Raw genomic sequence first — 106,627 nt, forward strand, 5'->3', positions numbered from 1 at the left:
GCCTAACCTATGTGCTGGTGGTGGAAGCAGTCTGCAGAGATTCAGGGTCACACCCCCTCTGCATGGTGGGGAGAGGGGGTCTGGAGCACGTGCACAAGCGTCCTAAGCTAGAGGTAAATGGGCTGAAAGAGGGGGGCTCCCATCACCCCCACTTCACTGTGTGCTGCATGTACGTATTTCACTGCCAGGGGTCAGAGCATCCCAGACCCTGCCCCTGTGCCGCCCTATGACCGGCCATTGAGGCACATAAAGGGACAGAGAAGTAGCCCCAAGTGTCTACACCCAGGAAAGCGGCCTCTTGAGTGTGCAGTGCAGCATCAGCTAAACAAAAGGCTGCACAAAGCTGCAGCGGCCCAGCGAGGCGGGCAAGACGTGGTTATATGCTGCTTGCTCAGCACCCTCTGAGAGAGGCCTGGAGGGCTGTCAAGGCTTGGATTGGGCACATTCTCGGAGGAAAGGGCCATCAGTAGCTACAGAGCATGGGCGTGAGGGGCACAGCCTCTGCACCAGAGTTTCTGAGACCTTAAATGCTGGAGGCTGCAAGGGTCAGCCCCACTTCACTCTCCCCATCAGTCCACTCTCTGCCCCTGTGTGACACGGGAGACTGGGCAAGATGCATCTCTGGTCTGACCCAGTCAGTGGCAATTCTTATGCTCTTTCCACTGTCTTGCTAGACACAGCACTGCTCTTGTCACGAGCTCTGAGGGCAACAACCTCCTTGCTGAGAGGAAACAGATCCTGGAAGATGGTTCAAGTGTGCTGGAATGTGCTTAGCAAGGAGTCCTGGATCAGGCAGGAAGCTGGAGCCAGCACAGAAGCAGCAAGTAGCTGCCATCTCCATGCGCTGGAAGGGGAGAGGAGCCAGCTCTGATGGAGCTGTGACCAGAAGCTACACGACTTGGAGCAGTCCAGCACAGCACACTATAGCAATGCAGTCCAAGGAAACAACTGCCGCCCGAATGCAAAGATGCTTCCTCCATGCACATGTACCAGAGGCACGATCGGTCTCTAAGTGATAATTAAAAGGGCACCTTTTAGCTGTTGGTTGCTTTTGGTTCTTCCCAAGGCTGTTGTCAATGTGACTGACAAAGGCTGGGAGCTCAGCAAGGATCTGCCTTGTGTTCTGGCTGAGCTTTGTGTAGTGCCTGGTTCTGGGAGCACAGCAGGCTTCTGGATCCCCTGGACTGTTTGCTGCCCTGCTGAAGTGGTTTCAAGAAGACAGGTCTGGCAGGGGCGCTTTATGGCAGTGATACTTCTGAGCCGTGGCTTACACCGACAGTGCCGAACATGGATAAATCCTAGCACCCTCCGTGTCAGGCATTTCGTTCGCTGCCGTTTGGACAGTTGCACTTAGGGCTGTTGGTGCCAGAGTGAAGATCAAAAGCTGGGCTGTTGGATCTAAAGTGACTTCAAAGGAAGACGGATGTGAGTGTGTTTGCACACTTTTGTTCCCTGACCCTTGTGTCACAGCTGTTCCTTCATGTCAGGATGCACAAGCCACAGGTTTGCAAGCACATGCTTGCATTTTCCACTGGACTCAGACTGAGACCTTCTACCTGCAAACCATTACGTGTCACCAGCCATTCCCAAACTCAGCTATCTGGGAAAGCTGCCACATGGGATACCAGGGGAACCGAGGATGTTTCAGACAGGACTGCCCAAGCCAGTGGACATCTGTGAGACTAGCTTTGGAACCAAAGGGGCACCACACTTTGGGCCAAGCTGAAAACGTGCCAGGTGATCCTGGCTTTCTGCTAGTGAGACCTGGCTGACATACAGCAGCTGCATCCCAAGGCTGGAACCTCTCCATGACAGCTCTTTCCAAAAACATGGGGCAACATGATCTCTTTTTAAACCCAGAGGCCCTCCAGCAGGTAAGAGACAAGTGGCACATGTGCCAGGGTGACTGTTGTATGTCTTTGATGGTCCAGACATGTATTGAAGATGCTGGGAAGCAACCTCCCTGCAATAAGGTGGCCTCTGGCAGAGGAGACGATGGTAGATCTCACCTCAAAGGCTGCCTGAAGGCTCGACTTGCTCTTCAAACACCTGAAGGGCAGTAGTGGATCCAGGTAGGCACAAAGGAGAGGCACCCCCCAACATGCCCCCTCCCCCCCCCCCCCCCCCCCCCTCCCCCACCAAACACACTGGCATGTCATGCATGCACAATGAGCTCTGACTGGGGTCAGGTCCAGGGGCTGCTGCTTCCCCTCCCTCCCCACTGTATTCAGCAGCAAGGGAAAGGAGGGCTTGAGCAGCCCACAGGCTCCAGAGCTACTGGAAAGCAGGGGCTCTGGGCAGATGCTGTGCTAAGAGCTCACCTGCGGCACAGCCAAAGCAGGGTCTGACCACACAACCGGGGGGTCCGACCCCAGATCTGCACCTGTACTCAGGTATTGCCCTTTTTGGCACCAGCCTGGCAGAGCACTGAGCTGACACGGCAGGGGAAAGTTCTCTTGACGGCTCCTACCTGAGGGGCTGTGCTTTTTGAGGGGGAAAAACTGCCCAAGAGATGAGAAGAAAAAAAAGGCACATTCGCAGAGGGCAAACACCATGAACTGGGCGGGACAGGGCCTGGGTGGAAGGTACAAAAGTGCATAAATTGGCCTTGCAGGAGCTCAGCCTAGAAAGTCAAAGGCTCCCAACCCTCAGAGCAAAAAAGGTCTTGCCCAGGTGCCTGTCAGCCCCATGGTCCTCTCGCCCCAAAGGGTGGAGGGTGCCTTGTGACCATTGTGTTGTTGGTTACTGTCCTGCACTTGATTCCAGCTGGAACAGATCTGCTGTCGGTTCCCAGCCCGCCAGTCTTTTTGCACCTTCAGACTGTTGGCTCGAGGAGCCCTCTAGTGTCAGCTGCCTCCTCCCTGCGTATGACCAACATTGCTTCCAACCTCCTCTTCAGTGCACTGAATAGCCAGACTCCTTCATTCACCCACACCAGGGAGGTGTTTCCAGACCTCCCGGGTTCTCCTCCGAAAACTTTCCCAATTCTAGGCATTGTTTTCCAGGTATTTAGTCCAGACGCGAGCGCTCTCAGCAAAGGCTCGGACAGGGGGAATACAGCCTCCCTCCACCTGCTTTGAGTCCCCTAGTTCATCACTTCTTAAGTTGTGACCCGGCCACACATTCACGCCATTAATGGCATGATAAAACGAGGAATAAGCCACTGGGTTATCCCACAAAAATGTGCAAGAACTTTGTGGTTCATTCCTATCATGCCGTTAATTGAACGTGTGGCCAGATGCTCCCCTGTGGCTGGGAGCCCATCAGCTGATGGGACTCCCAGCCGCAGGAATTTGCTACGGCAATACGGCTTGATGGGGGCTGATTCTGGGTCCCACAGTCCCACCTCTCTGGCGGCACAGATTGTGGGTCAGATCCTCTCATGCATTTAGCTGCATGTCTGGCAGGGCCCCAAGGGAAGGAGGAGTCTGTCTGGAGGGAGCTGGATCTCACTCTTGCTGGGTGGATCCATGTTGCTGATAGCCACACACAGCAACTCAGGGCATCCCTGGAGGGATGGGCACGCTGTAGAGGGCAAGGGAAGGAATGGAGACCATCCACATGTGGTCATGTTCGATGCTCTCTCCGCTCTGCAGTAGGGGTGGCCCAGCAGTGTGCCCCTGTGACTGTCCCCCTGCCTGGCAGGACAACCTCCAACCCTCTGGGAGAAGACTCCAGAGGAGCCATCACCACCCACTGCAGTGAGGACCAACTGGTGAGGACTGCTCTTGAGATAGGGCCTGATCTGGGTGCAAATGGGAGGACGGAGGGGTGAGGGCCAGCCATGGCCAGAAGCCTCCTTCCCATTTGGCATTCCCAGGCCCCTTCACGGTGCCCGAGCTGCAGCCCCATGGTGGCTCCCAGACACCAGCCCTCACTGCTGGCCAGTAACTGAGCTGGCTGGGAGCTGTGAGTGTCCAGCTCCCCTGCCCCTGCCCCAGCTTAGTGCCATGCAGTCCAGCTGGCATGAGCTGTATCCCAGAAACCTCTGGGTGAGGTGACCCTGGGTCAGCCGTAGAGCCCAAGGGGATCTACCCCGGCGGGGACCAAAACCTTTTTTTTTTTTAAGGAAATGTTTCGTGTTCCCAGCCAAATCAGGTCCAAATCCATGAGTCAGTCCAGAACCATAAGTGGCCCTACAATTGGCAAACATCCTCCACCCCCACCAGGGGCTTCAGATATTTCTGAAGTCCTTTGGCAGGCATCCTACGTGCAGGCCCAAGCCCAGAGGCTTGCGGTTTGGATGCTCCCAAGTTTCGCCTGCCCTTAGCCATATAGCCAAGCACCTGGGGAAACTGGATTTAGAGCTGAAATCTCAGCCCAGACTCTGGGAGGTGGTGCTGCTGCTCCCTTGGGTATCAGGGCCAGCTACGGGCTCCTGCCTCCCCTGTTCTGCCCTCCATCCTGTGTCCCTTGGCTGTCCACAGGTCTGCTCTGTCTGCCCCAGCCTGGCACCTTAGTCCCTTTCTCCCAGCCCCAGCCCTGCCCCTGCTCTGACTACACAGCCACGATCCCTACTATTGTTCATCTCCATTCATTTCTTTGCCCGGCTCTGCACCCCGGGGGCCTCTCCTGGACAATGCAGCCTGAGGAGGGGGCACAGGTCTGCCCTGCTCCACTGGTGCCCAGCACAAAGGCCAGTGCCGCCCTGCCCCCAGCTCCGCGCCTCCTGCATCAGCAGATCCGTGCCCAGCGGGGCCGGCCAGCCTGGGGCCAGCGGCTGCCAGAGGCTTCCATGCTATTGTAGGCCTTTGTCATCCCAGGGACAATGGAGTTGGGAGCAGCAGGTGCAGGGGCACTATAAAAGCCCCATTCCTGCAGCCCTGCCCCGTCCCTTTGCCTGGGCCTCCGGCAGATCCCTGGATAGCAAACGCAGCAGCAGGACAGAGCAGGGAGAGCTCAGCCCTCTACAGCCATGGGCTGTCCTGCCCACAAGCCCTGAAGCAAGGTACAGCTCCCCATCCCTCACCCCTTGACTGTATCTGTCCGTCCATCCCCAGCCAGGGCTATCTACCTGTCTCTGCCCAGATGGAGCTATCTATGTGTCTGCTTGTCCCAGTGTCCGGGTACCAGCCTGTGAGCAGGGCTGATCTCACCTGGCACCTCATGGCTGGGAGCCCCATCGAGGGTGCCCCAGCTGCTGGCAGGTGCTCAAGGTGGGTTGTGCCGGTCACTGATGGACCAGGCCCTTAAGCTGGGGTGGTTCAGCCAGGCAGGGGCTCGGACATTTTCAGGGCTTCCCCAGCAGGGAACCCACCTGCCTGCTCTACTGGGCTGGGGCCAGGGAGCCCGTGGTCAGGACTGGACACTGCTGACAGGGCAACTGGCCCTCTACAATGTGCCCAGTGGGGCAGCAAGGGATTCAGGGGGGTTTCGGGCCTGGAGCACTTGGCACAGCCCATCCCCAGACCCAGAGCATGGGTGGGGTGGGCATAGGGTGGGAGCCTGTTTTCTGCAGTGCTAAGACTGAGATGGTGTGTGATGTGGAGCCAGGGTACGCTTGTAGTGGGTGGTAAGGGTGGGCAATTGGGGCTTGGGGTGGGCTCTGTCCCCGGCTCAGCTGGGGGTTGCTGATGCCCTTGTTCCTGCCTTGCAGCCCCAGCCCAGCCCAGCCGCCCCCACGGGAGCAGCCCAGAGCCTGGGCCCTGACTCGGTGCTTTCTCATGGAAGCATCAGGAGCGCGGCCCATTGTTGGGAACAAAGGGGTCACATTTGCCTGACGTAGGCATCCCATGGCCTGGCTCCAGGGCACGTTGTTCCCTAGCCCCATGGCCAGATGGGAGCCAGGGGCCCCTGCTCATTGCCAAGGGCTACTTCCAGTTGAGGCCCCTGCACTGAAGCCTGCAATACAGTAGGCCCCAGTCAGCATCAGTCCCTTCCCATCACTGGCTCAGGCACTGCACCATCCCCCCCTCTTCCCCCCCCAGCTTCTCCACCCTGGTGCCCAGGACCCCTGCCCTGCTGTGCCCCACATCTCACTTCCCCACCTGTGGCCCCAGTGCCCCAGGTAGCATGTGACACGAAGGGTGGTGGATGCTGAGGCCATGCTCTCTCTGTCCTGCCCTTCCCTAGGCAGCTCCCACTCCTCTCTCCGGCTCTGGAGGACGCTGCCAGTACCAGACCCAAGACCCTGCGCTCTGCCCGTGATGCACAGCCTGATGGGCGGGGGCCTGCTGTGTGCCGTGTCCGGCTTGGTCCTCCTCATCGTTGCCACAGCCACCGACTTCTGGATGCAGTACCGCTACTCAGGCAACCTGAGCCACCAGGGGCTGTGGCGCTACTGTGTTGGCGGAAAGTGCCATGTGCACACCATCACCATTGGTAAGCAGGGCACCCAGCACTGCCCAGCCCAGCCCCACCAGGGCTGAGCCGGTGGAGGGCAGCAGGGGCCCTGGAGATGGGTAGGGGGCACCCACATGCCTTTGGCACCCTTGGTGTTGCCAATCCAAGCTGCCCGTGGTGAGGCCCAGCCAGGAGGCTGCTGGGGGTTGGGTCCGGAGGAGGTGATGCCCAGTCAGGCTGTAGGTGGCCGATGCCCAGCCAGACCTGCCTGCAACCTCTGTGAGTGCACAAGTGCTTCGTGGTGGCCGGAGCGCACAGAACTGTTCCAGCTCAGCTCCTTCCCCCTCCACCTGGCCTCTGCCCCCAGTCTCCTGCCTTCCCCCTACTGCTCCCAGGAGCAGCTCCCACAGCCCGAGACCCCCAGAACTATCTATGTGTGTGTACATGTGTAAGTGTGTGTGTGTTGGGGGGTGCCGGGTCCATCCAGACCTCACTGAGCATTGGTGACGAGGAGGAGCTGCCTCTGGGGAAGCAGCAGTGTGGCAACTCCCACACCTGCCTGCCTACCCCTCTGTCAGGATCAGATCTTGCCCTGCAGATGGGCAAACTGAGGCACAGAGCAAGGTGATGCAGGGGCAGACACAGGAGACAGGCCTCCAAGGCCCATGTGCCGTGGACGTTAGAGTAGCCCAGAGGCTGCTCTCATGGACACGAGCAGGAGGCCCCATGATGCAGAGTGGGAGTGGTCATGGCCGGCCGCTGGCTGGCACAGCCCTCTGGCAGCCCTGTCTGGCTCTTGGTGGCACCATTTGTGTACCCCACCCTGCCGCCACCGTGGCCTCCCCAGCGCCTCCGCTTGGAGCCGCGTGACTGTGATTCTGTGTTTGCAGGAGCCGCTCTCCGGGCCGTAGCAAGGATGCCCCTCATTCAAAATGCAGCCACTCGCATCCTCTCAGGTACCCGTCCTGCTCTGCTCACGCCCTCTCCCGCCTGCTCCAGACTCTCCCAGGTGTTGCACTGGCTCCCATGGGCTTTGCCCAGCCAGGCCCTGGGAGCAGCCTCTCTACCTCCCACCCTATCCCCTGCCAGCTCCAGGGCACCGGTGGGCTCTGGAGCAGGACTCACAGGGAGCAGAAATACCATGACCACCAAGGTGGTTTTCCTACTAGCAGGGGGAAAAAAACCATGAGGCCATGCATAGTTAGCCTCCCACTTTCACTTCCAGTGGGAGGATCTCACCTATATGCTGACTTTGTGCAAATAGGAGACTCCTTCCTAGCTTGCTCCTGCAGCCATATGGCTGAGGGCAAGCAAAACTCAGGGGCATCTGAACTCCAACCCTCTGGGCTTGGGCCTGCACTAAGGATGCCTGCTGAAGGATTTGGAAGTATCTGAAGCCCCAGGCAGGGGTGGAGGATGCTTGCTGGTAGTAGGGCCACACATGGTTCTTGAATGATTCACACGGATTTGGAATTGACTTGGCTGATTTGATTTGGACCATGAAAAATTTTCCTTAAAAAAAAAAAAAAAACGAAAAAAAAAAAAAAAAGACACACAGGGAGCCTTGGCTCAGTGCCCAGCAGGACCCCAGTGCTAGAGCCGGGGGCTGTGCCCCCAGCACAGGAGCCCCTGATTCTCCAAGGGGCCAGGCTGAAGGGAACAAGAGGCACTCACCTGCTCAGAGCCTAGCTGGGGTCTCAGTGTGGGCATCCGCCATGAGGACCCTACAGGCGGGTGCCCAGCACCTCTCACTCCCTCCACAGCAGCCCCTGGACTGGGCTGGGGACTCTGCTCCTGTGTCTTTCCTGATCTGCACAACACACAAGATCCAGCTCCTGGTGCCTCGAGCCGGTCACCAAGCCCCAGATGCTTCCTAATGCCTCCTCTCCACTATTCTGTCCCCCTCTCTGCAGCCTTCTGGGATGCCACACGGGCCTTCATGCTGCTCTCCATCCTCTCCTGCTTCGCAGGCATCATCCTGGGGCTCACCACCTTCTCCAGCAGTGCCAGGCTGACACGGACCCGCATGGCGGGCATCACCCTACTCATTGCCGGTATGTGGGTGCAGAGAAAGGCCACCAAATTGATAGGGAGCCTGGAGCCATTTCCAGACCAGGAGAGACTAAAAAGGCTAGTGCAGTATTTTGGAAAGGAGAAGGCTGAGGGGGTGAGGACAGAGGTCTAGGAAATCATGACAGGTGTGGATCAAGGGAGCAGGGAACTGCTGCTCACCAGGTCCCAGCACACTAGAGCTTAGGGGCACCCATGGAGATGAGTTGGGCACTGGATAGGCATAGATCACCCTGGAGACATCCAGTTTGATGCTTTCCCTCTGTAGCATCAACCCCTGCCACTGTGAGGGACAAGATACTGGCTTGGATGGACCATTGGTCTGTCCCAGTCTGGCTCTGTTGATGTTTCTACATGGGCACAGGGGAGAGTAGTGCCAGGTCCGGCTTGTGGCAATGGGGCCATTGCTGGGCAGGGCAGGGCAGGGCAGGGCAGGGCAGGGCATCCTGCTGACCACAGTGGGCTTAGGCAGAGCTGGTATGGTCCCCTCAGGTGCCAGCCTCGTTGCGGCTGAGCTGGTGATGCTGAGTGATACCTGCAAAGGGGTGCTCCCTAGGGGGAAAAGACTCTGGGCACTGGTGACCCTGGCACTCCTCCAGCTAAGATGGACCCATGGAGGTGGCAGCAGCCCCAGGATCACTGGGACCCTCCTCGCCAGGGATCAGCCAAGGGGTCCTTTAGGCCCATGCTGTGCCCAGCACATACCTCCTTGCAGCTGTCTCAGAGGTGCTGGGTCCTGAGCATGTCCATGGCTGAGTGGGCGAGGCCCCAGCCACCCCATCTCCACTGCTTCCCTGGCCCTGGGGCTGGGGGCTCCAGCAATGGGGCCCTTCATACAGCTCTGGATTGTGGCTGCTGCCGGGGGCCCACACCCCGCTGGCCCTTGCCTGGCCCTGTCACCGCCTGGGCTGGACCAGTGCCTGCCAGGTCCATGCCACATGCCCTCCAGCCCACAGAGCCACCTGGGCTGAGTCCCTGCTGTGCTTCCCCAGGGCTGCTGGCACTGCTGGGCCTGTCCATCTACACGGGTGTGACGGTGAACGTCTTCGCTAAGCGCTACGAAGACTGGCGCTTCTCCTGGTCCTACATCCTCGGATGGGTTGGCGTTATCCTCACCATCTCAGCAGGTAACCCCCCGCTCCGCCTGCATCTCATGCTCCCGGGTGAGGGGGATCTGGGCTGTTGGGGGATGAGGGGGTCTGGGGCACAGAAGAGAGGGGCAGGGAGGACTCCCCTGGCAAGACCAGTCCAAGCCCCCACCAGAGCCTCATCCCAGAGCTGGCATCGGTACCATGGGAGCAAAGTGCTGCAGGGGGTCCCTGGGGAGGGCAAGCTGCAGGGGAGCTGCCCCCTGCCCCAGCCTGACCTGAGCTCTCTCCCCAGGTGTGTTCCACATCTTCGCCTTCTCCAAGGACTCATCCGTGGACAGCTCTGCCGTGGCCAGCAGCTGAGGAGCCCCATGCCTGGGTGACAGTCCTGTGCACCTGCCCATCCCCACCTCCCCTTGCCCAAGCCCTCGGCAGCTCCGCCTCTGGGATTCCCCCCAAGCCCTGCAGTGCCTGAGTGCCACTGCCAGCAGCCCCCCCAGAAGGGCTGGGAACCCCCCAGCACTGCCCGCCTGCAGCCCCGTGCCCGGCCTGTGCCCACTCCTCCCTCCCAGGCCCCACGCTCAGTTGCCCCACAGCTGTGTTGCCTGTGATCTCTGTACCAATAAACCAGCTCTGCCCTCACGGTGTCTGGGTGCTGCGGCCCCCAGCAGGGTCCAGGGGCATTGCCAGAGCTGGAAAGAGGAGCCCTGGGCTGGGCTGGGGATGCTGCACTTTCCTGAGCTGGGGGAAGCAGTCTGAGGGAGAAGGACAGGTGGGGAAGGGATGTGGGGCATGGATGGGGTGGGGGCAATGGCTGGGGGGTGGTAGGCAGCAGGCAGATGGGTAGGGAGGAGCAGAGGCAGAGCAGCCTGGCTGCAACTCAGCTACTCGCCATCAGCACCCATCACTTGCCCTGCCTGGCAATTCTAGCTGGGTGGCCTTGCCCCCACCCCCGCTCCACAGTGACCCCTGGCTCCTGCCCATCAGGGTCCCTTGCCCATCCAGCTGCTGTTACACCTGACCACCTCTGCCAGCAGGTCCCTGTTGTGCCCAGGCTCGGGGAGCCTGCCCTTTCCCCTGGGGCTTCTCTGTCTTGGAGAAGTCCAGTGCTCCTGGATGCCTGGTATTGGGGCACAGCAGAGACGTGCAAGCTGGGGGCAGGGCCCTAGTCTGGCCACCCCCAGCAAAGGAGTCCAGCACCCCTGAGAGCGGGGTCAGGGTCTCAGGCATGTCCTGGAGGCCAGCAAGGCAGAGGGGAGCCTTGCTCAAGGAGAGCAGGCTTGCTAGCCCCCCACCCCACGGCTTCAGGCCTGTCCCCATCTAATGCCCACAGCTCTGGTGTCTGCTGGGGCCCTGAAGACCATGGCAGTGCAACCCTTTGGGTAAGCCAGCCTCTCGGGCATGCTGTTGCCCTGTAGCCCGGTGCCCACAGCTCACAGGAGAAGCTCCCTGTGCACCTCCCTCTCATCGTGTCCTGTGACTCCGGCTCCTGGTGGTGTTGGGGACCACAGCAAATGCATGGGGGGATGAAGTTCACTGTGAAACCCCTACCCCAGGGAAGCCACCTGCTCAGGCACAAGTGTCTCCAGCCCCTGGGTTGCTGCCAGAGAGTGGGCTGGCTATAGTGGGCAGAGTGGGGGGAAGTGGGGACTTTGTGGGACCCCCAGAACACCCCCAGCTGGCTCTACCTGGCTCTGCAGGTGGACTGGAGAGAGCAAGAGAGAAAGAGAGAGAGAGAGAGAGAGAGAGTGAGTGTGTGTGCATGTAGGTGTGTAGGTAGGATCTGTGCAACACTGTGTGTTGGGGTTGTTTGTCTGTGTATCTGTGCATATGTCTGTGTGTGTGTGTGTGTGTGTGTGTGTGTCGGGGCTGGAGTGTATTGGTGCATGAGTATGTGAATGCATGGGGGAGTGTCTGTCTCGTTGCTGTGTACATCAGATTGGGGTGTGTGAATGTGTGTGCGTGAGAGAATACAAGAGGAGTGTCTGTCTCATTACTGTGTGTATTGGATTGGGTGTGTGTGTGCATGCGCCTGTCTGCTGTGTGTATATTGGATTGTGTTTGTATCTGTGTGAACTCCTGTCTCATGGCGGTGTGTGTATTAGGGAGTGTGTGTATATCTGACTGCTGCATGTTTATTGGATTGGGTGTGTTTGTGTGTGTATGTATGCCTATGTCTATGTATCATTGTGTTGTGTGTATTGGACTGTGTGTGTGTGTGTGTGTGCACGCGCGCATCATAGCTGTGTGTGTGTGTGTCACTGTGTGTGTACTGGACTGGGGGTGTGTGTGTGCATGTCTGGGTGTGTGTACTGGACTGGGTGTGCACCTCCCTCAGGGGCTTACCCAGTCCTGGGGGCATCAGGCCCAAGGAGGTGTCTCCTATGAGTCCTGGGGCGAGGAGGGGAGATGGCCCCTGGCCCAGGAGCTGGGGGTGAGGGAGGGCACACCTAAAAATATGAATGTGCACAAACCAGTGGGTCTGGCTGCACAGCTTGGGAATGGAGACACCCAGCAAGGCGCTGACAGGCAGGCGCTGCCTCACAAGGGTGGGGGGTGCTTGTGGATGAGTGTGTGCACTTGTGTGTGAGACGGCACTTGGCCGTGAGTGTGAATAATTGTGTGTGTGGGAGTGCCAGCAGCCCAGACTGAGTGTGGGTTAGACAGGAGAGAACAACCCTCAGCCCCGAGGCCAAGCCCTGCTCCCATAAGAGGCTAGCCAGCACCACAACCCAATACACACAGCAACAACACCCAGAGACATAGAGACACACACACATCTACAATCCAATACATGCACTGCAATGAGACATAGACACACACAATCCAATACACACAGCAATAATACACAGAGACATAGACACACACACACACATACACAGAGTCCAAAACACAGACATAGCAATGATACAAAGAGACACACACACCTACAATCTAATATACACACAGCAATGATACATAGACACACACACAATCCAATACACACACAGCAATGATATATAGACACACAAGCAATATCCAGTATACAGAGCAATGATATATATACACACGCACGCGTGTGCGCACACACATACACACAATCCCAGTGGGGATGTGTAGGGGGTGCATGGGGGTGCATGTGCACCCCCTGAGAGCACCGGTACACTCCCTGACTGGCCATGCTCCCTGCTTAGGCGATGGGCAGTGGGGGGCACACGGGAGTGCCAGTGTCCACCTGCGAGCACCAGCCGGGGAGTGGGAGTGCTGGATGAAGCGCTGAAGCCACTTCTGGAAGTGGCCGTAGGGATTGGCCGCCTCGCGATCGGCCAGGAGGGGATCTCCGCCATTGGTGAGATTGGCCATCCCTCCTGGTCATTGAGAGTGGCTGTGGGGGGACCCCCTCTGGTTGCTGACTGGTTGCTGTGGGGGCATGGGCACCAGTTACCCATTCACAATCCAGTATACACACAACAATGATATACAGACATGCAATGATAGACACACACAGTTAGAATCATAGAAAGTTAGGGTTGGAAGGGACCCAGGAGGTCACATCTAGTCCAACCCCTGCTCCAAGCAGGACCAGCCCTGACTAGATTGACCCAGCCAAGGCTTTGTCTTAAAAACCTCCAAGGATGGAAACTCCACCACCGCTCTAGGTAACTCATTCCAGTGCTTCACCACCCTCCTAGTGAGAGTTTTTCCTAATATCCAACCTCAACTCCCCTGTCTGCAACTGGAGCCCATCGCTCCTTGTCTGTCACCTGCCCCCACTGAGAACAGCCCAGCTCCATCCTCTTTGCAACCCCCCCTGCAGGTAGTTGCAGACTGCTATTAAATCCCCCCTCTGTCTTCTCTTCTGCAGACTAAATAAACCCAGTTCTCTCAGCCTCTCCTCACAAGTCATGTTTCCCAACCCCTAAACCATGTTTGTTGCCCTCCGCTGGACTCCGTCCAAGTTGCAGCGAGAGGAGGTGCTGCGGTCAGACAAGGCGTCTGCCCCTTATCTAATCTCCCTCCTCATCCAGGCCAGTAGGCTGCTTTTAACTGCCAACCCTATATAATCCACCTTTAATCTAATCTCACGGTGTGGTTCCCACCCCTGACCCACTGCCCGGCCTCACTCAGCCCAGTCCCAAACCCACGGCTATGGGCTCTGAGCTGGGCTGAAAATGGCTCATTTGCATTCGGTTCCAGTCTGCTCCTCATCCTTCAGGACTGGAGGAGTCTGCATGGCTCCAATGCTCCAGGGGCTGCCGGGTAGCTGCCAACTACAAGGCCTTCCAGGTGCTGCACAGACCCCCAAGAGGGCTTTATAGACCATCTTTGGATCCCAAGATCTTTGAAGGAAAGGTACTGGACCAGAGTGGGGTGTAGCCATCAGTGCAGCACTGTTTCTGGCACAGCAGAGTCCTGATCCTAGTCTGGTCTGTGCAGCATGAGGACAACATGCATGAACATTGGCATTGTCACGGATGTGGGGGAGGCAACAATGCGGGCAGAAGTGATGCAGAAGGAAGCTAAAAGGGCAGGAAGGGGCAGTGAGCTGTGGCCCAGGCAGGCTGGGCTGGAGCTGATCAGCTGGCAGGGAAAGGCTGGGACCAAGAACATTGAGTCGCCACGTTTGTCACCCCCCATCTAAACCAACAGCCATCCCACTGCCGAGCAGCCCCAGGTGCTGGAGGCTGTGCAGGTGGGCTGGCCAGCAGATGGAGATCAAGGATGCAGCATGTAGGTTAGCTGCATGTGGAGCACCCATTTAGCAGTCCTGGAACAGACAGGGTCACAAATGGCATTCAAGGCAGTATCTTCTCCTGGCTGAACCTGACTCCCAGGGACTGAGCCTGTACCACGCCAGAACCCAGGGCAGAGAAAACACACACAGCTTCATACAGCCCATAAAGTAAAATTGTTGCAGCAGAGAATCATAAAGAAGTAGGTCTGGAAGGGACCTCCAGAGGTCACATCTAGTCCAGCCCCCTGCCTGAGGCATGATCAGCCCTATCCAAATTATCCTATACAAATCCATGTTGCTCCAGGATCCCAAACTTTCTCCGGCATGACACAGCAGTACTGGAAAGCCTGCATGTAGCACCCACGTGGTGGTGGCTGCCATAGCAGCTCTGCAGACACCGTCTTGGTTCCGAATAAACTGTCCAGATGCCAGTGACACGACGCCCGCTTTTGCATCCAGGTCGCCTCTGTAGTATCAGGACTCTTCAGCAGCCCTGGCCTTCCAGCCACGTGCCTGCAGATGGACATCCCAGGCCCCCTCCAAACTCTTCCCCTGGCATCCTCCTAGTTCCACACGTCCCCACGGTTCAGACAGTGTCTGTTGCCAACACAGATGCTATTTATTGACCCAGTCTCTCCCTGGCTCGATGTGAGCGGAGACTCAGATTCCAGATCTTGCAGCAGAGCGGAGGAAAAAAACACCTTTCTAAAGAGAGACTCCCAATTCTCCAGCCAATAACTACCATACTCTTTGGAGGACCAGGTTAACCAGCCCTGGGCAGGACTAGCAGAGCCTGGGAATCACAGCAGGAAGGGAGGAGCTGGCATGGATCTCTATCCCATGCAAAAGCCAGGTCCTGGTTTTCATCTCCCAGCTTGTTCCAGACTGCACTGGGACAAGTCTTATGCTGGAGGGTATGCATGGGGAAGTTTATCTGCCTTGTTTCAAAGAGATATTTCCTTTTCTTCTGCCTGGATTCTCAGGTCCTTGGTTGCTTGTGATGCTCTAGGTCAGCCTCTGCTAAATGTTGAAGGATCCAGGGGCTGGGTCTTTCTGCCCAGGAGCTGCTCCTTCCTGGATACAGGGTCTGCTGGGAGGTGGAACTGCCTCTCCCATTAGGAGGAGGGGAAAGGAGGCGTCTGAAAGCTGAATCCTCTTCCCACTTTCACGCTATTTGCATCACAGGAGGTTTACACCTGAAGGACCCCCCTCAGCTGCTGTAATTCATAGATCTCCAGGCCAGCCAGGATCACCTAGTCTGGCTGTGTGTGCCCAGCCCCAGGGCCCCCAGTCAGGAGATTGGCTCGAAATTATGACATAGCAAGTAGGAACCCCTGGCATTCACCTTCCGGGCTCTGAGCTGGAGGGAAGTTACACTCCCATGCTTTCCTCTGGGCGAGACGCTGCCTGCTGACATCCTCCTGCCCTTCCAAGGCTCCAGGAGCTGTGGCTTTAAGCTGGCAGGCATTGGCAGCCTGGAGCCGGGGCACCGCTTAGGCACCTGCATCCACGCAGAGCTCAAGGTTTTGCTGCACCCTTGAAATCGAAACGCCACTTGGCCCAGCCGCAGAGCAGCCCTGGTAGGAGGCCAAGACAGGAGGGTTCCTGGACTGGGACTCAAACACGGGCCACGGGGCAGGACGTGCCGAAACCTGCCCACTGGGCTGTCAGTGGGGAGGAAATGCGAGTTCTCCGTGTGTTGGAAACAGGTTCCTTTTACAGGATTTCACAAGGAGACCCACTCCCCTGCAGCGAAACCAGCTCTTTAAACAGCTGAGCCGGCCTGACTGCAGCTCCTAAAAGCCTTGGAGCTCTTGTCTGCATCTCCTGTGCCCCGGGCTCTGGCTGTCGCCGCAGATGGGCTGCAGGCTTCTAGGGGCGACAGTGCTGGGCTGTCTCTGTCATAACCCCCCCTGCTTCCTGGCCTACGTTGTCCTGGCGCTAGCAGGGAAATGAGCCAAGACGGAAAGGTGTGACCATAGGATGCCATCGCTCCTGGACGGTTCCCTCTCTGTGACCTGGGGGGGAGCCAGACAGTGCTGCATTTCCATCGGGCAGAGGGAAACTGAGGCACAGGATGGCTTCAGGAGTAGGCAGGGAGTTCACTTGGGTTCCCTGTGCCAAGGTTGCCCTTCATTTTTAGGAAGTGAATCCTTACAGCCCGGCTGGGCAGGAGGTGAGGACACCAAACAGGGAGACAACAACAGGGGTGGATCTGGGGGTGTGCACTGGTGCACTCGCACCCCACTTTGATTCCTGCACCACCCCGTGTTTAAAGACAACTGCCTGGCAGTTCTAGTCAGGCAGCGCCGAGGGAGGCACTTGACTCCATGGATCATTGCCATCTACCCGACCCAAACTCTTCACTCCACAGGGGTTAACGACCCTCTCTCCTTCTTAATGCTCTTGATGTTCCACCAGTCAAGCCAGCCTGAGCTCTGCCTCGCTGCTGTCTGTTTGCTGCCCCTGGTCGTGAAGCTCCTCTTTCACAGCTCTGCAGACTATGTGTAGCTCATTTCAATGGGGACTGACAGCCCAGAAGTGGGGCCGCAGCTTTTGGCGTGGGTGGGGGGGTGTATACAGCAATGAGCCCCAGAGGCGCAGAGGGAAACTCAAGAGTTGCTGCTGGCAACGGGGCCCTCAAACAATAGGCAGTGACGTCAGTGGGGCTGGGAGCTAAATCCCTGTAAGACCCGGCTCAACACTAATCCTAGGGCAGGGCCTGCAGCTCCCATGGATCCCTGCCACCCCGGGGTGTCCAGTGCCAGGGCTGTGGGGGGCACCTGGGATGGGGCCGGCTAAGAACGAGCCACAACTGGGACACAGGCCCTGCAACCGAGCCGGGAGGTCTCATGGCTTTATTTCTGTTTTTGTTTTAGGCAATCATCCAGCCTGGAGCCCTGCTGAAGCTGCTAGTCGCTTTTGAACTGGAGACTTTCGTGCTGTGTTTTAGAGGATGATGCCCCCCCCCTTTTCCAAATCTTAGATCTGCCCGTGCACAACGAAGAACATATCAGACCACAAGAAGAGCCATTTAATGGGTCCATCTGGCCCAGCTTGCTCCTGGCCCCAGCCAAGCTAGTGATCTATCCAACTAGGAAGCAGGCTCTGGCTGAAGGGACCTCCAAGGACTGCTTTCCCTTGTCCGTTCACGTCTCCAGGCAGAGTTTCACTGAGCAATGTCCACTGGCTTCCTGGACTCGTTCGAAGGCCAGTGGCTGGTGGCCAGCACACTGTGCTCGGTGCCCCCCCGTTGTGAACCTATGACCTCCATCCCATCCCTGTTTCCCCCAAAATCAATTGATGCATACTCAATAGCCCCCCTTGAGAACACTGGGGGCGAATTGTTGCTTCGAGGCCATCACGCCCATGTTAGCCCAATGCCTCAAATAGGCCGGAGTCACACGGCAGCAGCAGGTATTGAAAGGGGGAGCGAGTTAGGTCTGGCAGCCAGGGTTTGTTGCACCGTTCCTCTCCTCTGCAGCCTCCGTCCTTCGCTGGAAGTCCAAGAAGCTCTGACTCCGCACCCCTCCCTCCTGCGCTCAAGAGCGACCGATGCCCCTTTCCTCCACGGACGTGTCCAGTCCCTGTGGGCACAGGGCCGAACTTTCAGCGTCCCCTGCGTTGGGTGGCCATGAGCGCCCCGCTAGGATGCCACACTGACAAGAAAGACCTGCCCCGGTGCTGGTTTCAACGCGATGGCCCGCTCGTGCCATGCTGGACCCCTTGTCCTTGTCCGGCGAGACGCAGGCGGTAACAGCTTTCTCTTAGCCCCCTGCCCCACTCGCGCCTTTCTCCTCTGCGCTGCCCTGCCCCTCTCCTTTCCTCTCCTCTCCACCCCGGGGCGGCTCCGGGGGGTCCCGGCCAGCTGGGGCCAGGAGCCCAGCCCAGCCCCGGCCGGCGCAGGATCGGGGCCGGGCCCTGATTCACGGCGCTGCCGGGGCCGCGCCCCTCTCGCAAGCACCTGCTGCGACCTGCCGAGCAGGTTGGGGCTCCACCCCCGCGGCCGCGCCGCGCCGAGCCGAGCCGAGCCGGGCACAGCGCAGAGCCCAGCCCGCAGCCCGACGGCCCCGCGCCGCTCGCCCCCATGGCCCGCCCGGCGCTGCTGCTGCTCCTCGCCGCCGCCGGTAAGTGCCCCCGACGGAGCTCCCGGCCCGGGGCTGGCACCCGGCGAGCCCGGGACGCGGACCCAGCGCGGCTGCTGCCTCCGGGGCTGTCGGGGCTCCCCGGGCAGCGGGGACTCCTAGCAGCCCGGGGGGGCGTGAGGTCCGAGGCACCGGGGCTGGCACCCTGCTCGATGGGGACGCTGGGTGCCCCCTGGCTGCAGCCCCCGGGACACGGACCCAGCCCGGCGGTGCCCAGCGCCGGGGCTGCCCTGGCTCCCGAGGCAGCGGGGACTGCTAGCAGCTCGGGGGGGGCGTGAGGTCCCAGGTGTCGGTGCAGCACCCTGCTCTATAGGGAACCCCCCCATTGTTGCCCTGGGGGCTGGGCACCCCCTGGCTGGCAGTGCCCGGTACCCCCGACTTGCGCCCTGCCTACTGACTTGACTGTCCGGCTCCTGGTCCCGCGGTGGCTCCCGAGGCAGCGGGGACTGCTAGCAGCCCTGGTGGGGTCCGAGGTGTTGGTGCAGCACCCTGCTCGATAGTGACCACCCCATTGTTGCCCTGGGGGCTGCGTGACCCCCTGGCTGCAACCCTCCAGGAGTGGGACCCAGCCTGGCAGTGCCCGGCACCCTCTCCCTGTGCCCTGGCTGCTGACTTGACTGTCCGGCTTTTGGTCCCATGGTGGCTCTCGAGGCAGCGGGGACTCCTAGCAGCCCTGGGAAGGGGTGAGGTCCCAGGTGTCGGTGCAGCACCCTGCTCTATAGGGACCCCCCCCATTGTTGCCCTGGGGGCTGAGTGCCCCCTGGCTGCAGCTCCGTGGGAGTGGGACCCAGTCCGGTCCAGCCATGGCAGTGCCCAGTGCCCCCTCCCCGCACCCTGTCTGCCCGGCTGCTGACTCGGGCGTTGCGGTTCTGTTGTGACTCCCAAGGCAGCGGTGATTCATAACAGCCCCGGGAGGCGTGAGGTCCTGGGTGTTGGTGCAGCGCCCTGCCATTCAGAGCTGCTGTGAGCACGGCCGGTTAAAAGGGGATTCTGCGGGAGATCTTGGGTTCAAATGCTGCTGCTGCCCCTGCGGGCAGGGTCCCTCCTACTCCCTGGGGGCAGCTGGGACCCGGCTGGATCCTGCTGTGCTGTTTAAAGACTGAGCTTTCAGGCTCAGGTGTGGGTGTGGGACCCTCCAGCGGGGGTCTTGCGGTACAGTAGTTGTGGCACTGTGCACAGGACAGGATTGAGGCCACACGTCTGTCTGCGGCTGCTGGGGAAAGGCTTCCGAGAATGGGTGGCCCCGCCTACATGCTGGGGCCAGGGTTGGCACTGGGATTGTCGGGGGGGCATGGTGGGGCTGAGCCAGCTGGAAGGAGGGATGCCCAGAGGCTGCCCTGGCTGTGTCACCCCTGCCTGGAGCCTGAGCGGCTACAGGGGGCTCAGGCTGTGGGAGCCCCCTTGCAATGGGGTGCTCCCTCCCACATGGCACCTTAGCAGGGCGTATTCCCAGGGCCCAAGCCCTCATTAAACAGGGTGGTAGCTGGGTGAGTCTCCAGCCTGGGTGCTGTTCTCAGCAGGGCTGAGCGCAACGTACCTCAGTGGACCCAGGGCTCCCAGTACTGGAAACCAGCCACTGCCTGGAGTCTCCCTGGAGCCCTGGCCCCCTGCCCAACGTGCCCCTCAGCTGATTGACATGGTTAATTGATGCCAGTCTCATTAATGACTCTGTCTGTGGCTTGACTCCAGCCAGTGTTTGTTGCCAGCTTGGTTGGGGCTCCCAGAGGAGTGGCAGAGCCGTGACTCCCCTGTGCAGGGGTCTGCCTGCCTCTAGCCCAGCCCGTCCTTGGCCCTGTGGCAGTGCCATAGGCTTGCAGCTGAAGACGGGCCTCATCCTCTGGGCTGTATCTGGAGCCCAGGCTGCTTTGGATGCTGCTGGGTTCAGAGGACAGCTTTGCACCTGTAGTGAGACTTGTCCCTGCTTGCTGTCCTCGGGCTGACTGACGTGGAAGGACTGTGGGGCATTGCTTGCCCTTTTCTGCCCAGCTCACCCCCTCCAGTGGAGATGCTCCTGGAGGGCTTGTCTCTTCCTGGTTTGGCCCCTGGCTGCACGGGAGGGTTGGTGTGTTGGCAGTGTGCCCCCGGCTCTGCGGTTTCAGACCCAGTGAGGTGCCTGATCTGTGTGGGATGCAGGTTACAGATCCCAGGGTGGGTCACGGCTGCTGCTGGTGTATGATGGCTCCTGTCCCTCCCCTGCCTTGGGCCATGCCTGGCTCCAAATAGTGTCTCGGGGATCCTCCCTGCGTGTTTGTCCCTTACACTGTCTGGGACTCGGGGTGGGGAGACTCCGGAGCTCTTTGTCTTCCCCTCCCTCCCTCCCTCCCTCCCTCCCTCCCTCTCGCCTTCTCTTATTGTATGTGTCCAGGCACATCCTTGAACTAACCACACGCAATACCTGTACAGGGAAGCCAGGCGTCTCCTCCCAGCACTGCACTCGCTGCCCAGGGCTCCCAGCCAGAGGGCTGCAGGCAGCTGGGTGTCCGACTGGGGGCATCAGCTTGGGACCTGTCATGGAGGGGAGCTGGGGCGGGTAACAGGGGCCTCTGCATGTGGTATGTAAAAGTGTTGCATGTCTGCCTTGCTGCCATCGTGCTCTATGCCTGCGGGCAGCGAGAGCATCCCCAGAGCCAGAAGGCTGCTGGCACTGGGGGCAGGGGCTGAATTGCCCCCACTCATCACTCCCTTGGTTTAATAGCAGAGCAAGCTGGGGTCTCCCCAGTCTGTTTGGGGCACAGGGTGCCACTCAGTCATGATAGCCAGAACCCTCTTGGCTGTCAACCCAGGGCAGGAAATGCCCTGGAGTTGACCTTTCAGCTCCTCTGGCAGACTGATACCTGCCCACAGGGCATTTTGTTTCCTGGCTCCCCCACCTCCCCACAAGTAGCTACTCCATGAATGATGAGGACCTGCGGTTGGCAGAGCTGCCCTTTTCTTTCAGCCTTCACTGCGGGAGATCTTGGGTTCGAATGCTGCTGGTGCCCCCTGTGGGCAGGGTCCCTCCTACTCCCTGGGGGCAGCTGGGACCCGGCTGGATCCTGCTCTGCTGTTTAAAGACTGAGCTTTCAGGCTTCGAACACCCTCTGTCCGGCCTAGGGAGACGCTGTCACAGCCTATGCTGGGCACAAGTACAGTTGCTGGTCGAGTCTGTGGATTTTCCCACTGGGGAGGGATGTGGGCAGGTGACGCTGTGGGGCCCAAAGGAGTGAGCAGAGAGGAGGGGTGAGGGGCTGTCTGTGTTCAGGCCCTGGCCATTGCTGTCCTAGGCCTGTCTGTGCAGGCTGGAGGTTTCCAAGGACTGTGGGCATCACAGGAGCTGTTGTCTGGGGAGGGCACAGTCCGGCAGGAGGGTGTCTGTGTCCTCCGTCACTTCTGCACGTGCTCCTTCTCAAGCACGGTGGTTCTTTTTCTTTGCCAGTGTTGCTTCCCCATGGGTACCTGGTGCACCCTGCACTATCATGGTGGGATGGACATGCCATGGGGGTTTTGGTGTGGGGGGTGCTGATTCTGGGGGCTGGTGTTTGTCAGAGCATCTGTGCAAAACTCACCAGTGGTGCAGCATGGCCTTGGTGAGACCTGGATCTTGTTCATGCCTGTGGCTGGGATGGGCTGGGAGAGATGTGGGCTGCGCTGGATTTTGGGTGTTCTGGCTGGGTCTCCAAAGCCAAGGGGAAGGGTTTGCAATTACTCTGCCCCCTCTTCTTGCTGGAGGGGCTTGCATGGGCTTGGAGCAGTGCTGGGTTTGGGTCTGTAGCCTGGGCTGGCCCAGGGCCCTGATCAGGTGAGTCGTTCCTTGCAGCCCCTGGTGCAACCCACCACCTGAACTTGCCTTTATCCCCCAGTGGGGAAACTGAGTCGCAGAAAGGGACAGTGACTGGCACCAGGCTGGGGCGGTAATGGGTGCCAGGACTGGCAGCAGTTAGGCCTGGCGGTGCTGCACCCAGTCATTGGTGCTGTCTGTAGTGCTGGGTGCAGTGTGGGGGCCAAAGTCTGAGCAGCCAGCGCCTCCAGAGCTTGGGGCACCTAAATACCTGTCCTGCCCATCCATGCCGTCTGCTGAACCGTGCCAACACGTGCCCCTGTGCAGGCCCCAGGGAATTGGATCTGCTGCTGGTGTCACTGGGACCCTGCCCTGCTTCCATCCTGAGCCTGGCCACGGCTCCTCTGTGCTCTCAGGTCCTCTTCCCTGACAGCAGGATGCCCGATGGGGGCTGTGGCCTCCGCACAGGGCCTGATCCTTCATTGCAGCTGTGGGGACCCTTCCCAGAGTGTCCACCAGAGCTCAGCACCACCCGTCCTCCAGCCACATCTGTGCCGTCCCTGTCTCCTCCTGCCCTTCCTTCTCCCCTGCTATGGGGCCCCTGCAGCTATCACAGGGCCGGTCCAGGTTCCCCTCAGCCTAGCACCAGCTGGAACTGAGGCCCTGGGCCCCCATATGCCTGGGCGCTGCTTGCAGCAGGGAGATGCACAGGCTGTGTTGCAGGGGCACTTGGGGAGGGAGGTGGGGGGAGGCCTTAGCTGCTGGTTGCATGCACCAGCTTGAGGGGGGCTTTGCCTCCAGAACAGCAGGTCTGTCCTGCCTCAGTGGCCCCAGATCTGACCTCTTGCTTCTCCCCCCCTCCTCTCCCTCACAGCTGTAAAGACAGCACCCCACTGTATCCATGTGCAGAGTAACATACCCACTGGTACTGAAGTGCATGGATACCCTGATGGCATCTGCACCCACAGTGAGAGGTGTGGCCCTTGAAGCAGCTATACAGGGGAGGGAGGCATGGCAGGAGAGGGGAGTATCTTTGGGGGGAGGTTGGGGGGGGGTCTGTACAGCTGCCAGGCCACATGTGGCCACGCGGGGGTCTCTTGTTTGCCCTCGGAGGGACACCAGCCCTGAGTGCTGCTCTGGCCACTGAGTTTCCCCCTGGGTGGTCTCGTCTGCACTGCTCGGAGCCCGTGCTGCCGGGCTCGGTGCTGGGGGGAGCTGAGGCCTGTCCGCTGCCCCGATAGAAGCAGCCGTGAGCAGCACAGGACTTACCCCAGATGCCCTTGCCCACCAGACAGTGGGGCCAAGTGTGTGGGGAGGAGCTCTTGCCAGCTGGTCCCTTCAGCTGGGCAGAAGTACGTCCTGATCCCCAGGGTATTGGAGCATGTTCCCTGGGCTGAGCCCCACCCTGCCCCCAGGTCCTGGCGCCAGGTGCTGTGCAGACCACGGGGCCTGAGCACAGCTGGGCAGGTCCTTTACGCACATGCACACTCCCATCCTGAAGCCCCCCGCCCCCACGCACCTCTCCAGCTCTCTGGCCCCACGGGTGCTGGCACTGGCGGGGCAGGAGTCGCTTGGGACAGGCTGGAGCTGGGCCTGTGTGCGTGGAGGGATATTTCCCAGCGCTCGCTCTATTGCATCCCCAGACACTCAGGTGCAAAATGTCCTCACTCTTGCCTCCTCGGGAGCCTTCTGCTTCCACACTGGAACATCCCCTTTCCCACTGCAACAGGATCAGGCCCCTTTGAGTCTCCCTGTCCGTTGCAGGGGGCCCAAGCGCAGGCTCTGGCTGGCCCCGGCATGGGGTGATCCCAGCTGGGCTCTTGCCGCCCCCCTGGGTGCATTGTGCTGCGTGGGGCAGGAGGGGCTGAGCTGTGAGCAGGTGCTGTCCCGTCCCTCCTCCCCGCAGGCCTGGAGGGGATGGAGCCCAGGAGCGGGGCCTTGGCTCCTGGCCAGGGGCACACGCTGCAATGAGCACCAGTGGTGTGAAGCACAGAGGAAGCTGGGAGTTGCTGCTGGCAACGGGGCCCTTGAACAATGTGCGGCAACATCAGTAGGGCTGGGAGCTAAATGCCCCTAAGACCTGGCTCGATGCTAATCCCCAGGTAGCTCTCCAGGTCCCCTGCCCCATGGGGGTGCCCAGCACCGGGGCTGTGGGGGGCACCTGGGACCAGCCGGGAGGGCTCCTCCCATTGCCACCTGCTTGCGGGCAGAGGGTCTGATGCAGCCGGAGGTGGGTGGAGTTGCAGCCAGTGCCCCTGCCCTCTCTCCGCAGCGCCTCCTGCTGGAGAGGCTGGGGCTGGGGCAGGAGGAAATGCCCCCCAGCCAGCGCTCCTGCCCCATGCCCGCAGTGCCCGCTGCTGGGCCTGGAGGAGCCACGATTGCTCCCTTCCCTCCTGCTCCATCCGTGTGTCCTCTGCTGCCGTGGGAGCTGGGCTGGGGTGGGCGGGAGGGGGCTGCGAGCTCCCCCCTCGCTTTCCCACCCACTGTGCTGGCGCCTGTTTCATGCCCTCCCCTGACTCAGCGCGAGGGGGATTTGGGAGGCTTAGGGTTCCCAGCAAATGTAAATGTTGCCTCAGAGAGTTGGCAGCGATGGCGCCCGCGCCCTCCCCCCTCCCCATTGTTCCTTGGCCCCCCACCTCCTCCACTAGCTGTGGTGCTTGCACCCCCAACCCTCCTGTGTCTCTGGGCCCTGCCCGCTGGGGCCCCTGTGGTTCTTTCCACCTGGATGATGGGGTGGGGACAACATCCTCGCGGTGCTGGGGGTCTGGCTGGCAGGTGGGGGGGACAGGAGCAGCCCCTGCATAGCTGTGGGGGGTGTTCTGGGACCAGCCATCCGCATGCTCCAAGGCCAGCATCCCAGCTGGGGTCAGGAAGGCCTGGCCTGGAGGCAGTGCTGCTTCCCTGGAGGTGTTTGCCCAGCCCCAGGCCCCGAGGGCACCCTCCTCTGCTCCTCCAGCTCTCAGTTTCAGGAGACAGGAGTCCTCCCCACCGCCAGCCCCTCCCACGTGGCCCTGGTGTCTCCAGCAAACTGTCTGGAAGCAGCTAAACCGTTAAACCTGCAGCTTAGTGCTGAGAGCGGGGATTAGGGTGCCAGAGAGGCAGGGAAGGGCAGGGGGTTTCCACGTGGCTCTGCTCCCCCTGCCTGCTCCCTAGGCGGGCTGGGTGCCGGACCATCCGGGCACATGGCCTGAGAGACCCTGCTTGAGGGGCCAGGAGGAGGGGACCTGCCGCATCCCATACCGCAGCTCCCTGTGCCCACCCTGAAAGTTGGCAGAATGGGGCTGTATCTCAACCCGCAGGCAAGGGGGACTGGGGCTGAGCTAGTGCCAGCAGCGTGGTATTTCTCCTTGCCCATGGTGATGGGTACATGTGTATACACCCCCCCACCCCGATGTCCACATGCCTGCACCTCTGCACGTACCTGATTGCATGTGGCAGGGGTAGGCCTAGGGCATGGAAAAGGGCATGCAAAGATGCACATGCACGTGAGCATGCATTCTCATGCCTGTGAGCTCATGCACTCACTTGAGGGCCCTTTGCACACTCCTTGCACCCCAGCCTGCCTTATCCGCCCATGCCCACCCCTTGCCTTCTACCAGTCACACCTGCACTTTGAGACGCACGCTTTTGTACTCTGGTAAAGCCATGGCACGCTTATATGCATGTCCTTGTGTGCACGTGTGGTGGGACAGACACATATGGGGCAAAGGTGTGCACGTGTGCAGCTTAGCCAGATATGTGTGGGCTTACCTGACGCATGCTTCCTAGACCTGCCCCAGTGCTCGGCCGCATATGGGCCCATGTAGTCATGCATGTGCAGAGGTGTGGACATGCATGCAGCACGCCCTGTACTCACGGGCTCTGCAGCTCTCCTGGCTTGCAGATGCCTGTGTGAGGTGGCAAGGATGCCCAGCCTGGACCTCCCAGCTCTTGTAGGGTGCCCCTGCCCAGCCCCGGGGGTCAGTGAATAGGTGGGGTCAGGAAGCATCCCAACTGGCCTCTGCCCCAAAGGGTGAGCAGCCCCGATCCCAGCAGGCGCCCTGCTTACAGCTCTCTGCCCTGCCCGCCAGCACCCGCCCAAGGGCCCGCGGGGACAGAGCCGGTTTGACCGGTGCCAGCAGCCATGATTGGGCAATTTGTTATGAACCTGTCGGGGAGCAAAGCCGGTGGAGGCGCTGAGGCAGAAGGGATGTGTGTGTGTGTGTGTGTGTGTGTGTGTGTGTGTGTGTATGAGAGAGAGAGAGAGCAAGTGTACAGGGGGCTGTGGCACCGTGTGTGCATGTGTGTGTATTAATGCAAGGCAGTGGTGTGTGTGTTTGCACGCATGTGGGAGGGGATGATGTGTATGTATGTGTGTATAAGGGGATGGTGTGTGTGTATGTGGGGTGTGGCGTATGTGTCAGGATGTGTTGTCTTTGTGTATAAGGTGTGCTTGGGTGTTGGAGGGGTATGTGTGTGCATATATGTGTAAGTGGGTAATGTGTTGAGGGAATGGTGTGTGAATGTAAGTGTGTGTCCATTTTTGTGTAAGGGTGTGTGTGCACAAGTATGTAAAGGCTGGTGTGTGTGTGTGTATAAGGTGCGTGTGCAAGTATGCACATGAGTGTCGGGGTGGTGCGTATGTGTACACATATGCACCACCCCCTGACACACATGCACATACACCCACACACACTTATACACAAACGTAAGTGGGTGGGTGTTTTGTGTGTGTGTAAACGTGTGTAAGAGGTGATGCATGTGAGGGAAGAGTGTGTGAATGTAAGAATGTGTGTGCATGTATCTAAGGGGTGGTGTCTCTCTGTGTAAGGGGGTACGTGCGTGTAAGAGGATGGTGCCTGTGTAGATAAGGCACATGTGGGTGTGTGCACATGAGTGAAAGGGGGTGGTGTGTGTGAGGGAATAGTGTGTGAATGTAAGAGTGTGTGTATATATATGTGCAAGGGGGTATGTTTGCGCCACTGTGTGTGTAACGCGTGGCGCACACGTGCATGTGTGTGGTGGTGCTTGGGGGTGTGCAGGCAGGGGCACAGGGCTGTAACCTGCAGGCAGCTCAAGGGAGCCCCCAGCCCTGGTGCCACCAGGTGCTGATGCCCAGGTGTCACATAGCCGCTCCCTGCAGCAGCCAGGGCCTTCCCTGCACCTCATCAGGGGCTGGCCCCTTCCTGCTCTGTTCCCTGTCCAAGGGTCTCACCCCTATCTCCAGTAACCCAGAGCCACCCCACGCACCCTGCACCAGTGGCAGGCTGCCTGCCAGCCCCCACCTTGGAGCTCTGCAAGGCCACTCTGGAGCCCTGTGCCAGCTTGGGACTGCTCTGGGTTATGCCAGGCCCTCCATTCCTCCGTGCCCAGGGCCAAGGAAGCAGAGAGCACTCCTGGAGCTGGGTACTGCGGCCACCCGGAATCTGTGCCACGGCCTGGGGTCAGGGCTGGGCGGCTCCAGGGCTCCTCTCCATCCGGTGCACGGCCCTCTAAAAACACAGCAGAGAGACATGAAGGGTCTCAAGTGTGGGGAGGCAACAGGGCTGAGCAGCGAGCTCCTGTGCAGTGCCAAGGCTCAGCTGGCAATTGGTGTGGCCTGCTCTTACCCCGGCACCATATATCTCCTGAGTGTGGCATTACCCTGAGCTCAGAGGGCTATGGGAGACCCCCAGGTTTTTTTAAAGATGCAGAAATCCAAGTTCAGTCCACTCCACAAAGGGAGGGGATCCATTCTTGGAGGAAAGGGGCATCGGTCGCTATTGAGCACAGGAGCAAGGGGCATGGCCTCCGCATCAGAACTGCCCAGACCTTAAATGCTGGAGGCTGCTAGTGAGAGAGGAACGGGGAAAACCTTTGTCGGACCCAGTTACTCTCCCTTTCAGCATCCACTTTCTGCCCCATGTGAGCCAGGAGCCTGGGCAAGATGGACTCAGTCAATGCCAGTTCTTATAGATTCGTAGATGCTGGGCTTGGAAGGGACCTCAACAGATCGCCAAGTCCGCCCCCCTGCCTAGGCAGGAAAGAGCGCTGGGGTCAGACGAAGGTGTCAGTTTGTGACCATTGCTCCTTGTTACCCCAAGAGCATCTCCAATCCCTCCCTGCGTCCCCACAATGAGTTTGTAGGCGGCCACAAGATCACCTCTCATTCTTCTCTTGTGGAGACTGAAGAGGTCCAGGTCCCTCAGTCTCTCCTCATTATGTTCTTAACTGGATCAGGGTCTGGCCTCCATCTCATGGGTGCCTCTTGAATGGCTGTGGCTTGTGTCTGGGTTGGAGGCAGCATCTTCTCCACCCCCTGCCCTGTCCCCTGGATTTCACAGCCACATTTTCCTACCCATACCTGCTCCACTGCTGCACCACGGGCTCCAGTGCCCAGCAGCGGGCGCCGGCAGGCCTACAGACCTGACCAAGCACTGAGGCCTCCCATGGCACTGAGTGAGGATGCCTGCCCCCAGCTGCCTCCCCGCGTCTGCAGAGCATCCAAAACAGTCACTTTCCACCTGTTCTCAAAGTGGTGATGATGCCACTGGGACACGGGTCGCTGTGGGAGCAAGGCCTGGTCCACAAATGCTGCGTGTGTGACACGAGCATCTTGGGATGGAACAAAAGCAGCTTTTCTGCTGGCAATGCCTTGCAGGGTTTTCCCACCGAATAAGAAGGTGTTTGCTGTTTCCCCCTTTTGCTTGGTGCTTGTGAGCTCTGGGGGGCCAGGGGCAGACTCTGTGCTCGCTGTTTGTACAGTGCCAAGCACTGTGGTAGCTGAGCCACGTCTCAGGCTCCTGTTGTGATTCAGAAGAGCGAGGGGTGGTGTTTTGGGGTCAGCTACTGAATGTTGCAATCTGTGGGGAGCCCAAGATCTGTGTGGGAATCCCCAGCTGTTCTCCAGGGGCAGCGAGGTGTCCCGGAAAGGCTGACAGGGGAGAGGGGGTGCTGCTAGAGGCCAGGGTGCAGCTGGGCAGGCATCCCCAGGCCGGAGGACCCAGCATGGAGTCTGCAGGCAGCGCCGGGTCGGGGAAGACCCCGCCACTGTGCTTCAAGGCATTGGTGCAGCTGCAGAGCGAGTAGGGTATAGCTCCCTGCACAGGAGAGCATTTTGCATCTAAGTGAAAGCATTCGTTAACAAATTAGCCCCGTTGCTGAGGATGGAGACAGGTCGGGACTCCAAGGGAGCTGAGCCCCGGGGATCTGCCTCCACCCCGCCACATGGTGGTTCTCTTTCCTGTATGGGTGGGAGGGTCGAGAGGGGCACGAAAGCGTCCAGAGCCATGCAACAGAGCAGCACCTTGAGTGTCGGGCCTCGTGGCTCCCGAGCACTGCAGAGGACTGCAAAGCCGGCCGTGGGTGCCTGCCTTGGCTCCTCCCCTGCTTGCTTCCCAGGCTGGTGGCCAAGCCCAGGGCGACTGCCATCTGGCTGAGGTCCCTCTGGCAACTGCCAGAGCTGCTGGCTGTGCCCTTGGCACCCAGCTATGCTCTCGGGCCACGTGGACGGCAGCAAGGAGTGTCCACTCAGTGCAGCGGCTATTGGCCCCTGAGCCCCCTGCTCCCAGCACCTGAAGCCGGGGTTGCCATGGCATGGCACAGACCGCAGCTTCTCCTCCCCTTGGACAGGCTGGGACAAGAGGCAGGGGCTGGCTCTTGCACCCCGAGCCATCCCTCCAGCCCATGCTCTTGCTTTGCCCCTGACTCCAGGTTCTCGTGGCCAGAGGAGACCAGGAAAGAGCCACACGCCTGAGGCTTGTGGGTGCTGCTGTGCCTGGGACCCCTACTTTGGCCTGGTGCTGCCAGCCAGGGTGGAGAGGGTTAAAGGAAAGTGACCCAGCAGAGATCCGGTTCTGCTGGTTTGGCGTCTCTTTTCACATGCACTCAAGCACCCAGCTCTGTCAGAGCCGCCTGCCCGCGGGGACGGGCTGGGAGCAACGCTGCCTTCCACGCCTGCCTCTTCCACGCCTGCCTTGTGCTCCATCCCCAGCTGGAGGCAGGCGCTGGGCTGAAGGCATCTGGCAAGCACAGCATTCAGGATTGCTCCCAGCTCCTGCAGGGCCCCTGTGCTTGGCAGGGGTGGCTCTGGTGGGTGCTGCGGTGTGGGACAGCACCTGGTGCCCCATGGTGAGGGCTGGCCGGGCACTGAGGGAGGCACTGTGCTGTGCTGGTTGCTTCCCTGCTTGCAGGGCACCATCCCACAAGGGCTCTTTGGGACGGGCTCTTTCTCCCTGTCCCTGTGCCCATCCCACATGCCCTTTGCTGTGGACATCCAGCAAGCGGAGGAGCCTGGGTGGCAGTGCTGCCCAGGTGGCTGAGCCCAGGCCTGTGATAGAGCAGGTGCCCCCGTGAGCCCTGGCCAGAAACCTCCCTGCACGGCTCCGTGCACGCAGCCCAAAGGGGCCTCGTCCCTGGCAGGAAGCTCCTGCCTGGTGCTGACGCAGCTGGAAGCAGCACCGTCTTCAGCCCATGCCAACAGGGTGGGGCACTGACTCAGCCTGGCCCTGCCACCCAGGCACATCCATCCACACAGCTGGCCAGCTCTCTGCAAACCCACTACCCCCGGGTCTTGCCGAGGGTCCAAGCGGGATGGGTGCCCAGCTCCCATGAAGAACCAGGGAGAGCTGGGTGCTCCCACGTGGCATCTTTCTGCACCCTTTGCAGAGCGGGCTTGGAGCTCAGAGAGGAGCCAGGCCTGGCTTGGTTGGGATTGGGTTCAGTTGTCAGCTCTGGTTGCTAGAAGAGGGGGAAAGTCGGATCTCCAGGGAGCTCGGGACTCTGGTGCACGGGGGAACTGTGCCACAGTGAGATGCCTGCTGGATTCAGCCTTTGCTTGTAAGCAACAACACAGGATGACTTGTGAGCGGCTGCTGACTTCTTCATGCCCACTGGTTGCCTCCTCTCTCTCTTCATCGTTTCTCTCTCTATGTAATGGGCCCAGCCTTCTCCGCTGAGTGCTTCAACTGTGGCCTGGAAGCCGTGGGGCACAGCTCCTGCCCTGTGTCTGCGTGTGGCCCCTTGCATTAGCAGAGAACCTGCCCCTACAGTCCTCGCTACTGGGATGGATGACGCGTGAATTCACACTCTTCCTTGGGCTCTGCAGGCGAGTGCATGGCTTCTGAAATCCCTTTTGACCTTCCTGGTCCTCCTCCAGCTCGGGTGCTGTTTGCAGCTCCAGTCCCGTGCATCCAGTGAGACTGGAAAAGGTGCAGAGAAGTGGAGCAAGGCTGATCGAGGCAGCGCCTCTGTAGCAGGAGAGACTCCGTGACCTGGGACTTGGCAGCTTGGAGCAAAGTCGACAGAGGAGAGGTCTGTAAAATGATGGAGAGCGCAAAGAGGGATTTACTTTTACCATCTCTTACAATCCCAAAACCAGAGGACAGATGGCAAAGTTATAAGGGAGCAGGTTGAAAACAAACAAAAAGCTTTTTCTTCCCCCGCTTCCCAAACTGTGTGTAATTAGCTCGTGGAACTCATGACCACAGGACGTTGGAGAGGCAGATAATTTAATTGGGTTCAAGAGGAGATTGGCCACGCATGGAGGATATTCATGGGACTGGATTAACCCTTTGTACCAAGCACATCTAAGAAAGCAGGTTTTATGGTTCCTGTGAGCTGCCGACGGTCAGGCTGGGCCCGTTGCCGATTCCAGTTCAGAAACCTTGGGGTGCAAGGAAAAGCCTGAATCCATTGTTTGGGCTCAGACACAGTAACCCCTACCAGACTCAGCTTCTTTCCAGTGATTTTTTTTCCAGTCCCTAACAAGTCTGAAACTATAATTCTATTTAAAAAAAAATTGAAGGATATTTCTAGGGAGAAAGACTGGAACGGATAGAACGAAACAATTTCCCAAATTTCACATAGACTAGCCCCCCTGCCCCGCCCCCCAAAAAAACCCACAAAAAAAACCAAAACCAAAAGTCAGCTGGGTGTTCCCCTCACATAACCAGTTTAAGGGAGTGAAGGGAAATTCCTGAGGCATTTCACCCTCTTCATTTCTTGCTGAAATAAGTTTCAGCTCCAAATGCACCCAGCTCCCTCAGCTGCCCCTCGGCCAGGATACGCCGGTTCCTTAGAGGCTCCCCTATGGATCGTAGATCCAGAGCAGTGGGACTGGAAGGGAGCTCTGGAGGTCACACCTAGTCCAACCCCTGCCTGGGGCAGGGTCAGCCCTGTCCAAACCATCCCAGACAAACCCATCATCTAAATCCTTGCTAAAGCCACTGTCAGCCCTGACATCACGCTGAGGAGCCGTGCGGCTGTGCCCTCCCTGGGTAGGTGTTTTTGTGCCAGCTGTGAGGGTCAGCAGGAGCTGGAGAAAGGCAGGGGTTTGCCTGTGTTCAGCAGCCACAATTTAAATTCCCCTTTTAATGAAGGGACCAAGCAGCTGAGACCTACCATGGTGCCTCCCCCCTTTCCTACGAGGTGCAACGTGAGCTACACCCAGGTGTCCCCTGTTGAGGCCAATGCGATCTGCGCCCCTGCCTCTGTGTAGTCTGCAGAAGATTCATCATGACAGGGATGGCGATATTCCCAGCTCCATCTGGGTGCCATAGCCAGTCCCATGCCAGCAGGGAGCCAGCCTCAGCCTCCTGCACTGGGCCCATGTGGAAACAGCAGGATCCAGCTGTAGACTCTAGTAGGAGATGAGCTGGAGCCACCCGGGCAGTGTTGGGGGAGCAAACTCCAGCACAAGGTGCCCCGTAACAAAGAGGCAACCACCAGGAAAGGTCGGAGCTGGTCCTGGGGTGCAGCAGAAGCTGCCTGGGAAGGAGGGGTTCAGCCTTGGTCAGCACAGCCCTGCAGGGACTCTAGGAAGAGTGCCATGGTGTAAAGATGAGAAGTCTGGGTTTTAGGCCAAGCTCATCAGAGCCATTCGGCAGGTCCAAGGCCCCAGGTTCATCTGAACCAAATGCCCCAGGGGAATGGGTGTATTTAGGAATATTTTGGATGACAGAAGGACACTGCAGCTTCTTTGGCCCGCTCGACAAATTGAAATGCTCTGTTGTGCTGGATGGTGTCTTTGGTCCCATTGCATTCAACATGCCATGCAATATATTAAACTCCCTGAGTATCCTAGATAAACACAGGTTAACCCACCTGAATTCAGTGGGGCAAAAGAGCTGTTAATGACCTAATTAATGGAAGGGGTGATGATAAGGACAGCGATCGAATTGCAATGAATTTTTAACTTCAGGTGTGATATTTAGAAAGGAGCAATCTGCTGGGAAGAGCACGGCACTGCCAAAACAAGACACATGGCCTCCTGCTAGATCGATGCTGCTTGTCTGAGGCCAGGGTAACGTGGCCTGAGCTCATGGGGAGGCTGCCGTGTTCCCAGCTGGGTTGCGCAGGGAAGTGCGGAGTTCCCAGGACCCTGGAATTTCCCCCAGGGCAGATGCTGCCCCCTGCTCCTCAAGGTCCAAGGCCCCGCACGGAGGCCTGGTGCTTCGTGGGCAGCCTGGACGAGAGGATGGGGCACGAGCAGGCACAGAGTACAGCAGGTGGATTTACCCCCAGGGGCTCTTAATCCCACGGTCGGCTTTGCTACAGCCCCAGTCACTCCACCAGAGCAGGGGGTGACGCACTGTAGATGGTGCATAGCTACAAACAAGAGCACCCAGAGCAGGTGCTGGGGCCTCACCCTGGGATTCCCACAGGTGGGGCTTGAGGGTTTTTAAAAAACAGGAGAGGATCAAGAGCTGCAGTCCTCTGTCTGCATGCCCGGGCATCTGTCTGTGTCTAAGCGGAGGTTTAGGACACCCATTTGGACGGTTTGACAGATTGCGTCTAACCCGTAGCTGGTTCAGGTGCGATGTCTGTTGGTGTCAGGGCTGACTGTGTTGTTTGGTTAAGAAGTCAGGCAATGGATTCATGTGGGATGGTTTGGACGGGCCTGATCCTGCCTCAGGCAGGGGTTGGACTAGATGTGACCTCTGGAGGTCCCTTCCACCCACCCCACTTCTCTACAGCTCTATATGGTCAAAATAGATACCAGCAAACTGGCCTCCTTATCTATCCATCCGTTTTCCCCATCTGTCTATCCGTCTAGCCACCCCCCCCCTTGCAAAATCCAGATTTCGAATGTGTCCACTATTTTCCCCAGAGCGCCACCTTGGCACTGGGCCCATGGTCATGCCTCAAGCCTGAGCGTGACGCCTTGCACGAGTGAAACGCCCGCATTCCTCCTCTGTGCTCAGATGCTTGGTGTGTCAGAGTTCAGGGAAATGCGTGGAGCTGACAGACAAGAGTTGGCAGCTGGAGTGCGTTGCAGCTGTGCCGCACTGTTGCATGATGTTCAGGGTACATTTCTGCCTGCCTACATCAGGGCTAAGCCAGTGTAGATGGGAGCCCTGCTGCTGCCCAGAGACCAACCTGAGCAGGCAGGAGCACAACAGACACGGGGCCTGTGGGCAGCTCAGCTTTAGTGTCTTTGAGGAGCAGGTGCTCTGAGCTCTGCCGTGGGTGTCAGTGGGTGGCTTGCTCACAGGATGTTTATCCGGGCCTGGGCACAGGATGTCCTGGTCACGGGGTGAGGAAGTGGGTAATTCTGACTGGTGCCGGCACCAGGGATTTGCTGCGGGACCAGCCCTGGGCAGAAAGCCCTGCCAGGATGCTCTGCCCAGGTGGGCAGCTGGGACAGCAGCAGGGGAAGGATGCCAGGCTCGGGGGCTGATTCCCTCTGCAGGTGTTCTCCCTTCATTGCCTGGAGGTGCCTTCTTGCACCACGGCCCGGCTGCCACGGGAGATGGGATCCTGAGCAAGTCTGGTCCAGTCTGGTGGCAGGGCTGGCACAGCCTGTGCCCCTGCCACCTTGCAGTGCCTTGTGCTTGCATGCACCATACCTGAGGTACGGGGCAGGTGGGCAAGGGGCATGTCACGTGGGTGCTCACTGCGACTGGCCCATCTCAACTCTCTCTCCGGCCCTTGGAGCAGGCAGAGCCAGGGCAGGAGGGCCAGAGGATGGCAGCAAAGATCATAAGATCTTCCATCAGCCCCACCAGGGAGAGACAGTGACAGCTATTGAATGTCCCAGGGGTGCAGGTCCTCTGCAGGACCCTCTTGCCTGGGAGAGGTCAGCTCAGCCCTCACCGAGCCTTCCTCCAGCTCCCACCCTCTGCAGCACTAAGGGTAGACCCTGCTCCCCTTATTGGGCTTGGCTGAGGCACCTGAGCTCAACTCGACTGTGCTCCTGCCAATAACAAAGGCGGGCAGGTCCTGCCCCTCCTCTCTGCTGTCCTGTGACTCAGTGTTAGATGGCACATTCCTGGGACAGAGGCATTGGTGGATTGTCAAGGCCCTGACGTTATCGCATCTCCGTGCCTCATTCTCCTTCAGTGCCCAGGGGATGGGATGGCAAGGCTTAGCATTATTACCTGGGGTGTCCCTCTCTGTGGGGTCCTGGGTGACCTGCCTATTACACCCCAGACACGGCGCTTGGGCGAGGGGCAGGCAGGATGGTGCCGTGGTCTGCATGAGGCTCCTGACCATGCCTGCTCTAGTCGGAGCCCTAGGGAAAGGCTGTCTCCAAAGGGCCCAGAGAGGCATTGGCCAAACCTCTGTCCCCAGCTCTGTCCCAGCCTGCTGGGGCCAAGAATAGGCAGTTTCCTGGCAGTGCCTCAGTTTCCCCATCTGTCAGTTGGAGATGGCTCTGCTCATCTGCTGCATGCCACCCTCATATCAGGGCCACCCATGTTGCAAGCTGCTGCACAGACCACAAGCAAGACCAGAGCCCGGGGGTGACATGCAAAATCACAGGTCAGGGCCCTCTGAGCTGGGGGCTGAATGGACTCCAAGGAGGAGACAGTGGCTGCTGGGCCAGGGAGTGAACATGTGTGGTCCTTGAGCATGCAGCTGCCATGCTCTTGTCCCCATGGCATGGCTGACAGCACTCCCAAGGGCACAAGGGCCAGGTGCCCGGCAGGCATGGCTGGGCGCTGCGACACGGGAGGGCTGGCTCACTGTGGTGTTTTCCTTCCCAGATGCTGAGCAAACCCAGGTTGTTGACACTGCGCATGGGATGTTTGCAGCTGCCCTGGGCCAGGAGTGGCTGGGACTGGCTGCTGGGTGGTGCTTGGGGCTCCAGGACACTGCCCTGCTCTGGCACTGGCTCCCTGGGTGGCCCTGGGCCCCAAACTAGACTGGGCTACGCTCCATGGCTCCCTCCGGGGCACAGGCACAGTCTGGACCCGGCGCCCCCAGGGGCTGAGGCCAGAGCCAGAGCAAGGACAGGACTGGATGGGCAGCAGGATGGAGAGGAAGTGCAGCATTGATTGGGCAGGACGTGGGGCACTGCACGGTGTGATTGGACAGGATGTGTGGCACTGCAGGGTCTGATTGGGCAGGGCGTGGGGCACTGCAGCAGGTGACTGGACAGGACGTGGGGCACTGCAGTGCCTGATTGGGCAGGGCGTGGGGCACTGCAGTGAATGATTAGGCAGGGCATGGGGCACTGCAGCATGTGATTGGGAGGGCCACATGCCTGATGTTTTGCAGTCCTACCTGTCTCCCTTGCCCTGTTCCTGGAGGAGTATCTTGGGCTCAGCTTGGGGCCTGGGCCCAATGGGAGGGGGTTGTGGCTCCTCTCTCCTCCTCCCCCCACAAGGAGCCTCAGCTCTCTCTTGTGGCAGTCAAGCAGAAGCAGGGGAGCAAAGCTGGGCCTGGCCTGCGAGTGCCACAGGTGACGCTGCAGACGGTGGGAGCTGGGTGCAGTGGGCCCTTTGCCTGGGGGTACCTGTGGTGGGGGAGAGGCTGCCAGGCCAGGTTAATTGAGAGCCTGGGCTCAGCCCTGGGTCAGGTGCGTGGCCTCTATTCACCCTGCCCTGCTTTGCGCTGGGGTATGTGGGGACGGGTCTCCTTTCCTCGCACAGCATCCTTGTCTGCCCCCATCGCCATCACACACGCACACAATTGCCTGAAGGCACGCATGCAGGTGCACACACAGACCCCGGGGACACACACGTGCACACACATGCAGACATGTGCACACATGGACATGCACTCACATGGGCAAGGTCTCTGCACCCAGTAAGATGACTCCGTATGGGGCCTCCCTCTAATGCCTGGGCAGGCCGGGCATTGATTGTGGCCCCACTGGACCACCGGAGAGTTTGGTCAGGATTTCCTCTGCACCTGCCCCACACCCAGCCCTGCACAGGCTGGAAGGACTGAGGTGGTACAGCAAGACGCTGGCCCGAATGCGAGTGTGTCTAGCTCAGCAGCTCCAGTTCTGCTGAAGGCGTCAAGCATTGGGAGGAACTGACAAACTCTCCGGAGGGGCTCCTGGGGGAAGCCATTCCCGACAGACCCATCTGCTCTGTTGGGCTCCCGCCTGCCCGGCCAGTGGGTCTGGGGCCTGCCCCCCTGGTCTGAGCAGAGCCCCCGACTCTCAGCCTGAGGCTGCAGCATGCTGTGCTGAATCTCACGATGCCCCCCCTGCCCACAGCATCGTGAGCTAGCCCGCGCTTGCTGCCCCTTCCCCTTTGCTTGGGCCTGGGTCCTCTAGGGCGTTTGCCATTCATGATGTTTCTCCCGAGTGGCATGGAAAAAGCAAACGGGGATTTGCTCTCACCATCCCAGAGTTGCGGTGGGGCCAGACCATGCCATCCTAAAGCAGATCGTTTTCACGTGTCATTAGCAGGGGAAGCTCCTTGCCACAAGGTGCTGAGGAGGCTAGGTCAGAAGGGGTTTGAAAAAAGCTATGCAGGCTGGGTCCACCTGTGGGCATTAAACACCAGCACCGATCAATGCACGGCTGGCTTCGACCTGATGCACAGCAGGGTATGAAAGCTGATTGCTAAGATTAATCAACAAGGCGGGTGCCAAAGAGTGGGAACCCACTCTGAGGATTAGGGTAATTCGGTATAGAGGTGTCGACGCATGTCCTGTAAATGCCTGATGGAAACAGAGCTGCTTTCTTCATGTATAAGCTTCATGTTCAGCTTGCAGGAAAGGTGCTTAAGAGGGGCCATGACAGAAGTCTTCAAATACCTGAAGGCTGCCAGGAAGAAGAGGGAAAGCACCCTTTCTCTCTTGCTGCAGAGGAGGAGGAGGACCAATGGCTTGAAGTGGCAGCAAAGTAGGTTCAGATTGACTATCAGGAAACATTTCTTCACTGTCAGAGCAGGGAGGCTGTGGCATAGATGCCAGGGAAGGGGTGGGCTCTTCATCACTGGAGGTGTTCAAGGGGAGGTTGAACAGCCACTGGTCAGGGATGATCTAGGGGTAGCGATGCCTGGGTTTTACTATGGGGATTGTCCAGGCTTTTGGGCTTTGCTGGATGCCCCCCAGCCCTTTCTGCTCTGTGTGTCAGGGTGTTTTTAAGCCTCCCTCAGAGGCACTGGGTGTTGGCTGCAGCCCAGGCTGGGGCTGGGGACTGGGCTGTGCCAATGCTCCTGCTGGGACCAAAGCTGGAGGGTCCTGGCTAGAGGGTCTTGCCCCTTCACTCAGGGTCAGACCCATGCTGTATTTGGGGTCAGGAAGGCATTTCACCCCTCCTGCGGTCAGATTGGTATGGATTGGGGGGTACGGCCTCTGCCTGGGATCTCTTTAGTGTGTATTAACAGGCTCTTAGAGAAGCAGGACATTGGCTGCCATGGTCCCCCTGGTTTACCTGGGGCAGGTTTGGGTGTGATGCCTTGTGTGGTGATGGTAGTTTAATGAAAAGTTTAGATGATGGATGTGTTTGGGATGGTTTGCACAGGGCTGATCCTGCCTTAGGCAGGGGGTTGGACTAGATGTGACCCCTGGAGTTCCCTTCCAGCCCCACTTCTCCATGACTCCACCAAGAGGAGACCTGAAAAGCTTTGAACCTCGGGTTAGTCTCAGGGCTTGTGAGTTATGCCTGTGATTTACCAGGGCTGACGTCTTGTAACCCTCTGGACAGGCGTGCGAATGCGTTGGTGGTGTGTAGGTAATAACCTGGCTGAGTTTTTCCCACTGAACTAAACCTTGTGGTCAGTTCTTGCTGTAACGTGGAGGTGTCCAAGGAAGCTCTGCATCCTGCAGTGGCAGTGACAGCACCCTGACAGCGCACTTGTGCACGGAGAACCATGCTGACCAAGGGGGAACGTGGCAGAGCCACATCCAGCCATGCAGGGGCTGTGAGCAGGGCTGGGGGGGGCATCACCTGAGCTGGGAGAGCCAGGACTGCGGGAGCCGAGCAGCTCTGGAGTGGGGGCTTGACGTGCACAGCCAGATTTCATGTGCGGAGCCCAAGCCTAGAGCTCAGAGGGGTGCCAGGCTCTCAGGATCCCTGCCCATGCTGGGGACAGCTCCTGGCCTGTCCACACAGGGCCTGGAGTTACACCAGCGAGGACAGGGACGTGGCTGCTACCTCACGCTTTTCCCTGGAAGTTGGGTCCATTCCCTCTTTCCCCACCAGCTGCCCCTGTCAGTCCAGAGCAGGGCAGAGCCTGGCTTGGCTGAACTGAGCCAGGGACACATATAGGATCCTCCTCAGACCTGTTATGGGAGTGTGGCCCCCTGACAGTCCCAGCGACTTCTCCATGCAGAGCTCTGTGCCCAGTTCTGGTCCCCGCACCTCAAAAAAGGTATAGAAAAACTAGAGAAGGGCAGCGAGGATGATGAGTGCTATGGAGGGGCTTCCCTGGGAAGAGAGAGCACAAAGGCCAAGCCTGGCTGCGTTAGAAGAGAGATGCTTGAGGGGGGACAGGAGAAGGTTTTGCAAAATGCTAAATGGTGAAGAGAAAGGCAATAGGGATTTATTACTAACTGTCGCTCACAATAAAGGAATGAAGGGTCACGACATGAGAGTTTAGTCCAATTCACCAAGGGATCGGACACATCCTTGGAGGAAAGGGGCATCAGCTGCTATTGAGCACAGGGGTGAGGGGCACGGCCTCTGCACCGCAACTGCCTGGCCCTCCAATGTTGGAGGCTGCAGGTGGGAGAGGAACCGGGGGGGTAAACACAGGTCAGACCCTGTTCACCCTCCCTTTCAGCCTCCGCTCTCTGCCCCCGTGTGACACCAAAGACCAAGCAAGATGGACCTATGGTCTGCCCCAAGAAATGGTAGTTCTTATGTTTATATGCAAATCCACGAGCGAGGCACATTGAGGGCACCAATGCTGTGTGGCATCCTGAACAGGAATCACACATTTTGGACCCTGGGGTGGCCTTTGCAATGGGTTGGCGAGGAGAAGTCTCATAGTGCCTTTTCTGCTTGTTGACTAGATAACTGGTGTGGCGGACGCATGCAGTGCACGTTATGGTCGGCTTGTTTGCACTGTGATCGCGGCGTGTGAGTTCTTTGATGGGGAGAAGAACCAGGGGCCAGAGGGATCTCACCTGGGGGGAAGGGGCATAAGAGGACCACTGGCGGGAAGCCCAGAGGCTCCTGGCTGGAGGGTCTCGCTCTGCCACTCGGGGTCAGACTGATCACCCATTTTGGGGTCAGATGGGCAAGGCCTGTAGGGCTTTGCCTTCCTCTGTAGCTTGGGGAAAGGCTTTGTCCTGGAGTTTCCTGGGCATCTCTGCCTGTTGTTGCAGTGGCAGGGCATTGGCAGGGCCCTCATCTCCACTGTCATTACCTAGGGAGTGGGTGGGGGCTTCTTGGGGTCATGCACATGTTGTGAGTGCAGATCTGGGGCAGTCTTTGGGACATGAACTGCCTACAAACCCAAGGGCTGGTCATGGTGACCTAGGCAGCTCCTTCCCGTCCCTTGAAGCCAGGGGCATCCACACTGAACATAAGACACTGAAAAGCAGCCCCGGCACCACACTCATGGACTCTCCATCTCTCGCCATTCTCATATCCAAGCAGGAGGCATTTGCTGCCTGTTGATTGGATAATTGAAGTGGTGGACGTGTGCAGCGCACTCGTGATGGTTGGGTTGTTTGCATTGTGATTGCGGCGTGCGAGTTCTTTGGGGAGAAGAACCAGGGACCGCAGGGAAGGGGCAGAGCAGGAACCTCTGGTGGGAAGCCCAGGGGCTCCTGCCTGGAGGGTCTTGCTCTTCAGACTGATCACCCAGTTTGGGGTCAGACGGGCACGGACTGTGGGGCTTTGCCTTCCTCTGCAGCTTGAGGGGGGATTGAATAACAGTCTTCAGCTCCTGGCAGGGTGGGTCCAAAGAGGATGGAACTGGTGGTGGCAAATAACAGAACAAGGTGCAATGGGCTCAAGTTGCAGCAAGGGGAGTCTAGGTTAGATATTAGAAAAAACTCTCTCACCAAGAGGGTGGCAAAGCACTGGGTTACCCAGAGAGGTAGTGGAGTCTCCATCCTTGGAGGTGTTTTAAGACCCGGCTAGGATGGGCTGGGATGATGCAAATAGGGCTGGTCTTGCTTGGAGCAGGGGTTTGGACTAGATGTGACCTCCTGAGGTCACTTCCCACCCTCATTTTCTCTAATTCTGTTTCTGAGACAGGCTGTAGCCAAACACAAGTGATCAGGCCACTCACAGGTGCAGCCGAGTGGGGTTGCAGGACTAGATTGTACAGGTCTGACTCATGGAGCACGGGAGGGAGGAAATGCCTCCACCCTCTGCCTATGAGCCTGTGACTGGGGGAGCTCCCAGCACCAGCTGTGTGTCCCCATGTGGAGATGCAGGAGGGGGTGGGGACATTTGGTGCTGGGAAAAGCTGGCCCTTCCCGGTGTTGAGGTGCCCCCAAAGATAAGCTGGCCTCTCCTTGTGTGGGGGCGATGGGGAAGCTCTGGGGAGAGGAAGGGAGCGGATTCCTCGCATGCTGCTGCAAAACCTCTGGCATCCAAGCAGGCTGGTTTATCTGGCCTCGCTGGCCCGTCCGCTTCCCCAGAGCCAGCCGCATTCCTCGCCCCGGGCTCCGCGGCGGAGAGGGCCCTGCCTCAGCGCAGCATGCCCGCCTCCAGCCAGGCACAGGGAGCCTGACAGGTGGGTGCAGCAAGGGAGGGGCCAGAGCCTGCCTGGAGCAGAGAGCAGTGACCTCTTTCACACGGGTTGTCCAGCCCCACGTGTCCAGGCAGGGCGCTGCTGCCCTGCAGGGGTCAGGAAGGAGCAAGTGCTGGAGTGCATGGTGCTCTGTGGAGGGGTCAGCATGGCTCAACGCGCACCAGTCCAGCAGCATGAGGAATCCTGCGTGCTGTGTTCAGCTTTGAGCAGGGGCCGAAGCAGCCTGCCCGCTGGACCCGCAGTCATACGGCAGGATATGGGACCCTACCCTGGAGCTGGGCTGTGCTCCACCTGCCACCTTGAGAGGGGATGAAACCCCCTTGGGTGCACCCACCGTGCTGCCCATGGCTTGGGGAAGTCCTGGTGGACCATCCGGGTCTGTGCCTGGATCTGGGGTGGGGCTCCCATTCTCCACTGCTTAGAAACCCAGGGGGACATGCCCAAGGCTTTGGTGGCATCTCCCGGCATCAGTCCGAATCCGGCCTGGGGTGTTCACATGCAGGTCTGAGCGCTGTGCCCTGGCTGTGTGGCCTGGCTGAGAAGGGTAGATGGTGCCCAGCGCATCCCATAGCCACCAGGCGCCAGCCTCAGCCAAACCCGAGGTCCAGCTGCACCGCAGCCCCTGACCCTCTTTATATCTGCTTGCAGGATCGCTGGCTGGCGTGCTGGAGGTGCAGCGCAGCGTGACGGCGGTGCTGGGCACGGATGCGGTGCTGCCCTGCCATTACCGGGCCCAGATGGGCGAGAAGGTGGTGCAGGTGACATGGCTGAAGCAGGGGGCAGACGGGCATAGCGTGGAGTTGGCCGTGCTGCACGCGGAGCACGGGGAGCACATCCAGGAGCCCTACAAGGGACGGGTGCTGCGGCAGGCACAGGGGGCCCTGATGGACGGCGCCATCGTGCTGAAGAACGCCGTGCAGGCCGACGAGGGCACCTATGAGTGCCGCCTCATCACCTTCCCCCTGGGCAACTTCGAGGCCAGCCTGATGCTCAAGGTGCTGGGTGAGTGGCCGAGCGGGCTGGGAAGGGGCCACCCCCACAGGGATGGCTGCTTCTGGGGGGTGAGAGCAGCCCTGATGTCTGGACCCTCAGTCCCAAGCCATCGGGAGGGGTTGGGGTGGGTGTTATGCAGGGAGAGTGGTGGCAATGGGGGTGTCGGGGTAGCTGAGGGTGTATGTGGCATTAAGTGGGGTGTGAAGGGATGGCCATAGGGGCCTTTTGGAGGTCACCCTGGGGTGGGAGCCAGGCCTGCAGAGCCCTCAGGCAAGAGCCGGACTTTGGTGGAGTTGGTCCCCGGACAACATAGGATCAGTTGCTCTGGTCCCCAGGGTGGTGACTCAGGGGATGGGTGCCAGGTGTCTGACCCCCGCCCCGGGCCTTCTCCCTCAGTGCCCCCCCTGCCAATCCTCAATCCCGGCCCCCCGCTGGAGGAGGGCCAGGGCAGGACGCTGGCCGCTTCGTGCACGGCAGAGGGGAACCCAGTGCCCACGGTGACCTGGCAGACGGAGGTGCACGGCACCAACATCACCCGCCAGTCCGTGCATCCCCGCTCGGCCTCCATCACCAGCGAGTTCTTCCTGGTGCCCGGGCGCAGCATGAACGGCAAGGCATTGACCTGCATTGTCGCCCATCCAGGGCTGCAGCACGAGAAGAGGATCACGCATATGCTGAGTATCGCCTGTATGTGTCTTCCCCGCACAGGCTCCAAGGACCCCCAGGGGCTCCAGGGATGGGACAGAGACCTCAAGGGGGTGCCATGAGGGTGGAGGGGGGGAGACCCTGGTGGAGGGAGCTGTTGTGGGGAGAGGGTTTGTTGTGACCCCCAGGGAGTGAGATAAAAGGGGGTCCCTGGGTGGGTCCCGGCCACATGGGACCTGGCTGGTGCAGCGGGGCGGGGAATACAGGTCATGGTGACAAGGGCACAGAGCTTGGACAGGGGGGCGGGGGGCAGAGGGGCCTGGCACCCAGGGCAGGACCCTTTCTGTGCCTTCCCTCACTTGCTACTGCCCTGTACCCCCAGATCTCTCGGATGCTTCAGTGCTGGGGCATGAGAAGGAGGAGGAGTGGCACCAGGGCAAGGAGGGGGCTTCCCTGAAGTGCCTGGGGGAGGGGAACCCCCCACCCACCTACAACTGGACCCGGTAAGCATCAGCGCCCCCCGGCAGAGGAGGGGCCGTGACAGGGGGAGATCTCTGCGTTAGCTGCTGAGCAGAAGGGGAGGGGACATGGTGTTTGCGAGGCCCCCCAAGCTAGGACTCTCTGCCCGCAGGATCCAGATGGAGCCGTTGGACATGGTGGAGGGGGTTGGCAGTTCTGGGTCCGAGGTCCTGGGTTTGAATCCCAGAGCAGAGTGCAGGGTGGGGTGCCAGAGCCAGGGCTGTGACTTTATGTGGGCAAGCCCATGACAGCCAGCATGGCAGGGCTGCGAGCTTCCCCAGAATAGTGCCCTTTGACTCCAGGCCGTGCAGTTAGCTGTTGTCTTGCCCTGCTCAGCAGGGGGCACGAGCCCGGCTGAGGCTGCCACTGCATTCCCAGGCTCTCTGCTATTCGAAACTTGGGAGGCTAGAGCACCCGGCTCCCACGGTAGCTTTCAAAGGGAAGTTTTATCCTCCGTAAACACTTATTCATCACCCAGCTATTTCTGCTGTCTCACCGGGGCTGAGGGATTGGCTGGGACTTGCTGTAGGTCTCAGGAAGTGGCCAAATACACCCAGAGGCCGAATGCACCCAGAGCCTTCTTGGCCAGCTTGGCAGGAGGGTCAGCAATGGGGTCAGACAGCGGCATGGGGTTTGCTGGGCTCCTGGAGGGGCCTGAGTGTGCCTGGCTGGGAGAAGGTCTTTGACTGGGGTGCCTTGGGGAGTTGCACCCTGTGCTGCAGCTCTCGCAGCACAGTTGTACAGTACAAAGTCATTTGTATAGCTCCTGGTGCAGTGGGGTCCTAGCTTGGCCTCTGGGCACTGCTGCATTAGGTGCATTCAGTAATCAATGGCTGCCTGCAGCCCATCTGGCCCTGGGGTCTTTCTAGGCCTAAACCATCTTGGCCAGTGCCTCCATGGTTCCCACCTCTCCCCATCCTGGGCTGCCCAGAGCACTGTGGGGAGCAGGTCCCAGCTCCCTGGGACTCCATGAGCCAAACCTCCCCACTGCTGGAGCAGCGTTCCCTCTAAGCTGTGCGGCGTGTGCAGCCGCACAGGTGTGCTCATGCCGCGCTGCCAGGCGCAGCTGTGCATGCTGCGCAGCTTAGAGGGAATGCTGTGCTGGAGTCTGATGGCACAGGGTGCCCTGGGTATTGGGCATCGGGGTTTTCTGATGGCAGCTGCAGCTAAAGGGTTAACAGAGCCAGACCATGGAGGGGACAAGGAAGGTCTTATCTGGGTGGTATGTTGTGCGTGTTCAAGTGCACACATGTGTGGCCTTATCTGCATGTGTTTGAGGGTGTACATATGTATTTACCTGGGCATGTGCAGCTAGGATGTGAGTGTGCATGCACATGCGTGTGTGCGTGCACGTGTGAACATCTGGGTTCTGTAGCTGCATGCGAATGTGCCTTTGGCTTCTGCTGAGTTGGCTGCACATGTGTGCTCTCCTTGTGCATTCAGGCATGCCCCACTGTGCCTGTGCACACTGCGTGTGCATGCTGCACTATGTAGTCCTGTGTTTGTCCACATGAACTTGTGACTCTGGGGTGTCAGTGCCCATGGCTATGGCTGTTTGCATATGTTTGGGTGTGCACGTGCATAGCTATAGGTGTGTTAACATGTGTACTTGTGTGTGCCTCCCTGTGGGGGGGGTGTCCTTTTGTGTTAGATGGTACAGATGCAGGAAGTGTGCCTGTGTTGGCGCTGTGTATACATGTGCACTGAAACACGTGCCCCTTTTTCACATGTGTGCGCACCCAGGAGTTTGTGTCTGCATGTGCATAGATTTGCACGTGTGTGTGCATGTGTGCGAATATTAATTATGCTGCCTGCATGTGCTTGTATGCATCTCTTGGTTGGCATGTGTTTGTGTGCTGGTGATTGTGTGCGTGTGTGTCTGCATGGATGTGTGTATATTTGTGATGCAGGTGCTTGTGTGTATCCCTACATTTGCTCGGATGTGTGTGTTTGCATGGGTTTGTGCTGGGGTGTGTATAGGTGTTTGGGTTTGCGCGTGCAGAGACGCGGGCTGGGACATGTGTCCCCATGCACACGCGTGTCCAGTGTGTGCATGCAAGTCAGGTCCCGTGGCGCCGGTCGTGCCGAGTCAGCCCTAGCGCAATGATGCCAGGAGCGTGTGCAGTTTCGGGCTGTGTCTGGGCAGGCCCCGGTGCTGGGCCCTGGCTCCCATCCAGCCACCCAGGCACCGTGGGAACCAGCAGTGAGCCCTTTGATTTCAGCACCTATTGTTCATGATGTCATGTCCCACCCCCACCCCCCCCCCACCGCGCCTGCACACCTCCAGCACCAGTCTCGGCATGTCGGCCCTGGGAGGCAACGAGAGGGCAGGGGGCTGCAGGGGGGGGCGCGCAGAGAAGGGGGGCACCAGGGGTCCGGTTACCTGCTCTGTGCCTGGGGCTGCCTCTATGCATGCCCGTCAACCTGTGCCTGCTGCCTCTGCCCCTGTCTCAGGCTCTCTCCCCAGCCCAGGGGAGCCCTGGGGGCACCCCAACACCCCGTTCCCTTCCAGGAGACCCCTATATATCAGTCCAGCATTGGGGAACAGCATGTGGGACAGCCCTGCATTGTGTCCCGAATGGCCATGCCCAGCCTGGCCAGCCCTCTGCCCCGTTGCCCCCACTTGCACCCACTCATTCGGCCCCTGTGCCCCCCCAGGCTTGAAGGCTCCATCCCTGAAGGTGTGAAGGTCAAGGGTGATGTCCTCGTCTTCCAAAGACCCCTCTCCGTCAGCGACACGGGTGTCTATGTCTGCCGAGTTGCCAACAGTTTTGCCACCAAGGAGGCTTGGGCCAATGTCAGCATCAAAGGTAGAGTATCAGGAGTGGCTTCCTGGGGTGCCCTGGGGGTTGGTGGGGTGCAGCGGGGGCTGTGGCTTTGCATGGAAGAAGCTGGGCCCAGGATTATCCTGGGGACCTCTCTAGTCTGTGCTGCCCCATGTCACCACATGTGATCCCATCCCCACACCCCACCATCCCAGACCCAGGCAGCAGGTTGGGCATACATGGGAATTCAGTCCTAGTGGCATCAGGAGCTCTCCTGTGCTGCCCTGCCTGCCATGGGCCACCACGTCCTGCCTCAGCCCCACGTCCACAAGGGAGGTCTAGGTCCCAGTGGGCACCCTGCCTGGGAGGGCAGACCAGGGGCAGGGCAGGGCTCCAGCTCCTCCAGCCCCTGTCTGAAAAGAGCTTTTGCCCTGTGCTGCTGGTCCCATGCGGGGCACTTATTTGTGTCAGAACAGGGTCAAGGGCGCTGGGCTGCCAGGAGCGTGTGTGTGTGTGTGTGTGTGTGTGTGTGTGTGTGTGTGTGTGTGCGCGCATTTCCTCTCTGTGAGGAACTAGCTCAAAGCCAGTGGTGCCTGCCAGGTGGTTAACAAGGCATCACTCATCTGTCCATCCATCTCTGTACATGCTTATCTATCTGTGTGTTTGTCTCTATCCCCAGACTCTATCTATCCACCCATCCCCATACAGCCCATCTCTCCCTTCCCCTCCCAGCAGTCTAGCTGTCTTTCTGTCAGGCAGAAGGCAGGGTAGATTGGCACCTTATAGACTAACTATATCCAAGAGGTCCAGCACGAGGTTTGGCCTTACCTACCCTGCTTTCTGCCTGATTTCAGACTAACCACCTCTCTCTGCTCATGCCTTTCCATCTGTCTACACTAGTCTGACTTGTCCCTCAGGCATCTGAGGTGTGAATGTGCCTGCCTGTGGCTTGTCTTCAGGATGCTGGTGACTGCTGTGGTCATGGTATCAGCCTGCTAATACACCCCCTCTACCATGCGCTTGTTCCCTGCAGTGAGCGCTGTGAAGCAGGTGGACGTGGTGTCTGCCTCCATGGTGGTAGTGGGTGTCATCGCCGCTTTGCTGCTGTGCGTGCTGATCGTGGTCGTCATCTGCATGACCCTCTATCACAGGCGCAAAACCAAGCGCATCTCCGAGAAGTAGTAAGTGCACAAGCCTGGGGCAGCTCCTACCCCACACAGTTCCTCAAACCCCCAATACCTCTGCCCACCCCGGATCCCATGGGTTCAACCCCATGCACATTGGGACCTGGCTCAGCACACAGCTCAGCCTGGTGCTCGCTCAGCCTGGCATCTGAGGCATGGGGGAAGGGGGCTGAAGGGTCACCCACAGCCCTGGTGCTGGCTGGGCCCAGCTGCTGCCGTGTCCACATCACCTGCACTCCTCAGTGCCCAGATCCCTTCCTGCCTAGCCTGAGCACCCCATGCTGGTGATGCATGGAGCTCTCTGGGCTCGGGGGGTGCATGCTGTGCCTGTGCTCCATCCAAACTGGCTTTGCTCTTGTCAGTGAGGGCTGGTAAGGTCTAGGTCCACTAAAGGTGTTTCCTGCGAGGAAGCTTGTCTCCCAGGAGTGTGGCTGGGACAGACCTGTGTCCAAGGTCCCAGCTCCACAGATTCCACCATTGGCCCTTGCCCTGGCCTCCCTACAGGATCAGATCCTGCCTAAACCTGTGACTGGGGGGCAACGAGCCCTGGGCATCCCTGTGCCATCCACTGCCCACTGAATGGAGGAGCTGGGAGTTGCTCAGGTGTAGCTTTGAAGCAGGGAGAGCCACTCAGCCCCAAGCAACCCCTGAGCTCCATGCACGGGTGCGGGCGTGGGGGCCAAGCCAGGCCTCTCATGCTCTGCCTTGACTCTGCCTGGCAGCGAGGAGGAGCTGACACTGACAAGGGAGAACTCCATCCGGCGCCTGCACTCCAGCCACAGCACTGACACAAGGAACCAGGTGAGGCCACGCTGGCCCAGGGAAGTCTGTTGGCCCAGGCCGGGCCTGTCCCCATAGCAGGCTCCATCCCTGCTTGCTGCACGTGACTGGAAGTGCTGCCCAGCCGGGCAAGAACGCAGGCTGGCCTGGGGATGGGCCAGCGGCATGAAGGGTGGGAATGGCAAGCTCAGTGGGGTCCTCAGAGTCTGCCCTGATCTGCATGCCTATTTGCATATATTTGCATTTGCTCCGTGCTGACAGTTGCAGTGCCCAGTGTCCCACTGTCAGTGCCTGGCATCTGCCCTGGGTAGCCACACATGAGGTTAGCGTCTGGTACCGCGGCCCACAGGGTTCCCAGGGGCAGTAGCTGGTATGGGCAGCCTGGGGCTGCCCCTCTGCCCACGTGCAGGGACCTTCTCAGCAGCTGGCACAGTCACAGGCTACATCTGGGTCAGAGCAGCTGGGGGCAGTGTGTGCTGGGCTGTGCACATGCTGTGCAGCTGTAGAGAGCATGCAACACCCAGCAGGGAGACAGACGGGGCCTGTGGGGAGAGCTGGGATGCTGGGGCTGGTCTAGGGGGACTGGGCACCTGCTACCCTGTCTTGCCCTTTGTGATTTCCAGACTGAGGAGATGCTGCACTTGCGTGGGGAGAGCCGGCAGGGCAGCCTGCGAGGAGACAGCCGGCAGGGCAGTCTGCGCGGTGACAGCCTGCAGGGCACCAGTGTCTGCTCTGTCCTGGTGAGCTGGGCGCTGCCCCCCCAAACCCCTCCTCCAACGGGCTCCCACTGCCCCAGCCTTGAACCTACTCCCTGCTAGGCCCCTGGGGAGGGCTCCCATGCCCTCCACCCTCCTGCCCAAGGCCACACCCAGCTCATAAGGCTCCATAGGGCCTCAGCCTGCCCCTAGGGGCAATGAGGAAAGCAGGCGGCTCGGTGCCATGCAAGCGCTCAGTGACCTGGGCTGTGCCCCCTTCTCGCTTGCGCCCATGTGCTCTCACACATGCGTACACACACACTCATGATCAGTCACACACATCCACTCCACATACATCCACTCACATGCTACCTCCGCTCCCCATGCTTTCACATACTTGCTCCCACTCGCAACCCTACTCATGTAAACCTGCCCTCACGCACGTGTGTTTACACACACATGCTTGCTCACATTGCACACCTGCTTATGTGTGCACAGCCTCACACATACATATGCATGCGTGCGCACACACATACTAACATGTTACACTTGGTCATATGTACATGTGTACATGTATTTACGTACATGCACATGTGCACATTTGCTCACATACACCATCCCATGTGTGCATGGTCCCACATGCATGCATGCACTTTACATCTGCTTATATGTGCATGTGTGCACATCCTCACATACATGTACATGTGTGTGCTTGCTCACACTTCATACCTGCTCATGTATGCACAGCCTGACACAAACATGCTTGCCCATGCTCATCCTCCTGCTCATGTGTGCATGTCTGCACACACGCACTCGCATGCACACTTGCTCATAGAGGCATTCTCCCACTGCTGTGACAGGTACTCTTGCGCTCTGGCCTCTGTCACTCTCGTGACCATCTCCCACATGCAAGGGCAACACGCTGTCCCACCCCCTGGCCTACAGGACAGGCCTGTGCCCCGCTGTCATGTGCCAGCCTCAGGCAGGTCTTGGGACACAACTTTGCAAACCAACGATGATCCCAGACCTGTGCCCCCACCTAGTCCCTGCAGCCCTGGCTGGGGGCTGTGAGTGCCTGGGCTGGTGTTACACAACCCCTGCAGCCTGGGCGGGTACAACCGGATGACGGGTACCTTTGGGGCCTGATAGCTGAGAGCTCAGCAGAAGGGGATGTGCCCTGGAAAAAGAGAGCCCTCCCTCCCAGGGGCTGCATGGGGAGAGGAGGGTGCCCCCACCTCAGTCTCATGACCCATCTCCCCCATGCAGAGCGAGGAGGCAGAAGGACGCAGCTACTCCACGCTGTCGACAGTACGGGAGATCGAGACGCAGACGGACGTGCCAGCCGCCCCGGCACCCACCCCTGAGTACAAGGACATGAAGGAGGAGGAGGAGGAGGAGCGCAATGGCGACACCATAAAGCAAGCCATGACCCACTTCATCCAGGAGAACGGCACGCTGCGGGCCAAGCCCAGCACCAATGGCATCTACATCAATGGCCGGGGCCACCTGGTGTGAGCACGGCTGCGGGCATGGACTCACCTGCCCTGCGGTGCCGGGGGCTGGGCACACATGCCCCCAGAGCCCCCACACACCTCTGCCTGGGCCTTGTACAAACAGCTGGGATGGGCTTTGGATGCAGGGGCGCGGGTGCTAACTGTGGGACCCGGGACCCTGGCCAACGTGGAGTCCCCTCTGGCCTGCCCCTTGCTCCAGCCTGCCTCTGCCTCCAGCCTGGGGGCCTGCACTGACTCTGCTCTCCAGTCTGTTCTGCCTTCACCCCAAGGGGAGCCACCCCTGGGGCAGGGCTGGGGCATCTCGTGCTCCTCTGGCAGTGGGGCTGTGCCCGCCTTGGCAGGGGATGGGGCTCTGAGCTGCCCCAGGGCTCCCTGGGGTGGATGGAGGAGACCATCAGGATGCTACATGAGTATCAGCCACAGGCTGGGTGGCCCATGGGACCAGGCCCCTGTCCAAAGAGACCCCAGGCTAGCAAGGGGTGGGGAGTACATGTGAGGGGTGGGTAAGCTTCTGCGTCTCCCACTGCCTCCAGGAAAAGAGACACTGGAGCTGTGCCCCACTGGCAGCCCCTCCGCGGGCAGCGCTGGCACCGCTCACAGCTGGGCTGTGATGAACACGAGGGCCAGCAATCCTTTCCCTGGGCTGCTGGGCTCCCACTCCCAGGTTGCCATGCCTAGCATCACCTCGCAAGGCCTCCAAGTCCCAGCCGGGCTGGGCTGCCCAGTGCTCCCCACGGCCCCCCAGCCTGCCACAGTCCTGGCATCCAGTCCCAGGTGCTGGCCAGACCCAGCTGTGCTCCCTCAGTCCCTGGGACTGGGGAGAGGGGGTCCCTGCTGTGGCCTGAAGATTTGAACCTAGGCATCCAAGGACTGGGCAGGGTGTGGAGTCACCCAGCATCCTCTGACAGTAACAGGCAGCTCAGCCTCCTCCAGTGGGCTGCTGTGTGGGAGGGACCAGGGGGACAGGGACAGGGCCATGTCTGTCCCACCGTGCTCTGGCTCATGCAGAATAGCCCTAGAGAGCCCAGGGGTCCCAAGTGCACCCTCATGCCAGACGTCCCTGCCTGGGAATACCCACAGTCAGCACTGACCAGGGCAAGGGGCTTTTGTGGGTGGGAGCCAGGCTATGTGTAGAGCCTCACAACCACGTGGCAGCTCTGTCCCAGGCTCCTAGTCCTCTCCGGAGTCCCCAGCAGCCCTGCAGCCTGTTGGGAGAGAGCAAAGCTTGCCTCCTTGTCCCTGCTGGCACTGAGCCCTGTGAGTCCCTGGTGCTGGCAGGGCAGGGCATGGCTTTGCTTCACAATCTCAGCATTTCCCCGATCCCCTGGTCTGGTTGCATGTCCTCAGCTGCTTCCTCCCTGCCACCGCAGAGGGGCTGGGGAGCATGTGGGGGTTGAAGTGTCCCGTTCCCTGGCCACGATGCCCGGTGGGGAGAGTTACAGGGCAATGGGAGGGACTGACATGGGTCCCCTCTGCAGAGACGATCCAGCCCCAGGCCATGAGGGGCCATCACCCAGTGCCTCCCACCTTCCCCTGCTGCCTTATTTATCGCATGGGCCTGCCTGGTGCTTTGCTGATTTCAGAGCGAAGGATCCTCACAATCCCTGGGAGCTCACCACGCAGCCAGTTGAGGGTGTGCCCCAGTGAGGGGCTGAGAGCTGGTAAATCTAGCTGGGGAGGTGCATGGTCACTTGTATCCACACAGGCCAGGATCACAGCCTGGCCCATCTCATCTGGGCTCTGACCCTCCCCAGGGGCTGCTAGTGTCACTGGGGGGCGGGGGGTAGGGTAGATTCATAGATGTTAGGGTCGGAAGGGACCTCAACAGATCACCGAGTCCGACGCCCTGCTGGGGCAGGAAAAAGTGCTGAGGTCAGATGACCCCAGCCAGATGCCTGTCCAGCCTTCTCTTAAAGACCCCCAAGGTAGGGAGAGCACTACCTCCCTTGGAAGCCCAGTCCAGGATTTGGCCACTTTCACCGTGAAGAAGTTCTTCCTGATATCTAGCCTAAATCTGCTCTCTGTCAGTTTGTGACCATTGCTCCTTGTTACCCCAAAAGGTACCCTAGTGAACAAAGCATCTCCAATCCCTTGCTGTGTCCCCCTGATGAATTTGTAGGTAGCCTCAAAATCACCTCTCAGTCTTCTCTTGCTGAGGCTGAAGAGGTCCAGGTCCTTCAGCCTCTCCTCATAGGGCTTGACCTGCAAACCCTTAACCAATATGAGTGGCCTCCTCTGGACCCTCTCAAGGCTATCCACATCCTTCTTGAAGTACAGCACCCAAAACTGGACGCAGTACTCCAACTGCGGTCTGACCAGTGCTGCATTGAGGGGAAGGATCACCTACTTGGATCTATTCATCATGCATCTGCTGATGCATGATAAAGTCTGGCTAGCTTTGCTGATGATTTCATCACACTGATGACTCCTGTTCATCTTGGAGTTCACAATGGCTCCAAGATCCCTTTCCACTTCTGTGCTGCTGAGAGGGTCACTTCCCAGCCAGGAGGGGTGCTGGATATTTTTGCATCTTAGGTGCAGCACTCTGCACTTGTCCTTGTAATGCATCCTATTGTGTGCTGCCCTCTTTTCTAACCTATCCAGGTTTGCCTGCAATTGTTCCCTACTGTCTGGAGTGCGCACTTCACCCCACAATTTAAAATCATCCACAAACGTGGACAGAGTACACTTCACGCCCACATCCAAGTCACTAATGAAGATATTGAAGAGTATCGGTCCAAGGACCGAGCCCTGTGGGACCCCACTGCCCACATCCTTCCAGGTTGATACCGACCCGTCTACTACCACTCTCTGAGTGTGACCCCCCAGCCAATTTGCCACCCACCGGACTGTGTAAACATCTAAGTCACAGCCTCTTAATTTATTTATGAGAATGGGGTGAGATACCATATTGAAGGTCGTCCTAAAATCCGGGAAAATGACATCCACCTCTACTCCTGCATCCAAGCATTTTGTGACCTGGTCGTAAGATGAAACCGGATTAGTCAGACATGATCTACCTGCTATGAATCCATGCTGGTTGCCCTGCTGCATTATTTTTCCTGCTGAACTCCCACAAATATGATCCTTAATAATCTTTTCGAAGACTTTTCCAAGGATGGAGGTGAGGCTAACTGGCCTATAATTGCTCAGATCCTCCTTCCTTCTCTTCCTGAAAATAGGGACCACATTGGCCCTTTTCCAGTCCTCTGGGACCTGACCCGAGCACCATGAGCGCTCAAACAGCTGTGCCAGTGGTTCTGCTATGACACCAGCCAATTCCTTCAGTACCTTCGGATGCAGCTCATCCGGGTCTGCCGACTGAAACGCATCCAGTCCATCCAAGTGACTCTGCACCAAGTCAGCATCCACGGTTGGAGGGCTGGTGTCCCTCTGATGACCATCCAAGAACCCGTTAGGAGATTTATCTTGATCCTCGTTCATGAACACCAAGCTGCCCGGCTGCTTCCTCCCTGCCGCCGCAGAGGGGCTGGGATAATGTCCCACCTGTCTGTGGGCCTGCTCACTCAGACTGCACACGGTGCCTGCCCTGTGCTGCCACGTCGTGTGCACGCAACATCCTGACCCCTGTGGCAGGAGCTGGTGCCCTGAAGCACGAGGCTGGATCGTCCCCTTCGGTTTCCTTGGCTTACTGAACCCCTGCCTGAACCCTTTACTGAACCCCTGCCTGAACCCTTTACTGAACCCCTGCCTGAAATTGGCCCTCGGGATTCAGGTCTCCAAAGCTGGTGTCAGCAGAGCTGCACTTAGAAAACCCTCGGCTTCCAGGGCCCTGGTGTGAGCCATGCATGGCTAGCAGGGAAGGAAAGGCCGTGCCTGGAGACCCCTAAGCAGAGCCCGGGTCAGCATTGGGGCGCATCACTGGCTTGCTTGCATGCTGGGGCGTGTCTTGGGTGCTGTCGGGCAGACTATGTTCTGTAAATGTGTGTATATAGCATCCTACCCATGTGTATATAGATGTATAGGAGGAGGCCACGCCGCCTGTTTTGTTACGTGCACTGCTGGTTTTGTAAATAAAACCCCCTTTGACCCCTGGTGCTGATGTGTTAACCCCTTCTGCCCATCCCCTGGTACCACAGGCAGGCTGGGTCAGGAGAGGTCAGAGGAGGTGGCAAGGAAGGGCAGAGATGAACTGTGCCAGGAGGTGTGCACAGGCAGCCATGTATCTGCAAGGGCACGCTGAGTGCATGCACGCGATGCTGCACATATATGGGGAGCATGTGTCTGTGGAGTTTTGTGGGGCACTGGGGGCAGGTGACGTTTGTACCCATGCCCTGCGGTGTGACTTTGTGTTCCAGTGCTGCTGTCCTTGCTGGTGTGACCTGTGCCCCTCTAGCCCTCACTGCTGGCGTGAGATGGGGCAGAGACCAATGCCTGGCAAACACGGCATAGCAGGTGCTGATACAGCCGCCCCATGTTGGATGCTGCCCAGGTGGTGCCTGTGTCAGCAGCAACAGGACTGTTGTCTTGCAGGCCCCTGTCAGCGTGTCTTGCCCTGTCCCACGTAGCAATGGGCTTTCCAGAGGTCAGGGGAGCCTGGAACAGGACGACTGAACCTAGAGGCAGCCAGAGCTGTGAGGTCCCTACAGGGAACAGAGGGGACCGGGGAAGGCTGGAGGCCAAAGGCACAGCCTAACCCAGACTCAGGGATGAGTGGCAGCTTTCTCCATGGGCTGCAAGGCAGGACTTCCATACTTCTGTTTGCAGGCTGCCAGACCTCGCGGTCAGCCAGACCACACTGAACTCAACCCTCCAACGTGCGGGTGCAAGGCTGTGCTGATGCCTTTTTGCAGCCTTGTCACCATGGGGACTGGAGGTCAGTGCATAAGCATCCTAGGGCCAGGGATATCTCCTAGGGACATCTCCTAGGGACATGTCCTCCAGGCTCCTGCCCTCCCCACCTTAGTCTGTGTGACTGGGATATGCCCTGCAGGGCTCTCTGGGCTCCAAAGCACCAGCTCCTGGCAGGAGTATGGAGCGCAAGCACCCGTTCAGAGGGGGGCACTGCCCCAAGAAATGGGTGTCCTCTCTTCCATCAGATGTCCACTTTGGACCCTGTTTCCTGGGGAGTTGGGCCATGTGTCCAGATAGGGTTGTGCCCTTGTGTGTGTGTCCATGCATACATGTCAGCTTTGGAGCCTGTTTCCTGGGGAGGTGGGCCATGTGTGCAAATGGGATTGTGCACCTGTGTGTGTGTGGGGGAGGTGGGGGAGCCCTTCAGCTCTGTGGTGTGATGCATGTGTCAATTTGGGTGTGCACCAGGCTCCCTGCATGCATGTGCACATGCACGCATGTGCGAGCGCACTTGTGCAGTCTCTGCTTTGCTCCTTGTGGTTTGGGAGATGCTTTGAGCAGGAAGTCGGGTGCAGAGGCAGCAAGACTCACTTCCTGCCGGTTTGGGTCCCTGGCCCCAGCAGCGCTGGCGTGCAACAGCGCAACCAGCGCTACGTCAGGGCCCCGGGGCCCGCCAGCTTCCTCTTGCCGGGGCCACCACCGCGCTGTGCCGCCCATCCATGGGCGCCTGGCCGACCGGGGCTGGGCGTGCACCTTGGCTGCCGACCTGCACTCTCTCCCTGGACCCAGTGGATTGACAGCTGCGATGGGGTGGCTCTAAGGAAGTGCGTGGGGCGGTGTGTGGATGGCGGCCATGGGCGGCACCGGGGCCTGAGACTCCTGTCACCCAGCTGCTGCACAGGCCCCATGCGCCAGGTGGCCCTGGGAGCACAAAGGGCTGGGACTTGAGTGCTAGAGCCGGGGTCCCGGGGGCTCCTGCTTGCTCGCCCGCCTGCCCCCATGTCTCTTGCCCTGAAAGCCCGGCAGAAGGTGCGGCGGAAAGGGGCCGCCAAGGACCGGGTCTTCGGCTGCGACTTGCTGGAGCACCTGCAGCAGTCGGGCCAGGAAGGTAAGCGGGTGGCTTGCTTTCACGGTTCTCGCCCGGCCCTGCGGGGCGAAGCAGGAAGTCATCCAGGGATGCTTGAGAGAATGGGGCCGCTGCGCTCCTCGCTGCCCCGGCACCGGTTGCTGGGGGCTCGGTGGGGCTGGGCAAGCCTGGAGGGGCTGGCGTGCCCGCCTGCAGCTCGCCCCTCCCTGGGCCGTTGCAGCCGTAGGTTCTCTGGGCGCATCCGCCCGCTGCGGAGCCGTGCTCCTGGGGGGGCTGCAGCACTGCCTGCTATCACGGGTGTGTAGTGCCGTACACTGGCACAGTGGGGGGTGACTGGTACCCTGGCATCATTCCAGACCTCCCTCATCCTGCCCTGCAAGACACGCTCAGCTGCAGGCCTTGTGGGGCTTGTCAATGGCTTGGTGCCTGCTAATTGCAGCCTGCCCATGAGGGAGCGGACCCCGGGGGTGCAACATGAATTCGAGAGCTCAGGATGCCCTGGACTTCCAGGGCTAGAGCCTGGATTTGCCCAGCGAGCAGCAGGGGCAGCCAGGCCTGGGGAGCTCTCCGCACTGATTTAGCTGGAGCCCATTTGGGATGACAGATAACGGCAGGAAACCACAAGGCAGAGTGTGCAGCAGCGAGGATCAGCTGCCATCCTCTGCCCAGCACAGCCTGGCGGGCCCTGGGACCAGGGAGGGTTTTGGGGATGAAGTGTGGAGGCAGGAAGTGGACCTGCTGAGCTGGGGGATGGGAGGGAGGGGTGAGATGCTATGCTGTGGGGCTCCCCTCTGCAGCCCTCCATGCAATGGGGCCAGGGCTGATCCCGTGCTGTGATCCATGCAGGGCTTGGTTCTGGAAAGGGATCCTTTCAAAGTGTCCGGCCAATCAAAACAAAAGCTGGGGGAAGCGGCTGCTGTGCCGTCATGGGGCAGGCCTGGTTTCCCTTCCTCTCTCGGGGCAGGGCCGAGCACCCTGGCGAGTCCATGGAGCGGTGCAGGCTGGGGCGAAGCCACGGGCTGCTCCGGTGGGCTCTCCTGGGATCTCTTGTCAGCTAGGACTGTACTGGGATCCAGGGCCCGGACTCGGGGACAGAGCCAGACTTGACAACAGGAGACCCCGCTTCCGGTTGGCCTGGAAACAGATCCTTTCCAAGTGATCAGCCAGTCGGAGTAGGGGGAAGCTTTGGGATCAAGTGATTTTAATTTTTTTTTGCCACAGCCGAATGCCAGGCTGGGGGCAGAGCGCTGCCCGCGGCTTTGATTGCAGCGCCGTCTATCTAAACCTGTGCGGTTAGGACAACAACTGGGCAGGATGTTTCAACACCAAGCTGGGCTTGGCCCCTTGAGAGCACTTCCAGGCTCTTTGCACCCGCTGGAGAAATGAACTGAGGCTTGCTGGGGGCTCAGCGCCGCGGGTGGGCCTGGCCCTCACCCCACGTGTCAGCTCCGGCCAGTTCAGGAAATGCAGGCAGGGGTTCAGCTGTAGTTTCTGCTCCACTGGAGTTAATGGAGCCAATGATTTGGGTCTCACAAGACAGTCCGTGGGCAGCTGGGTGCTTGGGAAACCCCCGCCCTTGGAGTCCCAGGGGGCCAGCAGGGTGCTGGGGGCAGAGGTGGGTGCTGGGGCTCTGGCCATTGGGCCCAGCTTGCTGTGACTGGGCCAGCTTGCAGGGTGCTGCTGGGATCCCTGCAGCTGCTCCAGGGGTGCTGCTCAGCCTCCAGCCCTGGCCTCTCGGCCCTGGAGCAGGCACTTGAGGAGGTGATGCCCACTGCACCGATCCACCAGCACCCTTGCCACTGTGGCTGCCAGGGTCCCGATGCCAGGCCATGAACCCACAGAAATTAACCTTCCCCTCCCCAGTCCCCCTTCCCTGTCCCCACAACCCCTCCCAGCTTGGGGTGCCCCTGAGGGCTTGCATAGGGAGAGCTGGGCTGGAGCCAGCCCGTTGCCCCGTGCACGGCAGCAATTGTCCCTGCACCTGGTGGCCACTGACCCCTGCGGGGATGGAGCCCTTGTGCCACTGCCACGGGCCCCTGTCCCCAGCATTCAGCTTTGATGTGGCAGCGGTGCCCTCAAGGAGGTGCCTGGGCACAGCCACCATGACCACGGCTCTGCGGGCAGGGAGAGAAGCCGGGGGGGAGGCCTGGGCACGGCTGGTGTAGGCGGTTGCCTCAGTACTGATTAAGCAAGCGCTCAGGCTGCCGAAGGGAAACGAGCTGGGCGCCAGGCGGAGGTGCAAAGTAAACACCCGGGGCAAGGATGGGGAAGCTGAGCCTGCGCCCAGGGCTGCTGCGTGACGTCAGCCCCTGCCAAGGGGCAGCCTGCGTCCCACAGCATCCTCTGGGTGAATGCTGCAAAACGGCCTCATCCGGAGGCTGCCCCAGGCTGTGGTTTCGAGCCCAATGGTCGGCACAGCAGTGCCAGGAGCAGGTCACCGCCCATCCAGGCCCTGTGTCTCACTGCAGCGCCTGGCACGGTCAGGCTCTCTAACCCTGGTAGAGCTGCCAAGAGGCCACGATGCTAACCTGGGCCCCAGGCAGCAAGTGGCAGGCTGTGAGCTCTGGCTTCTGTGAGCAACCTGGGGTCAGAGGCAGTGCGGGGGAAGCAGGTCCCGAAAACTGGGTGTGAACCTCAGCTAGAGACGCCACCCTGCCCCTGCCCGAGCAGAGTTAGGCCCTGGCAGCAGCTTTCCAACAATGCTGCTTCTCAGGACCCCTCTGGCCTGGTGTTCCCCACACCGGGGCTGCAGCAGGATCCCCCCACTGCGACCGCCCTGTGGCCCTTAGGGCCAGGAGCAGGCAGTGCACGGAGCTGCAGCCTCCTGCTGCAGCAGCTTCCTTAGGACACTGCTCCCACAATCGGCCTCCTGGGTCTGGAGGCCCCACGCTCAGTCGCCTGGGTGTGACCCCAGCTACCCGAGTAACAGGCTGAAAAACCAGCTCACGCTGGGTTCCCGGGGACCTGCACCAGGAAATGCACCAGTTTCCTTTTCAAAGTGAGAGAGGGAGGGCAGGGTGGGGGGAGGGAAGTGTGGTAGCACTGTAGTGATACGATTCCTTTCCAGGAAACAGGTGAGAGGCAAGGATTCGAGGGGGTGGGGGCAGAGGGGGGTATCTTTTATTGGATCAGCTGCTGGGCTGGGGTAGTTTTAGACAAGTTTTGAACGCAGGGCAGGCTTTTTTCAGGTTGTGGGGGGAATGATATAATACAACGTAATGTAATGCGATGCAGTAAAGCATAGCATAATATAATATAATATAATATAATATAATATAATATAATATAATATAATATAATGTGATGTGATGTGATGTGATGTGATGTGATGTGATGCAATAAAGTGTAGTGTAGCATGATATGATATGATATGATATGATATGATATGATATGATATGATATGATATGATATGATATGGCCTAGCATAACATAACAGCAACAACAGCAGCGACAATTTGCGATCAACCAAAATGTTTCTTCAACCCCAAATGAAACGGATCAGATTTTAAAAAAATTAAATGTTGGTAAATTTCCAGTCCAAAAAATCTTGTTTACAGGCTAATAAATCAGCTTTGGTTTGTAGTCAAGGACCTCCGCCCAGACATTCCCACTTTCTCATTTTTTAAAAGTTTTCTTGTCAAAAACAGTTCAGCAAATTCAGCACATTTCATCATCATCATCATCATCATCATCATTGTTCTTATTAATAACAATAACAGTAATAATAATAATGTTGCTCTTGTAGTTATTGATAATACCATTAGCATTATTTAGAAGTCTTTCCCACCCTATGCAGACGGGCTCGGGGTGGATGTACATATATAGCAGGGGTGGGTAAAATATAGCCCGTGGGCCAGATCGGGCCCACCAGACCATTCTATCTGGCCGAGAGGGCCCCTAAAAAATTTAGAAAATTAATATTTATCTACTCAAGGCTGCCTGTCAAAGATGACAGGAGCCAGGGACAGTAGGACAGAAGGGGAGCTGGCAGCAGGACCCAGCAGCCCAGACCCACCTCATCCTCAGCCATTTCCCTGCTTTCCTGCCGGCCGCTGCTTTGGCACTACACGGCTCCTGGCTGCATCGCTGGACTGCAGGAGCATGGGGCCCATGCCAGTACCCCAGGACCAGGAGCAGGAGGGGTGTGTGTGTGTGTGTGTGTGTGTGTGTGCGTGCGTGCGTGCGTGCGTGCGTGGGTGCGTGCGCGCGCGCGCGCGCGCACGCACACAGAGGAAGGGAAGGACAGAGTGTGTATGTGTGTGTGTGCAAGGAGAGACAGAGTGTGTGTGTTAGGGGTGTGTGAAATGGGCCATATTTAATTTGGATTTGGTCCAAATTGGGGACAGTGATTCGATTAGTTGATTTGGATCACTGTCTCAATTCAATTCAATCTGAAGATTCAATTCTGATTCGGAGAATCCGTGATTCGGACATAGACACAGCTTTAAATGTTTTTTCTACATACTTCAAGGTATCAGATGTGGCTTGTGAATGCTGTGATGCTGGGGCAGGTGGAGCATCCCACAGGAGTGTGGGGGCCCCCCCCCCACATGCTTGGTGGCGAACCCAGAAGTGGACTGGAAGTACTTCTGGGTCCACTGGGGAGCATGCTGGAGGCCCCCCAGACCCAGGAGGTACCAGTCACTTAGCTGGGGGGGCACAGGGGAGACCCCTGCTTGCTCCCTGGTGGACCCAGAAGCGGACTGGAAGTGCTTCTGGTCCAGTTCTGGGTCTGCTGCCGAGTGCACTGGGGAGCCCCCGGCGCTCCTGTGGGACACTCCATGTGCCCCAGCATCTCAGTGTTCATGAGCCCCTGCTAGCTTGAGGTATGTAGAAAAACCATTTAAAGCTGTGTCTATGTCTGAATCATCGAATCTTTCTGAATCTCTCTGAATCGAATCAGAGAGATTAAAGGGTCTCCTGTTTCAATTTGGATTCAGAGATTCAGCCACCAAATCGGGTCGAATCTCCACCGAATCGAATTAGGGACTGAAGCTACATACAGCCCGTGTGTGTGTGTGTTGGTAGGGTGAGTCCTACACACACACACCACCATACACATCCACCTGCTCCCCCCCTCGCACTGACATACAAATAGACCCCCACCCCCTCACACACTCCAGCCACCCTCCCCCACATACATCACCCACAAACCCCATCCCCCCACACCCCACATATCCACACACCCCCATGCTCACAGACCCACACACTCCCCCACGTACCCACATACCCACAGCCCCCCACAAACCTATTCCCACCCGCTTGCCCGCCAGTATACAATAGTAAGACTTCATTTTAAGCTATTGTGTGATTGCCTCTGTGTTCACTACACAAACACATGTAAATCAAGTCAAAAATATCTTTTTGAACTCTAAGTAATGAATGTTGTAGATGATCACTTTTTAGAATATAATTTGGTATATTGTGGTTCCAAGATGGCAAAACCCCTTGCTGAAAGGTGTGCTTCCAAGGGCAAGGGGAGGGACTTCTGGTGGCAAAGGTCAGGGGTTAGAGGGCGGGACTTCCAGCGGCCCTCAATAGCTTGCCAAAACTCGGTAAGTGGCCCTCCGCCCAAAATAATTGCCCACCCGTGGTATAGAGTGGTGAAAACCTCCAGCCAGATCGGCTCCCCTGCTCCCTTAGTGACTCTGTGACAAGCCACAACTCAACAGGGCAGAATTTGCTCTTGTTGTTTGCCCCGCCAGGATTTGCGTCCATGCCCCATCACTCCTATTACTTTGGCCACCTCTGTTTCCTTGGCATGGGTGACCCAGGAAGTAGCAAGCCAAGTGAGTAGGGTCAAGCATTGATGGGCCCGGTGCCCAGGTCCTGTGCAGCGGTCTCTAGGTGCTTCTCTCTGATCAATCCACTGCTCCATGAAAATCAGTGGCTCCTCATGTCTTATCCGAGTCCCCAGGGGTCTCAGAGGCCAGCCCTGTTGTAGGCAGCTGCTATTTTGGATGCGTGTTAGTTGAGGGGCTATCAGCTTGAGACAAAGCTGGGTCAGGTGTCTAGGTGTGGGGCTGAGTACCACATGTGCAGAGGGGGTGGGCTACCGTGGGACATGACATCCAGCCCTCAGGGTCAGCTCAGAACCATGCCAGTGGCCACTGGTGGTGTTTAGGACCTAAATAGACATGAGAAGTTATTCACCCATCAATGCAATGCAGCCACCTCTGGGCTGGGGCGCAGTAGCTCTTTAGCCTCCAGCAGCCAAGCTTGCACAGTGGCTGGGAATAAAGGGGAATGCTAGTGCACCCAGCCCAGCTTCCAGGGAGAAGCTGGGATGTTTATCCTCCAAGCTGGGAAGCAGCCAGGATAAATATATAAGAGCTGAGCAGGCAGGACTAGTTTTAGCTGCTATTGAACGAGCTCCACCCAGCCACAACGCCCCTCAGCGCTACGCCGGGGTGTTGCTCAGCAGAGCTCGGGCACACGCACAGCTCTCTGCAGCATGAGGCTTCTCCACACAACCCGGCATCTCGACCCTGTGAAGCTGGGACCCGAATGAGGGGCCAGGGGAGATCTCTGTGCCCAGGGTTGCTGTGACCCCATTCCCATAAGGACAGCAGCGGGTGCCTGAGTTTATACAACTCTGCTCAGGGAGCGTTGGGATGAGCCAGGATTGAGATGCTATCTGATAGTGGCAGGCGTGGCAGGCGTATTCTCCACCACCTTGGCTTGCAAGGGGTTGCTCTGAGCATGCCCCAAGATCCTGGCTTTGCACCTTGCATAGCAAGGAGCCATTGCATCACCCTAGCAATGCTTGCTAAGCAGTGCCCGGCTTGCATTTGCACAAGAGAGGGGGTGGGCCTGAGCAGCGGGTGCTAGCCCCAGTGGTAGCTCAGGAGTCTCTGGTCCCAGGGGCTCCCAAAGGGGCAGCCAAGGAGTGGTACAGTGCATGGTACATGAATGAAGCACAGGTTGGGCACACGACTGTCCCATGCCATAGCGGTCACTGGGAGCCTGTGTTGTGGCTTACCCCAAACTGCACGGGAAAGTGGGTTGAATTCAGGGTGAGGGGTCACCCCTTGCACCTGTGTGCCAGGGACCAGGAAGGCACAGGCAGCCCTGCCGCTGCTGGTGGGTGCCTGTACCGAGTGCTTCTGCCCCTAGCTTCCCCCTGCGGCTCCCCACGGCAGTCCCTTGGTGCCACCTGAGTGGGCAGGATTACCCCTGGACAGACCTGGGGCAGCCATGTGTAGATGCAGCCTCTGAGCCTGGTTTCTACTGTGCTGTGTAGAGCCAGGATCAGAGCTGCCCTTATCCAGCGCCGAGTGAAAGCTGTGCTGGGCACAGCTGGTTCTGTTTCCTGGTGCCCTCCCGGGCATCCCACCCCCACACAGAGTTGCTCAGCCCCTGCCACCACCCCACACAGGGTCCCTGTTAGGTGGGAGAGCGGTCTGAGCCCAGCTCCTTGCTCTGCCTCACCAGCACAGAGCTGCCAGGGCCATGTGGGGATAGCAGGCTGTCTCTCCACACCCCCTTTGCTAAGGTGCTGGGTGTCCCTAATACCTAGTGGCCCTGCAGTGGGGTGGGAGGGCTGCCTGTGTATGTGCAGCCTGGAGAGAGGGCATAGCTCATGTCTCCATGGTCAATGCTGCTCCAGTAAGCTGGGGGATGGGGGATGGGGGGCAGGGGATGGGGGGGAGGGGGCTTCAGGCTCAGCCCCAACTGAGCTGGGATGAAGGGGACTCAGTCCTAGGGGCTGAGCCCCTGAAGACAGGGGGAGGACTGGGTGGGGGGAACAGGAGTCTGAGGACCTGGGTGGCTCTAGCTAGGGGCAGGGAGGGGTGGGATGGGGCACAGAAAGACAGAGAGACAGACACTGAGATGGACACAGGGATACAGCAAGGGTCTGCAGAGGTTGCTTACTGCTCCACAGTTGAAGTTTGTTGTTATTCTCATTCACGTGGGCCTGGACGTATTGAGCCCAGCAATCACGGCAGGGAGAACACAGGACACCCAGGCACTGTTAAATCTTGCTCTGCTGGTTCCTCTTTCTTCCCCTCCCCATGACATCACCTCTGTTCCCTGATGATGCCGTGGCCATTATGGGGGTGGTAGGGCCATGCTTTCCACTGCAACCCGAGATCCAGGCAGTCCTCCTTTCACCCCCCTCATAGCAGGCTGCCGAGGACGGGGCTTCGTGCCGATGCAGCTCCGTGGCTGTAAGGTGACAGGGCGATGCATTTCCTCCTGGTCCTGCTTATATTCATGAACCCAGTGGTGCAAATGAATCTACCCTTCCACCAGTGGCCGGCCAGCGGCCCGTGGCACTTGGGCCTGGTTCCATTGAAAGGGGTCTGGAAGGGGTTGGCGTTGAGCCGGGGCAGCTGTGAGGCTCGGCAGCTCCTGTCCCCCCACCCCCTCCACCCCCACCCCTGCACGCACGCTCACTGTGCCAAGAGCCGGCTCTGGGTCCTCTGTGTGCATTTCCTGTGCACAGTGCAGAAGTGAAATCAGCTGGGGACTCCACCCTGCCCAGCCTCTCCGCAGTGTCGTGCCGGCCTGGTTCCTTCTGTGCAGAGCCTGTCTAGCAAAATGGGGGGGCGGGGGCAGGATCTGTCCCCTCCATTCATGTATAGCCATGCCCATGGCACAGAGCCAGGCGAGATCGATGCTACTCACCAAAAGGAAACTGCCCCGGTGACTGAGTGCACTCAGCGCTAACCGAGTCCCTGACTTGGCTTCCCTCTAACACAGCCTTTTGCTCTCGTCAGCAGTCTGGGGCCTCTGACGCACAACTCGGCGGGGTGGTGGGATGCAGGCGCACAGCGGGTTTCCTCCCATGGGAGCCCTGCCAACCCCCAGCCCTTCCCAGAAGGCTCCCAGTCATCTGGGTCGGGTCCCCAGGGATGTGCTCCCCACAGCGGGTGAGCTTTGACAGGGGAGAGGTGCTGAGTGAACCCCACTCCCCATCTTGGCACTGAGCCCAAGCAGGTGTGCTGCGAGAGAGGACCCGGGCACACACCACTTCTCCACCCCTTGCAGCCAGCTCCACAGCCCAGCAGGTCCTCACCTGCTCCTTCCCTTACCTGCCCTTTTGTTGAGGGCAGGCATGGGTTGCTGCCAACATAGCTCAGAGTCCTCTGCAAGGAGGCATCAGGGTAGCCAGAGCACAGGTGCCGGGGACAACACCCCTCTCAGCAGCCCATGGCAAGTAGCCCAGCACTGGCCAGCGGTGTGGGTGCTTTCCTAGCAACATGCCTCTTGTTATGAGGCCCTGGGCAGCTGCCTGTGTCCAGGGGTGGCAGGGGGGCACAACTGGAGCCCAGGGCTAGGGGGCTTCTGGTCCTGGGCCAGAGGCAGTGAAAAGGATTCAGTATGAGCTTCCCTCTCCCTCCCCCCCAGCATCTTTGTAGAGAATGGGGCTTTCTCTGGGACACGCAGCTAAGGGCTCTCCCAGGGGAGATGAGACATTGGGGGTTCATATGGTAATGGGGGTCTCGGCCCGGCCATGGCAGCCGTGGCTCTGTGACCAAGCCATGGGAGCCGCTCTGACTGGACTGTCCCTCTCCCCCCAGTGCCCCAGGTGCTGAAATGCTGCACGGAGTTCGTGGAGCACCACGGCATTGTGGACGGGATCTACAGGCTTTCGGGGGTCTCGTCTAACATACAGAAGCTGAGGTAAGGACGGAGTTAACAATCCGTGCTGCAGGTAGGGCTCCCCCTACATGCATGGCCCCCAGGATGGACCAGGAGCCCTGTGAGCCAAGCCCAGCTCCTGGTGGCTCCCCTATTGAGGCATTGAGTGGCCCAGCCTGGGTCTGAGCTCCCGCAGGGAGTAGGGCCCTCATCTCCTGGCACCTGAGACCTTTGCTGGATAGCGTGCCACTCCTCATGCCCTGTGGGAGCAGTGGTGCCCAGGCCGTGGTCCAAGAACCCTGATGGGCCGGGATGCAGTGTATGTCAGCCCAGTGCCCCTCCTGGTCATGACCTTCCCCAGCCCCCGAGCATCCAGAGGGGCTGTAGGCTCCCAGGTGCAGCTCTCCCTCTGTTAGGGGCTGAGATGTCCCATTGCCCCGTGTCCAGGCACTGACCAACACACCAGCCCTTTCCGCACAGTGCTGGAGGGTGGGTGATTAGCTCGCCTCACTCCCTCTGGCTGATTCACTTTCTTGGAGGCACCTGCACTGCTTCTGGATCAGGGGCAGCCCTTGAGGAGCATCCCAGGATACTGGAAAGTGCTGGGCCTGGCTGGCAGGGGATGAAGCAGTGGGTCAGGAGCCTGGAAAGCTGGACTGACAGGCAGAGGCATGGGGAGAGCTGGAACTGGGAGCCCAGAGCTAAAGTCAGAAGCCAAAAGTCCAGAGCCATGAGTGGGAGGTGGGGCAGCAGCAGGAATCGGTGCTCAGCGAATGGAGAGCAGAGAGACATGGCCTGGCAGCATCTGGTGTCTCAAAGCTCAGCCAAAGAAAGGGGCAGTTGGGCACAGCAGGACCAGATGTCTAGGTGCATCTGAGCAGTGGCTAATGCAATGCGCAGGTCGGTGAGTCAAAGGTGACTGGATCTGCAAGAAGGAAAGCGCTCCAGCCAGGATATCAGGACATCAGGTAGAAGAGACTCCCCACCTGAACCTTGTGAGCATGACTGAGGGAGCTCCTGCAGCTGGAGATCAGTGTGCCAGGCTGGAAGAGGGTCTTGCTGACTCAATCCCAAGGCAGAGAAAATATCATCCCCAAATCATAAGCAAAGGATCTGCTTGGGAAGGAAACTTCTCATGCCCAATACCTGCCTGGTTTATTTGGAACCAGGGAAGTTACAGAAAACACTCCCTCTCCAAGGTGACGCAAGACTGGGGAGAGTCCATGTGAATGCTGCTCTAGAGTTGCATACACCGCCAGTACGGGGACTGACTTGGACAATAAGTGACTTAAAACAAACAGAGGCAAGAGCCCTGCCAGGTCAACTTACCATGCAGACCCATCCCCTGCAACCCAGGGTGGGGGCAGGTGGCAAAGCAGAGCTTCTGCATCCCAAGGATGCTGGGAGTGATCCCCGAGGAGCCCCTTTGATCTCACTTGGCCCGCGGCTGCAGGAACAGGCACAGGCATAAGGCTCAGGGACATGGCAAGTCATTTTAGGGAGATAAAACTCTTGTGTTAAGTCCACCAAGGCATCATCACGGAGCACACAACTTGATGGGGCTTTGTAGCCAAGACATCAGTCCATGCAGGTCCCAAACCTCTCACTGGAACAGCACGGCTGAATGACTGACTGAATAGGATGGGCAAAATGGGCTCTAACTGTGCTGGAACCCACTGCCCCGACCCCCACCGGATGCCTGAGGAAGCCCCAGGGCTTGCAGTGATGCCCCCAGAGCTACTCCCAGCAACTGGATGTGCTCCTGCAAAAGGCTGGACGTGCGCCAAAGCGCACTGGGTGGCTGGCTACAGTAGAGCAGAGTGATTGTCTTGGATGCCAGAGAGGGGAGCTGGGGCAACTCAGGGGTTGTGGGGGGGAATATGCTCCTTCCATTCCCCTCTGTAACTGGGTCATCCCACCCTGTACTAGCCCAGGCTGCCTTGCTGTCTTCATGCTCCTGTATGGAGGAAATGCAGTGAGTGGGTCATGCCTGGGCCTTGGGAACAGCAGTACAGGGAAAGGAGGGCCTGTCAGCTCAAGCAGGGCCCTAAGCCAGCATTTGCCACTTGCACCCCTCCGCTTCGATTTCTGCTCCACCCAAGTTAAAACCCAACTGCCTGAAGTGGCCGCAGTGTTTCTGTTCAGGCGGCAGCTAGGGAGTCAATTGAATCCATGGCTCATTAAAATCTACCTGATCCCTTCATTCTACAGGCGTTAACGACCCTCTCTCCTGTTTAATGGTCTTGATGTTCCACTAACCAAGCCAGTCTTTTGTTCTGCAATTCTGCTGTCTGCTGCTTCTGGAAACATAGCTCCTATTTCACAGCTCTGTGGACTGTTTTGACTCATTCCAGTCATTCCAATGTATTAGTAAAGCTTCTGGTTACTTTTGACCTGGATAAAAATATGTGCTGTGTTATTGGGGAGGGGGGGATACACCCCCGCTTCTCCAAATCCTGGATCCATCCATGCCCAGTCAGGTGGTCTTCAACTGGCCCAGCCCAGCAGGGGCATGGAGGGGGTCTGTGTGAGCTTGTGAGCAGATGGCAGGTGGCCAGGTGCTTGGGCAGGGGCAGGGGCAGGGGCAGGGGCAGGCTCCCCCCAGCTCTCCCAATTCAAAGTTCACCCAGGAAACCGCCTTTCTCCTTTGCAGGCAGGAGTTTGACAGTGAACGCAGCCCCGACCTCAACAAGGATGTGTATCTGCAGGACATCCACTGTGTCAGCTCCCTGTGCAAGGCTTACTTCCGGGAGCTGCCTAACCCCCTCCTCACCTACCAGCTCTACGACAAATTTGCGGTGAGCATGCCAGCCCCTGGGAGCGTGCCATACAGCATTGCCTGGCCGGACCTGCTGTGTCCACCACAGAGCTACAGGCACTGGGGTGTTGCTGTGACTTTGCAAGGGGGGCAGGTTGCTGGATCCCAAGGCAATCACTGCCTTTGCTGAAGCCAAGAGGCAGAAAGATAAATCTAGCCCCTTTCATAGTAAAAATGGATGGGGTGAGCCTGGGTCTTGCCCTAGGAGGATAGTCTGAGCCCTGCTGGGTTTGCTTTCCAAGCCTAGGACATTCATGGTACACTGTGTGCTAGGGACAGAGACGCTGGGTGATGGGGTTGGGAGAAGGCAGCAGAGAGAGAGCTTCCTTGGCATGCAGCTCAGTGGAGAGACAGAGCTGGGCATTTCTGGGTGCTGCTCACTCCTATCCCAGCTCTGCTCCCAGCAGGAACAACCCAGCATGGCCCCAACCGCGGGAAGGGCTCAGGCTAGAACGTGCATCTGCTCCCACACATCAAAGGTCTTGAACCACCTGTGTCTCCTCTGTGGGGGGGAATCAGATCAGAGATGCTCCTGACAAGCTGACCTGGGTCTGGGTTGCTAAGGTCAGCCCATCATGGCCAAGGACCTGCTTTGCCAGAGGGCACTGAAGGGGGCTGGTACCTGTTTCAGGCCCACTCCCTCTTCCAGTTACCGACTCCAGGCTCCCGACCTGGAAAGTGAAAGAGGGGAGAGCCAGAAGTGAAAGAGCTGGTAGGCAGAGACAAGTACAGACAGGGCTTGCTCAGCATTGATGGCAGCAATGTGTGAAAGCCCCAGAATCTTCTTGGCTTTACTAACTTCTGGCTTTTACAGACAGATCCAGAGCCTCTCCTCCCAGAACGGCTGTAGGCCCCTTCTGTCCAGCAGTTTAATGGTTAATGCTCTCACCGGGGATGTGGGAAAGAGGGTTCAAATCCCTCCTTTGGCAGAGGGGATTTGAATCAGCCTCTCCCATGTGCCAGGGAGGTCTTTCCCCTCTTGCAGGAGCCTGGCACACATGCTCCAGAGCCTGGAGTTGGAGGGGCAGGGAAGGAGGCTTGTGCTGCCCTTCTTGACATCACGATGCTCCATCCTGGCACAAGCATGGGCTGTGCCAGGCCTGGGGAGCCTCCAGCAGCAGCATGAGGCACCAGCGCCAGGGCTGCTTCTCCAGGGTTGACTCTGGTCCCACCATTTCTAGCTGCCCTGTGGACTCCCAGCAGGTTCCAAGATCACGTGGAGGGTGGGGGGTTGCAGGCAAACACAGCGAAAGCTGCAGCAGGCTGGGGGGTGCTATGGGCAGGTCCGGGTCACAATCACTGCACAGAAGAGCTGGGAGTCTCTAAGCTCAGAAAGTCCAGCAGGCTTGGGTAGGCCGTGAGGCAGGGGGAGGCCAAGAACAAGCAGAAAGACCCAGGCTCCAGGGTCTCAGGCCAGGTACAGATGGGTCAAGAGCATCATGGTGGTCTCAGGCTGTGTCCTGGGCTCACTCGGTGGCTCTGTCCCACCCCAACCCCCAGCTGCACTGTCAGGGGGTGGAGGAGGTGGGCACATGATATGGACAGTCCCAGTTCTGACCCTGCTCTTCTCCCCCATCCCCGGTGCAGGATGCAGTGGCCATCCAGATGGAGGAGGGACGGCTGGTGAAGATCAAGGAGGTTCTTAAGGAGATGCCTTCGCCACACTACAGGTACCCAGCACTGTGCCCAGGCCTGGCCAGGCTGAAGCCAGTGGAGGGTGGCCCCAGCCTTAGGTCAAGGGACAACTATCTAGTCCAAAGCACTCAGCTCTCCTCTACCCAGTGTGGGTACATGTCTGGGCTGTGAGGCACTGGTGTGGCATTGATAGCATGTGCTGCCCCTAGTCAGGGCCTACAGTGTGCAATGGGGGTACAGCTGGGCCAAGTCACAAACTTGGAGCACCCCCCCAACCCCCATCAGATCCCATATGGGAGGTGTGGCTGCCCCCCTGCCAGAATGCCCTGGGCACCCTAATTCTCTCACAGGCCCTGCCCCAGGGTGACTGGGTAAAGCTGGACAGAGTACCCCCTCAAAAGCTGCTCACAGTGCAAGTCTCAGCCTCAGCAGCGCACGGACATTTGGGCATTGGCCTCTGGGGTGATGTCAGGCTGGCAGGGCCCTGCAGGTTCCCTCTAGTCCCACCCCTGCCTGAGGCAGGGACATCCCTGTCCCAACCATCATAGACATGCCCTTGTCTAACGCATTCCTAAAACTACACAATCAGTGCTGTCACACAGTCACGAGGCCCGTTGTCTACAGACACCAAGAACCTCCTCACCTGCCGCAGGTAACACAAGGGGAACCACAACAGCCAGTGTCTTGTCCAACAGAACAAGGAGCAATTGTCTCCACTTGCAGCAAGGGAAGCTCAGGTTAGATATTAGGAAAACTTTCTCACAAGGAGGGTAGTAAAACACTGGAACAGGTTACCCAGAGAGAGGGTGGAGCCTTCATTCTTGGAGGTTTTTAAGACCCAGCTAGACAAAACTTTAGCTGAAATGATCTAGTTGGGGTTGGTCTGGCTTTGAGCAGGGGGTTGGATTAGATGTGACCTCCTGAGGTCTGTTCCAACCCTCATTTTTCTAGGATTCTAGGATTCTTGTTGCTGCAAAGTGTGTTTGATCAAGAGGTCCCAGGTAAAGACTGTGCCCCTGCTATAGAAGAAGGCAACCCCCCTCTCCCCCCAACCTGTACCAATCTGACCAGGGGAAAAATTCCTTCTTGGGACTTTGAAAAGGGGGGTGCAGATGTCAAGGTGTGCCATCATCATGTATAGCACAACACATTTTTCTCCAGTTAAAAGAAAAACTAGAAGCTTTACTAATAGGCTAGGGGGCTGGCGTTGTGTCGGCTTCAGATCTAAGCAAAAACAAACATAACTGTTGGGATGGGCATTAATTTGCTAGATCATATATTAAGTTAAAAAAAACCCACAACAAACGAGGCCAAAAATAGTCAAAAGATATTGTCATTAGTCCTGTACTCATTGTAGTTAAGTGTCTGTCTCATTCTCACCTTCTTGAGCGTCTTACCAGTGCCTCCAATACTTCACTGTCAGTCGTTTCTGAGTTAATCTGACCACAGCTGAGTTAAGGGTTTTAGCTAAAGCTAAAAACAGTCTATGGGGTTCTGAAATAGAAGAGAGACATGTCCAGGACTGGCTGACAGACAGGAGAATTACAGAAGAAAGGATAGCTTGAATAGTGGAACATCAAAACCACTACAAAGGAGAGAGGGTCTTTAAGACCTGTGGAGTGGAGAGATTAGCAGGAATCATGGAGATGACAATGAGCCATGAAGTCAGGTGACTCTCTCAGCACTGCCTGAATAGAAATGCCGCTGCTCTCCCAGGCAGTTGGTTTTAAAGTTTGGGTGGAGCAGGGATCAAAGCGGTGTGCAATTGCACCACTGCACCCCCTGGATCTGCCCCTGGCCACAGTCATGTCAAGGAGGGAGCCACCCAATCCACCCTCCAGCTCAGCCATCCACCACCCTCTGGGTCCCCTCCTAGCCCAATGCTGGATGTTTTCTGTACAGTGCAGGGTCATGGGGACTGTGCACTCAGGTTTGTCCTACAGCTCACGTACCCCACCTCCTGCTCCTGTGGTATCTCTCTCCCCACCAGCATGGAGTTGGCAGCCGGACATGGCAGGAGGTGTCCTGACAGCCGGGGGTGCGGACAGGGCCTCAACCTCCCCAGGTCTGCAGGTACCTGTGGGCAGCAGTCTCTAGGGATGCAATCTGCATAGCATTGGCCTCTGCGCCTTGCAGTGCTGGGCACTGTGCAGAGGCAAGAAGGAGCCTGTGCTGTCAGAAGCTGCAGCTCCCTCAAAAGTCCCTGGCCTGGAGCCAAAAGTCCCAGTTGAAGGGGAACTTCCACACGCAGCCACGGAGCAACGTCAGTATTGCAGGAACCAGGCGCGGGCTTCCCAGGGGCACCGAGGCCAAGAAGTTTACCCCAGAGACAGAGGCCGTGATGGGGGACGTGGGTCGGACCTGACCAGGCAGGGCCCTGTGGCCCCCCTTCCAGCCCAGTGTGGCTCCCTGAATGTCCCTGGTGCCTTCATACACTCCCCCCATCTCCTGCAGGACCCTGGAGTTTCTGATGAAGCACCTGGTCCACATGGCCTCCTTCAGTGCCCAGACCAACATGCACGCCAGGAACCTGGCGATCGTCTGGGCCCCCAACCTGCTCAGGTGAGAGAGGTTCACTTGGCTGGGATGAACAATGGGGGCATCTGCAGGCCAGTGGGGGCATTTCCCATGGTGGTGGGTGGTGAAGGGACCTTGGAAGTGGGGACGGGCTGGCTGGGTGCCCATGGGTGCCGTGTCCTGCTTAAGGAGACTGATAACTGGGGAGTGGGTGGAGATGGGGGACCAGGGAGGTGAGGTGGGGACGGGGAAGGACAGAGCAAGAGCAGTGGGCAGGGCAAACCGTGCTTATCCAAACCAGCCCAACCCTGAGCAGTGGGACACTTGTTCCCAATTCTCTCTGAATCCCCCTGTCCCCATGCTGCTGTCTCTGGCTCTGGGGACCCCTGCACCAATCTCCTGGCCTTGCTCAGCTTGTGGATGCCAGGCAGTGGCGGGGTCCAGCCAGCTTGGAGCAGCCAGGCCTTCCTGCAGCTGCCCTGCCCTCCCTGCCACCTGTCCCTGTTCCCACCAGGTCCAAGGACATCGAGGCCTCTGGGTTCAATGGCACAGCTGCCTTCATGGAGGTGCGGGTCCAATCCATCGTGGTGGAGTTCATCCTTACCCATGTGGAGCAGCTCTTTGGAGACGCCCCCCTCTGCAGTGAGTCCTGCCAGGCCTGGTCCCTTGCCTGGGTGCTGAGCCCATGGAGTGCCCAGCCCAGGTCCCTGTACACCTGGGTATGATGCCAGGCCATCTCAGAGGGCCATGGGATGGCTCAGGGGGACTCCTGCTCCAGGACCACATGGAGCATAGCCCCAGCGCTCCTGGCCGAGGCATCGTGCCATCACCTAGCGGCAAGACCCCATCCTCCCCTTGGTCCTGGTCAAAGGAGAGGACCACAGCAGGTCCCTCCTGGTCTTAGCAGAGAAGATTCCCTGCATAGGGTAGAGGGGGGCTGAAGGTTGAGCCCGTGCAGCCTGACAGAGAGAAGTGGCCTGGGCTGGGCTGAGTTGGGATCCTAGTGGAGCCAGCAGCTCAGGGGTGCTGCATCCAGGCCTGGCACCAAACATCACAGCTCCTGTGATACACAAATGCCCAGCCAGGCATGGGCAGTGGGTATGGCCCATGCACAAACACCCTTCGTGCTGGCCTCAGCCAGCTGAGGGGTACCAAGAGCATTGGCTGCTGGCTTCGCCATGACCCCACCCACATGGGCACGTGTCCTTCGAGGCAGCCATGGCTGCTGTGGCTGTCCATGAGCCAGTTGCAGCCATGGGCTCACAGAGGCGGAGGCTCCCATGTGAGGCTCTGAAAGTCCCTGGGTGCTGATGATCCACCCGGGTGTGGGTGCTGGAAGAGAACAGCCCCCAGGTGCAGGGGATGAAGGGAGCCCGCCATGGGCTGTGTGGGACACCTTCCCAGGATGTCACTGGGCTGAGGAGCAGTGCCACTTGTGTGCCAGCAGTGACCTAGGTGCTGAGCTTGGAGGGGAGGGAAGCCTTCTCTGCAGGGACAAGTGGTGGAAGAAGAGGCCTTGGAGCCCAGAGAGAGAGAGAGCCAAAGGGCAGCACTGATTTCTCCGGGGCTGGGGCTAGACTCTACTCTCCTCTGCCCAGTGGGGACCATGCCCCCCCAGGACTACCCCTTGTCTCCTGCAGCAGAGAGGGGCTGGACAGCTGCCTTTGCTGAGTGGGAGGTGGGTGCTGGCTCTGCTTGCTGGCTCCAGCCAGGTCTGGGGGAGCCCCAGGTCCCCAGTGGTGATCGCTAGCACAAAGGTCTCATTAATCCAGCACTGAGACATTCTGCCCCATCTTTTCCCCTGCAGGAAACGACCGCAACAGCCTCAGGAAGTCCCTGCTCCTATCAGGTCCCCTTCCTGATGGCCAGAGCTTCCCCTACAATATGCCCACCACGCTGCACCCGGGGGACGGCCCCCCGCAGATGCGCCCCTACCACACTATCATCGAGCTTAACGAGCACAAGTACGTACCCTTGCACCCACCTCCCCACTCTCCATTGAGGCCTCCCCAGCCACCTGGCTCCTGCCCACAGACATGGGTGCCCCAGATCTATCCCAGACCTGCCTCCGCAGAAGAGGAGTAGCGCAGGTGCTAGAGCCAGGCATGGCACCAGAGGCCCTCTGCTTCTGCAGACAGTCTGTGCCCTTGCCCCAGGTTCCCCAGGCCTCTGATGGCTTCCCTGGTCCAGCCTGGGGCAACCTCGCCACAGGCTGGCCCCTTGAATAGAGCTAGGGCTGAGGCCTGCTGGGCCAGTGACAGGGACCTGCCCAGAGAGCTCACACATGCGTGGGATTGGCAAGGTGCTCAGGAGGCCAGTAAGTCCTGCCCCCTGTTCCAGGCAGGTCTAGCCCAGGCAAGTGTCTCTCTACCCCGTGTTTCCATGGTGGGGATTCCTTGACCTCCCCAGGGCTTTGCTCCAGGCCTGGCCAGCTGCAGGGGTAGATGGTTCATCTTTATTTAAACCTCGCTTGATGAAAGGTCAGCACATTGCCCCTTGTCCAGGCGCCATCCTTTTTATAACCACCCTCCAGGGATGGAAAGGCTGTCATTAAAGCCTCCCTCAGTTGTACAGCCATGGAAAAGTTGGGCTGGCGTTGGCAGGGCCGCCATCCCGCTGCTCCACCCAAGGCAGGTGAGAGTGCACTCAGGGTTTTGGAGCATTGGACCATCTGTGTTAGGGTTGGACCATGGGTGTCAAACTTAGGGCCAGCAAAACTGTGTCATGGGGCCCAGAGGTGCCAGCGAGCAGGGGGCAGGGCCCTCTGGCAAAATCCAGGGGGCGGAGCTGTTGGGGTGGGTTGTGTTGGTGGTGGGGGCATGTAATGGCTGTGTTAAATCCCGTGGCTACTGCCACTGTTCTCCCATCCCTCACTGCATCTGGGTCTGGGTGAGCTGGACCCCAGCCCCCAGGTTAGACCAACACATGTCTGGGCTGGTTCACACAGAGCGGCTCCTGTCTTTCGCAGGAGCTGGACTAGAGTTGGCTGCCTGAGGGCTTTGCCAACCCGGCCCAGCTGTGATGTGGTTCTGCGACAAGTTCCCAGGCCACTGTGACATATCCCTGCCTATGGGGTGCAGCAGACCTCACACGTCTGCAAGCCCATGCACAGCCACGCACAGAACAGTGTCCACATGAGCTGTTCTGGTGCACAGCGCTACACAGAGTGCAATGCTGCATGGGCACACGCATGTGTGCACGCACACAGTCCAGGATAGCCCTTCTGACTTATCCCTGTGCCCTGTGGTGGTGGTGTCTGGCCAAGCTAGAAAGGTATGGGCCTGCTAGGCAGGGACTTTCTAAACTCTCTGATTTTCCTTAGAAGAAAAGGCTCCTTGAAGGCCAAGAAATGGAGGTCAATCTTCAACCTGGGCAGATCCAGCAATGACTCCAAGCGCAAGATGACCAAAGCAGAGGATAAAGGTGCAGGGATGGGACCAGAGGGAGGGGAGCAGAGAGCAAGTGCTCTTGGCAGCATCCCTGCCCTTCTCCCTGTTTGCCACATGTTTTATGGGCAGCTTCAGGCTTTCTGTTAGGTCCTCTGACCTTTGCCATCATGGGCACAGCTGGTCAGGGCTCAGTGTCTCCATATCAGAGCCTCCCACTGCTCAGATCAGTGCAAGGAGATGAAATGTAGGCACTTTCCCAGACATAGTGGACATGAAGTGCCCATTCTGATGTAGCAGGACTCTGGGAGGGGAGAGGAGAGCTGGAGGGTTTTGCTGTGACATACACGGCGTGCCCCATCAGGCCATGCTGTCCTGCACAGTATTGCACCACCCCATGATAGACCATCTCATACCACCCCAGGTCGTCCCATGCTGTACAGTTCAGTTTGATTCTTGTTCCACCAGAGCATGTTGCTCTCTCTGTGTCCGTGTTTCCCAGAGGAAACAGTTCTGCTGGGGAATATTGGATCCCTTGGGATCATGACTGTCACCAGTAGAGGCAGAACAAGTTCTTGTGCAGACTGCAACTAGGCAAATTGTGCACCCAGCCCTGGGGATCCGGCAACCGAACTCCAGGTCTTTTGATTCCAACCCCAGGGGTATAAAGGAGCTGTAGCCAAATGTAGATGTAATCCATGGGCACTGGCCACTTGGCCAGGAAACCTCCTTAGGGTTGGTCACCACAGAGAAATGGAGCTATGTTACTCATTCACCCTGATGTCCGTGCCAACAGCATGCCCTGGGGGCATGGGGCTCTGCTGGCTCATGCAGAGGAAAGAGCAGGGAGGAAGAGGTGGCGGTCTCATTCCTCCTGGTCTTGCAGGCCCCACATCCTATGAGTTTGTGCACAGACTCCTCCAGTTCCACCTTATGGGGACTTAGGTTTCCAGGGGCTCCTGTCACACATCTTGGTTAGAAACTCCCTCCTACTCCCCAGGCTGCATTGACTCCTGGCCAGGTGAGACCCATCTGCCAGGTCAGACCCATTTCTTCTTGCGCCCACCTTGTCCTTCAGCTTTGAGGCTCTTTCCCCTCCTGGTGTTTTAGCTCCAGCCCAGATGTATGAAAGGGTTTGGGCTGCAGCTGGCATGCCCACCTTGGGACTGCTGCCCAGGCCAGCAGTCAGGCCAAGCCCAGGAAGAGGTGAGTCTAGCTCCTCACCCAGTATGTGCAGCAAGGAGCAGGCCCCAACCAGCTGCCCCTCCCTTTAAGCAGCTGGAGAGGTCCCTGCCTGTGCCTGGCCCCTTGGGCAGCAGCCAGACCATGCTGGTACCCAGCTAGCACATGGTCATGGGAACCTGCCCAGCAGCACTCAGGGAAGAACTTGCTCTCCTGGCCACTGTACCTAACAGAGCATCTCCTCTAGCCCCCAGCAGTATGGGGGCTAAGACACATCTCCAGCACTCAGGAGTACAGGAGCTAGGACACACATCTCCTGCAGCCCCCAGCAGTACAGGGGCTTGGACACACATCTCCAGCCCTCAGCAGTACAGGGGCTTGGACACACATCTCCAGACCCCAGAAGTACAGGGGCTGGGACATACAACTCCAGCCCTCAGCAGTATGGGGACTAGGACACACAGTTCTGATTCCTTCCACTTGGGAATGGATGAAACCTGCTCCCTCGCCAGCTTCCTATAGTTTGGTGGTCTCCCAGTCCCCCAGGCCTTGCCCTAGACTCAGATGAAAGGGAAGGAAGAATTTGATTCTTCCACCTCAATCCACACCCTGGCAGCAGTGACCAGTGACCCCATCTGACAGCGGCACACAGGGAATTGCAGGAAGGCCTCAGATCCATCCAGAGGCCTGTGTATCCAAAGCCACCATGACCATTGGTGTGGCTTGGCCCCACGGTGGAACAGGCTCAGCATGGTCAATGCCAAAGGTCCGGTCTTAAATCCTGAGCCCTTAAACCCAGCCTATTAGGCACAGACTCTGGCTGGGCTGTGAGCGCTTCTGGGGCTGGGGTTTGGCCTTTCTTCCATGTGCTGCAGGAGCTAGAGCTGCCTGGGCAGTGCCGAACACTGTGACATCGTGGTAGGACCACTCAACCTGGTGATGCCATCTCAGCGGAGCAGCTCCCTGGGCCCGTGCCACGACCCTGGGAGCCTCGTCACTCCTGCCTTGGGCTCAATTTGTGGGGTTTTGTTTTGCAGACGATAAGTCTGGCAAGGTGTGCCTGCGACCAGCGAAGAGCATGGATTCCCTTAGCTCCGTGCCCTGCACCAACGAGGGTAGGTGGGCAGCTTGGGGAAGACATGCCATTTGCAGAGTCTTTCCCATGGGCAGGGGCCAGGGTCATTTGTGCAGCACTTCTCCTCGCTCCCCAGGGATTAGGGATGCCCCTGCCCGAGCCTAGCCTGGGTAGAGCGGAGGATCCAGCTGCTGCTGTGAGTGCCTACAAACCCTCTGGCTTCACCCAGATGCAAGCCCTAGGCATGGCCATGCTGGAGCATCTGGCTGGCTGCTAGCTGAGTGAACAAACCCCTGCCCAAGTCCCCCGCTCCTCACATGCCTCAAACACATCCTGCCTAGGCAGCGATAGGAGGCAGCACCCCTCCACCACATCCATGACTGTACTCCTCTCTCTTATGGGGCAGCCTGGCTTGGCTTTTCACATGGCAGCTCTCTGGACGATGAGGTGGGGCAGCCGCACTCTCTACTGGGTCTCTTGCCTCCTTCCTTGGGGTTCTAGGGCTGTGGAGAGGGGCTAGGACCGGGTCCTGACCGTCTCCTGTTTTGGGTTCAGATGACACCCGGCTGGGCAGGAAGCGGTCACAGAAGCAGCCCCCCCAGCGCCGGGAGAGCTTTGACAGCCCGTCATCGCGGGAAGACAGCTTCTTGGAGTCGGAGGAGTTCCCCGAGGAGAGGCTCAAAGGCGAGGAGGGGCAGAAGATGGTGGAGTCCGAGGGGGAGGCCACAGCCAAGTCAGAGCCCACGACGCCCAAGCCGGGGCGGGCCTCGCTGGTGGGCCGCTCCCCGAAGGCCACGCGGAACCGGGCGGAGAAGTGCGCCGGGGTCCACATCTCCGGCCCCTTCTCCGTCACCGTGCCCTTCCACATCACCTCCAACCTCTCCCTGTCCCGGCTGACCCGGGGGCTGGAGTGCCCTGCCCTGAGCTACTGCAAGGAAGCCTCTGAGAGCCCCGCGGTGCCCGAGGGGGGAGCCAGCAAGAAGCAGGCTGCTGAAGCAGGGCCAGCAGCTGAGAGTGCCTGCAGCACAGAGGATGCCCTGGGTAAGTGGGTAGCATGGCCTGGGCCGTGGTGCGGGCGTCATTCGTGCTACATTGGTGGGCACTACCCTGAGTGGGGGGGGTCTGTAGCACTCCCACAACACTGAAGCCAGGAGCACAGCCCTGCCTCTCCTCCCACCACACCCAAGAGCAGGGCAGGGAGGGCAGGGCACCCCCAGGGCTGTTTCACTGCCGTGGCTGGTGGTAGCAGACCTCCTGCCAGCTGCCATGGCGCAAACAGTGGCCCTCTCTGTTTGTGTACCTCCTGGACCCCTGCCAGTGAGCAGTCAAGCGTGTGCTGCCTGTTCATTGGCTGCATGGTCAGGCAGTGCACCCCTTTCAGCTTGCCCTGGGGCCCATCGCTCTCCCTTGCCTCAAGCAGGTGGAAGTGACCTGTTCCCTGCAACAAGGGGCTGCCCAGACCACGAAGGCACAGGATGGGATTCGCCTTAACTGGCAATTATAGAGGAGGGCATGGCCTCTCCCTGGAATCTTTTGGTCATCTATTAACAACCCTTTAGAGAAGCAGGAGGTTGGCTCCCGTGGTTCAACTGCTTTCCCTGGGGCAGTTTCGGGTGTGATGTCTTGTGTGGTGTCAGGATTGACAGCACTTTTATGTAGAGTTTAGATTGGGGTTTGTCTGGGATGGTTTGGACAGGGCTGATCCTGCCTCAGGCAGGGGTTGGACTAGGTTCCTTCCACCTCACTGCTCTGGGATTTATGATAATAAGCAGAAAGGGAAGGAAAGTAGGCTAAGCTGTCAAGTGAGAGACCCTGGCCTTGCAAAGATCCCTGGCTCACCACCCCCACTCCTCCCTCCAATGCAACAGCCAGCAATGGGGGACTGTCTCACTCATGCATTCATCTAAAATTAATTTTTGATATTCTCAACACCAGGGAGCTTCAGCAATGTCAGCAACAGCTGCTGCAGCTGGGTTGAAAGGCAACAGACCCCCAACCCCCCAGCAGGTCAGAGACCCCTTCTGCCATGCATGGCCTGTGGGAGGGGGGAGTGGGAGCAGTGGCCTTGGGGTAGGGCCTAGCTGGGAGTGCTGCAGAGGCAGGACGCGGCAGTTGTGAGCTCCTTGGTGGCATGTGGCTCTGTTGCTGGCTCTGCTGTCTTGTGGTGCCCCTGATTGTGCCCCAGCCCTGTGCAAGGTTCTTGAAGGGGGATTGTGGCCTGGGGACGGCCCTGCTCCTACCTTGCCTGTGGCTGGACTTTGCCCATGGGACGTGCCCCTCCCCACCCTATTACCCTGCAGTGGCTGGAAGCAAAGCACTGGCTGCGAGACATTCCCCTCGCCTTTTCTCGCTCACCGCCCTCTGCATTTGCCTTCAAAGCAGGAACCACGGCTGAAGGCCCCGATACGGAGGAGACCCGCATCTCCTTGGAGCTACGAGATTCCTTCTCATTCCTGGACAGCCAGGACGCTTGGCAGGATGATGGGGCTGAAGGCGACCCGCTACCAAGGAGCCGCCTGGGGGAGACCGGCCCCAGTCTGGCTGGGGGGATGATGGACGGTTTCTCAGCGATGGATGAGGACATGGAGAGCGGGTTCATGAACGTACGTTCTCAGCAGCACTGAAACCCAGATGCTGGTTTTTATCCTTGGCATCTGCTTGGATGCAGTGACAGACAGACAGATAGAGGGGCTGTGTGGGGTTAAGCAGACAGGGAGGGAAGGAGTCAGCTTGATAGATTGAGTGCGTGGGGATGGATGGGTAAATGGATGGATGAAGGGAGGGAGGGATAAACAGACACACACATACACATTTACTGTGGACGACATATGTGGGGTGAACTCCCCCAGGCCAGCTCAGCAAACCAAGCTCACACAAGCAATTGGGCTCAGGCCCCCCATACCAGCAAGGGATTTCACTGATATTGCTCCAGTCCCCAGGTCTGCATTGTCCGTCCCCGCCGAGCAGCTCAGCCATGCTGCTGGCAGGTCCCATGGGGGAGTGAGTGAAAGAGCTGTGGGTCCCTGGCTGGCAGTGCCCAGCTCCTGGCCCCCAGGTAAACCCAGGCTCACAGCAGAGTCTCATGCCCCGGGTCCCCTTCCACATACCCTCAGCTGTCCAGGGAGCCTGGCTGCCACCATGGAGGAATTAACTCTCTGCCTGCTTTCCCCTGCCAGCCAGAGGAGTTTTCGGTGGAGCCACCCCCAAACTACTTCTCCATCGAGGAGTGCATGAACGAGGAGGTGTACTACATGGCCTACAGCGGCTCAGAAAGCGAGGACCTCTACCGTGAGACAGACTCTGAGGACGCCTTCATGAGTGCCCATGATGACCTGAGTCCCTTAGCCAGTGAGCTGGAGAACCTCCGGGAGCGTGGTGGAGACCCAGCTCTGGGCACAGCTCTCCTGGAGAAGGGGCTGGAAGGAGACGCAACTCCAGAGCCCCTCTGCCAACAGCCCGTGAGCCTGGTGGAAGGAGCAGCTTCTGCTGGAGCCCCAAGTGGCTCCTTGTCCTCTGGCGAAGATGGCACAGCAGAGGCGCCTCTGCCAGGCAGCTTAGCCAAGCTGTGTCTGAGAGAGGAGGCCTCAGGGGACTCCTGTGTCCATCTGCAGCAGCCAGAGCTCAGTGCGGCCACCCCCCAAGAAGGCATGAAGGAGTGGGATGAAGAAGACCTGCTCCTTGAAAGTGACTGTTCTTTGCCCAGCGAAGGGCCAGGCTCACCTTGGGCTGAGGCCACCACTGGCAGCGTCCCCTTAGCAAGGTGCGAGGGCATCTGGGAACCAAAGAGCAGAACAGGCTCCGAAGGAAAGGAACAGGGCTGGGGCCCAGTGGGTGCTGAGCCAATCCCACAGGTTTCTGGCGCATCTGTCCAGGAGGGCTCTGGTCATGCCAGAGAGAGGGAAGTGAGTACTGGTCCCTCAGCACCATCCACTGGGCAGCTGCAGAGTGGGAAGTGCTGGGCTGAGCCTCACACTGGGGCTGCTCCAGCTGCCACACAGGGAACAGATTTCACAGCTGGCCCTGACCCCTGGCCGGACACAGGCCCAGAGGCTGCCATGGCTCCTGCTCCCGAAGAGGGTCCTGACACAGCCTTTGTCCTTACTACGCACAGCTTTGAGAGCGCCATGGACCTTGTGGCTGAGAACGGCCATGAGACTCATCCCTTCCTTGAGACTCTCCCTGAAACCACTCTGTCTCCTGAGGACTCCCCCAGGGTCACCCCCTCACTGGGGTGCAGCTCTGCTGGTGCCCCGCAGGGACCTGAGCATCCCATGCCAGCAGCCCCCCTTGCAGCAGAACCCGGCTTGCACATGGGGCTGCGCCCCGATGGCAGCGTCCTCATGAGGCTGACGGCCAGCACCATCCGTGTCCAGCAGGTGAAGTCTGTCCCGGTGGTGCCACCCAAGCCCCAATTTGCCAAGATCCCTCCTGCCCTGAAGCCCAAGGTCCCACCAGGGGAATTTTCGACCTGGCCCCAGCCGACTACGCCGGAGAAGGGTGGGGAGCACTGGAGGGCCCCACCGCAGAGGCAGTCGCACCCCGTCAGCCTGGACACAAGTGGCGGGGGCCTGGGGGCCACAGATTTCAGCAAGGAATCATCCTTCCAGAAGCTGTCCAAGCTGGAGAAGCGCCACAGCAGCGCTGACAGCCCTGACCCGATCTCGGATGCCCTGCTCAGGCAGCGGCGAGCCAGCTGGCGGAGCGGCACCAGCATGTCCTTCGATGAGGCCGTGGCCCTGGCCAAGGAGAGGCACCTGGCCCAGGGCCCTGGGCAGAGGATCCAGACCTACTGCGGGGAGAACATCCAAGAGGCGCCCAGCCCCACCAAACCAGAGAAGCTGTCCCCCATTCCCAAGCCGGCTCTGAGGGCCCTGGGACAGCGTCCCCTGCGCACGCTTAGCTGCACAGGGACCCCACTGTCCCCCGACAGCTCGGCTGTAGGAAATCACCCATTCCAGGTCACAGGGCTCGACCCTGCCTGTGAATCCCGACCGCCGCTGAGCCCAGAACCAGCACCCTTTGCTCACGATCTTCCTCCCAGGAACAGGTTGAGCCTGCCTAGGCTGGGCCTGCGGCCTGTCGATGTGGAGGAGCCCACCAGTGCCATGCCCCAACAACGGCGGTCCCTGGCTCTGGAGGTCAGAGGCAGCCGTGAGGCAACAGATTTCTGAGCGTGTGGAGGGACCTGCACTGGCCGATGGGCGGGCGACAGTGCTGGCACCCCAGCCCTCACTCACTGCCCTCTCAGCATCTGGGAAATGGCGTGTTTTGTCCATGGTGTGTGCTGCAGGAGAGGATCCCACCACCTGTACTAGCCTGGCTGCACTGCAGGGTTCACACGAGCCCCAACCAGCCCATGCTGGTACCCTCAGACACTTGGGCTTAACAAACTGCTCCTCCCCTTCTCCTCCATCAGGCTGAGATCCCCCTGCTTCATAGAGAAGTCCCCCAGCCTGTTTGGCCAGGGCACGAGCCAGCCCACTTGCAACGCGCTCTGAACCACTGAGCTAAAGGCTCTTGGCACCACATCAGGGCAGGCTTTGCTATGAGTAATGTGTGGTTGCATTCTCAGGAGTGCCAAGTCTCCGCGCAGAAGCTGATGGGCGCTGCGGGGACTCTGCTCCACAAGCGCCCTGAAGAGCGACAGCAGGTTGTCTGCAAATCCACAGGGTACACTGGGGTGTGACCCACAGCAACCAGCCCTGCAGTCACAGTCGCTCAGGCCACCCAGACCTTGCAGCCATCTCCTCTCTTGCTTATAGGAAATTTGCTGGAAGAGAAACAGCTCCCCTGATGGAGAACTCAGCTCCAAGACTTCCCCAGCACCCACTCTACCTGTTACCTCTTAGCTGCAGGCCTGGCCACAGGTTACTGCCGCCTCCATCCTCACAGCACATCCCGACCCCACCAGCAGTCACTTAGCATGGCGAATACTTGTTTGGGGGATCCAAGTGGAGGTGCTGAGATCCAGGCCTGGGAGACGCTGCCTGTTTCAAAGAATCCCCTGGCTCTGCTCCACTGCCATCCTCACGGGCTCCAGTCTTGCCAAAAAGGCCAAGGAAGGAATGAGCCCAAGACAGACTCTGATGGGAAAGCACTGGGCTGGAAGGGAGGTGGGGTGGGCTGGAGGGGTGCACAGGCCTTGCCTACTGCCGGCCTCCTCAAAATGAAAGGGGCAGCGAGGGTTGGCGTCCCTCCCTGCCCTTTCACGCTGTGTGACTTCACTGGTTGCTTCAGGTGCTCCAGCCCTTGGGGACCTGTGGGTGGGAAGTGCTGGGCTGAACTGTATGATAGCACAGGACAATAAAGATGGTTTGGAAGAAGTCAGCGCAGCCTGCTGATGGCCTCAAATACAGTCCTCTGGTCGTGCCTGTCTTCAGGGCCACGTCCTCCTGCCTCTGCAGCCCAGACGTACCTGCCCAGCCAGGTGTCAGCGAACACTGGCTTGCGTGTGGGCTTTACTGGACAGGCAAAGGCCACTTTGAGCTGGCTGATACAATACACGGAGAGCTCGACTGACAAAGCAGGATCAGGTGGCGCTGACCTCCCTTTGGCAGCTGAAGATGTGGACTCCAGCTGAGCTGGAGCGGAGGGAGCAGGAGATGCTGTCCTGTACCTTTGCTCCCCCTCTCCCTTTCCCATTGCATTGCGTCATCTTTATCTCTGAGTCCCACGGGGCTGGTACCCTGCGCTGACCCCGCTGCCTTCCAGGGGGGGCTGGCTCTGGGCACAGGTAGGGATCTGCTGCTGTTTCAGGGCTGGTCCTTACTGGAAGAGCAAGGGATGGTGCAGGCTGGGGCCGAGATGCTTTCCTAGAGTCGCTGGTGGCGGTGGCTGTAGGACTGGAGCCAGTGGAGGCACTGCAGAGCTGGGCTGAGGTTCATCCCCAAGCCGACGGGAGGCCCGTAGCTGAGGGCAGCGAGGCAGGAGCGCGGGGCGCAGGCAGACGGCCGCAAGGTGCTCAGGAGAGCGCTAGCAGTCAGGACAGCGGCTTTAAAACGTGGGTCCAAACTCTTCTCACGTCCTCCTCCCAAGGCTCCTTTCATCACACGGGAGCCTGAACGTGAGGGTAAATTACTAGCACGATCTTATTCCTCCAGAAAGAAAGAGGCCGCCGGGCGCCCTGCCTCGAATGGCCCAAACAGGGCGAGGCCGCCCGCAGAAGTCCAAACTCCCGCCCCGCGCGGCCGCCCTGCCTCCAGGCCTCTCCGCTGCCGCCCAGGGGAAACGCGCATCTTGCATTAGACACATTACATATATTGCGCGAATTGCCGGCGAACGGCGCAACGAATGCAGAGCAGCCACACGTGGCGAGTAAGGCCCCCGCCATCACGGCTGCTCTGCTATGAAGTTAGTGCTTGAAAACGTGTAAGAGCTCCAGAGCTGGCTTCTATCCCGACAGGCCCTCCCAAGCAGGCAGAGCAATGAGGGGTCGCCCCCCCATAGTTGAGAGGCAGCTAGCAGGCTCCTGCCCCTATCCAAGATGGGAGGGAAAGCAGGCTGCCCTTCTCCAACATGGCGCCCTCCCCAGTGCACCGCTCCTCGCCCAACCGGAAGGGAGGGCAAAGGGCGGGCGAAGCCACCCCCCGCCATAGGAAAAGCGCCCCTCTCTAAGATGGCACCCGCCGGAAGCCGAAGCCAAGGCGTCACATGCTTAAGATGGCGCCCGCCGGGAGAGCTGAGGCCGCGCTGCCCTGCTTCAAGATGGCGCCCTGCTCCAGGCTGAAGATGGCAGGCGGGGCGGTGGCTTCGCGCCCGGCTTCCGCCCCGCACCGTCATGGCGGCGGTGTGCGCTTGCGAAGCGGGGCGGGGGGAGCAGCGCGGGGCGAGTGCGCATGTGCACATCTCCATGGAGAGAAAAGGGGGCAAGAGCGCAAGAGGGAGAAAGGGGGACACGCAGGTAACGGGGGGAGGGGTCTCCATGGTAACGGGGGTCGTCTCCATGGCGACGGGGGTGCCCCCCCCCCACCCCGCCGGGCCTCGGGCCTGGCCTAGCCCAGCGCCGCCCCCAGGGGCCAGGGAGCTCCCCCAGGCCCGAGCTGCTCTGCCTTTGCGGGGCGAGGACCCCCGAGGAGGTTTGGGGGGTTCCTCCCTCCCAGAGGGGTCCCCCTTGCCCCCCTGGTGGGCCGGGGCCTTGGGGCTGGATGCCCATGGGATTTGCAGGGGGGCCTCGGGCCCAACCAGCCCCGGCGCTGGCGTGAGCGCGGGAGGGGGCCCTGCCCCGCCAGGGTGGCGCGCGGCCCGCTGACGGTGGCAGCAGGCTCCCAGGCCTCCGGCGGGGACGCTGCCTGCCCGCCCGCGCCAGGTGCCAGCTTTGTTGACAGCCCGGGGTGTTTTCGCCTTCGTCCAGACGCGAACAAAGCGTGCCCAGGGAGGCTGGGCCTCGGTCGGCCGGGGTCTGAAGACTGGAGGGCGAGCACTGACACCGGGAGGGTGCTGGGGGGTGGGAATCGGGCTGGGGGCGAAGGACTCTGGAGACCAAGGGAGCGGGCGGGAGGAGGGGGAGGCGAAGCGAGGCAAGCGGAGGTGTCAGCGACGCGGCCTTCAGTAGGAGTGTGCGGGACGCGGCCTGGAGAGACTCGGCGGTGAATGTGACGTGGGGCTGATTTTCGCAGCAGCGGTTTAAATGCGAGAGGCAGGGAGACCGCTCCGAACTGAGGGATGGGGTTTTCCTGAACGACCAGCCAGGACTTGGAAGGATCCAGGGGGGAAATCTTAAGTGTCCGAGGCCCCGATCCCTGGCACGCGCCTTGTAGGTTGGTTCTTGCGCTCTGTTGCAGTCGAACAGCTGCCCTCGTTTAAACTGATCAGAAATGCAAGGAGGAATCACTTTTGAGTGCAAGGCTCGCGCAACGCGTGCATCCCCTGTGGCCCCGCTGCTCTTTAAGTGAGCGAGACTGTTCCCAGCACTGTGCTCGCAAGCTCTTGTGCAGCCAGAGGAGGTTCGGCCCGCGCTGAAGTCACTGCTGTTGACGCAAAATCAGATGCTGTGGTAAACTTAGTGCCAGTTAACTCCCCCACCCCCACCCCCGTCTCTGCTTTTGCAGATCTTACCCCCAGGAGGAACACAGCCAGGATTTCTTAAGAAAAATTCTAGCTTGGGGAGTGGTTCACAGGGAACTGAATGCTTTTCTGGGATGTCTGAGACTGCAGCATTGTATTGCCAAAAACATGAAAGTGAAACTGCCGTCCTTGTTCAGGTGGGGGCCGCTGGTGAAGGGAGCAGGAAGTGGTGAGGGGCTGCATGAGGTTCTGGTAACGCTGCTCACACTTGGATACATGCACGTCTTGAAGCTGAGAGACTCTTAACTTTGGATTGGTTTATAAGAGATAAGAAATGGTAACGCGCTTTGGCCAGATGCAACTTAGCACATCTCTTCTGTCCGCCCTCCTAAAAAAATGGGGAGGTGTAAAGAGCCCCTTCCCCTGGCTTTGCAGCAGAGAGCCCTTGTTCCTTATGAGCCTCGTAAGATGAAGGGGAGACCTCCCAAACAAGGAGGCTCGCTCAGCTGTGCTGGTGGAGCTGTACCGGCACAGCTGAGCGAGCCTCTCTTCTGAGTGCCTCTCTCCTGCTTGAGCTCTTGGCTAGAGGGATGTGGCCAGCGAAGGTGATGAAAGTGGGATCTGTAGCAGGAGCTTGGCAAAGCGTTTGTGGGGTGAGCTGCAGGCTATCCCTGGTATGGGGTTGTGGGAGAAACCCGGTGCTTACTTCTGGACCTTGTGATTGTGTTGCGCTGAGCCTTGATTATTGTTATTTTTAACATCTTTGGTTTCAGCGGCAGCTGTCCTGATGCAGCCTGCGGCAGGGCTGTCAGCACGGCAGATGTCCCCTTCTCCGCTGCAGCTCCCCACCAAGCAGCCTTAGAATGACTCTGCCAAGGGTCCCTGATCCGGGCATGTGCAGAGATTTGTGGGCAGCGATGGTGAAAATGTGCGCCATAAGTGTTTGAGCTGCCTGGAAGTGTTAGGAGGAGGAGCGGTGGAGGTAGGCATGGCTGGGTGCAGTGGGGTGGTAAGACTGCCTTTCCTTTGGAGCGGCCCAGTGGTTCCGGGATTGCCAGCTGGCAGTGAGGGTTGAGGTAGAGAGGAGAGACTGGGCAAGGGCTTCAGATCCACTGGATCCTCCCTGACCGTGCAGGAGGGATGCTGGCACATATGTGCACGCATGCCCCACAGACAAGTGTCACCCCCTATCCTGCAGAGGGGGAAAGTGAGACAGCAGCTGGTCCAGGATGCCAGGGGGAGTGACAGGTGCCCACCCATATTCAGCTCATCCCATCTCTCTGGGTGGCTTTGTTCAGATGAATAGGGCACTTTGCAGCTTTGTCCCAGGCTGCCTGCAGGCAGGGTCCAGCCTCCCCTCCCTTTTCTTTGTACCCAAGGGCTAAGAGCAGGAGACAGGGCTGAGAGGCTGATCTCCCCACCTCCCCTCTAGCAGCCCTGCCTGTTACCTGTGATAGGGAAGAGCCCTGCAAGGGACCTCTGACTCAGTAGTTTTAGTCTCAAGCCAGCTGATGCTTGATGAATGTTTCAAGGCCCAAGCAGCAGAAGTCTGTGTGCAGCACAGACCAACCTCTTGAGAAACCCTCTTGGCACCGATAGCCAGCAGCCTGAGAGGGAAATACCGGGGCCACGTCTCTGGGACTATCCCTTGCGCCTGCTCCTAGAACACTGACATGACACATCCTTCCACCAAACATGCTATGGCTCATGACGTTAATTGGACTGGATAGGTTATTTCCCGTTCAGTGCGTTGCCCTATAAACACTCTGCCTTGGATACAATATGATAGTTGCTTCCTCAATCGTCCCTTCCCACAGCTGAGGCAAGAGGCCACATTCCAGTAGTGGAAAAATGCTGCCAACAAGCCGGGGTAACAGGGCAGGCCACTGGCCTTGCTGCAGGATTTTTCCCTTGGAAGGGCTCTGCTGCAAGCAGGCTCTGCTGCAAGCACTTGGGCTGTGAGGCCTGAATGTTTAAGTGCAGGGTTGTCGTCCTGCTCTTTGTGCTACCTGTTTACATTTGGCCACCTCCGCTCAACCTCCTCCTGGGGCTGAGGGCAGTCACTGATATTGGATGGCAAAGCTTCATAGCAAACCTCAACAGCGCTCGGGGCCAGATCAGATTGTCCGGGCAGACCGACTGATGGCCCGTTGGCCCAAGTGCTGTCAGCTTTTGATCCAGGCTTGGCATTTTGTGTTTCTCCCTTTCAACCCCCAGTGCCTGCAGTCGTATGAGAATCTCGGTTGTTTTAACTAGACAAGATGGTGAGAGAGAACCCAGAGCTCTGACCTCTCCCAGCACAAAGGCTGGAGAAGCCAGCTGTGGGTACCTGACCTCTGGCAGTGCAGTGTTTGGGGCAGGCAGTACTGGGCTGTACTAGAAGCTCCAGACTGAATATCTTGGTTGGATTTAGCGGGGGTGCTCAGAGGGGTACTCAGCACCATGGTGCAGTGCTACATGCATGTCACAGCTATGGGGCCAGCTGCACCCTTCACCCCTTCCTGACTTCCTGCCTGAGCTACTATGCCCGGTGACACTGCCCTGAGATAGGGAGAGGTACAGTTCTAGACTGGGTGGGGGTGGGTTTTAAAGCATGCGGTCCATAGGCATGGTCTGTTCTCCAGACTCTGGCTTCCTGTGTGGACTGTGCTGCGGTGTCCGCTCACAGCTCCTCTGCCCACGTCGCCACAGCAGCAGGGCTTCCTGCCACCGTCCAGCAGAGAGCAGGCACTGATGGGCTGCTGGTTCTGTGCCACCCTGGAGTGTTGTGGCTGGGAGCCTCTGGTTGCCGGCAGAACCAGGTAAGGGTAGACAAGGGCCCCGAGGAGGTCCCGTGTCATGGCCCCGGTCTTGGTTGTAGCATTCTGTGGGCAGAGCAGGGATGGCTGGGGCATGGGAAGATCCTAGGTGGTCACTGATGTGGCCAAGCCCTGGTCTGGCCACATTGCTTTGGGAACCGGCATAGCCCTGGCAATAGAGGAGTTCCTCCTGCTGCTGACCCCTGTCTACACTTAGGCCAGATCGCCACAGCACAACCACTGGGGTAGCCATAGCAGCATGTCCCATTAGGCAAAGCTGTGGTGGGGCTCCCTCTGCCTCTCCCCTCTCTTGTCTCACCAGCACAGGAGGCTCCACAGGGGCTGGTATGGACTGTCAGGATTTTTGCCTTCCTCTATAGCGGGGAGTGTGGCCTTCTACCTGGCATCTCTTGAGTGTATATTAACCTTTTACAGCAGCGGGATGTCGGCTGTTGTTGTCTTCCTGCTTTACTTGTGGCATGTTCGAGCATTGTGTTTTGTCAGGGTTGACGGTAGTTTTGCTAAGAGGTTACATGATGGATGTGTCTGGGATGGCTTGGATAGGGCTGATCTTGCCTCAGGCAGGGGGTTGGACTGGATGTGACCCTTGAAGCTCCCTTCCAGCTGCACTTCTCTCTGCCTCTATGGTGAGCCACCATCCTTGGAGCCTGTAGTGCTGGCATTGGCACTGCAGAGTGGTGAAGGGACAGTCGCTGATGGAGATGGATCCAGCCTGTTTCCCCCTCCCTCCCGGGTTCTGCATAGCCCCCCCATTTCTTCCCAGTGCTGCCTTCCAGGAACATCAGGGTTACCAGGCTGGCCAAAGGTGGCCAGGGCAGCACTTCATCTGTCCCAATGTGTCTTATTCCTCTATTTGGGGCAATGCTCCTATCCAGCAGAGCCTCCTCCCTGCCTGCTGACCAGCATCAGTCTGTCAGTCTGGGGTGCCAAGCCCTGGGAACCTGCTGCTGAGGGGCACAGCTTTGTACCAGTTTTCTGGTAGTGTTGGCATTGGTGCTTGGTGCTAATGGCAAGGGCTTGTCTGTGCCCAGGTGAGCTGACTAGTAGGGACCCCTGGATGCAGAGCACCTTCCTCTTTGCTTTCAGTGGGAGCCGCACACTCTCGCTTTGGATTCGGTATGCCCAGACCTGGGGATCCTCAGGAGCAGCTGCAGTTGTAGACCAGCCCTGCAAGGCTGAGGGGACTGTGCTCTTGGAGCAGGGGCTGGTGTCATGTGGGGAAGCGGGGTCCAGCAGGGCTACGTGACTCTCAAGGTCAGGCAGGTGTTTGTGGCAGGGTCTGGCACTACCCCTGAGAGCGTGACCCCCCCACGACAGGACTTCAGCTGGGGGGACTCCTGGCCTGTGCTGCTTGTCTCCATCACAGGGATCTCTGACATAGGGGCGGGTGGTGAATGGTTCTCTAAGACTACCCCTCTCACCTGTGGTACAGGCTTTCTCTGGTCAAGTGCATGGTGCAGTGGGGGAGCTCTGCCTGCTGCTGCTACCCCCTAGGGCTCCAGCCTGGCTTTTGCCAGGTACTGTCTATCCTATGGGTTTCCTGGCTCCCAGGATCAGGCCTGTCTTTGCAAGCAATTGGGGAGACCAGGCAGTCTTTACAGCAGGCCGCCTGGCTCTGGCTGCTTGGTGGGCAGGTCAGGTCATGCAAAACTTTGGCCCAGGGTGCTGCTACTGGGGTCATGTGTGGTGTGTGATCCCTGTCACACAGTAGGGTAGGGAGGCGTTGAAACGGGGGCCAGGGGAGAGCAGAGCAGCAAGCAGAGCTACTGAGGGGCTGGCAAGGGTGTGGGATGGGGAGGAAGAGTGGAGGGGGCATCACATGAGGATGCTACAGGCTGTGATTGATTCCCAGGGGCTGGGCTAAGACTGGCCATGCCCACTCTCCACATGCCCACTAGCAGGAGCAGCTAGTGCTGGGCCAAGAGACTCATGGTCACTAGGGAGGCGGGTACTGCTTGGCTCGTGGCACATGGTGGCAGCAGGCAGACTGGTCTGAGTGCGGGTGGCAGGCTGCAGCAGAGGCACCTGGGAGCGTGCCCTTACCCGTCATTCTCTCAGGGCTGCCCTTCCTGGTGTGCCCTGGTCCCTGGAGGCCCTATCTGAACTGTCACAGGTAGGAGTTGCGTGGAGCTGGGTACTTGAAGCTCCTGCTGAAGTGGCTGGGGGCTGAGGGCATTTAGTGCTGCAGATGGGAGCAGCCAGCCCCCAGGATATCAGCCTCAGCCTTCAGGGCCTCCACCTGCACCTCTGTTCAGTGCAAGCTCATCCATCCGGCTGCTTGCATGTCCATGGAGATTGCACTGCCAGTGCCTTTGTGTCGATGGGCCCCTCACGGTGGAGGTATGCCACGCGAGGGGCAGAGATTCGGCTGATCCACAGCCAGCATGTGCCAAACCCCCCTAGGGCTTTCCTCCAGCTTCATGGTTCCTGAGAGTTGTGGCCCCCATGTCTTCTTGGAGCTAAGAGCTGAGGGGGACAGAAGGAGGAGAAGCAGCTGGGACTGATAGGATCGGATGGGTGCCAGCAACAGGAGTTGTGCTGCCAGGTCTGGGCCCCACATCCCCCTGCCCCGAGGAGCGGCTTAACGGAGGGTTGGCACGAAGACATCTGGACACAGTGTGGGGTTTCTCGATGGAAGTTGGTCGGGAGTGGTGAGGCAGGGGGCACAAGAACATGTGGGAAAGGTATTAAGGCAGGGCCATGGGTGTGATGAGCAGGGAATGGCTGCTGCAGGAAGCCCTTGGAGGAGATGGGGAGACAAGGCTGGAAGTCTGCAGCGGTGCAGGACAGGGCTTGCGCCGCTTGGAATTGAGCCTGGTGGGAGACAAGCGCAGCTCTGGTTGAACGGGTAACATCTGGCTGGCTGATAGCGCTCTTCCGCTCTGTTTGGCACTCATGAGGCCCCACTAGTGCACCCTGGCCCCGCGCTTCAAGAAGGTTGTGGGCAGATTGGAAAGAGTCCAGCAGAGAGCAACAGCAGTGACTGGAGGCCTAGGAAGCAGGATTTACGAGCAAAGGCTGAAAGACCTCAGATTGTTTAGGCTGGAGGAGAGAAGATCGAGTGGATTTGATAAGTCTTCAAATACCCAAAAGGCGATGACAGGGCGTATGGAGCCAGGCTTTTCTCCCTGGCTGCAGGTGACAGGACTGGGAGCAATAGCCTCAAGCTGCAGCAGGGGAAATTTGAGTTGGAGATGAGGAGGAACTTTCCGACAGTAACATTGGTGAAGTGTTGGAACAGGCTTCCAGAGAGAGCTCTTCATCCCGGGAAACATTCAGAAGCAGGTTGGACAGACACTTGGAAGGGATGTTTTCATCGGAGATGATCCTGCCTGAAGCAGGGGACCAGACTAGATGTGACCTCTGAGGTCCCTTCCAGCTCCACTTCCCTGTGATCTTGGTGGTAGTGGGGTTGTCCTGCTCAGATTGGGGTATGCCTGGAGGATGTTGCGGGGATTGTCTCTTAGCCCCAGGCTGTTTTAATATTTCTGCCGATGATGGAGAAGAAAACTCTTAAGAGCCCCTGGATGGTGCCTGCCTTGGTGAGCAGGGAGTGGCGGGGACAGGTGCTTACACAGGCAGCCCTGGTCAGGGAGCCACCCAGTATCTTCTGATAGGGTTGATGGGCAAGTCTCTGATGGCATGATGCGGCCTTATACAAATCATGGGCAGACTATGGTGCCAGAAGGCTGCTGCGCTCCTCTATCCCTGAGCAGAGGTGGCATCGCTGTCCTGTTGTACCCAGAGCAGGAGAGCACAGTGGGCTGTGGTACTCATGCCGTTGCGGGAGCTTGAATGGGGCTTGGGGAAGAGGGTGAGCAGGAGACCTGTTCTAAAGGACCGACAGCCTGCTCCAGCACTGTGGGCATCTGGTGAAGCAGGAGTGTACCTAGGAGGGGAAGGCAGCAGGGGGTGTGCCAGCGGGGCGCTAGGGCAGACCGAACCTTGGGGGGAGAGGGTCACTCTGTTGGCTGCCGGCAAGTGGCCTCTGCTGAGACGCCGGGTTTCTCATTCCAGGGCTTGGAAACCGAGGCTTTGAAGTGAGACGCACGGGGGAAATCCACGACCTGCTCTTCTGATGCATAACGGAGCAAGGAGATGAAGGGGTGAGTGCTGCACACAGCCATTGTGGGGCTTTGAAGGTGGTCATAGGCCAAAGGTGGTATAGAATAAGCAGGACCTGCGTGGGGAGTAGCCTGGCTCAGCTCTCACTTGTGCTGCTGCTGCTTCTCTCTGGGGCAAAGACTTTTGGGCTGATGAAGCTTGAATCTTTTGACAGCCCCGTGTGAATGATAGCATTCCCCCTGCCAGACCTGGATGTAGACCAGGAAGGGTGGGCACGGACCTTGGCCTTGGTCAGGGAGATTCTCTACCCTGCCTGATGACAGCCCTAGCTCTGTGTACAGCTTCGCTAACCTGAGAAGCAAGGGCTGGCTGGAGTGATGGGCAGCGCCGTGTACACCCTGGTGCACTCCCTGTACTCACTGGTGGCTCATTCCCTTGCAGACAGCAGAAAGCAGCTGAGACTGAAGAGGGCACTGTGCAGATCCAGGAAGGTGAGAGGGGATCTCCATTCCAGCACTAGCAGCCTTCCTCTCAGGCTCTGCTGGCTTCTAGCGAGATCCCTGGGGATCCCTGGGGGTGGGGCTTCTAGCGAGATCCCTGGGGAGATGCCCTGTCTAGAGGGCTTCCTATCTTGGAGGCCTGGCTGAGAATCGGGGAAGCTGAGCTCACTGTGGGTTGCTGTGCCAAGTGCAGCCCAGGCTGGCAGCGCTGGGGTGACGTTGCCATCAGGCTGTGCTGCAGATGCTGGTCTCAGACTGGGAGCAGAGGCAACATCTCTGGTCCTGGTGGTTTTCCTGGTGCTGCGGGCCCCGATCATTGGTCTGTCCTGCTTCATGTCCTATCTCTGATGGCATCAGCAACAGCTGTCAGAGGTGTCAGGACCCCTGCTGCAGCCAAGAGGGGAATTAGCACTTGCCACCTGCTGTTTGGGGGGCCATCGCCCTTTCAGAGCCCCTGTTAGCCCGAGCTGTGATCAGGCTCTGTCATGTGAACCCCTCAGACAGGCTGGTAACTGCCCAGCCTCCACTGACAGTCCTCCACCAGGCCCCTTCCTCCTCCAGGCGGCTCGAGCTGGGTGAGGGGCAGTGTTGGCTCTGCACCTGGGAGCATGCATGTTTGTGCTGGGGGAGGGTTTCCCCAGTTACGTGCATCCCCATTCTCTTTCCTGAAGGTGCAGTGGCCACAGGCGAGGATCCCACCAGTGTGGCCATTGCCAGCATCCAGTCTGCAGCCACCTTCCCCGACCCCAACATCAAGTACGTCTTCCGCACCGAGAATGGTGGGACTCAGGTATGACTGCCCTGCCTTGCCCTGTGGCAGCTCCAGCTCTGCCTCCACCTCCCAAGCAGCTCCTCTCCACTGCCCTGAAGGGTGTCCTTCAGGTCTGGAGGGCAGGACTAGACGGGGGGAGGGGTCTGTACTGGAGAGGTGTCTGTCAGCCTCTGCCTTGGATTCCCAGAAGCCTGGCTACAGCCCTTGTGCAGACAGGCAGGCACTGGCTAGTGCCTGATAGGGCTTCCGGTTAGACCAGGGGCAGCTGGGCTAGCTGGATGGCGTCGGGGCCCTGCCCTGCTTAGGGTGTGGTCAGCTCATGGTGCTGGAGGACTGGTTGGGTTGGCCTGATGGCAGGAGTGAGGCCAGGAGCTTTCCCAGGGAGCGGGTGGGCAGAGCTTGGGCAAGGGCAGGAAGGAGAGGGGTGGAGGACTTCAGAGGAAATTTAGGGGCAATTTCCCGTGTGCAGGAGGCGTGGGCCAGCCTTCCTCTCCCCGTGCCCACTGTGCAGTTCATGCATATCCTGGGAGTCAGCTTTTTTCGGTTTCTCCCGCAGGTGATGTACAGGGTGATACAGGTGGCCGAGGGGCAGCTGGATGGGCAGACCGAAGGCACCGGTGCCATCAGTGGCTACCCAGCAACACAGTCGATGACACAGGTAGGGACCCCAATAAGCAGGGGTGGTACAATGGTGCTCTGACTTGGGGGTGGAGATCCCAATGAGCTGAGACTGGCACTAAGCTCACCTGGATGCTCACATCACATGGGCAGGGAAGATCCTGCTCTGTGACTTCCGGGCACCTCCAAGCCAGTTCTGTGTAGAGCTCTGTGCTGCTGCCCTGTCCCCTTCTGCCAGTCCTGTCTGACCCAGCCTGAATTGCAGCTGGCGTCCTTCCCCTGGGCCATCTGAGCCATCATGAGCCCTGCCCCAAGGCTCAGTCTGGCAGCTTGTGGCATCAGATGGGCAGTGGAGCTCATGCTCTCCCTGGTCAGGGCTGAGATGTGGGCAGCCCAGGAGACTGTGCTGACCCTGCTTTGGCTAGGCTTCCTCTGTGCCTCTGGAGCTGGTTAGCGTGTGGGGCTTGAGGGGAGTGCTGTCCACTAGGTGGGTAACGCTGAAGCTGCCCAGCTCCTTCTGTGTGTTCCAGGCTGTTATTCAGGGCGCGTTTACCAGCGAGGATGCCGTCGAGACTGAAGCCACAGGCACAGAGACCCACTACACGTACTTCCCCACCACGGCTGTGGCTGACACCAGCACTTCTGCTGGTGCGGGGACGACAGCCACAGCCGTGGTGACCACCCAGAACTCAGAGGCCCTCCTGGGGCAGGCCACACCCACTGGTACAGGTTGGACGGCTCGCGGCCTGGCACACCCAAATGCACCCTGCCAAGTTGGCATGGGGCACGGTTGGGGAGGCATGGGGCGGGTCTGTCCCTGGCAACTGTGCGGCCACTCCAACTGGGGCTCCGCTGTTCAGTCACGGCAGCTGGCATGGCTGCCTCTGCGTCACATCCCAGGCTTGACTGTAAACGTGGCCTCGTCTGATGTGTAACCGCAGTATGTGGGGCCTGCAATGCGCAGAGAAGCAGGCTGCTTTTGGCTTTCGGGTGGCATGTCTGGGCCGGTCGCTCAGTGCCTGCCTGTCCCCTGCTCCCCAAGGTGGCCCTGGCAATGCAGCACTTTAAACCCAGAAAAGCCAACTCACGCCTTTCGCACTAGCCTGGGATCCCAGCCCTTGCAGATGGGCAGCCTGATCCTTAGGGGTATGCTGAGCTGGTGGCTCCTGCTGGGAGCCCCAGAAGCTCTTGGGCCCCAGGAAATTGGGCTTAAATTAGTAGTGACCCCCTGGCCAGAGGTTCAAGCCCCATTTTTGGCTGCACCCGGAGAAGCTGCTGCTGGTGTGTCCCCTGCTGCAGTTGCTTCCCCCACCCCCATGGTGGAGATGGCTCCCCAAACGACCTCCCCCTCTCTTGTTTGACTGCAGGGCAGTTCTTTGTGATGATGTCGCCACAGGAGGTTCTACAGAGCGGGGCTCAGAGGTCCATCGCGCCCAGGACCCACCCGTATTCCCCGTGAGTATCCGTCTGCACCAGTCTGCAGCATCACTCCCTCTCTTCCCCCTTGTTTGTATCCGTGGGGTTGGGGGTGGTTTGAGCTCACAGCTCTGGGGGGGCTGTGTATGGGACTGGGAGGTAGAAACACATGATCCTGCACTGTCAGGTGCTGCCTCTGTTATTGTGCTGCCCTTTGCCTCAGTTTCCTCCCTATAAAGAGGGCTTGTGCTACTGTCTTGACTGCAGTGCTTGGCAGTCCTCCGTATCATGCCTCCTTGCATCTGTTTTCCTTGCAGGAAGTCAGAGACACCCCGGACGACCCGGGATGAGAAGCGCCGAGCACAACACAACGAAGGTACAGGCGGGGTAGGGACAGATGGAGGAGGGGGAGGGAAGGGCTGCCTGGATGCCTCTGAGAGAAACCTGCTTCTGCGAGACTTCCCTTGGTTGGCTGTAGCTGTGCCCTCCAAAGACATGCTCCCTTGGCCAGAGCCTGTGTTGGTTGGTCGGTGAAGGCAGAACGTCTTTAGGGGGTAGCCATGCTTGGGCATCCTCAGGTGAGGATTCATAGATGTTAGGGTCGGAAGGGACCTCAATAGATCGAGTCCGACCCCCTGCATAGGCAGGAAAGAATGCTGGGTCTAGATGACCCCAGCTAGATGCTTATCTAACCTCCTCTTGAAGACCCCCAGGGTAGGGGAGAGCACCACCTCCCTTAGGAGCCCGTTCCAGACCTTGGCCACTCAAACTGTGAAGAAGTTCTTCCTAATGTCCAATCTAAATCTGCTGTCTGCTAGCTTGTGGCCATTATTTCTTGTAACCCCCGGGGGTGCCTTGGTGCATAAAAACTCACCAATTCCCTTCTGTACCCCCATGATGAACTTTAAAAAGAGACTAGATTAGTCAGGCATGAGAAGGAACTCAAAAAGATTTAGCTCGCAATGTGGAAAGCCTGGAACTACATAGCTAGGCCCCAGTGTGAGCTTGGCTTTGTCTGGAGCGAGCCGACCTCCAGCTTCCTCCCCACCTCTTCCTCAGACTTGAGCTGGGCACCCATTACCCAGTGACATGGGGCTTGCAGCCCCCTGTGAGATGCTGCTTAGAGGTGAAGGGTGGGGAGATGTTCCCATTGCAGCCACGAGCGTTTTGCATGTGATGGCTTCTGGATCCACCCACTCGTGGCTGCTTTGCACTCGGGGTGAAGTCTCAGCCAGGCATGTTGTGGGCTGCGGTGTTGGGGCCAGTGGTGAGCTCTGGTGGAGTTTGGCAAAGGGCTCTGGCTGCCAGAAGCTGGGACCTCCCAGAAAAGCTGTGTCCTGCTCTGTAGGGGCCTTTTCTCATTTCAAAGCAATGATTTTGTTCAGAAGCTGCCTGCTTCTGTGAGGAAGGCATAGAGGCCCTGCTGCACGAGTCATCCTGTCCAGGCAGGAGCAAGGGATCCCTTTCGGGGTAGGAGAGCTGACATCTGCGTATGCTGGATCAGCCCTGGCGTGTTTTCTTCTCCTTCCCCGCCCTCAGCTTGTCCTGTTTGGCCCCGGCGGCAAGCCAGGAAATCCGTCAGCTCCCAGCTTTCGGCACGTGGGCTTGGAGGAGCCTGCTGTGCATGAGAACCGACACCAGGTGTTCAGAGCCCTGCAGTACCCTGCAGCCATGCCCGCTTCCTTGCCCAGGGAGTACCTCCCTGCCCTGGAGACTTCTGTGCATCCATGCACATGTCCCAACAGAACGGGTGGCACGTGCCCTAACGAGGGGCAGGGTGATGACCTTCGTGGTGCTTCTGGTTTAACTGGGGTCTTGTGCAGCTTGTGCTGTGCTTGGCAGAAGGTTGGGTAAGGGCCTGAGTTTGCACAACAGACCTGCAAGTGGGGGCCAGGAGCAGGGACAGCTGGGGCAAGGTGACCTTGGGCAAGGTGGTGGGCTGGAGCTGGTTTGGGCATCCCTGGCTTTCCAGTGGCCAGTGTCACATCCTGACTCCGCTCCCTGGCTCAGCATCTGGCCCCTGTGGCAGGGGGAACTGGGCCGGGGACTTGGTTTTCTGGGACCCTCTTGGCACAGGGGGGTTAATCACTGTGGCCCCTGTTACTGCTCAGAACTATGGGGCTCTTCTGCCTAATGAGCTGAACTAGGGCTGTGACGGCAATCGCTCGGCCCCACCAGCTCTTCTTGTGCCCTTCCTGGACCCCAGTCTCTGCTCAGCTCCTACCCTGTCTCTGTTTCAGCCCTGTGCCATAGCACTGCCAGCGGGGCTGGCAGTATGATGCTTGTGCACAGGGCTTGGAGGTGGGATGGGCAGCAGCAGCTCTCTCGGGTCCTTGAAGCGAGGGTGGGGGTTGCTGGCTGCTCGCGGAGCTGCTGACTGCTGTCCTCGCTCTCCCCACAGTGGAGCGCCGGCGCAGGGACAAGATCAACAACTGGATAGTGCAGCTGTCCAAGATCATCCCCGACTGCTCCATGGAGAACACCAAGTCGGGACAGGTAGGACAGGGCTGCCTGCTCGCGCCAGGGCTGGACGCGGCCCCTCCTGCCGGACCCCGATGCTTCCTGGAGCTTCCCCAGCCTGAGAAGGGGGCTGGGGCAGGCTCGCAGGGGGCCCTGGAGGTCAGTGCCCAGGCCTGGCTGGCAGGCACTGCTTGCCGGGGGGTTGGGTGAGCTCTATGTTGCCCGCACGGCCAAGGGGCGGGCGGGACTGTTCAGTGCCCATCCCCTCCCAGCCCCCCGCATCTCTCTCTTCCCAGAGCAAGGGTGGGATCCTGTCCAAAGCCTGCGACTACATCCAGGAGCTGCGACAGAGCAACCACCGCCTCTCTGAGGAACTGCAGGGCCTTGACCAGCTCCAGATGGACAATGAGGTCTTGCGGCAGCAGGTGAGCAGGCACCAGCCCCAGTCTGACATGGGAGTGGGGTGGGTGCATTGCCATCTGTCTGGTGTCATTTGATGTGGGTGGGGTGTCCTGTGGCAGCTGTAGCATAGGCCAAGACCTGAGCTGAGCTGCTGCCTGTGGGAGGCTCAGCCTGGTATGACCCAGTCCCTGCTGATGCCAGCTGTGCCCTCCCTTCTCTCTGCCCAGGTGGAAGATCTCAAGAACAAGAACCTCATCCTGCGTGCGCAGCTGCGCCAGCACGGGGTGGAGATCATCATCAAGAACGACACCCACTGACTGGCATGGGGGCGGGGGTGAGGGCCAGGGCGGCACTGGCTCGGGAACCTGGGGGCTGCTGGGCCCATGGTCCTCCTGTCCTGCCCATGGGCCCACCCGCCCGAGGCAGCTCCCTCCTGCTGACGCTTCTGAATCGCAGCCCCTCGCTCTTGTACAGCCCCGAGCGAGGCTGGCTCAGGGTCTGGAGGTTGACCCAGTCCCCAGTGCCACCTCCCCCAGTGCTCCCTGCCAGCCCGGGCTTGAGTCCACTTGCTCTCCGGAGCTGCCCGAATAAAGAAGCTGGCGTTGCTCCCAGAAGTGTTCTGATTTGTGTAAGACAAGGAGCCCTCCCAGCCCACTTCCCTTCCTGTCTGGCTCCATTGCCCTTGTGCCTACGTGTGGCACTCACTTGTGCAGACGTCGGCTCACAGGGGCGCAGCTGCCCCTTGGGCTGTGCACACTCACGGGTGCCTGTGCACCCCAGTATTACACGTTCAGCACCTTGCACGCGCTTGTGCACGTGGTCTCAGCCTGGCACTGTAGCTCTCCCCCTGTGCACACATGCCCACTTCCCCCTGCCCTCCCCAGCACCTGCTGTCATGGCCCAAGCTCATGGTCACGTATGCAGCCTGATGCTGCCCTTCAGGCTTGTTATCACCCTGGGATGGCTGGATCCTCTGGGCCCAGCTCCTTCTTCCTGCCACCCCCCACCTAGGGAGCTAGCCAGCTGCTTGGGCACGGCAGCTGGTCTCCTTCACCCCCCATCTCTCACCATCACCCGTGGGTTGTGAGCCTGACTTGGCACCGTCACACCCGTGGCCTGTGTGCCTGCTGCCCTGCCCAGCCTCCACTCACCAAGCAGGGAGATGGTGGGCAACAGCATGGGCATCACCCTCCCCCACCCCCAGGCTGGTACCGCCTGGCTCTGCAGCCATCAGACTTTTTTTAATTCTCCGAATTGAAGCAGCAGAATCAATAAAGCTAGTGATTTTGGGTTTTTCCACACATGCCTGCTTTATTTTATCTTCCGTGGGGGAGGTCATAACGGGGAGATGGCCGAATCTGCAGTTGGGTGACTGGACCATGCCCAGGACTGACCAGTGCCTGGCCTCCCCTGGGAGGGCTGCTGCCCTGGGCTTTGGCAGGGTGGGGGGAGCTGCTTCATCCTCCTGGTTAAGCAGAGGCCTCCAGCCCTGGCTGTGGGACACCTCCCAGCTCCTGCCCTGAGGCCACATAGGCTGCCCCAGGGGAGGGCAGGATGGGGCACTTGACCAGGGGCTAAGAGCAGTGCACCAAGCTTGCATGCTGCTGGGACTGGGGGCAGACCGTGTGGCTGCAGGGGGTGGATTTACAGGCCAAGGGGTGGCTGGAGCAGGGGTTGCCCTGTGCCCAGGGGAGTGGGGTGCGCAGCTGCCCCAAGAGATGCTAGATGAGGAAGCCGGGGTGTGCGGGAGGCAGGGAGCCAGGCCTGTGGCTTGTCTTCTGTTCCCCCCTCGCTTCCTGACCAGGATCCCGCTCTGTCCAGCTGGCTGCTGCCCCCGCCGTGGAGGTGGGTGTCTGTGGCGCAGGGTGTGGAGCTGCTGAAGAACCAGAGGGGCTTTGCCACCCGACCGGCCCTGGAGGGGCTGCTGCTGCTGCCCCATGGGCCCCTGGAGGCAATGCAGCGCCCAGGCGAGAGGCTGTCAATCCTGCGGGGACAGGGCATAGGGGGGCATTGCACTCAAGTGCAGGGAGCAGGGGCAGCCTGTGGGGGGCGCTCTGTCTTGGCCCTAGACCACCCCAACCTGGTGGCTGCAGAGCCAGGGCTGGAGGGTCCAACAGTGTGGCTGGGGGCCTGGTACCTGCTGTCAGCTGCTGTCAGCCCCGGCTGGGGCCAGGTGCTGGTGGGAGCGTTACCTGCTTCCAGGTTCAGAGGTTGGCGTGGGCTGTGCTGTGGCCTGGGGCAGGGCCCTGGGCCCTGGCCCCGGCCCCGGCCCTAATGTTCACGACTGTGGCGTAGCCCCTTCACATCCAATGCATGTGGTCCTGGGGCAGGGGCTGGAGCTGGCTGCTCTCTCCTAGTGGTGCCCTCCAGCAGAGCTAGCACCTCGTGCCAGCTCACCCCCAAGCCATAGCTCCCCCATGACTCTCCCTGAGCATGTGGCTGGACCTAGCCCATGATACTGCCTGGGGGTGTCTGTCACCTATGCTCTGCTCTGCCCTGCCCACGAGCCAGACTCAGGCCTGGAGCTCCCAGAGTTGCGGCCCAGGAGCCCAGCCGGTGGTGGAAGCTCAGCCCCTGGTTTGCAGAGCTCTGGCATCTGGGGGATCTGGGACCAGCTGGGAAAAGAGCTTCCAACCCCGGAGATCCCAGGGAGATGTCCCCCTCCCCCCGCCTCCAGCCGCTCGAGACACTTGTGGCCCATGTGGGAGCACTCAGCATGTCTCCTTGTGAGCCTGGGTCAGGTGAGCTCTTGCATCCACTGGCCACAGACCAGGAGCCTCATGCAGCGCTGGAGGTGGGCATCAATATCAACTGCACTATAGCCAGAATCCTTTCCCCAGCGCTGAAACGCAGCCATGAGCAGCAATGCCTGGTGCTGCCCGGGTGCAGAGCAAACCAGCCCAGACCCAACCAGTCCTGCGGAGGGGCCTGTGATCTCACTGCCTGAGGGCCCAGGTGCAAAGCGCCTGCATCTCCACAGCCTCAGTTGCTCTGGAGCTGAAGGGTTTGTGTGCCCGGCAGGGATGATGCTGTGCCCCCCCGTGCCCTGCCTCCCTCACCTGATCTCATTGTATGACGCCTCGTCTTCGTCCTCCGGCCACTCGCGGACACTCTGGTGATGCAGCCACAGCCCCAGGGCAAGCAGTGCCAGCAGCACCAGCCCCATGGCCAGCGTGAGTCCGACACCCACCGCAGTGCCCAGCGTGTCACGTGGACCTGGGGCAGACGAAGACTGGGGGTCACCAGTGCCGCTCGTGCACAGATGGATGGACACACAGACATGCGGTTGAACAAGGAGTGTCAGGGAGCTGGGAGGGGGGTGAAGGGGCTGCAGCAGGCAGTGGCAGCCTGGCACCCTGCTCCTGCCATCCGCTGGAGATGGGTGACGTGGGCTTCTCTACTGATTGGAGCTCCCTGCCCAGCCACGATGCTACCGCACGAGGGGACAGGGCAGGGGCACTGACTCCAGGGCAGCACCTGCCCCCTTCCCTGGCATTGCTGTGCTCCCATTGAGCAATGGCCCCGCAAAGCCCTGACCCAGCCCAGCCCAGCCCAGGCTGAGGGCATTTGGGCTCGGCCCCTGCAAGGCAAGAGGTGCACGTGCCCACGAACTGCCTGTGACTGCGGGTATCAGGGAGCAGCCTCACCATGGGGAGATGATTAGTGCCCACAGCCAATCAGACCGCTAGCTGGTTCAGGGAGGAGCCAGGCACATCCAATCAGGGCCCACCATGTGCTGCCAGGACTCACCTGCACGGACCTGGAGCTGGAGGGCACAGGAGCGGGTCCCCAGTGTGTTGGCCGCCGTGCAGCGGTACAGGCCCGAGGCCGTAGCGGTCAGGTTGTGCAGGCTTAGCAGGGCCCGGCCATCCCCTACCCGCAAGCACCAGCAGAGAGAGCGGGTCATCTGGGGCAGCTTCAGCTCCTGGGGCAGCCATGCCAGCACCCACCACAGCCCTGGCTCCGCTGCTGTGGTCGGAGGCCGCCATCCACACAGCCCCAGCCTCCTTCCCTTGAACAGGCTTTGTTCTGGTGCGTGACTCATGGCATGTGGCATCTGACACAGGCCACCACTTCCCCCACCCCAGCCCAGGTACCTGCATAGCTTGTCACCAGGGGCTGCGTGTCCGGGGGGTCCTTCTCCCAGGTGAAGATGGGGGTTGGCACTGCTTCCTCCACAGCACAGGACAGGAGGATGCTGCCCCCTTCCTCCCTGCTGCCCTCGCTGGAGCATACAGGCCAGGAGGGGGGCACTGCAGGGACACACCAACACCTTGCCAGGGGCATAGCAGGCCCCGTCTGGCTCCCCCAGCTGGCAGCAAGACCCACCCTGGTTCATTGCCAGTAGGCACAGAGAGCTGCAGAGTGGGAATGGGCAGGGTCTGCGGGCCCTCAAGGGAAAGGTCATCCCTATTAGAGACTGGGCAGTTGGGCACGCGTGTGCCCTCCCATACACACACCTGCACATGTTAAGATGCACAGTTACATGCACCACACCGCAGTGCTGCTCTGTCCTGTACAGAGCCCAGAACACATGGGCAGACACGCTCACATGCATGTGTGCTCTCTAAGCCATGCAGATGCACATGCGGGGCCCCTGGCACTCCTGGCGGAGCGAGAGGTGCGTGGACAGGGGACATACCCAGTACGGTGAGCTGGACAACTCCGATGTTGGGCATCGCGTGATCTGGTGGGTTCATCACGCTGCATTGGTAGGTGCCGCTGTCAGAGCTGCGCGTAGCGTTGAGGGCCAGTGTGGCGCTCTGCGTAGGCGGGAAGGCAAAAGCCACGCGGCCTGTGTATGGGGACAGGCCCTCCACCACCTCCCCCTGCTCGTAGGCCAGGACCTGCCCAGGGGACACAGGGCAGAACTAGGTGTGAACAAGCTATGCAGCTGGTCCACCTGCCCTGTGCACTGTGGCGATGCGCGTGCAGCAGTGCACATGGGTCATGGCACATGCTGTGGTCCCACAGGCACTCACAGGTGGGTCTTGGCCCCTTCCCACTCCAGTGCCCGGATCCCGGACAAAGTCTCAGCACTACTGCAATCGCAGCAGCTACTGCAGCTCATGGGGTGTTGGGGAGGGGCCCGCGCTGCACCCACCTGTCGGGGGGAGCTGGGGTCAGCCACAGGCATCACGGTCCAGATGATGTTGAGACGATTCAGCGGTGCCGTGGTGTGGAAGGAGCAGGGCAGCAGGACGCTTGCCCCGCTCGCCACCTGGACACTGGTGGCCCCCACTGACACCTTCACGGCACTCGTGGCTGGAGGAGATGTGGCAGGGATAGCAGTGGGGCAACGGGCAGGGGGGTGATAGGATCCTGGCCGGGCCCTTTGAGTGTGGGGAATGAGCTGCGCTGACCCCAGGAAGGCAGGACCCAGGCCAGGGCATGAGCAGATGAGCTGTAGTATGCCTGCAACCTTTGGTGGACAGGAGGGTCCTGCCCAGCCTGCAGGGTCCTG

At 59.2% G+C, this 106,627-nt stretch overlaps 4 protein-coding genes across 13 annotated transcripts; all 4 read left to right on the forward strand.

Moving 5' to 3' along the window:
• The first annotated feature begins 523 nt into the window (after positions 1 to 523).
• On the forward strand, positions 524 to 10,082 carry LOC109285722 (lens fiber membrane intrinsic protein). 3 transcript variants are annotated; one of them, XM_019497610.2, is made up of 7 exons: positions 524 to 1,874; positions 3,597 to 3,715; positions 6,073 to 6,321; positions 7,173 to 7,238; positions 8,196 to 8,336; positions 9,345 to 9,479; positions 9,736 to 10,082. In XM_019497610.2, exons 3-7 carry the CDS (start codon positions 6,147 to 6,149, stop codon positions 9,801 to 9,803), a joined length of 585 nt encoding a protein of 194 aa, XP_019353155.1. In that variant the 5' UTR covers positions 524 to 1,874; positions 3,597 to 3,715; positions 6,073 to 6,146; the 3' UTR covers positions 9,804 to 10,082. The 3 variants fall into 3 exon arrangements, with proteins under 3 accessions (XP_019353155.1, XP_019353156.1, XP_019353157.1); XM_019497611.2 differs by lacking the exon at positions 3,597 to 3,715; XM_019497612.2 differs by lacking the exon at positions 7,173 to 7,238 and having other exon boundaries at positions 532 to 1,874.
• Positions 10,083 to 18,161: 8,079 nt separating this feature from the next.
• NECTIN4 (nectin cell adhesion molecule 4) lies at positions 18,162 to 55,061 on the forward strand. The gene is made up of 9 exons (XM_019497621.2): positions 18,162 to 18,281; positions 42,558 to 42,911; positions 43,299 to 43,589; positions 43,930 to 44,050; positions 46,725 to 46,876; positions 47,865 to 48,012; positions 48,738 to 48,816; positions 49,419 to 49,535; positions 50,757 to 55,061. Exons 1-9 carry the CDS (start codon positions 18,242 to 18,244, stop codon positions 51,003 to 51,005), a joined length of 1,551 nt encoding a protein of 516 aa, XP_019353166.2. The 5' UTR covers positions 18,162 to 18,241; the 3' UTR covers positions 51,006 to 55,061.
• Positions 55,062 to 56,426: 1,365 nt separating this feature from the next.
• On the forward strand, positions 56,427 to 85,435 carry ARHGAP30 (Rho GTPase activating protein 30). Of its 3 annotated transcripts, none has more exons than XM_059719358.1 (13): positions 56,427 to 56,927; positions 66,435 to 66,537; positions 69,149 to 69,293; positions 70,901 to 70,983; positions 73,403 to 73,510; positions 73,980 to 74,107; positions 75,273 to 75,429; positions 76,788 to 76,888; positions 79,071 to 79,148; positions 79,664 to 80,149; positions 81,044 to 81,115; positions 81,488 to 81,711; positions 82,285 to 85,435. In XM_059719358.1, the coding sequence occupies exons 1-13, from the start codon at positions 56,819 to 56,821 to the stop codon at positions 84,277 to 84,279; spliced, it is 3,789 nt and encodes a 1,262-aa protein (XP_059575341.1). In that variant the 5' UTR covers positions 56,427 to 56,818; the 3' UTR covers positions 84,280 to 85,435. The 3 variants fall into 3 exon arrangements, with proteins under 3 accessions (XP_059575341.1, XP_059575342.1, XP_059575343.1); XM_059719359.1 differs by having other exon boundaries at positions 81,491 to 81,711; XM_059719360.1 differs by lacking the exon at positions 81,044 to 81,115.
• Positions 85,436 to 86,900: 1,465 nt separating this feature from the next.
• USF1 (upstream transcription factor 1) lies at positions 86,901 to 102,462 on the forward strand. 6 transcript variants are annotated; one of them, XM_014604530.3, is made up of 11 exons: positions 86,901 to 87,008; positions 94,948 to 95,036; positions 95,437 to 95,486; positions 96,167 to 96,285; positions 96,824 to 96,925; positions 97,416 to 97,614; positions 98,253 to 98,340; positions 98,619 to 98,677; positions 100,703 to 100,797; positions 101,034 to 101,186; positions 101,391 to 102,462. In XM_014604530.3, exons 2-11 carry the CDS (start codon positions 95,029 to 95,031, stop codon positions 101,478 to 101,480), a joined length of 963 nt encoding a protein of 320 aa, XP_014460016.1. In that variant the 5' UTR covers positions 86,901 to 87,008; positions 94,948 to 95,028; the 3' UTR covers positions 101,481 to 102,462. The 6 variants fall into 6 exon arrangements, with proteins under 6 accessions (XP_014460016.1, XP_006262779.1, XP_014460018.1 ...); XM_006262717.4 differs by having other exon boundaries at positions 101,058 to 101,186; XM_014604532.3 differs by having other exon boundaries at positions 97,416 to 97,608.
• Positions 102,463 to 106,627: the final 4,165 nt, after the last annotated feature.

Source organism: Alligator mississippiensis, chromosome 15 (genome assembly GCF_030867095.1).
Source record: "Alligator mississippiensis isolate rAllMis1 chromosome 15, rAllMis1, whole genome shotgun sequence".
Classification (NCBI taxonomy): domain Eukaryota; kingdom Metazoa; phylum Chordata; order Crocodylia; family Alligatoridae; genus Alligator; species Alligator mississippiensis.

What these genes read in the sequence shown, in the direction of transcription:
- LOC109285722 (XM_019497610.2), top strand. Translation starts at nt 6,147, where the DNA reads ATGCACAGCCTGATGGGCGGGGGCCTGCTGTGTGCCGTGTCCGGCTTG. An exon ending in CATCACCCTACTCATTGCCG is followed by an intron (nt 8,337 to 9,344) that starts GTATGTGGGTGC and finishes GTGCTTCCCCAG; the next exon opens with GGCTGCTGGCACTGCTGGGC. An exon ending in TATCCTCACCATCTCAGCAG is followed by an intron (nt 9,480 to 9,735) that starts GTAACCCCCCGC and finishes CTCTCTCCCCAG; the next exon opens with GTGTGTTCCACATCTTCGCC.
- NECTIN4 (XM_019497621.2), top strand. Translation starts at nt 18,242, where the DNA reads ATGGCCCGCCCGGCGCTGCTGCTGCTCCTCGCCGCCGCCG. An exon ending in AAGCGCATCTCCGAGAAGTA is followed by an intron (nt 48,013 to 48,737) that starts GTAAGTGCACAA and finishes TCTGCCTGGCAG; the next exon opens with CGAGGAGGAGCTGACACTGA. An exon ending in GCACTGACACAAGGAACCAG is followed by an intron (nt 48,817 to 49,418) that starts GTGAGGCCACGC and finishes TGTGATTTCCAG; the next exon opens with ACTGAGGAGATGCTGCACTT.
- ARHGAP30 (XM_059719358.1), top strand. Translation starts at nt 56,819, where the DNA reads ATGTCTCTTGCCCTGAAAGCCCGGCAGAAGGTGCGGCGGAAAGGGGCC. An exon ending in ATGCCTTCGCCACACTACAG is followed by an intron (nt 70,984 to 73,402) that starts GTACCCAGCACT and finishes CATCTCCTGCAG; the next exon opens with GACCCTGGAGTTTCTGATGA. An exon ending in GACCAAAGCAGAGGATAAAG is followed by an intron (nt 76,889 to 79,070) that starts GTGCAGGGATGG and finishes TTTGTTTTGCAG; the next exon opens with ACGATAAGTCTGGCAAGGTG.
- USF1 (XM_014604530.3), top strand. An exon ending in CCGAGAATGGTGGGACTCAG is followed by an intron (nt 96,286 to 96,823) that starts GTATGACTGCCC and finishes TTTCTCCCGCAG; the next exon opens with GTGATGTACAGGGTGATACA. An exon ending in AGGACCCACCCGTATTCCCC is followed by an intron (nt 98,341 to 98,618) that starts GTGAGTATCCGT and finishes TTTTCCTTGCAG; the next exon opens with GAAGTCAGAGACACCCCGGA.